General features: G+C 30.3%; 1 protein-coding gene across 1 annotated transcript; it reads right to left on the reverse strand.

The window, feature by feature from the left end:
* Positions 1-13,493: 13,493 nt before the first annotated feature.
* On the reverse strand, positions 13,494-103,458 carry LOC142324540 (cytoplasmic dynein 2 intermediate chain 1-like). The gene is made up of 18 exons (XM_075365378.1): positions 103,307-103,458; positions 85,790-86,177; positions 82,367-82,950; positions 77,302-77,549; positions 70,129-70,240; positions 69,603-69,743; positions 65,834-65,977; positions 54,484-54,594; positions 51,481-51,696; positions 47,431-47,606; positions 40,692-40,792; positions 39,643-39,743; positions 37,638-37,807; positions 30,634-30,773; positions 29,669-29,727; positions 25,213-25,373; positions 23,690-23,804; positions 13,494-13,863 (listed from the first exon to the last, which is right to left on the reverse strand). The coding sequence occupies exons 1-18, from the start codon at positions 103,349-103,351 to the stop codon at positions 13,741-13,743; spliced, it is 3,135 nt and encodes a 1,044-aa protein (XP_075221493.1). The 5' UTR covers positions 103,352-103,458; the 3' UTR covers positions 13,494-13,740.
* Positions 103,459-144,179: the final 40,721 nt, after the last annotated feature.

Genomic DNA, 144,179 nt, shown 5'->3' on the forward strand with positions numbered 1-144,179 from the left:
ATGTTTCTATAGTTATAACACTACTGGCTGCCAACATGTTGATAGAGCGGAGAATACAAATTGGCTGGGTCCATTGCAGGGCCTACAGAAGATGTCGATCGGTGCTACAGATGCTGGGGCACCGGTCATAGGAGAAGTAAGTGTAAGGGCCTTGACAGCTCGGAATTATGCTTTAATTGTGGGTGGAAAGGGCACAAAATTGTGTCATGCTTAGAGCCCAAGAAGTGCCTAGACTGTGGGAAGGGGACTATCGCATTGGAGGAGTACCGTGCAAATCAACCAAGAATGATTAAAGTGCTGCTAACTAATGCCAACAGACGTTTGCTCTCCAATGTTCTAGTGGAAGAGGTAGCAAAGAAACGAGATGTTGACCTAATGGTAGCTACCGAACTAAACAAATATGTTGCAGCAAGTGTTGGTTGGTTGATAGCAAAGGAGATGTCGCCATCTTCGATATCAGTGGCAGGTGGATGTGGACTCTTCTAAGTCATGGCAAAGGACTCATAGCGTTGGAACTGGCAAATGCAGTTGTCATTGGAGCATATGTTTCACCAAACATCGAGTTTGCTGCGTTATAGGCATTCATAGACACGCTATACGAGATAATAACGTCATCTCCCAAACGAGTGGTAGTAGTCAGCTACTTCAACAGCAGAGCAGTGGTGACAGCAGTAGCACCACGAACAGTCGAGGTGAAGTGTTGACTGAATTGCTCGAAGTCACTGGGTGTTATTGTGTTAACGAAGGAACCCTAACATACCAGGCTAGGGAACACTCATCGCTGTTAAATTTAACACTACCAATTGGCAGGTGTAATAAAGAACAACTACAGGTGGAGTGTGTTGACTGAAGATACGGCCAGTGACTATCTCGCTATGTTTGTGGAGCTAACAGATACTGCGTTTTATATTGCAGATATAAGCGGGAGTTTCGGCTGACTAAGCAGCAAGTAGAGAGAATTGTGGCAAAAGTTATCAACAGAATCGAGACAGGTGTGCTACTGACTCCGGAGACAATGCCGACAGTCATACAGCAAACGATGACTCAGATCATGACAGTAGTAGAATCTCATAAGACGGCATACTGGTGGTCGCCACAGATTGTTAGGCTACATGGTGAAGTGCAGACTAGTAGGCGACGCAAACAACGGTTGCGACAGGCTGGTGTTATTGCTTATGAGGAGGCGGTGCAAAATTATGTTTTAAAAGGCGTTTGCACAATGAGATCAAACGATTGAAGCGTGAGTGCTGATACCAGCTGTGCGAGGAAGTAAATAACGATCCATGGGGCCAGTCCTACCGGATCGCGATTAAACGTTTCGTAGGCGGTTACCTGTGCTGACTAGGGAGCAAGCGAGAGAACAGATAGTTAGTTCTTTCCATGTACTGAAGATAAGGTCGAGGAAGTTATTACATGTGATTCAAGACTTCACTTTGGAAGACGTCACGACCGCAGGTAAACATCTAGGGAATAAAAAGAGCCCGGACCTAGATGACATACCAGCTGCCATCCTGAAAAAATTATTAGAGAAGATACCGTGGAAGTTAGTCGATGTAGCTCGTTCTGGCATTCGAGAATAGGTGTTTCCCACGATGTTGGAAATAATCCAAAGTAGTTTTTCTCCCAAAAAACAAGTTAAAAAAAGATAGAGTAGCCTCCTATGGACCCTTGATTCTAATAAACACCATGGGCAAGATGATAGAGAAGATTTTAGCAGCACGCATCATTAGGGAGCTCAACGAAGGTGAAGGTATTAACAATTAGTAAAGGCAATTTGGGTTTTGTAAGAACCATTCGGCCAAACAGGCGTTTGTGAAAGTTATGAGTTATGAGTATGGCCAGAAAGATAAGAGCTGGTACTTGGCATACGCGTGGAATTCTTCTGTTTACATCCTTAGACATCAAAACGTGTTTGGCTCAGCGCCATGACAGGTAATTATGGCCGCCATGCGGGAGAATGGCGTAAGTCAATATCTCTGTTGTCAAGTCAGAGATTATTTATCCAAGCGATGGAATACTATCGAGGCTCAGGAGGGAAAGATCAAATTTTAGTCGTTTGGCGGAGTCCCCCAGGAATGGTGCTGAGGCCCCTGCTTTGCGTCCTAGCTTATGATAGTGTTCTCCGTTTGAGGCTTTCAGAAAGTTCCGCTGCAATAGCCTATGCTGATGACCTTGCTCTCTTAATCCAAGGCAAGACTGAAGAAGAGGTTGCAGTGAAGGGAAATGCTTCATTAGCGATGGTCAGTGACTGGTTGAGGACACGGGATTTAAAGCTTGCGCCAGATAAGAGCGTATATACTTTGATGACCGCCAGGAAAGTGATTGCTCCGATTGAGCTGAAGGTTGATGATCAGCCGATTCAATACAGGCCGCACTTAAAGTATCTGGGTGTCACATTGTATAAGAATTGTAAATTCACGGAACATATCTTACAGACCTGCATGAAGCTGAACGTACAATTAAGAAATTGAATGTCTTCATGTCAGCACAAAGAGCGCCCAAAATGTCAAACCAAATGTTGGTTATGTCAGTGATTACCTCCTCAACGCTATATGTTGCGCCAGTATAGGGTGCATCGACAGCCATAAAAAAGAATTTAAAATAGAAGCCATCAGAATTTAAATAGAATGCGAAAAGTTCACAGAAGATCGTTCTTGGGAGTGGTATCTTCTTACCGTAATGTATCGTACGAGGCGCTATGCGTGGTTGTCTCTGTACCACCGATTGAGCTTCAAGTTCGGAAAAGAATAGACATCTACCGTATAATGGTGTTTTCAAAGGCGAGACAATAAATAGAATACTGGATGACTGGAAGGAGAAGTGGAAAGCAGTTGAAGGTGTTGCCGCGTGGACCAAGAGACTAATATATGAATTGCACGTTTGGCTTGGAAGAATGCACGGTGAGACCTATTACTATTTGATACAAATCATTACAAGTCACGTAATTTCGAAAAGTGTTTGAGGAGGTTCGGGAGAAGGGAATCCTCCAGATGTATGTTCTGTGAACAACCAGATACGGTCGAACTTAGAGTTTTCATATGCTCGAGGTGGGCGGTTAAAAGATTCTAGGCCGGTAAATCAGGTCTAACACCAGAAACCCTCATAGATTATACGTTGAATCCTGTCGAACAATGGAAAGCAGTTGAACTTTTTGCGACAGACGTGATTAAACAAAAGAACGAGGGGAGGTCGAGGGGTTTTGGAGTCAGGTGGATAGCCCCAACCGCGAGGGCTGGCATGCTCCAGGGTTACAGTCTCAATGAACAGTTGGGGACTCCGGAGTGTTAGTGTAGGTTGAAAAAACCCGAACCGGTGAGGGTGTCTCGGCATCCCTCATTTAAGTGAACAAATAGCACTCTCAAAATAGCTGACCGGCGAGCCTATCTGCAATGCCGGATGTACAGCCGATCGGTGGGTAGGATCGTTAGAGTAAAAAAGAAACTTCCCTGGATTGTGTTATACCTTCCAGTTCGAACCGATTCAGGGAAGTGAAGGTAAAAAAAATCTGAGGAGGAGGTGGCCGATCAGGAAGGGTGGGAAGCTCCGGCATCCCACCCGTAAAGGCGGGGAGTCCTGTGGTCCTTAGGTGGGGATGGTAAGAGACCGTAGAACCGGTTCTGGGACCCCTTCGGGGAACCCTGAATTAAAGGCGTTGCAAAAAATGAGTTGAACAGGCTTGGGCTAAAGTAAAACGCTTTCTGAGAGAAAATAATTGTGGTAACTTAAATCAATATAATTTAAAGAAATTAACCGACATGACCATCAAAGCAGTAACTGAGTGTACCGGAAAAGTTACTTTTCAAAAGTAACAAATCTGGAGGAAGAATGCTGGCTAAAGACGGAATTGTTTTGGTTGTCACTGATAAGTTTATTATATCCACCAGCAAGGCAGACAATTCTTCAACAAACTCTGAATCCAACAGCGATGATACAGGCAGGGGTGAAAACTGGCTACAGCAGTTTTATAAGACTAAGTACAAAAGTTATTTAAGTACTAGTGAAAATATTTATTCCCTTTTTAGTGCATACAAAATAGGCTGATTTAAATTTAAACATTAATCTTTTGTAGTTCAAAAAATAATATTATGTTCAGTAAGTAGTTCAATTTGAGAGGAGAGTGGAGGAAGTGTTAGGAGAAGACCAATTTGGTTTCAGGAAAAGTATAGGGACAAGGGAAGCAATTTTAGGCCTCAGATTAATAGTAGAAGGAAGATTAAAGAAAAACAAACCAACATACTTGGCGTTTATAGACCTAGAAAAGGCATTCGATAACGTAGACTGGAATAAAATGTTCAGCATTTTAAAAAAATTAGGGTTCAAATACAGAGATAGAAGAACAATTGCTAACATGTACAGGAACCAAACAGCAACAGTAGCAATTGAAGAACATAAGAAAGAAGCCATAATAAGAAAGGGAGTCCGACAAGGAAGTTCTCTATCTCCGTTGCTTTTTAATCTTTACTTGGAACTAGCAGTTAATGATGTTAAAGAACAATTTAGATTCGGAGTAACAGTATTCCTATACGACACTTCTTTCTGGACATATCCCGGTTATTTAATAATTCACGGTGGCCCTCTGCTCTGTTTCAGTTGCAGAAGCCTAAATGTACACGAAATGAATTGGAAGTGATCCCAAGTTATTTCAGCCATCGGACTGTTTCCCTGCGTGATGGCGGCTCGGAGGTTCGTAAAACCCTAACTAAAGGATGCCCTCAGGGCAGTGTCCTGAATCCCCTTATTTGGATTATAGAATTCGATTCCCTGTTGCGTTTGAGGTTGCCGTGTTGTTGTCGTGTCATCGCTTATGCTGACGACGCGTTACTGCTGATTGAAGGGGATTCGCGTAACGAAGTAGAGTTCCGAGCTGCTCATGCTTGTGAGACACTCCAGCTGTGGAGTTTCCAATATAAGATGATTTTCAGCCCAGAAAAAACCACAATGATATTGCTTAAGGGTCGATTGGGCCCAACGACTCCTCTTGTTGGCTGTTATAGGCGGTTGTAGAACAGTCTCGCGGGAGGCAGTCTGTGTTATAGCCAGACGCAAACCAATACATATCTTGGCTAATGAGCGTAAGGAACGCTACATTTCCAAGGTAAATAACCTATTGACGTCAGAACGAAAGCAGCAGTTGAAGACAGGGACCTTGCGTCTTGGAAGGTCGGGTGGAACGAATCCCCCACAGGTCGATACACGCATGGTATTTTTCCTACAGTGTCTAATTTAGGTGCGATTAGATGGGTTTCCCCCAATCGGTGTATTACACAGTTTCTCTCCGGGCATGGTTCCTTTCGGGTGAGTTTGGCTAGGTTTCTTCGGTGGATTCGACTCAATGCCCGGATTGTGGGGCTGATGATACAGTGGACCACCTCCTCTACGTCTGTCCCCAATTGAGGTCGAACGTTCACGAGCTGTTAAGGAACTTAAGAGAATACATTCCTTTCTGGATCTCCGTATTAATTGGATGATCCGCGAGGAGTGCTTTATAGTAACTGGTTTTCTTCGCGCCCTTGCGGTGTGTAGGTCTGCAGAGGGAATTTAATCAAGTTTTTTGATCGTGGTAGGATCCCGGGTGGCTAAGGTTCCAGCCTAGGCATTAGATTGGTTGGAGGTAGGCGCATTGGCATCGCGCCACGGTATATTGGTATTGTTTGTGATTCGATTTGGGGCTCCCGCTGGCAGGGCTAGCCGTGCTGCCTATGGTAGCTCGTGTAACCGGGGACGTGACTTAGTTCCGCCGGTGGCGGTCCCTGATTGTGAATTGGTAATGCCGCGCGAGACTCCATGATGGGACCGGGTGGTGGTGCGGAATTTGTCCCCAGATCCTGCGCGGACCGGAATAAGGTTACATTTCCCTTGTTAGGTGACCTAATTTGGTCGACGTATTTGGGCGAAGGTCTGAATTTCTATGTTGCCGTAAAACATTATTAGTTAGTTAGTTTGTTCGGTTAGTTAGTTTGAGGGAATCATGCTAGGAAGATTTCCGTTTGAGTCCTACGTGAAGGCAAAATTTGATTTGTATTTTACTGATGCAACTGTCTACCGAGGCATTTACATAGGTGGCATCCCGACCGAGGCCCTGCTGATGACTGTAAGATGTAATCAGTAAGAGGATCTAAAGACGACCTCCGTTAAAATCCCCCAGGGCTCTGAACGGAGGGGTTGGTATGGTGACCGGAAACATCACAAGGTGACGTTACCGTAGTATATCTTCCCGCTACGGGGTTGGGATGTTCCTTAAGAAATTTCAAGTAATTCTGAATTTAGACGTCCTAGAAGAATGAATGATCCAATTAGTTGATCGAAGATAGACCACACCACACATTGACGCTAAATCGATTTTGGAAATTACATTCTACTGTCATGTTTGGATTAACTTCGGTCCAAGCGTGTTCGTTGCAAAGGTTATTGATGCCATCCCCTGTAAACTGAGCCTCGTCAATATATAAAATGAACACGTTGCAAATCTTTATTTGCAATGTTGCAAATGAAAAGAAGAATCTCTTGGTTGAAGATTTTGTACTCATTTATTATGGTAAGGATACATACAGCTTGTTATTATGAAGTGTCCTCCACATTACAGACTTGGAAACTCTAAATGTCCATAGTATACTAACATTCGGATTGTGTTGAGCAGTCTCGACAATGGTTTCAGCAATGTTGGTATCATGATTGGCAGAACGCTCACAATAAATACTAATGCTGGGATGTGTACCGGTTTCTTGTAGCATAAGGAATGTTCCATTACTTTTTTGAGGATTTGGAACTTCATGGTTAGAAAAAAATCTTTTGTAATTCTGCAGCAGCAGCAGCAGTTGTATTTCCATCACACATTCCCAAGATAAATATGATTTGTACACGTAATCCATTCATTTTCATATAGTAAGTGTTAGTATTAAAATCAAATTTCTTGAAACTTATTTTCGTATTAAATTCTCTACAAGCATTGATAATAAATTTTAAGCATTTATTAGTCATTTAAAAAAATTCTGTTATGACAAATATTGTGAAAGCTTCTGCAGATATGGTTTTGGTACCAGTTTTATTCAAGTCTGTTTTATTTTTTTAAGGTCAAAAACCGCAAGAAAAACATCAAGTATACTGCTTTATTTGGGTTCCTAGAATTTCAGTATGCTTTTATTTTACTCTTTGCCCAGGGATCAGGGCGAATCTTCCGCTAGCGATAACTCGCTAATGGGGCATTTTCGGACCCACGTTTACATTTATACACATATACACATCTATTTATATATATATATATATATATATATATATATATATATATACATACACACTAGTATATAAAAATAGTAAATAAACGCTATTCAGACCTAATGTTCTTTTCAACTGTGTTCTAAGCACACGCCTTACTTAACAAAACTGGCAGAAATAAACATAAATTAGAGTGAGAAACAGAATTACAAGAAGACACCGAATGTGGCTTGTATGTGACTTAAAAATGTCATGGAATGTTTTTCTAGTCCAACCAAATAACACTTAGAGAAAAAAAATTGTAACCCGAACTTTTATAAATGGAAATGATAAAGTGGCTTATAATAAACGTAAAAAAAATAAATGCGTGAGCGAAGATGGTAGGGGGCGATTTGGGGGGTTGGGGGTTGAAAAACAATTTGGCAATACAGAAGTTGTAGATCATGCAAAAATCTTACCACTTTTGTAGATGTCTCTTCTTAACACAACCTCAAAATTTCGGAGAAAAATGCGAAAAATCTTTTCTTTTTTTTACTTTACATTACCGCAAAAGTAATTTAATTTTGACGTAACTTGGTGAAATTTTACCTTTCTGTGTCCTAAATAAACAGAAATTTTTTTGACGTCAACTTTCGCCGGAAATTGCAATAATACCATTTTCACCCCTTTTCAATCTCCCAAATCAACCCTCCACCCCCCTACCAACGCATTTGTTTTTTTACGTTTCTTATAAGCTCCTTTACCATTTCCACTCATAAAAGTCCAGGTAACAATTTTTTCCTCTCTAAATGAGTTATTTCGATCTGTAAATTTAACTTAATTTAATTTATTATAAATTATAAAAAATCATCATTAACAAATTTGGTTTATTTGTTGTAAAAGATTACTAATTTCCAGCATCTACCACCATGTACAATAAAAACAAAAAAAATTATAAGCAAAACATTATCAGCTAAAATAAAATATAGAAATAGAATAAAGAAATAGAAAGAAAAACTGCCACAGAACAAGTAAAATTACGTAACTTACAATTAGGTGCAGACCTACACTTTAACTTGATTTAGTCCTGATATTGATAATAGTTGTTTTAATGTATAAAATTGGGCTTACCTTATTTCACAAGAAACAGATTATAATAATGCGTTAAGCATGTTTTGTAGCCAATTAAAATTTAGTTCTGTATTACTTTTGAATTATAGTATTAATAAGTTTTTATCAGAGATCTTATTAATATTAATAATTAATTTTTAAATATTCAAAAATTATTTTTCATTCGAAAAAAAGATTATTATTATAAATTTCCATTCAATGTGATTATTTTGTTTTTCTTATACTCTTATTTTTTTTTTTTTTTTTTTATTGTGATGCTATAAATTAATGATTCTTTTGATATGCAAAATACAAGGACAACAGAAATAAAATTCAATAGTTGGTATTTCTCATAACATATTCTTTTACAATACAATATTTTTTTTAGACAGTTCATCTACTTGTATGGCCTTCCAGTAATTCTCAGAGTAGAATATTTTATACCCATGAATCTAATTGTTTTCAAGGATTTATATACTCAAAAACCTTTTACTGGAATTCACCTATACAAATTTGGAGTAAAATTGTAATATATTTATCAAATGTAGTCATTATCAGTTGATAAAATTAATTTAAAAATAATCTTAAACTTTAATTTTTAAACTAGTACAGCATCATTTAAACGCAATTTTTTTATGAAATAAATTTTTAAAAGATGGTAACTTCAAAATAAAATTCACTTAAAAATAAAGAAAAGCCGTTTTTTTCTTTAAATTTTGGCTTTTAGAAATTAGCACTTTTTTATCATTTTTTTTTATTTCATCACTTTTAATTTTACTTAATTATAGGTCATTTACTTTAATAATTTAATTTTTTTTCTTTATTCAAGATAAGGAAGGTCTGAAAAAAATTGCGGTATGAAAAAAAGCCATTTGACAGCTATTAAGAGGCGAGAAACAAATGTATTAATAAATATAAGAAAAAGAATAAACAAAAAAACATAAAATACTTCCTACAAAATATGAACTAAGATTCTACGGTATCCTGTTAAAATTTTACTGAAGTTTTTCAATAAAGTTTTCTGCAAAAATACTTATAGTATCATAACAAATATTGTAATGCTATAACAATATATTTTAGCGAATTTTGAGTTTGTTTTTTAAAGGTCATTAACGATGTTAACATAAGATATAACAAAAAAATAAATAAAACATAAATTTAACAGAAAATACGTTGTCGGAAAAGCTCGGAAAAATTTACATTTACATCGGAAAGTTATATTATAAAAAGATGTTTGTAAAGTATTCCATAAATTTAAAAATTTATTTAAAAAAAAATTAATGAACCGGATCTTAGAGTAGGGCACACGTTAATAAAAGTAAATGAGAGTAGAGGATCTCTATCTTACACCCAGCGGTTACACGTGAACCGTATCATAGTCGATTATTCATATACCGAAAAAAATTTTTATCGATGATGAAATTGAATATTCGATAATGAAATGTAATATCATATTAAATTGTAATAATATCTAAATGAAAAATATTTTTTATCATCTATAAAGATGGTATAATTTTTGGTTAAAAGACTTTTCTGTTTAAGATTTATCGAGAAATTTACAATGGAATTATTAAATGAACTTCATCAACAGAGTAAAAGAAAATCATCAGAATTTGATGAAAAGTATGACTGGAATACCACAAAAAATATGAATTTAATTAAAAATTTCTTGATACTCTGAAGTTGACTTAAAAGTTCATTTATGTAGACAAAATTGTTAAGTGGATTGGTCCATCTTTATGAAAATGTTCATCATAATCAAAGATGAATTACTGTGTAGTTAAATCAGAGCTAGGAATGAGGGTTGTGTGGCGATCGGAAGCATCACAAGGCGGGTGTCTTTCCCGTTGCAGTTGGTATGTGTAGTTAAATGATGTTTCTAATAATGATGTAACAGCTGTAAGCACTATAGCTGTTTTATTGTTAAGCCACTGAGTTTTATTTGGGTATCAACTTCTAAAATCATTAGCTCCCATCTCATTGTTTAACCAGAGGTTCCCAAACTTATTTTTCTCATAGACCACTTTCAAAATTTTGCTGGTTCCGATGGACCCCCTGCAGCTACATTTCTACCATATTTCCTCCAATTTCGCTTACGAATTGTGAACCCCAATTTTTTGTCACGCCAACGTAGGACCTCCATTGAGTCTTCGGTGGACCCCTGGGGGTCCACCTGGACCACTTTGGGAATCAATGGTTTAAACCATTTAAGTAATATATGTAAATTGTTAATGACAAAAAATAAATAAATAAACCCTGTGTTCAGATTTAAAGGGCCTGGGGATCAGCAGTCAAATACATCAAATATCTAATTTCCCAAAAAACTGTGAATTTACTAATCTTCTTTAATATGTCATTTTTGTTGCGTTTGGCTTTCATTCACTATTTCAGTGTACAAACTATTAAATATCTACAGCTAATAATCTCCTGAGCAATCAAGCTTAAGCCTCATTTTTGAGATATTACCATTCTCTCTTGTAATAACAAGATACCTGGTCTTGGTGTTCTTGTATTAAAAAACATTTGCTGATGACTTCTTAATTTACTTTGAATTTAATCTGAATTTTTATTTCTTTTCCATTTTGCTTTTGGAAAATTGGTTGGTTCTAAACTAGGGTGTTTACGTAAACCCTCTTGTCACGTTTAATTGTTCAGAAGTGTACATGCAAAATTGATTCCTTTTGAACCAAGGTTAGCCAACAAAATACACTCCACACTGCAGGGCTACCATGCTCAGCAGTCCAACCCAGTACTCTGGTGTAACCAGCATATATCAATGCAGAAATCAGAAGTGCAGTCTGACTCCAGGTCTCTACTGACTGGGATCATTAAAAATGAATGATTGCATTTCTCATAAAAAGAATCAGGGCCATGTTAGCAAGCTATATGTGGTGTACTTGTGTGTACAGCTGTTACCACCCTTGATGTGGAATATTAAAATTATATATACACACACATATATACACTTCTACATAATGCAAGTCTAAACTCTGAAATCTTTCTTTTGAATTGGAAAAAATTAAGAGTTTGTCCAATTCCAAAGACAGATAATGAATCAAATATATAAAATTTCTATCCAGTTTTTTTCTATAAGTTCTTCACAAGGTAATTGAGATTGTTTTTGTAAAAATTTTTCTTTATGTATTGAATCTGCATGCCAGGACTTCTCAAGACTGTGGAACAAATCATGGAAAAGCAGCTCCTCCAGTTGACATTGCCCTTCTAGATTTTCAAAAGGCTTTTGATGACATACCACACCATACCTTACTTAATTTACTGCTCTGCAAAGAATCTTACCCTGCTGTTCAAAGGTTTTGAATGAGCTACGGAGGTGCATCCTTATTAGAATTTAAATTATTTTGTGTTCCACAAAGTTTATAAGCAACATTGTCTAGTATATAAGCTGTCAATTACTGTATGCTGAAAATGTAAAAATTTTTTAGTTAATAACTAGTTGAAACATATGAAGCTGCATAAAGCTCTGAATTAGTCTTGGAGTCTTTAGCTATTAAAAATAGCCTTCCTCTAAATTTAGAAAGAAAAAGGTTATGATGTTAAGAAAACAAACTGGTCATATTTTCAGTATGTTATGTTCAATGCACAATTAAAAATATTTAACAAGTTCAGATAGTTCAAAGAAATTTGAGTATAATGAGATGGCTGTTTTGATATCTTCAAAATATACATACATGAATCCTGCTGTATAAGGCGTAAGTACATCTGCATATTGAATACTGTACCTCCATTTGGAATCATGAAAGATTGCATCTGATATGGTGGAGGCTGTCCAAAAAATGTTTTGGTGTGTGTGTGTGTTAAAGATGATTATTCCCTGGTGTGTGACAGCAGTTTATATGATACCCACTGTACATAAATAGGTATCAAATCACTTGTAAATAGACAAAACTTTCATCAAATTGAAATATATTAGCAATTACTTACATTGAAGTTTATCATCTAATACAAAGTTGGAAATGGGATTTTTACGGCTGAATAACAACTACATAAGAAACAATCATTGAGTTTCATAAGAATGATATAGTCGTTATTCAGCCATAAAAATCACATTTCCAAAATTTTTCTTTTCAAACACATTACTAATAAAGTATACAAAAATTCCATCCAAATTATACATGAGAAAGGCATGCTTGTGATGCATCAAGAGCTAAAATGTAATCACTTATCAGACTCCTTCTTATGGCACCTGTTCTCAAGTTAACACATCAAATTTGTATGATCTGTGGTTACATGATGGAACTGGAGTTGAATTATTCCGCAACACAATAAATCAAAGAAGGTTCAAATTTCTCATCTGAAATATTAGATTTGATAACAGTGCAACAAGAAGAGATCACAGAATGTATGATAAACATTCTCCAATAAGAGATGTGTTTGACGGCGTGTTGGAAAAGTATAAGACAAGCTTATTAGTGAGTGAATATACAATAGACAATGGATGAGATGCTCGAATCTTTTAGAGGTCAATGTGCTTTTTGTCAATACATCAAGAACAGCTAAATAAAGTATTAAAATTTTCATCCTCTCCTGTTCAAAAACATTTTATACCATGAATATCATAGTTTATGTGGGGCCCAAACTGATGGCCCACATAAAATAGACAATTCAGGACTGGCGTTATGTCTATACTTGTACCATAAGTGATACTAGAAGAAATGACAATTGGTACACTACCATTCCTTTGGCTGAACATCTCCTCAGTGTCTTACACTGGTTGGGATACTAAGGATCCACCTGAATTCCTGAATACCAAGCTCCACCCTGTCAACTCAAGTTTATTTGTTTTAGGCGTATGAATTTAGTGTCTTACAGTCTAGTAAAAACAATGCATCATTCAGATGATATCAACCCAGAATCAAGTGATGCTCAAAAGCAACTTTTACAACTCTACTAAATGAGGAGTCAATTATGAGTTCAAATCATCATACACTGTACCAAGAACTAGTTCTTTGTCAGAACTATTTTAGTATCTAACTTATGAACATAAATTAATAAACACGAATTTTGATTTTTATAACAATACAAAATCTACAGTGTTGAACAGTAAAATATACAAGTTACATAATAATACTATTTATTACATTCATTAAAAATATATTCACATTTTATACATAAACCTTCAATATAAATTATGCTGAAATACTTTTATTACAAAATCATGGATTTTTTTAAAATTTTATTGACAGGTACTTTATGTAATAACTTTTTTATAAATTTACAACCTTCATCTATAGATTTAAATATACATATAATATATATATACATATGTAATTAATATTGCTTATGATATGTCTTGAATTGTTTCAACTACATCCAAGGTTACATCCAAGGTTATTTGAATCCATAGATATCATTAGTGTAGTACAATTATTTAAATACCTTTATTCATAAAAAATTATATAAATTTATATTTAAAAAGTATTAAAGAATACTAATATAATGAGAAAATATTTCTTTTTCTTTCTTTTGTATTTCAATAGATTGTTGTCCTAATTCTGAAGTTAATTTGTGAATTTCAACAGCTCCTTTATCAGTACCTATTGCCTGAAATAAAATAATAAACATATTAATTAATTTTACTATAAATTCAATAAGAAAATTAATAGAGAAAATATACTATTCTCCCTGGTGCAAGTGTAAGTAAGTAAGTATAAGTGTTTCTAAGGTGTCTGTCTCAGAATCCTACCTTGTAGATTCTCACAGTTAACTGAATACCAGTTTTAAGACCACTTTATATAAGTATATCAGTTGACATTTTATTGTACTTTACATCTTCAAAATTTAGGAAATATTTTTCCTGAAATGAAGCTGCAGAATCATCAATTTATAAGGAGTGGGATTTAGAATCTATTTTGTGTTTTAATGAAATCAAAAAAAATTATTTAAATTAATTTTAAAGCATCTTTGCACCAAATAAATAACATATTAGCGATAGGTACAATTAAAAATAGACTCTAGAATGTATTTACAGTACGTCTTTTTTGAATAAAATTGTCATAAAAGTTGATAAAATATTTCTGGTTAAGATTACTCATGAAAAGTTCAAAAGTTTAATCCACCAAGATAAATAATAAATATTTTATTATCAATATATAATTATATATCACAAATCACACCAAAAATGCTTAGGTGAATTACCAATTGAAATTTTTTTTTCCATACAACTTGAAAATTATTGTAAAATTCTTTTTGATAAATTAAATTATAAAAATTGATCCAAATGAAGTATGTATACCCACAATTCAGTGATTTCCCTTCACAAAAAATTAATAAATAAAAAATAAAACTGGTTATTATTAGAAGTATACTTAAACATAATAATGGTAAGAAATAAAGTAATGATGCAAATATATTAAAGATATTAAATTGGATAAAGTAATTATTTTGGACTTGTCATTTAATGAAACATGCAAAATGACAAAATACGGTACAAAAAGAAAAATAATATAATTTATGGAGTTGAAGTGTTTCTAAGATGTCTGTATCAGAATCCTATCCCATAGCAAAATCTTAAAGGATCCATTAAGATTCCTCTAAGTAGGGCAAATTCCTTTTTTTATCTTTCCTTCTTTTTTTTCTTATTATTATGTCTTAAATAATAATATTTTGAAGTATAAAGTAGATATGGACTGTTCAGTGACAACTGAAATGCCACTATTAATACAATTTCCATTCAACTTGAAAATGGGTTATTAAATTTTTTATTTTATTTACAAAAACTGACACAAAATTGATTAAGTATTAACTATCTACACGCAAGTTGGCACAAAAAATTACTAGCATTAAGTAAACATTTAGCAGGGTACTAGGTCGATTGAAAACATTGTCAGTTTAATGTAGATGATATTTATAACCAAACATAAATACGATGCTATTTAATTAATACTAGATTAGTATCCCGTTTAATATTATTATTTTAAAATAATTTTTTCTACTCGCTTTGTTGCTGTAGCTCGCAAATTCCGAAGTCGCTGTCATCAATAGATTCTAAAGAGCTCGTATCTGATTCTGAATTCACATTTATTACAAAATTGTTGATGTGCACATCATATAAAAGTTCATCTTCCACATTTTTTTTTCAACATTGACAACATGCTAGCACACATTGCTCCACTCAGCTTCAGACAATTTATGAAATTCCTCTTCAGCTAACTTAAAAATGTCCAACATGTTAAAAGTTATATTTCTTTTAGCTAGATACTTGCCCTTTCACTTGACCCCAATCACTTCAGTGGCATTTAAGTCAGGGTGATAAGGTGGCAACCGTTAAAATGTGTTACCTACCATAATTTTCAAAAACATCATCTATTAGAAATTTCTTTTTATTTTCTTTGTGTAATTTTATATTACATAATTCAGTCTTTGTCATAGCAGGAGAACAGTTAATTTTTTAACCATTTTATCATATTGCTTTTTAAAGGGTTAGAATTTGGCTGCTTTTGTAGCAGAACAATGTGATACGATGTGTTATCTAGTACAATGACCAACCGAGATGGCAAGTTGGGAATACACTTGTCCTGTACCCTTTTCAGAATCCATCGATTTGTGATAATCTCTTTCTTTTTTTTTCTCCCAATAACAATTATATTTACAATTGGCTCTCCTGCGGAGCCATAAGTAAGTTTTCTGACAAAATCATGTGATAAGAGAGTGTTTGACTAAATATGATGTTTCACAATTCGACTAGCGTGAAATAAACAAAGAAACAATGCTCATAATTCAGTCAAGAATGATATTTAATAAAACAATGAGTGGACTGTAAATAGAATAGAATACGAATTTATACATGTCATAAAAAGACTTCAATGAATGAAAATAAGTTACATAAAATAAAACAAATAAGATATAAGATTGTTAATGATGCCGTTAAACGGGCGAGCTGCTAACACCGCCGATATTGGGCGAGAACTGACACGGTGCAGCAGTCTGCGTGTATACCGCCACTACTTTAGTGACGTATATGCGCAAACATACCGGCCACCAAAATATATATTTTTGTATATATTTTTAAATAAAACATAGTATTTATCCAAAATGTTCAATGATAAACAATAAAATCATTGGTCAGATAATAAAATAAAATAATCACTAAAGATACAGGCACAAAAAAATAACACAACTGAACACCTTTAAATAGTTAAACAGAGTAAAATAAAATACACAAAGTTACTCAGGATTATCTGACACTGGTAATTTGCAAAGCTTATTGATCGATCTCTTAAAGACACCTTGATTATTAAGTAATGTCACAACACGAACAAATTTGTCAGAACCAGGATGAGTCTCTTTGACTACAGCTAACTTCCATCGCAAAGGTGGTAAATTATCTACTTTGACGACTACGACGTCACCGACTTTGAGGTTGGATTGTTCAGTTGCCCACTTCTGGCGTTGTTGAAGGGAGTTCAGGTAATCAGCTGACCATTTCTGCCATATTTGTTGAGTCATTTGCTGGTCTCGTTGCCATCGGTTCAACCTGTTAACAGCTAAGTCAGGATCAGAAATTGCTGTTAAGGGTTCTCCTATAAGGAAATGTCCTGGAGTTAGATAGAATATTTCTAGAGGATTGTCTGATAATTTGGTTAAAGGTCTTGAATTGAGACAGGCTTCAATCTGTGCTAATAAGGTAGTAATTTCTTCAAAGGTTAAGGAATTATTTCTAGCTACTCGGCGTAAATGATATTTCAACGATTTAACGATAGCTTCCCACAGCCCGCCAAAATGTGGTGAGTGGGGAGGTATGAAATGCCATTGACAAGATTCAATCGTTGACCAAGTTGATGAACATTTTTTGATCCAGAAAAAACTACACTAGAATCTGTCCACAGATAAATTTTGTTAAATTCAATGAAAATTGTTTCCATAATTTGTTTTATCAAACGAGAAAGTAGAAGAGCTACACAGAGCTCTAAACGCGGCAGTGATATTTGCTTTAAAGGTGCCACCTTAGATTTTGCAGTTAACAATTTAACAGTAACCTTTCTTGATTCGTCAATACACCGAATGTAAACGCAGGCACCATATGCTCTTTCGGAGGCATCTGAAAAGTCATGGAGTTGGATATTTATATATTTTTCATGTGATAAAACCAATCTATCGATCTTTATTTTATTTACTAAAGGAAGCTGACAGTTAATATTCTTCCACGATTCTTCCAATTGTTCTGGTAGTAGATCATCCCAGCCAAGGTTTGCTTGCCAAATGCGTTGCATAAATATTTTACAAACTATAATGGTGGGTGCTAACAATCCTAAAGTATTACATTTGATGAAATGATTACTATAACGTTTCTTTTAGTAAATTTCTTGTTGTTGGATAAATTTTCTATTCTGAATTTACTAACTATTTGAAATTGCTCGTTAGACGGTTGCCAAAATAAACCTAAACTCTTTACGGTGTCGCTACAATCAAAATTTAAAGAATGAGGCGTCTCCCGAAATTCTGGTGGAATAGTTTCTAAAAGTTTACTTGAGTTAGTTGACAATTTTCTTAACGGAAAACCTCCCGACTCCAATAGTGCTTCAAGGTCTCTTTGAAGAGAAATGGCTTGATGTAAGTCTTCTGCTCCAGATATACAATCATCAATGTAAAAATCACGCTGAAGAATCTTTGCGGCTTGAGAATAATTGTCGGCGTCTTCAAAGGCAAGTTGCCTTAAACATCTGGTCGCTAAAAACGGCGCTGATGCAGTCCCATACGAGACAGTAGTTAATTTATACTCACGCACAGGTTCATTGCTAGATTTTTTCCACAGTATACGCTGAAGGTTGTAGTCACCAGGGTTTATCCTTATTTGGCGATACATTTTGCTAATATCGGCTATAAATGCGATTTTGTGTGTACGAAACCGTAACAAGATAGCGCATAAATCTTGTTGAATCGTAAGACCGACTCTCAGTAGATCATTTGATGAAATACTGTTGCCAGTTTTCGAAGATGCGTCAAAAACCACCCGAGTTATGGTTGAGGTGCTTAAGGTTTTAAAAACGGCTTGATGCAGCAAATAGTAACATGATTCATTATTGTTAGGTGGTTCGGCTAATTTCATATGACCTAAGGATTCATATTCATTAAGAGACTTATGATAATCTTTCTTTAAGTGATTGTCACGGTTCAGTTTTTTCTCTAAGAAATTTAGTCTTGATTGAGCTGTAGTGTTTGACTCACCGAGAGCCGAATGTTCTTTAATTAACGGTAACTTTACAATAAAGCGGCCAGTTTCATCTCGTAAGATATTTTAAACAAAATGTTTTTCGCAGAGTTTCTCATCTTCTGACCATCTGCTGACTTCCTCTATTTGGCAAAATCTCTGCATTTGTTGATCTAGTGATTCTCTTTGTAATGTAAAAAAAATTGTAATTAGTTGAACTGGACTTATTTGAACTGGGTGAATATTCACCGCTAACGATCCATCCTAATTCGGTATTTTGAAGTCCAATATGAAATTTCAAGCTGTCATAAATCACAAAATATTAATTTCACCATCAAATAGTCCAAAAAACAAATATTAATAACAAAGAATAAAAAGAAAAAGAAAAAAATAATTAGAGGTAACAAAGAAATTAGATACGACACCATTAAACTTGACAGTATTAGATTCCAAACTGTTACGCAGACCCTAGGTCGAGTACATGGGCACATCTCAACCGTCCCTGCTGTTATCGAGTAGTTTAATTGCAAAGTGGTTTACATGATTTTCAAGCCTCTGCAGGTATTTGACACTGCGCTGCTGTGCAGTCTCATGAACCGACAGGAGCTCCAGATAATTGTGAATCTCATCATTCCGCGTGAACCATGGCCTTCGGCAATTCCTCGCTATTTTTTCTGGAATCGTTGTATAATTTCCACATTGCTAGTACTAGCCGTTCCCCATAATTCTACACCGTACGTCCAGATTGGACGCACGATAGCCTTATAAATTAAGATTTTCTTGGATAATGTGATGCCTGAATTCCTCCGTAGCAGCCAGTGAAGTTTCTTGTACCCTGTGTTCAGCAGTTTCCTCTTCATCCTCATGTGACACTTCCAGGTCAAACACCGATCCAGGTGAAGTCCCAGGTACCGCACAGTCTCCGTTTGCGGGATCAAGACACCATCGAAGTACACACCGGGACATTCACCCATCCGCATGACAAATGTGACGTGCCTCGACTTACCTTGTTTAACCTTAATCCTCCACTTTTTCTCCCATGTGCAGACACGGTCTAGCGCCTTTTGTAAGTCCTGCGATGCTAGGCCAGTGTCTTTGTTAACGGCTAGGATACTAGTGTCATCGGCGAACGTGGCGACGATGCAATCATCCAGGGCAGGGATGACCGCAGTGAATATGGAATACAACACAGGGCCCAGCACAGAGCCCTGAGGGACACCCGACCCAATCTCAAAGAATCTTGAAAACTCATGATTACATTTCATCTGAGCAAAACGCCCCTTAACGGCCTGTTGATTGAATATATGTGTATACAATCGGTCTTACTTCTTTGCGAAACAGGTAAATTTGTCATAGAAATTTCATTCTTTGCATTTTAATGTCGTGCAGTTCTATCAGTATTTTCCAGTTTTCTTCTGTTTTTTTTTTCTTCTAAATCCCACTTTACATAATATTTTCCTTAAAGAGTTCACTTCCTTTAAAATTAATTTCACTTTCGCGAGCTTTTTGAATAATTCTCTTCACAGTAGGAACGCATTTTTCTGTTACATACATAAAATTTATTTATTAAATGCCTCAAAGTACCCGTGTCAAATGTAAATTGCCCACACGGCTGGGGGGAGGCGAATTACACGTTTTCTCGGCAAAACGAACACGGATGGCTTCTCAGTTTCATTTGATTTCCCATCTCCTATAATTCTTTGGACTGCTCATTTTGATAATTTTGTACCTAGAACAACCGTATTCAGCACTTCAGTTTTTCTTACTACTCGGGTTCTGGCATTGTTTTGCAAAAAGAAATTGTAAACATTGAATACAATTTCCCTCCCCTGACTATGAACTACTGTACCTTTTCCTCCTAACTTTGGAATTTTAAAAGAAAATAACTGTATTAAAATATTAAAAATTTACATGACTGAATTTATGACAAAGCCTTAAACAAAAACACCCACAATAAATAGTAAAAATAAATCATTAACAGCTGAGTAAAATATATACCGCAATAAATCTTTAACAACTTCTGGAACATAATTACAAGCATTGTGTAACATATGATTCTTCACAGGGTAATGAGTAGAGTAGATCAAAAATAAGAAAATGAAATTCTTAGAATTGCTTGTTGTGTTTACAACAATTCATAAGTAGCACTTTAGTCATGTATGATTCATGAATGATTTTATCATTATTAGTTGCTATACAACAGGAAGTAGGCCTAGATCAAAACAACAATATATAATTTAGAATAAAACTGAACAATTACATAAGCTACATCAAGTTTAAGAAACCTGGTTTTTATATATTATCATACTACAAAAGACATTTGGAAATTGACAGTTTAGTTTGCTTGTAACAGAGGCCATTGCATGCAAAATACTAGTACATAGGCTTTCAACTCTGTGCCAACATTATGTGCCACCGAGTCTACCTACATACACAATTCAATAAATTCCTTTATTTCAGTATTTTAGTAGAATCAAATAATTACAAAAATACAATTGCCATGGAGCTAAATTAAGACATATTTTACATATTTATTTTACATATTTTACATATTTTTATTTTTACATATTATTTTTTGTAAGACTGTTATGTTGGATCACTAACATAGAAGCCCACCAACTGACAAAATTCACTTGATTGCATGCTCGATTGAAATCCCCATCTTATTAACTAAAACGGACAAGGCTAGTAGAAATTAATTATAATTAATCTCTAGAAACTAATTTCTAGATCACAGTTGTTCATCATACTACAATCCACAAGACTATAAATACTTGTTTATATACATAAAAAAATAGAATAACTCTTGTTTTATCTAGTATATGGGTGAAGCATTTGAGTTTACATAACCATAATATTTTAATAAATTTAGTTTATTCAGTTTCTCTCAAAGTTTATGTTTTAAAGATTAAAAACATTCTAAAATTATAACAGAGAATAATGCCTGTATAAAACCTAATGTTTAATTCTACATATACCTGTAAATACTGTATACTGTAAATATGTTTTGGCAATTTTTATAGACATAGAGTGTTGGAGTTCTGTCCTCTATGAGTTGGAACGCCGTAATGTTCCCGTAGCCCTGCAGGCCGTGGTACGTGACTATTTGTCTAATCGTACGACTGTGTTTAAAGATGCGTACCTAGCTGTGGAAAAGTCCGTCACCAGGAGAAACCCGCAGGGTTCCGTTCTCAATCAACTGCTGTGAAACCTGGTATTTGACGGGTTTCTGGAATTGGCATTCCCAGAAGGGGTCACGGCCCAAGCTTTACCGATAACTGTCTCCTTTTAGTTCGTGGTAATTCACTACCACAGCTGGAAGATCGAGAGCAAGCGGCCTTGTCGATCGCGGAGGGCTAGATGGACATTCAAAGATTAAAGATTTCTGTGCCCAAGACGAAGTTTATGCTTCTCAAGGGTGCAGACAAGTTATCGTACAGTGGAAACCCCCACATTAAGTAAAGGCTGTGCAATAAGCCGAATGAGAATTCATAAGTACCTAGGTGTTTTGTTTGATGAGAAGTTGCTGTTTAGCAGTTACATTAGGCAAGTAGCGGTGGACGCCGTCTCAGTGATGCACAAACTAAGGAGAATTGCTCGGAAGGTCTATGGGTTGTCTGGCCGTCAAATGTATATTGTTTACCGAGGTGTCTTCGAAAGCATGATCTCTTACGCGGCGCCCGTTTGGGCGCATAGGTTGGTTATGAATACAGCACTTGTTCAAAATTTAAGGAGTGCCAAATGCAGATCCTTAATTGTATGCACTAGTGTCTTTAAAACAACCTCCTACAAGGCTACCACCGTATAGGGAAAGGCTCACAATCGATTTGGCGGTGAAAGTTCAGGCAGCCATGTGGAGATTGCAAAGAGGTCTGGAGGCCAAGGTATTTGGGATACGGTTTTGAGCCGGGCCAGTACCGGAACGGAACGGTGATCACAATGCACCGGATCTAAATTTCGTTCAGTTGCCCATCTTCCGCCTGCGGAAGAGACTGCACAACCTCGTGATGGAAGCATGGCAGATGGAATGGGGCACCACAACTAAGGGAAGATGCCTGTACAAGTTCATATGGGATCTGAGGGGATGGTATGCCTCGAGTTCGTTTTTAAGTGTAATAGGTGCTCACCAACCATGTTAATTTGAACCAATATCTGTTTAGGTTCCGCCTGGCAGCTGGTAGCTGTGCGTCTCCAGGGAGGTCCAGTCAAATGAACATCTGATTATTGACTGCCCTGATCTTGGGCAAGGGGCGCCAGAGACCGGGCACACTGGAACTTAGAGGTCAAGGGGAAAACTGGCCACTCACAAGCGGCGAGTCAATGTGGCGAGAGCCGCATTGTCAGACCGTGTAAGAGTTCCTTGATGCGGTTCTTATGTTCAACTGACATCAGTAGTTTACTTAAGAGAAATACTCCTAACATACTGCTGTGGGAAGCTAATCTTGAGATATATGGCTGACCACCAGTCAATTAGGGCTCCAAGCAGAAATATGATGGACAGGTACTTGCGGGCATTCAGCGACCTAGGAGTGGCAGCAAATTTCTGTCTTGACAAAGCAAATTTTAATTTATGGTTGTCATATATATTTTTAGTAATTGACAGTGTGCGCCTACCCATTTTAGTAAATATATGACAAGTGAGCGGTTGCGACAGGTAAGTTGGAGGTGTATGACACCACGCTTAGTCCACTCATGTTGTTAGGTAAGCTCTTGGAGCTATTTAGGGCACTGATCACTAAATTGTTTCGAGGCTCAGTAGCCGTTTGTTGCACAGACATTTGGTTTTATGCTTTAGGGTGACCGAATGGGGTGGTGGCAGGAGAAATGCCAGGCAAACCATATACATATACATTCACAAAATATGGAAGCCTTTGTTTGTTCATATGGACATAATACTCTTATATTACTAAATTCAGTTCAAGCACAGATTTATTTACTTATCAAAATAAGGTGAAAATACTAAGTAAAAATTAAGTAGTTTAATTACTTTCTTCCAGTAAAATTATTATGTGATGTAGGAGAAGTAAATTTAATAGAAAATTCTGTACATCGTAATACAGGCATCTATAACAATCTACTTTCTATCCTCTTTTCTCAAAAGTAAGATCTCAAACTTCCATCATTTATGTAAGCATATTTAGAATAAATTGGTTGAAACATTGTAAAATAAAGTAAGGGACAATGAATAAAGTAAGGAACTGTAGAATTAAAATGTATTACCAAAAATTGCGTCTCTTTATGAGGAGAAATTTGTATTGTAGAGACCAAAGCATTATTCATTGGTACAGAAAATAATGGAAATATATCACTTTTACATAAATCCCAGATATGGAGGCTGAAACAGAAAATATAATATCTCAGGAAGATTATAACAAATTATATCACCAAAGTTGAAGTTAATATTTGTGAAACAACTGTGCTGAACATCAGCTCAGCTATTTATATGATCTCTTTTACTGGATTATTTTAACAACAGAAAACAAACTAAGAAATACTTCATAGACAACTGTAAATTGTCCTGTGACATTTCCTATGATATTTCTGCTTACCTCTTAAGTATTCAGGAATTCAGGACTTATTAAAAGCAATGATTTTTTTTGTCTTTGATATTATTTATCCATTTCCTACATAAACTGGTTATTTTCATTTGATTTTTAACTTTTCATCTTTATAGATTAAAGAAATTTATAGGTTACCGCAAGTATAGGTTTTATAGATGATTCATCAATAAGGAAGTTAAAAATTCAGTTTAGCAACTTTAAATGCATACCTACAAATAATATAACTTAAAAGCCAGTTGTCTCGAATTATATTTGTTTATTTTTGCAGTTTTCAGACTAGAATTATTACTTTTCCTAAATATCTCATATTTTCAGGATTTCTTAATGCATTCAATCTACCCTGATCTTTTTTCATATATTTATTTGATAAATCAATAAATCAAATTTTAGCTTAATGTAACTTCAGCTAAATTAGCTAAAGTTTTTTTTTTTAAATATCCTTATCTGTTAATATTAGCTTTGACAATATATTTTCTATTACTCTATAAATAGGATAACTTCTTACAACGCAGCTAAATTCCAAACAGCATTGATGCTAACATTTTTTTTTCTAAGAATAAAACTTGACAATAGATTTTAATATGAAACTCAAAATGAAAATAACTGCAACACAATTTTTGCTGAAAATTAACATGACCATAATGTATGGTTAATGTAACTAGTGATTTTTTACATTTAAAACAGTGAAACTAATTATTTAATGACCAACACTAAATACTTTAGATAAAGTTTATTTGATAATTCAATTTTATTTTGTTATATTTCAGTTTTCATTAACATTGTAGAATATTCCATTTTTACCTTGTTAAAATGTAAATGCTTGCAGAAACAATTTATTTAATAAAAGCTTATATTCACACTCAAGTTAATTATTCTTTTTTCCATTGATAATAACTTCAGATTCAGATTTTTATTGTTTGGTTGATGTAGAAGTTTTAATTAATTCTGCTAGGTAGTAAAATATACTCCAACACTGAGAATTCTTTATAAGGTTACCAATAAATATGGAATATAGTATATTTTATTATATTATATATTATATTATATTATTTTTTATCATTAATTTTAGTTATATTTAATTATTAAAATTTTATATAACTTTTTTTTTCTTAAATCATGAAAGTTGCTGATTACTTTAGGATATTCTAATTTATTTGGGTAAGATTTAATAAAAGATTATACCATGAATTTTCATCCAATATAAAAAAAACTCCAGCCCTGTGAAGAGACCACTGCAAACTGATGATCGCTGGACCAGGATTAGCAACTGTTCCAGCTACATCAACTAATGGGAATTCAAATCTGTTTAGATAAAGTCGCACACGTCCTCCATTAGTTCCAACCTAAGTTTGAAAGAAATGAACTGAATATAGTATACACTTAACTATTATTACATAACTTGAAAAAGGATATATTTACATATCAGTACCTCAGAGAGAAAGGATAAAAAGTCTCAAAAAGTGAATTTCATAGGAGAGCCAAATAAAGATTTTTCCCCATTCATTTTTATCTGATTTTTCTTTTATACTATTGTCTTTAATTTTGTATCATAATTTTTTTATATAATTTAATTTTTTTTCCTTTTTGAAAATATTGAACACTGTGTCTTTTTCCAGATTACAACTCAGTTTGGTTATGAAATGTAAATAAAGCACTATGTTCCTTCATCTTCATAATCACTGTTACAAAATGAGAATTTGCAAATTTATTTAATGCTAAAGGAGTTTCATTTTCTTCTCTAAAAGTAATAAAAATATATTATTAAAAATACAATAATGGAAAATATTTTTAAAAAAGGAATTATATATTATAGTCATAAAAAAATGTTATTAATGACAAAAAAGAATAGAATTAAGTACAATAAATATTTTAATAATCATAAAGAATCATAGAAAGATAAAATTTGATAAATTACAAGTATTGTTGAAAATACCTTCAAGATAACAAAAAAATACTGATTTCATAATAATCGCAAAAAAATTTATATAATAATATGTTAAAAAAAAAAATTGTTCTATACAACCATAGAAATATGAAATTCACAGAAATATTACACAATGAAACATTCAACACTTGTGTAATGAAAAACCAATTTCATAAATACTTTTAGATTATTCAAAATCATCATCTGCAGGAAATTGTCATGCATTATGTTTATGTTACAGACTCCTATATTAACGTATGACATTCACTTGGCAGGAATTGTAACAGTGACATAAAATATCATTGTATGTTTTAAAAGAAATTATTTGGATTGTTCTATGTCAAAGGAGTGAGAAAGTATTGTCTAACAAAAAACATACCAAAAGGTTCTTTTTTTTTATTTGCAACCGGCAGGCATTAAAATAACTATAGAAGTTTCTTATCAATATATAATTTTCTGTAAATAAAAAATTTTAGTTTGTTACACAAGAAATTTAAATCTAATTCTGTATTATACACTTTATATTTACTGAACTTTTTAGAAATAACTGTTGCCAATCCAATGAATTAAAGTAATTAATTCCTGAGCCTTTCTTCTTTTCAATAACTTGTACTTAATCGCTACGATAAATATCTTAATTCATGTGGCGATTATATAGAGAAGTAGTATAAGGAATGTAGTTTAAAATACAAAATATTTATAAAGTTTTCAGAATAAATTTTTTTTACAATGAAACATTATTTATTTTAAATAAATGATTATTCAACAAATGCATTTTTATTTACCCATTTAAAATAAGATATGTAACTCTACCTAATACTGTAATTTATTTTTATTACATTTCTTTCTCGCATAATGTTCTTTGTTAATTACTTTTTTAATGCAAGTGCTAATTAATTGTTTGCAGGTTTCAGACAGTGACAGAGTGTTTTCAGACAGACTGAAAGTGTTAATGACATTTTACTTTCAAGTTTAACATTTATCCTACCGTATAAGAAAGATTGATTGTAATGTGTGATCAAAACAAGATGTAAGCATGTGTATCTTATTCTCAAAAATAATGATTATAAGTTAAATACCATATAAACTGAAATAGAATATTGTAGAATTAATTATTGCATGTTGAAACAAGTTTTAAATATCTAAAAGCAAAAGCTATTCATAATATAATAAAATTAAAAACTAAATATAATTTTGAATGATAACAACACTACATTATAGTCTCCAACTAATAGTCATGGTAATAATTATTAGTTGGTGTCATTATGGACAGAGAGTTACTCATAGATAATTTTAACATTTCAAAACCATACTGTCACATTGAAGACTGTAATCTTGCCCTAAAGATGTCGTCAACCTCTCTTGTCACAAGAGAATTAGTCCTGAGTTAATGCTGTTGTAGACCCAAATTACTAAAGCACACCTATGATGCACAATAAAATTCCATTGATGCATATCAGTCACTCATCCTATTAATACACTGGATCTTAAGTTTGGGTAATTACTACTTAATGAAAACCAAATAATCATCCCTTTCTGTATCTAAACAAATAAATAATTATCTCATTTAATTATAAAATCATAGAGACTAAATGTACCTTAAGATATTTTTACAGAAGGCACACAAGCATAATTTTTTTAACATGGCAATTCAAAAAAATATTGAATAAAACCTTTCCTTACAAAGTATCATTTTCAAAGTCAGACACAATCTGTTTAGTCCGGTGTTTGATGGTAAAAATAAACTGCAATTTAAGAAGCACCTTCCATATGTCGCGAAGAGGGCCTGTAATGTCTTCTTCGGTATTCGACATGTGGTCGGTCAATCCTGATGTTTTGTTTTATAAATGATGTTTTTGTTGTTCTTCTTCTTTGTTTTGTTTTGTTTCAATGTATTGTTATTGTACCGTGTAATATTTTTATGTTTCGTGTTGTGTGTTGAACTCACTTTTACGTAATTTCAATCCTTAGAAACCACCCCTTATGATGAAATTTAAAAAAAAATCAAGTTTTCAACAGTTTGAAATGTTTTAATGGTGCATTTATAATGAATTCAAATCCCTTTACTGTTTATAATATAATTTATGATTTATTACAACATTTCAAACCTTAATAACCACCCCTTATGAAAAAAATTGTTAAAATTATGGATGTAATCGTTTTGTAGCTTATAATCAATTAAATGTGTAGAATAAACATTATTCCATATTCTGAAACATAATTTATGATTTGTTACAACGTATGGAACCCTTAGAATGACAAAAAAATTCTTAGTTTTCAACAGGTTAAAATGTTTTAATGGTTTATTTATAATTAATTATAAACTTTTAAAGTTTTTAATATAATTTATAATCTACTGCAACGCTCCAAACCTTACAAACCGGCTTCGTAATTAAAATTTACATGCTTCGAAAATTTCACCCAAAAAATTCAATTGGATTTTCAACGATAACTTCCTTAATTTTTAAGCTATCCAATCTATCAAAAAAACATTTTGCATGGAATTTTAATGGTTATTAGGCATGTAAAATTCAAATTCCTTGGGCCCTTCGTTTTTGGAATTTATAGTTTAAAGGGCTTAGGCGTGGTCTTCGCACTCAAATGCAAATTTCTAACGGTGATATCTCAATCAATTTTTATTCTATAGAAATAAAAAAACACAGTTTTCATTAAAAAAAAGAAAACAGAAAATTTGTACTTAGTATTTTTTTACGTATTTTAGTTTTTTAATTATGAAAAAATGAAGTTTTTTAAGAAATTTAAAATTTTTTTAAAATTTGAATCGACCTTTTCTTTCAAATCTAGTTATGTCAAACCGGTCAAACTTCTAGAACATATTTTTGTACTTAAATAAAGTAAATTGTAAAAGGATTACGTCCAATTTCAATTCTTGCGGAAAAGTCATTTCTTTCATTGCTGATGTTTTTTTTTCGAAAAAGTAAGACAACCCCCTTTTATTTTCATCATAACTACGTTAGTTTTCATGCTAATGATTTTTACCAAAGCTAATTTTAAAGGTCTTTTTAAGTACTTTGAAAATTACAGTATAAAAGTTTCCGTTTTTCCGTTATTTTATGTTGAAGGGTTCGAATTCAGTTTTCGTTTAACAAAAAGTTACCTTCAACGAGGCATAATTCGGTTCGTGTTGCATCTACAGAAATAAATAAAAAATTTAGTATCTTCGTTACTCCAAAAGTTTCATTTTTGCCAATATTTTTTTCGATAAAACGTAAGGTTTTTGAGTTATTCGTGAAAAATCAACATTTTCATTCAACCACGAATAATTCAAAAAGTATTGACTACAAAAAATTTTTATAAAACTTTTTTGCTCAGAATTTATTCCTAAATCGATTTCTGTGGTTATTTTGAATGTAATAATTTCCACTCACGAGAAGGGGTGGCTTCCACTCCCAGGGTAAAAGCACACATCGGCACTATATAACTTTTGTTCTTTGAGCTAATTACTGTCTAAATTTCATGTAAATCGGTTTTGTCCAGTAGAAATCTGTGCGAAAAACCGTCAAACACTAGACTAGATTCTGATTAATGAAGCAATTCTGTTAATTTTTCTACATTCTGTCTTATCCATCAGTATTTTCTTACTAAAATCTTAATTTAGTTATTTTCCAACTGGAAATTTCATTGATGTCATATATTTCTCAAAGATTAGATAAAAATGATAAAAATTTAATTCTTCCTTACTTACTTACTTACCAGAAACATAGGATTCCCATCTGGTGATGGTTCTACACAGTTAATGGAAGATGTATCTTCTGTAATTAAAAGAAATACACTTGTACAGCAAATTATCTTAAGCTAGTTTTATTATTATATCTCGTATAAAAAGCAAGTGTAGGAAATGTCTCAAACTTGGTTCTTACTCTTCTTCAAAACAGTAGAAGTAGGATATTATTTCTCAAAATTGATTCACCATAAACTACTCCAAAATATTGTATTAATTATTAGAATATTCAGTGAGAAACTGCTGTTATGTTATAGTAAATTCTCAGATATTCAGAGATTGTCCTGTTAACTGAAATTTATACATTTTTAATCAATGATCCATGATGACTTTTAAATCACTTTTAATAATAATCATTCCATCAAAGACTAAATGTATACAGATTTACTAGATGCCGTTCGGCATCTAGTTGATGTTGTCCCTCCAACATCTTTCAACAGCCAAAAAAGAAACATTTTATTTTTTTGGTCTGTCTTTTTTCTGACATGTCCAACTGCCAACATATGTGCTCTGAAGAGCACATATGTACTGAAGATATAACAAATTACAGTCATTACATTCAAAGATTCACTCTTACAGTCAATTACCTATTAGCATAATAATTCACAGCTTGGGTTACAGTTACATTTTGAAATGCAACATATGACTATGATATAAATAAAGTAGAAATTGTTATTTGTTCTATACATTGTATTGAGTGTAATATTTTGTCTGTAGAGTAAATATTTATTGTCAGTGTAACTGCAATCTGTAGGATAGTAACTGTATATTATGCTTCACAAATTATGTTTTTAATTTTAATTGTTAACAACTTCTTTTACCGGTTTACTCTGATTATAATCAGTAATATTAAATTGAAAATGACTTAACAGCATTTATGAAATAGAGTATTTACTCTTAAAGTTTGTATGAGTAAAATAAAATACATTTAACTAACCTAATTTAGTTCTATATATCAGAGGCTGTGTTTTTCCACTAGGCTGAATGCAGTGAGCTACTAAACCAACATTTGTTCCAATGTAAATATGATTATTATTTACAGCCATTACTCTAAATTGAAGCTTTGTGTCAAATGACCTGTAAGATAGATAAAAACAAAAATTACTTTTTTTAAGATTATTTTTAATATATCAATTATATTATATACCTATTCTTTTGATTATATATTCTTGTTAATCTGAAATCAACAAGAATTGATTTTTTTTTTTTATATATATTATTTAAAGTAAAGGAATCATGCAATCTTTTTCTTTACTTTAAATTACATAAATGTTATTGCTTGTTTTTTTGTTATTTACTGTAATCACTTCCTCCAATAATTAATTTGGCTTTTTTTTGTATTTGTTTCTTAATCTCTTTCGGAATATTTCTTAATGACCAGCGACACTTTCCTTACTCCTTTTGCTGAAAAGATTTATTGAAATGTGAGGTTTTTTTGAGAAAACACTTAAAAAATTATTTTTATATTAATAAGTCAAAGTGTAGCTCATCAGATTTAAAAGCCTGTTATTCAACATATGTTTTACTGGATTTTTTATTGGTTATTGCAGACCAATAAAAAATCCATTGCAGACTGTCTAGTCTAGAGTATAAGATATTTCCAATTATGCAAAGTACAAGGCATTGAAATTAAAAGAGGCCCCATAATTAATTTAGTCTCTAAATAATAATTTATTGGCAAACATATTCACAAAAATTTACAGAAAGTGTGAAAATGATATCCATCCACTTGTCAACAAATTTGACCATACTACTACTTGATAGCTGCACCCTGTTCATTTCCTAGATGCCAATGGTAATGTTTTCCTAAATTTCTGCAGGATGTGTGGATTGCTCCTATAGATAATTTCTTTTAAGTAACTCCCACAGAAATAGTCTGAACTAGTCAGATCAGGGGATCTTGGTGGTCACAATATCCTTTAGACATGATTCTTCCATTGAAAAAATCTTGTAGCATAGTAGAGCAAGCCGTTATTGGTGTTCTCTTGTTGCAACCAGCAGTCATACTCATCCTCTTTCACTAAAAGTATGAACTGTTGGATAATTTCTTGGTGGACAGCAGCAACCACAGGTTTTTTTTCAAAACTAGAGTCCTATTATTCATCATCTTGAAACTGTACACCATACACCTATTTTTGGGGGATAGGGGAGATTAAAAAAAAATGTACAGTTTTTCAGTCCCCCATGTTTGGTAGTTTTGACTATTCACACACCTACCAAGGTGAAACCATGCTACATCTGTGAAAAAAAGTTTTCTAAATTTCCAATGTTGCCTTTAATGAAGTTCTTGATCCATTGACAGTAGTGAACCCTTTTAGTATAATATCAAGAATTATCGATATGAATAACATCTCAACACCCATTCCATCCATAAACAAAAAATAAATATAACTGTAATTAAATAATTACACTCTCCATAAGAGAAAGACTCAGCAGCAAGGAAATTTTGTCCAGGTTCTGCAATTAGTAGGGAGATAAATAAATCTCCTGCTATCCTTGCATTCCAGCAATCTCCTCACTGCAGTGTGGGTTGAACCTAGTGAAGAAATGCTCTTTTCTGGCTTAGTCTCCAGAAAAATTTATAGAGGGATCTTTCGACTTTCACTTTAATGTCCTGTACAATCTTTGTCATTAAAACTGACCTGTATCAACATGTTTCTGGTCCAACCGCAAACTTTTCACAAATTTTTTTATCAAACTAAATAACACTTTGTACTGGTGCTTCCTTTTCAAATCTCTCCCTGAACTTTCACAGACAACATGACATTTCATTTGTAACTAAGTTTTCATCACAAATACATGTTCTTCAACAGTTAACCACATTTTAACAAACAACACACAATTAATTAACAATACCAACACAATAACACACAAACACACAAGAACAACACACGACCTTGTTCAAAATCCAATGCTCAACACAGAGTGGCAATACTCAAATGGGTAGGTAATAAACAGTCAGCCCTCCCTACTCCAGTTCCAGTTTTACCCAGTTTTACATTATTTTACCCTTCTAATACCAATATATGAATTTTAACAAAAGTATGCATTTAGTGTAAACTACTGAGTAATGGGGCTTCTTTTAAGTTGAACATTCTGTATATTCCCATTTATTTCAAGGAAAACCCACACGTCACAAACTGTTTTATAATTCAGTAAGACCTGTAGAAATTTTTCTTTCCATATTTTAATCACACAATTTTTCAAAACTCTGCAATAAATTTATATTGATTTATTAATGAATTTTAGTTATAGATATTTTACAAAACTTGAAGATGTTATCTTTCCTCACCTTCCAATTACAGCCCTTAAACTCTTTCAATAATTTACAATTTCTCCAGCTTACAAGTTTCTCCATACATTAGAAATCCACAAAACCATATTGTTTTCAAGTGATCAAAGACTATTCCTATATTTAGTTTTTAGTGCAACCATATACAAAACCCTTTACACAGAGTTAAGAAAAGGATTAATATTTTCAATGCTTCTGTGACTAAATTTCCATACTAATTTCAACGATAAGCCAAAACGTATCTAAATCTTCAGATGTGATTTGTAGATATAACGTTTTATCAACAGACATTCAGATGAGCTTATCGTGAATATCAACTGGTAACTTAGCAGCTGCAACAACATTTTCACTAAATGGTTTCAGTACCCATTTGTTCCTCCGTTCGGATCTCCGGGTGGGGACTACTAAGGAAGGGGTCACCAGAAAATTAAAAAATAACATTCTACGAGTCGGAGCGTGGAATGTTAGAAGCTTGAAAAAGGTTGGTAGGCTAGAAAATTTAAAAAGGGAAATGGGTAGGACAAATGTGGATATAGTAGGAATTAGTGAGGTTCGGTGGGAAGAGGAAGGCGACTTTTGGTCAGGTGATTTTAGAGTAATTAACTCAGCGTCAAATAATGGGCAGGCAGAAGTAGGTTTCGTGATGAACAAGAAGATAGGGAGGAGAGTGGAGTATTTCAAAACGCATAGCGATAGAATCATTGTAATAAGGATAAAATCAAAACCTAAACCGACAACGATTGTTAACGTTTATATGCCTACAAGCGCCCATGATGATTATGAGGTAGAGTGTGTATACGAAGAGATTGATGAAGCAATTAAACACGTAAAAGGAGATGAAAATTTAATAATAGTTGGAGATTGGAATGCAAGCATTGAAAAAGGCAAGGAAGGAAATATAGTGGGTGAATACGGGCTGGGCAAAAGGAATGAAAGAGGGGACCGACTTATAGAATTTTGCACGAAGTATAATTTAGTAATTGCCAACACCCAATTTAAAAATCATAATAGAAGAATATACACTTGGAAAAAGCCAGGCGATACTGGAAGGTATCAGATAGATTATATCATGGTTAAGCAAAGATTTAGAAATCAACTCGTTGCCTGCAAAACTTACCCTGGAGCAGACATTGATAGCGACCATAATTTGGTGATAATGAAATGTAGATTGGGGTTTAAAAACCTGAAGAAAAGGTGTCAGATGAATCGGTGGAATTTAGAGAAACTTGAGGAAGAGGAGGTAAAGAAGATTTTTGAGGAGGACATCGCAAGAGGTCTGAGTAAAAAAGATAAGGTAGAAAATGTAGAAGAAGAATGGGAGAATGTTAAAAAGGAAATTCTTAAATCAGCAGAAGCAAACTTAGGCGGAATAAAGAGAACCGGTAGAAAACCTTGGGTTTCAGATGATATATTGCAGCTGATGGATGAACGTAGAAAATATAAGAATGCTAGTGATGAAGAAAGTAAAAGGAACTATCGGAAATTAAGAAATGCTATAAACAGGAAGTGCAAACTGGTGAAAGAAGAGTGGATTAAAGAAAAGTGTTCAGAAGTGGAAAGAGAAATGAACATTGGTTAAATAGACGGAGCATACAGGAAAGTTAAGGAAAATTTTGGGGTACATAAATTAAAATCTAATAATGTGTTAAACAAAGATGGTACACCAATATATAATGTCGATAGATGGGTGGAATATATTGAAGAGTTATACGGAGGAAATGAATTAGAAAATGGTGTTATAGAGGAAGAAGAGGAAGTTGAGGAGGATGAAATGGGAGAAACAATACTGAGATCTGAATTTAAGAGAGCATTAAAAGATTTAAATGGCAGAAAGGCTCCTGGAATAGACGGAATACCTGTAGAATTACTGCGCAGTGCAGGTGAGGAAGCGATTAATAGATTATACAAACTGGTGTGTAATATTTATGAAAAAGGGGAATTTCCATCAGACTTCAAAAAAAGTGTTATAGTAATGATACCAAAGAAAGCAGGGGCAGATAAATGTGAAGAATACAGAACAATTGGTTTAACTAGTCATGCATCAAAAATCTTAACTAGAATTTTATACAGAAGAATTGAGAGGAGAGTGGAAGAAGTGTTAGGAGAAGACCAATTTGGTTTCAGGAAAAGTATAGGGACAAGGGAAGCAATTTTAGACCTCAGATTAATAGTAGAAGGAAGATTAAAGAAAAACAAACCGACATACTTGGCGTTTATAGACCTAGAAAAGGCTTTCGATAACGTAGATTGGAATAAAATGTTCAGCATTTTAAAAAAATTAGGGTTCAAATACAGAGATAGAAGAACAATTGCTAACATGTACAGAAACCAAACAGCAACAATAACAATTGAAGAACATAAGAAAGAAGCCCTAATAAGAAAGGGAGTCCGACAAGGATGTTCCCTATCTCCGTTACTTTTTAATCTTTACATGGAACTAGCAGTTAATGATGTTAAAGAACAATTTAGATTCGGAGTAACAGTACAAGGTGAAAAGATAAAGATGCTACGATTTGCTGATGATATAGTAATTCTAGCCGAGAGTAAAAAGGATTTAGAAGAAACAATGAACGGCATAGATGAAGTCCTACGCAAGAACTATCGCATGAAAATAAACAAGAACAAAACAAAAGTAATGAAATGTAGTAGAAATAACAAAGATGGACCACTGAATGTGAAAATAGGAGGAGAAAAGATTATGGAGGTAGAAGAATTTTGTTATTTGGGAAGTAAAATTACTAAAGATGGACGAAGCAGGAGCGATATAAAATGCCGAATAGCACAAGCTAAACGAGCCTTCAGTAAGAAATATAATTTGTTTACATCAAAAATGAATTTAAATGTCAGGAAAAGATTTTTGAAAGTGTATGTTTGGAGTGTCGCTTTATATGGAAGTAAAACTTGGACAATCGGAGTATCTGAGAAGAAAAGATTAGATGCTTTTGAAATGTGGTGCTATAGGAGAATGTTAAAAATCAGATGGGTGGATAAAGTAACAAATGAAGAGGTATTGCGGCAAATAGATGAAGAAAGAAGCATTTGGAAAAATATAGTTAAAAGAAGAGACAGACTTATAGGCCACATACTAAGGCATCCTGGAATAGTCGCTTTAATATTGGAAGGACAGGTAGAAGGGAAAAATTGTGTAGGCAGGCCACGTTTGGAATATGTAAAACAAATTGTTGGGGATGTAGGATGTAGAGGGTATACTGAAATGAAACGACTAGCACTAGATAGGGAATCTTGGAGAGCTGCATCAAACCAGTCAAATGACTGAAGACAAAAAAAAAAAACCCATTTGTTGAAGAAATTATTTTTTTCTTCCAGGAAACACTCTGCCAATTGAATTTTTGGCTTAAGTAAATGAATTTTCATGGTATCCAAACTGTGGCGAATTAATAGTGTCTTCTTCATCCAAATTTTTCTCAGTATAATCGGAAGTGAATGGGAACATATCAAAGTTTTTGCTTTGAAGGTGAATAATCCAGATATCAAACTTCTTAATAAAGCATGAAATTTGTCATTAATAAAATGTTTATATCACATCCTTATAATTTCACATTCAAGTCATTAAATGAGAAAATATATCAGCCAAGTAAGCCAACAGAAACATATACTCATTATTCTGTAAAAACACTGAGAATGGCCTTTGTTTATCCTGGAAAAATATTATTAATTCATCTCCAATAACCGGGTTAACACTTTCCCCTGTGATAACTAATAACCATCTGACTTCTGTATGGAAAAGAAGAGATTTTTTTGCCCATTTTATTGCATAGCTTACAAACAGCCTATTCTGTAATGATTGACTTTTAATAGAATTAAGCATTTTTACAGCTTTACAAAGAATTTTTTTGAGTTTTTCCAGCATATTTTTGTGGCAAGAACATGTCTGTGAAGGAAGGAGTGAGTCTATTTCGCCCTTGGTATAAGACAATCTTTTAATTTTTTTCAGAAATCCATTGTTCTTTCCTGTTATCACCTTTGCACTATCACTACATACTGTAATACTTTTGTCCAATCTGTGATATAGTTTTTTGTAGCTTCATAAAAAAAAACATCAAAAAGACATTGTCCTATTACATGATCATACTGATTGAACTGTTCCTATCACATTCATATCTCAGAAAACCTAAGAACTGAGAAATGTTTGCCACTTCTGTTTATTCTTCAAACTAATACTAAAAAATTCACTTCAACTCACTTGCTGCCTGATCTGATTGTAAACATCAGTAGCCATGTCTTTGATTTGTCTTGATACTGTGTCGTTAGTAAACAGAATTTTCATTTTTTTTGCTTCTTCCACACTTATTACAACATTGACCATATCAATTGCAGCAGTCAATATGAGGTTTTTGGAATTATGTGGGGTTTGAATATCTTAGCCCTCTTTAATGCAACGAGATAAGATGCTTCAAGTGTACTTTTATCAATATGGCTTGATTTACAAATAGAAGCTTAAGTGAATTTGTTCTGAATGTTTCATAACCACATTACCACTATTGTTCCTTCACAACTATTTGTGTCTTTAATTATTAAATGACACTCATATGTTCACATATACACTAAACTCTATTCTGTAATATGTTCATATGTAACAGAATAATATTTAACAAAGCAAATTAAAAGATAGAAAATAATTACCATACCTAGAAAAACATGCTGTAACATCTATTGAAGTGCTGGATACCAGTCTTACCCGACCCCATGGTGCTAAACCTGGAATATTGGAATTTACTGAACAATCTTGATGAAGAAGCTTTGACAAATTTACTACAGTCCATATTATTAAAATGCCCTCTTCTTCTAAAGTTGCAACCTTAAAATAAAAGATTCATATGTTTAAAATTCTCTTAAGTTAGATTGTATTACTTAATTGTTTCTTTAAAAATTATCAAATGTATTGAGGAAACACAAAGACCCACTTTCAAATAAGTGATTGTATCACTTATTTTAAGAGCTGTTCAAGTCCATTATGTAATAAAATGATTTCCTTACTAATGCCAGAAATAAAATAAATGGATATGAAAGTAATCATTATTATCTAAGTAACTAGCAATACTATAATAGTTATACTCAGATTATTACTATTCCATATATATATAATTATTATTGTTATTTATTTTATAAATTACAGACTACCATCCTATTATAGTTATTTAAAGAAATAAGAATATTATCTTATGAAAGTGCAAGTCTGGTCAAGACTCATACGTAAAGCCTTCTGGATGAAAGGTAAGAGATGGTAGTACTCTACTGCAGAGTCGGCAGAACAGTATTTGAGTTACAGATTTGAAGTATATTAATATATTATGTTTGTTGCAGTATTACGTTTTATAAGGGTCATTTCTACTGTAGTCACTAGCCATAATTTAACTTATTATTTATCTTTATCAATCTATGTTAACTGGTTTATTAGCTTTTCACATGGCTTTTCACATCATTATTTTACTTTTTTAAATTTCCTTGGTAAAATTCCCTGAAATACTGCAAGCATTGGGAACTAACAGTTGCAGATTAAAATTTATTGAGTTACCACATTGTCTTTTATATTAAAACTTCAGTTAAGTGAATGTTAAGTTGTGAAACTTTACATAAAGATAGGAAATAAAAAAATGTAAGAATTTAAGTTTATAGACTGTAAAATGGTACGTTTATATAAAAAATCTCTGATGCATTCACTTAAGTAGAATGAACTATTAACAGGTTATATTTTACTATTTATATTTTTTCACAAAAAGAACATTTTTCAGAGATTGTCTTTAATTGAGAGAACAAAAAGTACCTGGTTAATATAAAAAATAAACATTCTGTAACCAGCTACATAGTGATGTTATTTTTATATTCTGTATTTGCAAAACGGAGAATAAACCGTTTTTAATTCAGAACATCTTATCACACTGGTATTAATTTTACCATGAACAAATTAAATAATATATTGTATCATGATATAACATTTTTAGGTTGTAGGCTATGTAGTGACACCTGCTATAAACTTTGTAAAATCAAATAAATACTATTACAAGTAAAAAAATTAATATAAGTGCTGGTTAGCATTATAGGTTGCACTTCTTAGTAACTGATAATTCTGCATCACCTGGAAGATCTTAAAGAGTACTATTCTATAAAATGGATGAATTAATGTCAAATCCTGCTACTAAAGTTAAACACAGTTCATGAATCACAGACGAATATTAAGATCAATTTAACTGCATATTGTTAATAGTTATCACTATATAATAAATCCATAGTAGTTAATGATACATAAAAAAAAGAATGAATCAAAAAACTTTAACTAACTGATATTTCAATGTGATTAATTTCATCAGATTTAATATGCTCATAAATAGCTTGCAATAACAAGATTTATGGACATTATACACAAAAATCTGTGAACAAATGGCCACCAGTCTTAAAATTAATAAAGAGAACATTGTGTTATATAGCAAACAGTGCTGACATGCAATCAAGGCATGGTGTTTGGAAAATAAAATTTTTCCTGGATATTAAATTTTCTGTGTTTTTTTAGATATATAAATATAATTAGATAAATTTTGAATACAAGTATGTTTGTGTTTACCTAACACTTAGAGTTAAGCTTAAATAAGAGCTGTTTTTTATTATCAGTTAAATTTAAAAAAAGAAGATATTCACCTGTGTAACAGAGGTAAATTCAGTTTTTTCCTCTGTTTTATTATTAAGACAATGAATTGACACTACTGTACTTCCATGAGCTGATTCACTCAAAACCTTTGCTGAAACAGATCATTATATTTATTAGGTGTTAATTCAAAACTATATTGTGCCTATCTATAGGACTTATGCCTAATTAAAGTTTAGATTTAGGACCTACCTGCCTGTTGTTTGCTAATATTCACTAAACAATGCCATTAACTGAGAACAATGTACATAAACAGAGTAGAAATTTAAATCCAATTAACAGAAAAAAATAAAAAATAAAAACACATCAACTGGATTTGAACTTGTCCTTGAATCATCATAGAACACCTGTTAAAGCGACTTAATAGTGAAGATGTAAACCCCTTCATCCAAGTGACTACAATAGAATTTACATTTTATTATGTTATTACTTACTGTAAATTTTCCTAATTGGTCAATTGTTATATTAAAATTAAAATACTTGTTGTATATCAATGATCATTTAAAACTAAAATCAGGTGTATAAGAAACTTTGATTATGTCATGAATCTCATAAGCAGGCAAGATTTTCAGACACAGTAATTTACATGATTAAAATCTTTGGAGATTCTTAGGTTTCTCAAACTGAAATATTTATAAAAGTAGGTCAACGCCTCATGACAAAATATTTTTGTATTTACTCACTCACTTAGAGTACACTTAAAAAAAAAAAAAATAGTGGAAAAAAATTATACTTGCTACCCTTTAGGTAAAACTTTTTAATTTACATCCTTTTTTGTTTAGAATTCCTTTCTGAGCAAAAAAGAAAAGATTTGGAAAAGTTGTGTGAGATCAACTTTTTTTTACAATTAGACAAAGTAGTCAAATTGTATCTTTATGACAACTATGATCAAATTATTACAATCATGTATATAAACCCATCCAATATGTACCACCCAAAATCATGCATATGTTCACACCCATTTTCTTTCCTTTATAAAGGAATAACAACATCATATACAGCTTCTATTTTAATAAATTAAAAGTATTATATTTTTACAAACCTGTGATAAATGTGGGAGAGTGTAAAGTCCATTCAGCACCTTGAACGCCTGTTCTTTTATGCCATATGGACTTTTCTCTTAAATCCCAAAGGCAGACAGATCTGAAATATAATTTATTTTAAACTAGAAATAAATTTTTCACCCTTTAAAAATAAACTAAAATTTAGAAATTTGTAATTATTTAAAGCTTATTTTGTTAAGAGAATCCTGTTCATATGATATCAATTACTATCTAAATTTTATTAAGTATGTTACGATACCTTCTTAGTAATTTTACACTACTTTTAATTATCAATTTTGATTTAAACTAAAAAATTTAGACATTTCTAAAGTTTCATAGTAGCTACAATTTGCATGTTGTCATATATTTTTTTCAGCTAGTAGAGGAGTGGGTTATAAAATGCTTCTTGTGGTGAAAATGACAGATACTTATTATTGAACTTTAGCTGAAAAGTAGTAGCAGATAGATAACAGAATTGACAATATTTTAATTATGATTAACTTCTCCATATGAAGTGATGGAATAAGCCTCTCATTATAAACTACAGTTAATTATATCCACAAGTATTATTTTTCATACACAGTAATAATTTAACTAAAGAATTTCTTTATTTTATTGCATTCCTATCAAAAAATTTTTATATTATAAATTTTTTTGGAGATATTAATTTTTTTTTCTATTAATTACCTATTAAGTAATTTTATTTATTCATTTTCTTTTTTATTTGGAGAGTTAAAGGACCACATACCAACTTTCATTTAGCTTCCTTTTTATCTCTTTTAATGTTTTCCCATACTTTTACTGACTTTTAGAAAAAAAATATTGCATAACTTTTGGTCGCATGGTGGGAATGACAGTTAAAAAGTTCTTTCTTTATGTTTTGTAGTATGAGTAGTATGAAAATACCATATATATACGAGGTGTGATCAAAAAATACGGTGAATGAATTTTTATAGCGGCAACTGCCGACGCTACATCCATATGCTGTAATTTGTCCAATAGCGTGATCAACTGAGACAGGCAGGCACAAGTTGTAACACGTTCGAGCTTGCCAGTCAGCTGCCAGAGCCGCTAGAGTGAGGTTGTGTTAATCGTGTCTGTCGCTCAACATGGATTTTGAACAACATATTAACATTAAGTTGCAAAAGAGTGCCAAAGAAGCTCACAAAATGTTAGAATCGGTGTACGGCGATAATGTGGTAACTTTGAAGACTGTGTACAAGTGGTATGACCGATTTAAAAACAGAAATGAGTCTGTTGAAGACGAGCAGCGTGCGGGACGTCCAGTAACCTCAAAAACAGTTGAAAATGTGCAAAAAGTGGAAACAATGGTTCGTTCAAACAGGCAAATGACTATTCGAGAGCTATCGGAAGACCTTAACATCTCGTACAGATCCGTACAAAGCATTTTAACTAATGAATTGCAAATGAGACGAGTGAGTGCAAAATTTGTTCCCAGACTTTTGAGTGATGAACAGGAGGAAAATCGTGTGTCAATTTGCACGAAGTTGAAGAGTCTTCTTCATGGCCAAAATTGTAACTGGATATAAAATTTGGGTCTATGGCTATGACCCTGAGACCAAAATGCAGAGTTCCCAATGGTAAACCAGTTCATCTCCTCGCCCTAAAAAGGCACGTCAGTCAAAATCCAACATCAAGGTCATGCTCGTTGTTTTTTTTCGATAGGGAGGGCATAGTGTGATCAGAGTTCGTTCCAAGGGGAACAACTGTAAACTCTGAATTTTATAAGGGTGTACTGCAACGTTTGCGAAACGACGTACGAAGAAAGCGACCAGAAAAATGGGCCAATGGCTTCCTTCTTTACCTTGACAACGCGCCGTGTCACACCTCGCTTCTCATTCGCGAGTTTTTGGCCGAAAAAAGTGTTCCTGTCTGTCCACATCCGCCATACTCACCGGATTTAACACCATGCGACTTTTGGCTCTTCCCAAAAATTAAAACTGTGCTTAAAGGAAAACGTTTTGCGACCATTGCTGACATTGAGAGGGCCACGACCGAGCAGCTGAAAGCCCTTCCGAAAGACGCCTTCCAGAAATGCCTCCAGTCATGGAGTCAACGTTGGGATAAGTGCATTGCTAGCCAAAGACAGTACTTTGAAGGAAATTAAATCGAATATATGTATGTGTGTGTGTGTGGTGTGTGTTTAAAAAACTTCTTGTTCCAAATAATCGTAATGAAATAATGGAATCAAAGCATCTGGTATTCTTATTTCTGTATTTCTATATATATATGTGTGTGTGTGTGTGTGTGTGTAGCAGTGTAACTGAAGTAAAATTTTGATGTAAGATTGGTAAAGTCATTCTTGAATTACACTCAATTTAAGGTCAAAAAAATTGCAGTGGGGCAAGTTAAAGCATGGTTTGTGCTTGCAAGTTTGAATGTTGATATTTCTTTTTATAAATATTTTAAGTATTTACCATTAAATAGTACCCAAGTAAAATAACAAAAAGTCTGTCTCTCTCATTTCAGTTTATATTAATTCTTTGTAATTGTTTTTCTCTTCTTTTTTTGACCATTTTGTTCCTCTTTTTGGTATAGAATTTGTTGCAGAATCAGTTCATATTGATCATTATTCTAAAGTTGTCTCCATTACTTCTTTTGGAATTATTTGTTTTTCATTAAATCTTTACAGGTTTCTGCAAACCATTTTAGTTCCACTTATTTATTTTTAAGTGGTTAAATGTTTCTTTTTTGTTAATCTATTATTAATTTTACAAAGGCAGCCATAAAAATGGACTCTTTTCTTTTTGATTTTAGTAGAGAATTTTCCATTTTGTTTATATAGTTTTTCATTTATCTGTATTTTCCTGCCTTGTTCAATCAAAATTTTATTTTTTTTGTAGTTTATTAATTTTACATGAGATTGAAGCTTGTGAATGGAAATAAGGTATGAAAAATTTTAGCCTCTGAGAGAATGATAATCTTGACCAGGTTTTCAATGTGACCCATTGGGTTGGTCTAGTGGTGAACGCGTCTTCCCAAATCAGCTGATTTGGAAGTCGAGAGTTCCAGCGTTCAAGTCCTAGTAAAGCCAGCTATTTTTACAAGGACTTGAATACTAGATCGTGGATACCGGTGTTCTTTGGTGGTTGGGTTTTCAATTAATCACACATCTCAGGAATGGTCGAACTGATAATGTACAAGACTACACTTCATTCACACTCATACATATCATCCTCTGAAATATTATCTAAACGGTAGTTACCGTAGGCTAAACAGGAAAATGAAAGGTTTTCAATGTGAAAATTTTCTGGATGAAAGACCAGTAGACCACAAGGTCAGCAAATTGTACCAAAATAAATGAATTAATATCTAAATACAGGTAATATTATTTAGGATTAGTTATGTCTATTTATGCTTACATTTCTTTTGGTATATTTTTCCTTTAATGCTCTGCTTATTGGATTTTAAAATTTTTAATTATTGTCTGTCTCAGTGAGCATATTTTCATTTAGAAATATTGCATTTTTTACTACATTATGTTATTCTCACATCACAAAATTAATAAACCCAATAAATTATATAACAATTTTAAAAAACAGAAACAAATTTTAAACTTTATTAAATTTTAAGTTTTTTTTAAATTTTTAAATCTACAAACGTTAATGTATATTGCCGTACTTATGCCTTCAGTCCATGCATACATATCCTATGCATCACAGATTAAATAAAAAATTATGTGACAAATTAATAGAGAATTCTACAGCAGAAAATGAATTGCTAAAGATGCTAATTTGTAACTCATCAGTTGTTAGTCCTACATTCCCCTACTAATAGCACCCTAGCAAACATCTTGCTAAATCTGTGTTACGTCATTATGATTGAACGTTTATACAATTTCTCAGGTGATTGTGTGGGTATGATAATTATATTAGTAATTTTGGTGAGTTAAATATTTCTATGTTTTGAGTTAAGTGATTTATTTTTTAATCTAATTATAAAATCAGTAATAATATGTTTTTTTCTATTGTTATTATTTTCGTAGTAAGAAATTGCATCACTTGAGCACGTGGAAGTAAATAACCTATAAATTTCGTCATTTAAAACTAATGCATTGTGTATGTTTTTCTACTTTGGAAGCATTTTTTTAATGTAGTTTTTTTTAATTAGCTACTCGTTATCTATATCGTTATTTTTTAATGTCTTTACCTACTAAATTTTAATTTATTTCAAAATTAACCTATATTACTTTAAAAAATGACTTCTTCCTTGGAAATGCACATAAAAAATATATCTTCTTTTATTCTAATGCCGGTTGTTTCTTTTTTATGACAAACAGAGAGTGCTGAAATATAAATTAATAATGAGTTACTTCAAACGTTGATGTGTGAAGAAATTCTGTCTGATACTAAATCTGTAACCAGTGAAAATAACAATGATGATTATTTAGCTGATTCTTCTGAAATACTGTTAAATGAGTTTTCTTTCCACCAAGAATAGATTTCTTATTATTTCTACTGAGTTTAATCACCTGACTGGACCAACACAAAAAAATAACATTTAATAAACCTATCACCCCTACCTGTTTTTTTAAATTCTGATTAATACTGACATAGATTTCATTTCAGACAAGCATGTTCACATAACAATCAGGAAAACTATATATTCCAATCACAATTAAATAAATAAAAACTTTCAGTGGAATTAATATTATAATGGAAATAAAATAGCTACCAAGTTACAGAGATTACTGGTCGGCAGACATTGATCTTCATGACTCTTATATTTCCAAATTAATGCTAATGAATCACTTCAGCTGGTTCTTGGGAATTTCCACTTAAATGACAATAATCTCTTATCACATCAAGATAGTCCTGATTTTGACAAACTGTATAAGTTAAGACCATTTCTAGATTTAGTCTAAGATTTTTCTGAGTCATTCAAACCAAATAGTAGCTGCGGCAATAGTAGCTGTGGATGAATCCATGATAAAATTCACAGGGAGAAGTTATTTAAAGTAATATTTACCCCAAAAAAAAACATTAAACTTTGTTATAAGGTGTGGATGTTAGCTGACACATGTGGTTATGTTCTGAAACATTAAATTTACACAGGAAAAGTCAGACAAACTGTCCAAAGAAATCTAGAAGAGAATACTGTCAAGAAGATAACTGAACAACTCAAAGCTATAACCACAGAGTGTATTTTATCTTATGGAAGAATTGAAAAAAAAAACTTGCTTGTGGCACTGTAAATAAAAATAGGATTAATTTATGAAATTTTAAAGATGACAGGGAAATGTCATGTGGCAATTACCAATGGTGCTCAAGTGGAACCACAATTGCAATTAAGTGGAAGGATAATAACACTGTCTATTTGTTATCAAATTTCCACAACTGCAAAGAAGAGAAGGAAGTATCAAGACAAGGTCAAGATAAAGAAAAAAAGTTTTCCTTGTCCAGCAGCAGTGATCAGTTATAACAGAAAGATGAATTATGTAGATAAATTTGACCAAATAAAATCAATATATGAAATAGACTGCAAGAGCCGTAAATGATGGTACATAATTTTATTTTATCAATGCTGCTGCTGTTAATGCATTTGTGGCACAATAGCTTCCCAATTGATCGCTTAACACTGAAAAACTTCAGGTATCAAATTAGTTTTGGACTGATGGCAAAATCAGAAGCTCAAATGTGTACTACTCCCGCTGAAACATCTTCAGCAGAAAAAATTATAAGATAGATAAACTAATTATACCCATTCAAATAAGACAGTCAGGATCCAGCTACCAGCTGAAAGGTCATCGCATAAAAGATGTGTTTTGTGCAGCACAAAGAAGTCAAAGTAGAGATTTTGGATTTGCAGTGTATGCAATGTTCCACTTTGTTTAGGAAAATCAAATGTGTGTTTCCAAAAATACCATCAATAATAATAATATTCAAAACAAAAGCTGCTAATAGATTGAATAAGTTGCATTTCATATTTTTTTGGTGTATATCAATATTTTTTATCTTGTTATTTTTTAGTATATAATTAAAAATATTTTACCATTCATTGTTTTTTTGTTAGTTTATTAATAAACAGAGTTTTAATTTTGTCTCCAGTAAAATTAAATTACCAAAAAAATTTTTTTTCTATTATAATTATCTTAGTTTTGCATTTCCAAGTAAAAAGTCCCGTGGCTGCATAGTGATGTTAAAGATGCATCACCTTATCAGAACAGGAAGGTAATTTTTTTTAAACATTGTGGAATCATCATTAGGGTCCCTAGGAAACCAAAAGATAGGTTTACTCCAATTTAGAAAGAATTAATTTTGCTGTGTAACATGGGCTCAAAGGATTCACAAACACCCTGTGCTGCAAAGAGTTAAAAGTTTATTAATGTTGATTATCTTAACAGTTTTATCATATAATTATTTGTTAAAATGCTTGTAGTATAGTTAAATTACAACTATATTGCTTGATATGATTTAGATAAACTAACTATAATATAACAACTAAATAGATAATAACTGTGACTCTCATACACAACAGACATGACTAATTTTATACTATGACGACCAGTTGTTGTAATTTTACCTTTTTTTAAAGTTACATTCCACATACATTCCAAATTAAAGTTACATTCCAAATTGAACAATAACTTTTCCTGAGGATGGTCGAATGACCAAAAGTGCTAGAAAAGAGAACGTGGAGTAATTGTTGGTAAGGTTGAATTTCATTTTATTTATATATATAAATAACTATAACATCTAGGTAGTAAATTTTACTTACCCATCTTTGAGACCAGCAATAACAAAATTTTCATAAAATATTACTGTTGAAACTTCATCTGGGGAAGCAAGAATTTTTTGAGGCATTGATGGTTCATGAATACTCCAAACACTGATCATACATCTTCCAAGAGATTCTTCCATTAATGAGTGAGATTCCTGCTTTAACACAGCCATCTTAAACAGTTTTAATATTATAACTAAGTTTTAGTTTTTTATAAAAGGTGCAATATTACATTTTTTATTTATGGAAAATTAAAATAAATACCTGGAAACAGATTTATTGGTTAAATAATTGAATTTATTAAATAAGGTAAGGATGAAGGTACAATTATTAACCCATTTATTAAAATTTATATCATAAGTCCTTACATAAGATAGTGCAACCACAGAGGCACATAGTTCCTTCCTCATATAAAAAAATAATAGTTTAATAGGTAATCTCCATAGTTGTTCATTAACGCACCTACTATTTTACAGTTTTGTTACATTTATTTACAAACTCTTCAAGAAATAGGGTTCGTGCAGCCAGCTTGACTATGTAGCTAATTATTATCTAAAACATGGAGAAAAAAAATTACAAAAATATATTTGATTACATATAAAAAATTATTTTTTAAAAAAGCTTTTATTTAACTAATATTAATATTAACATTAATAAAAAAAGGAAACAAATTAGAAAACCCCTCTAAACAGTAAAAAAAAAGAATTAAATCAAATTGAGAATGTTAAACAAAAAAATATAATATATTAACAAATATAAAAATGCACTGAAAAGTAAAAAATAAATTATATAAATATCTAATAAATAACCAATAAATAAATGTAATAATTATTAAATTTTAAAATTAAAAGTAATGAAAATATTTAGTTAAATAAAAACGTGGCGCAGTTTTTATAACAATGTATTCGAATAAGTATTTATAGACATTTGCTGTACTTAAAATATATTTTTTTGTTTAATGAGGTTCTTTAGTATATGTATATACTTTATTTATCTGTAATAAAATAACTCAAGTTTTAATTATTTGATGGTTCAAATTTGCATCGAGATGACCTTTAAGGGTTAGTTAATAAGATTAAAAATAAAAATTAAATTTAGAAATCTTGCACAAAGTTATTTACATTTTGACGGTAATCTGAAAAATGATTAATTATTATCATTATTATAATTGTAATCGTAATTATGAATTCATTAAATAAAAATTCATAATTAATTAAAATGAAATTCTTAGCGGAAAGAGTGCGTTCAATTTGGCTTAGATTACAAGCAGAATTCGAAGAGGAACTTCAACTATGTGCGAACATGTACAAAGAAAGCGAGTGGGTGCATTTTCCAGGTTTGATCAAATTGAGAATTTTTTGTTTAAAATTCTCAATTTGATTTAATTGTTATTTTTTTACTTTTTAGAGGGTTTTTCTAATTTGTTTCCTTTTTTTATTAATGTTAATATTAATATTACTTAAATAAAAGCTTTTTTAAAAAATAATTTTTTATATGTAATCAAATATTTTTGTAATTTTTTTTGTATTTTTTTTTTTAAGACTAAAAAATAAATTAAAAATATTTATTTTTACACATAGAAGTTACATACGTGTACCAAATTTCAATCATTTTCATACGATAGTTCATGAAAAATGAAAATTTTCAACTAATTGCATAATTTAGGGGTAGAGTGTGTGGGGGTGGGTTATATCAAATTCCGACACCATAGTGCTGTATTGTCATCGAAGTTACATACATGTACCAAATTTCATTGATTTTCGTACGATAGAGCAAAATATATAGCAGTTGGAAGATTTGATTATTCCTAAAGCGAGTTAAATAAAAGATTTTAAAAATTCAGTTATACTTTCTGAAATTCTTTTGCTTCGTTTTACATTTTATCTTAATATCAATTACTTATTCTAATGATTTTTTTTTTGTTTGAAAATTAAAATTGATATCTTCTTTGCTTTTCTTTAAAAAATTAAGCCTTTAAGCCATTAATAAGCTTTTTTTTAAATTGAAGGTATTTTATGGGTAAATGTCAACTAATCCTTTTATAAATTATTTCAAAAATATTTAGACAAATTGAGAAAAAAACATAATTTTAAAGAAAAATACATTTTATACAGATAAATTTTTTTTTTTAAACCACTAGACTATTCACCCAACAAATTTTATAAATAGTTCACCTTGATGTTTCATTGAGAATTTGCCGTTGAAGTATATATTTATTTTCTTCTTCTCCTTAATTACTGATTATTTTTGTCTTTTCCAAACTGATTGACATATTTTTTTCTGGTCCTTTATTCCAAATTTTAAATTTTGGTTAAGGTGATTTACAGATCTGGTCAAAAGTACAAAGTCATTTATCTACAAATGAGTTCTAAGATAACCACCATTTCCATTTATCATAACTACTTATGTAGAAATTTTTCCCCTTTGTGTTGTAAACTTTCATAATTCCATTCAACAGTATTAATTTACAAGTAAGGAGAAAAGATTAGTATATTTCCCTGTCTTACCCCATACAAAACCTGTATGTCTGGTGACAATAGATCTCCTATTCTAATACAGCTTTTGTAGTTCCTGTAAGAAATTATTTATAGCAATAATAAGGTGAACTGATATATTTCTTTTCTTTCATAAAATCTTCCTTGGTACTCAAATATTTTAAATAAGTCAGTGAAACCTAAGAAATATTTCTTTACTAAACTCTAAATATTTTCTAATATCTGTTGAACAAAAATCAAATCTTGAGTACTTCATTGCAGACAAAAACCACATTTAGCTCCTTTAATTGGTGTTTTAGTTTACTGTGAAGTCTGTTAAGTGGGATTCTGAATAAATTTCACCAGATACTCTGATTAAAGGTATCCCTACAGTTTTTACAATTTCTTTTGTCACCCTTTTTTTTATAGATCATTTGATAGTTTTTGCCATGGCACTCTAAACTCTTAACAATTCATTTCACCAGGACCTCCCATACAATACGCAATCTCATGGTACCTAGATGGTTTTCTAATTTTCAGTGTTTTAACCGCTGTCTGCAGTTCTCCCTTAGTGATTGTAGAGTTAATGTCTGCCTTGGTTAGGGTAATTACTCTATGTATTTTCCGCTGGTTCAAATAATAAACAGACATTTATCACCTCGTAATTAGATATGATCCTTTAATACTTGAATGAATAATACAAAATTATGTATAATTAAATATAAATGCCTTAATGATTCTATAAATGATACATTGTTAAAGAATATACATTATATTTTGTAAGTTTGTACTGAGTCCATGAAGATTGATAGAAGAAGGCTGGAAGAAGACTGCCTGAATGTAGTGTGGAGCCAGCATATATAGTGTGTATGGAGCCGCTGAATTGCCAGGAGTGCCAAGTGTGAACTGATAGAAAGACCTTTAAATTTCAAGCCCTTAAATAAAATTTTAATAACATGCACTGAGTCTGAACAGTGATATACTATTCTGCTGCTTCTACTACTACTTCTGGGTAGTTTTCTAGCAAAATCTCCATTGCATCACCCTACTAGCTGAATTGTTCCCTAAAATATTCATGCCGTCTATCTAATCTTCTTAATGAGCAGTTTTCCTTCTTTATTCTTCATAAATTGTAACAGAAATTTTTGTCTCTTTTCATGCTCTTCTTCAATACCGTGTAAAAAATTCTGATTATCTCCATACATCTCCTAAAATACTTCTATTTTTCTTTTTTTTCTATCCTTCACTCTAATTCTGAGTCTTATTCTTTACAATTTTTATTTCATATTTCTCTAGAGTTTTTGACTGTAAGTACTTGTGCTTCACTAGTATTATGTAATGCAGATGTTGAGCATTATTATGCTTCATTTACTTCTATTTCCCAGAACAAAAGCTCCCCCAGCCATGAAAGCTAGTAGTACTTTGACTTTTTTTTAAGTCAAAATTATTCTTTTTTTTTAAAGCAGCTTACTAACTAAAACATCAATTAATCATAACATTATAAAACTAAAATCTTATTGAAATTTAACTAATCAGTTGGTTACTAGTCAAATAACTGACAGATAAAACTCACTGTTTTTGATGCTTCATGTACTGCTACAATTTGATTTTGAGCTGTTAAAGAAAACTGTATTAATTTTATCCTTCTTTCTTCTAGAAATTCTACATTATTCACTAATATAGGAATATGTCCATCACTGAAACCTAAATTCTTTTCTTTTTGTGATAGTACGCTTTTACATTTCATTCTCATGGACTCTTCTTCTTCTTCTAACAGAACCAGCATCACCTATAAAATAAAAATGTTAATACATTTTTATATATTACAACTTTCCCATGTGTTTCTTATCATTTTGTGTCATTCACATTTTTTAAAAATACAATCTTATTAACACCTTTCAAAATTTCTCCTAATTGGAATGTAACAAATAATACACTAGAGTTAATTTACTTACGATATTCTACATCAAGTTGGAAAGAGGAATAAAGAGTACTTAAAGGCTATAAATTTCAGATTATGTATTTTTATGAACATATGTTAGCTGGCAACATATTCTTTCATTGACCACAAGACAGTATACCATACCAAAGAACTAGAATGAACATATTATAAAAAAAATTGAATGACATTTTTTTTTATGTTCATTATAGATAATGTTATGTTCATAATAGATTTAACCAGGAAAAATTTTGTTTTTGCAAAGTACACATGGTACATAAATATTTTTCTAAAGAAACCTTTATCCATACAATGATTATTCCACATAAGTTTATACCATACTGTAAAAATGGATTTAGGTGCAACATTAAAATAATAGACCTTTTAAAATAAAAACTGTAATTTGTTTTACTTATTGAGTCCTTAAATACAAATTCTTTATTTCCTATTAATGTTGCAAAGAGCTATATCTAAATAACAAGAGCTGGTTTTACTCCTATTCTAGTCGTTCAACAAGAATGTATGAAAATACACACGTTGAGTGGATTGCTCCTACTGCATTTTGTGTTAGAATGAATATGCAAAGACTGCTAATATAATGATGTATTGTTTTAGCATTATTTAATAAAAAAAGCAATGACTTGTTTTAACAAAACCTTTTGGCATTGAACTGTTTATATGTTTGTGATACATTAATAGCCAAATGCATTTGCTAATTTCTTGCTGTTAAGCAGAACAAGATATGTGGAAACAATCTTTCATAAAAATTTGTTTCAAAATGACAGCTGCTATTTTTTTTAAATAGGGAATGAAGAGATGCAGTGCCGAAGAAGTTTCATCACCAAACATATTATCTTCAATCCTGATGTAACCATCATTTCCAGACTGTCTTTCAGCAGGTATGAATTAGATAATTTTTTCTTATATTTTACTCCATCTTAAGATTAAAATTTATTTATTTCTGAGATCATTTATGCAACTGTGTAGCATCATGCTGTACAGTTATGTGTATACTTCCTCGGAACACTTTTAAATGCTTAAACTTTCATTGGTTTTCAATGAACTTATTTTTTTCCCTCAGACACCTTATTTATTTAAAAGTACAGAAATTAGGGTATAATGGTAGTACCTTCTCAACAGTTGTCAGTCAGTGTTGCATAGTGTCACTGAAAATAGTACTTACAATATTTCTAGTAATTTTTTTTATTTATGTATTTTTTTTTTTTTTGGTGTGATTAAACCTTATACAGTGAAATAAAATTCACTTATTTTAATTTTCAGTTTAATAATTCAATCTCATTGTAGAGATCTCTATAAGTTTCTTTAATTCAATATATAACAAGCAAACTTTGTTGTTTATAAACTAGTTTATTGTATTTTAACCCCCACACTATTCTTAAATTGTCATCTTTGAGTGGTAATTATCTGCCTTGCATACATTTTATCTTCATTGTGAACTTATGAAATATTTAAAACCATATTAAAATTTCAACTATATTTACCATATGGGAATAATAATAAGAAATGGAAAACCAAATATAGTATTAGGTGAACAGAACTCTCAAATCAAGAGACATCTTTTAATTATTGCTCCATACAGCATGTTAATCATTATATTTCACATTTTGTACACACAGCTTAGATTATATTTATTTTAATTTGTTACTTATTAAACAAATATTATTTAAAAAAAATTTTGAGCCATTATTTTATTAATCATTTGTAAATAGGTCAATTTATTTTAGTTGTAACAATATTAAGAGAATTTTCAATCTATTTTGTTAGATACACGATGCATCAATCTTCCCATAAAATTGAAATTTAAGACAAATAGAAAAGTATGATCAAATTCAGAAGCTTTATTATGCAGAAAAAGAGCTAAATATTTACTGATAGTGGAGTATTTATATTGGCTAAATTGATGGGTTTCTTTACTTAAACATATTAGGTGGTTCATTTATCATAATCAGTAACCTGCAGTGGTTACTATTTCTTAATTATTTAAAGTAATATAAACTGCATATCACATAGTAATATTTATTTATATAACACTATAAGATTGAATGATATTGATTGTTAAGATAAAAGTAAGAAAGTACTGTCATCAAAAATCTCTGATCCTACTCTCTTTTATTTATGTTCTTTAAATAAATGGCAGAGTCAAAAAGCTATCATATATGAATAAATAAAATGTATCTTTAAAACATTGCATTTGTTTTTATTTGTTAATTACTCCATTCTTAAAAAAATAGAATGTAGTAAATTCAAAATTATCAACAGAGCAGCCATAATTAGCTGAAATTTTAGATAGTCTAAACAAGATTTATTAAAAATCATTTGCAAAACCAAAAAAGATTGTATTAAAATAATATTCTATATTAATGGTAACAACAAGGTACAGTTTCAGAAGAGAAAGAAATCTGTCAAACAGTTCAGATGCATGATAACATAAGTACAAAACACATCGATCAGAGCTTTTTTCTTGAAGTAAAGATGTTCACTGTGTAGCCATTCTGTATAAAATAATATTATATGATGTCACTGTGCAGTTTGATTATTATTATTATTATTATTATTATTATTATTATTATTATTATTATTATTATCACACTTTGAAAGATTGACTTTGAAACTTACCTCTGCTGCTGCTGAAAAGAAGTTGTGAAGTCTAAGAGAATTAATTGGGTTATTATAAATGTAACCTTCATTTTCTGTGTCAATATCATCACCACCTACTCCTAATCTTTCCTGAAAAATGTTTCAATATTAGGTTTTTTTATGTTCTGAATAAATTTATTTATTCTAAATTCATGTGGATTTCTCATAATTGCAGCACTTGCTACAAAAACTAACACATTCATTTTGTTCAGCTGATACTCATATTTGACTCTCAGCAGCGACATAGCTGTATTGGGAATTGTGAGTATGAAAGTGAGTAATGGCATTTATACATTAAGCACCTACAGACTAACCATCCAATTTTACTTGCTTTTAAAGCATAAATTTTTTAGTGTGTAAAAATATCTACCCTCACAGTGATTCAAACTAGAACCTCCCAGATTAAATACAAAGATGCTACCATTCTGCCTCACAGGTTGTTGATTTTTAGCATTGACATAGTTAATTTTGAGACATTTGTTTATTTAGTAAAAAATGATAGAAAATATTTAAATACTGTTTATGTAAAATTATCTTGATAGTTTATATTTTGTATTATTAGTACATATTTTGTGTACTAACTTTTCTTCATTATTGTTAGTCTGCTTAAAACGTAGCTTCTCCGTCTCTCCTTATCCTGCTATTACCTCTGTCCCAAATGTTCCTTTTCTCTCTCTTCTGTATACACGTAGAACGGATGTTTTCACTTCCTTTGCGTACTTTCACCCTCCCACTTTCTTTTTGGTATCTAGCATGTAGTTTTATTTAATGTTATAAAACATTGAAGAATCTCAATAGAATAGTGCTTTAGTAAATTGAGCACCCTTGAGAAGTGTTCATTCGAATGAGTTTTTGGTTAACTGTCAACAAATGCGGCATCAAGTGAAAAGCTTTTTCAAATCAAAAATATCAAATAAACTTTAGTGGACATAGTCTATCAAGATGTTTGCAATATCAGCAAGCTCACATATCTTCAGTCAGCAATCATTTAATTCAGCATTCTGGTTAATTTTAGATTTCTTTGATCATAGTGGTTTTTATGTGTCCCTAGCATGTAGTCACAGACCTTAAAAAGTCAAACAGGGTTGAAATTTACACCTCTTCTGTTTTGTTTCACCAGTTATCAATTATCACACTACAATAGGTACTTAAATTATGATACACAGTTGTGAAAACAAAATTCCATTTTATAATAAAGTGATGATGCTATCGGACTAGAAACTAGCTTTAGTTGGTGGTCTACAGTAAATATTTTTTTTATACCTTTGTTCTTGACTAACTCATATCTTCTTTTGTATGATCTTTCATCCAAACCCATATTCTTCTACCGATTGCAAGTTACGTCTGATTTGAGCATATATCATGATGATCTTTTGTACATCTTCAAGTAGTGCAATATTTTTGCACCACTTCACAATCTATTACTTTGCTGAATATGGAACCATTTTTGGAATATATTTACTACTTGAAAATGAAACAACAGAATGGTTCTTTACCTGAAGTTCTCCCCCTCATAGTACAAGGATTATATTACTACTGCATGAAATTAAATTAAACTCTACACACAACTTTCTTGCATTTCTCCTATTATAACTGAATTTCACTTAAAAATTTATTTGTAAAGTGGGATTTTCTTGTCCATTCTTGGTCCTGGAAGTCCACTAGGAAGTTGTAGTAATAGAAAAGGTTGGTACCGATGATGGCGTGGAAGACACAGCAAGGATGAGTGGTCCATAGCTCAGCTATAGCTGCGTGATGATTTAACCACATATACTATGACTTAGACAATTTTACGACAGTTCCCTATGACACTGCCATCACTCCAGATGCTATTACCAACAAGAAGGCAACAGTGGTTGGTATCAGCAATGGATTCTGCCTTATCTGACAATGCTTCTAATTTTCCTTCTCAGTCTTTGTAGGAGCCTTTTGTGACAAGCTTTACATATGTTTTGAGTGTATATCATTATGATCTTTAAACATCGTACAATATTGTATGATATTACAGATATCAATATTTTTATATCTTTAAATATCTTATAATACTGTTCTTATAAAACTGTTTTTGCAGAAAGAAAAAAGGAACTTCTATGATTGATTAACTTTTCACCATTGGAAAATTTTTTAACACTTAATTCTTAAAGTGGCTACACTGAGATGCAATCTAATTAAGAGCGTTCACTAGTTTCAGTGAGCTTTAAAACAGCTTTCTATAGAACACTTATTTGGCCTTGAGATGTTGTGGTTAGCAATGAAAGTAATGGCTCAGAGATGGAAGTAGAGGCTTCTGTTTTCAACACTGCTGCTTCATACATTCTACTGTGCATCCGCTATTTCGGCTGCCATGGGCCATCACAGCTAAAATTGCCTGCATTTTATCAGGCATGGCATGGTGCATATGTTTCATATAATTGTAAGCCTCAGTGATTGGTAGAAGTCTCATCTAAATCAAGTTGTCAGTCTTTCAATAATTTTTTACTTGTTGACTCTCCAGGTCAGCATGAATGTTTCTGCTGCTGGCTGATTTCTAATTTCCGATACAATGCCTTGTTTCAACACCTGAAATTTTATTTTGTTGTAGCATTTTCAATATGGGAAAACCCTATTGGTCAGAGTTTTTACACGAAATTAGTTACACCCTGAAACTATGATCACTTATTTAGTTGATTTTAGTGAATTTATGCCTCTGATATTTTTTTAAGTACTAGGTTGGAGGTCACCAATTTTGACGGTACTGTGAAAAAAATATATCACTCTTCAAAAAATAAAAACTTCCATAATCAGGCGACATTAGAAATAAACAAACTTAGAACAAATAAAAAATGTTTCTGTGGTGAATAATTGTAACTAAGTTAATTCAAAAATAAAGAATAAAATCAATTTAAAACAACAAAATTGTTGGAAAGTTAACATGGTCACAAAACACTGGCAGCAATAATAAAAGACTGACTACTATTTTCTTTCAGCTGTACATAGTCATCCAATTGGTGCAGAGACCAACATTTCTTAATTAAATTATTTATTATTGCTTGTTTCAGTTATTGTGATCAGATTATATTAGCTAGAAAGGTTGCAGGTTAAGGTATGTTTTGATTGCTGCTGGGACGGTATAAAATTTCCTATTTATTATTTAGAATATGATTTACTTTAAAATAAGTTCTTATTAACATTAGGGTTTCACAGTATTGTGTCACATATTTAATCCTGTATAAGCTTCATAAAGTTAATGCTTCTATGGCATTTAGGAACATTGTTACTGTTTACCTATTTATTCATTATTATATACTCCTATCTTCTATACCTGTTGGACCGGACCCAACTCAAAGAATGAGAACAATCGACTGAGCCCTTTCTTCGGTAACTCTTCTCACGGAACATGTGTTTATTGTGTGTCAGTGGGCAATTACTATAATTAAAGTAACTTGTTTGTTTTTGATGAGAAATCAAAACAGTAACACTTAAAACGTAACGTATATTACGCATGTAATATATTTTTTGTAACTCTTCCTAGAATCTTTACATTCTGAATCATGAATTCGTGGAGACTGATGGGCTATGATATTTAATTCCATTAAAAATTTTCAATTGCATTTTCTCATCATTATTGCTCATGGAATCGTTCCTTAGTTCTTTTTTTGAATGATACTGTTGTTTTACACAGTTATATCAGATATTTTTGGAAACATTAAATAAAAGATACATATCGGGAATCTCTTTTTGAGGTAAGAGCTTGTTTACGTTCATAGAGTGGATTTTTCCATAATTTTGTCACTGGATTTGTTTGGTTATTATAGTTATTTTTATAAATCTATTTGCAGTGTTTTTATTATATTGGTAAGTTAGTAATCGTTATATTTATAATGACCTTTATGATTCAAAAACTGTGAAATTATTTCACAGCTTTCTATCACAGTCCGATAGTTGTGATGATTCTGATTTGGAAAATAATTTTGTTTAAGGGGTGAATAATAATTCGACTGTTCAAATTTGTGTCAAAACTTTGAATTACCCAATTTATGATTTCGCTTCGGAGGGGAAAGTTAATGATATGGATACTAATCCTGTTTATGAGGTTACATAGATGGTAATAATTGTATTGTACACAATCATAGGCCATCAACTAGTAAAACTAATAACAGTAATATTAGTAGCCTGTATCACTACAACAAAGTGAATGAGTTGATGAAACAACCATATCTTTGCTTGTCACAGGATGATCATAAACTACTATAAATAAAAGATTAAACAAAAGGAAAAGAACTGATATAAGCAGGTGGTTACGGATTGGCTGGTCATTTACAGTTAATCAACCTTTAATCCTAGTATTCAATTAAAGTGCGGATTAAAAAATTCAATAAATGAACTTTCAAAGCCAATTGAAGTTGTTTCAATATTTTTTCTGGAAAGTATGAAGAAATTATTTAAATCTGAAATTAACAAATATTCAAGAGCTGTATCTTACAAAGCTGAAAAGAACAAGTAATTTAAAAAAAAAATTGTATAGGCGACTGTAAAATTGCATGAGGTTTATCCATTTTTTTATTATTTTACGCATGTGTATTGTAAAGAATCCTATACTAAGCAATTATTGGGGTCTGCTAATCTGTTTATATGCACTCCACATCCAGCCTTAACACTAGGGATCAGTTTTTATCCATTCTTGTGAATTCTCATATTGGTGATAACCGATATAAATTTACATTTAATACAGTGAAGTAGGCCATGATCCTTTGCACAAATTAAGACTATTTATAAATTGTCTGCTTTCAATAAGTTCAGCTTTGTTTTCTCCATTTGAGAATTTAACTTCTAAGGAATTGTGGTTTCAGAGGCAGGATACAATTTCATATACATACAAAAATAAGCCTGATAAGTATCAACTAAAAATATACGTGGGATGTTCACGTCAGTCCAGGACTTTTGTTAGACTAGAGTGAAAATGGTGATTGCTGCGCATCTGTTGGTTGTACACATAAGGTACAAGTCTCAGCTATTACCACATGGTGCACTGGTGTTAAACAACAACAGTCAGTTGTAAAGAACATAACGTCCGTTGTAGTGAATGGATGTGTGAAACAGTGTGTTGTAATGAAATTTCTTGTGAATGAAGGCGTAAAATCTGGTGAGATTTATTTTTAAATCCTTGCACATTACAGTGATAAGACTCTTAGTCGCAGTAAAACATTTGGGTGATGCAAATGTTTTAAAGAAGACTGTACATCAGTGAGTGATGATCCTGATCAAGGTGGTTCGGAACCACCAAAGTTACTGCCTCAGTTTTTTTGGGATAAAAATGGTATTATTGACATTGATTTTCTACCCTGAAGTCAATATTAACAGGGAGTACTTCTGCCAAGTTCTTAAGATATGTACAATGCTCTCAAGAAAAATTACCTTGTATGATCACTAAAGGTGTTCAGTTTCTGAAGGACAATGCACGACCTCATACAGCCCACCACAGAACATGAATGCTACATGATCTTGGCTGGCTTATTTTTATTTAATTTGAGCCACACCCCTCTACAGTTTGGACCTTACTCCCAGTGATTTTCACCTGCTTGGGCTCTTGAAATTGTTCCTGGAAGGCCAGCATTTCAACAGCAACAATAAGTTGAAGCAGTCAGTCCTATCTTGGTTTCAATGTTAATGATAAATATTTCTACACTGCGGTTATCCAGACACTAGTGAAACACTGTGATAAATGTTTTTTTTTTTTTTTTTGTCTTCAGTCATTTTGATGCAGCTCTCCAAGATTCCCTATCTAGTGCTAGTCGTTTCATTTCAGTATACCCTCTACATCCTACATCCCCAACAATTTGTTTTACATACTCCAAACGTGGCCTGCCTACACAATTTTTCCCTTCTACCTGTCCTTCCAATATTAAAGCGACTATTCCAGGATGCCTTAGTATGTGGCCTATAAGTCTGTCTCTTCTTTTAACTATATTTTTCCAAATGCTTCTTTCTTCATCTATTTGCCGCAATACCTCTTCATTTGTCACTTTATCCACCCATCTGATTTTTAACTCCTATAGCACCACATTTCAAAAGCTTCTAATCTTTTCTTCTCAGATACTCCGATTGTCCAAGTTTCACTTCCATATAAAGCGACACTCCAAACATACACTTTCAAAAATCTTTTCCTGACATTTAAATTCATTTTTGATGTAAACAAATTATATTTCTTACTGAAGGCTCGTTTAGCTTGTGCTATTCGGCATTTTATATCGCTCCTGCTTCGTCCATCTTTAGTAATTTTACTTCCCAAATAACAAAATTCTTCTACCTCCATAATCTTTTCTCCTCCTATTTTCACATTCAGCGGTCCATCTTTGTTATTTCTGCTACATTTCATTACTTTTGTTTTGTTCTTGTTTATTTTCATGCGATAGTTCTTGCGTAGGACTTCATCTATGCCGTTCATTGTTTCTTCTAAATCCTTTTTACTCTCGGCTAGAATTACTATATCATCAGCAAATCGTAGCATCTTTATCTTTTCACCTTGTACTGTTACTCCGAATCTAAATTGTTCTTTAACATCATTAACTGCTAGTTCCATGTAAAGATTAAAAAGTAACGGAGATAGGGAACATCCTTGTCGGACTCCCTTTCTTATTAGGGCTTCTTTCTTATGTTCTTCAATTGTTATTGTTGCTGTTTGGTTCCTGTACATGTTAGCAATTGTTCTTCTATCTCTGTATTTGAACCCTAATTTTTTTAAAATGCTGAACATTTTATTCCAGTCTACATTATCGAAAGCCTTTTCTAGGTCTATAAACGCCAAGTATGTTGGTTTGTTTTTCTTTAATCTTCCTTCTACTATTAATCTGAGGCCTAAAATTGCTTCCCTTGTCCCTATACTTTTCCTGAAACCAAATTGGTCTTCTCCTAACACTTCTTCCACTCTCCTCTCAATTCTTCTGTATAAAATTCTAGTTAAGATTTTTGATGCATGACTAGTTAAACTAATTGTTCTGTATTCTTCACATTTATCTGCCCCTGCTTTCTTTGGTATCATAACTATAACACTTTTTTTGAAGTCTGATGGAAATTCCCCATTTTCATAAATATTACACACCAGTTTGTATAATCTATCAATCGCTTCCTCACCTGCACTGCGCAGTAATTCTACAGGTATTCCGTCTATTCCAGGAGCCTTTCTGCCATTTAAATCTTTTAATGCTCTCTTAAATTCAGATCTCAGTATTGTTTCTCCCATTTCATCCTCCTCAACTTCCTCTTCTTCCTCTATAACACCATTTTCTAATTCATTTCCTCCGTATAACTCTTCAATATATTCCACCCATCTATCGACATTATATATTGGTGTACCATCTTTGTTTAACACATTATTAGATTTTAATTTATGTACCCCAAAATTTTCCTTAACTTTCCTGTATGCTCCGTCTATTTAACCAATGTTCATTTCTCTTTCCACTTCTGAACACTTTTCTTTAATCCACTCTTCTTTCACCAGTTTGCACTTCCTGTTTATAGCATTTCTTAATTTCCGATAGTTCCTTTTACTTTCTTCATCACTAGCATTCTTATATTTTCTACGTTCATCCATCAGCTGCAATATATCATCTGAAACCCAAGGTTTTCTACCGGTTCTCTTTATTCCGCCTAAGTTTGCTTCTGCTGATTTAAGAATTTCCTTTTTAACATTCTCCCATTCTTCTTCTACATTTTCTACCTTATCTTTTTTACTCAGACCTCTTGCGATGTCCTCCTCAAAAATCTTCTTTACCTCCTCTTCCTCAAGTTTCTCTAAATTCCACCGATTCATCTGACACCTTTTCTTCAGGTTTTTAAACCCCAATCTACATTTCATTATCACCAAATTATGGTCGCTATCAATGTCTGCTCCAGGGTAAGTTTTGCAGGCAACGAGTTGATTTCTAAATCTTTGCTTAACCATGATATAATCTATCTGATACCTTCCAGTATCGCCTGGCTTTTTCCAAGTGTATATTCTTCTATTATGATTTTTAAATTGGGTGTTGGCAATTACTAAATTATACTTCGTGCAAAATTCTATAAGTCGGTCCCCTCTTTCATTCCTTTTGCCCAGCCCGTATTCACCCACTATATTTCCTTCCTTGCCTTTTTCAATGCTTGCATTCCAATCTCCAACTATTATTAAATTTTCATCTCTTTTTACGTGTTTAATTGCTTCATCAATCTCTTCGTATACACACTCTACCTCATAATCATCATGGGCGCTTGTAGGCATATAAACGTTAACAATCATTGTCGGTTTAGGTTTTGATTTTATCCTTATTACAATGATTCTATCGCTATGCGTTTTGAAATACTCCACTCTCCTCCCTATCTTCTTGTTCATCACGAAACCTACTTCTGCCTGCCCATTATTTGACGCTGAGTTAATTACTCTAAAATCACCTGACCAAAAGTCGCCTTCCTCTTCCCACCTAACCTCACTAATTCCTACTATATCCACATTTGTCCTACCCATTTCCCTTTTTAAATTTTCTAGCCTACCAACCTTTTTCAAGCTTCTAACATTCCACGCTCCGACTCGTAGAATGTTATTTTTTAATTTTCTGGTGACCCCTTCCTTAGTAGTCCCCACCCGGAGATCCGAACGGGGGACTATTTTACCTCCGGAATATTTTACCAAGGAAGGCGCCTCCATTATTGCTATGTGAAAATGCAGAGCCACATTTTCTTGGAAAAAAAGCAGCTGTAGTTTTCCATTGCTTTCAGCTGCGCAGTACTCAGAGGACTGAGTGATGTTGATACGGCCGTTTAAGTCGTCCTGACTCACGCCCCTAACAACTACTGAAAGAGCTGCTGCCCTCTTTCAGGAATCATTGCTTAGTCTGGCTCTCAACAGATACCTCTCCGATATGGTTGCACCTTCGGTCCAGCTACTCTGTATCCCTGAGCACTCAAGCCCCCTCACCGACGGCAAGGTCTCATGATTCATAGAGGAGGGAGATAAATGTAGCAGATACATTGAGAAGTAAAAGTATTGTTTACTTTTATAAGTGTGTTCTACATTTATTAAAAATTAATAGTCTCGAATTGACTGGAACTCCCTTCATATATAGTTTGTGATTCTTCAACTGGTTTTGTTCTGAAAATTGAGGTCTACACTGGTAACTCAAATTCAAACAGCTCTATAATTCCCCTTGTTCAAGGAGTTTTTACTGATTATGTAGATGAAGGACACAATATATGTGGATAGGTTTTACAGCTCGCATAGTTTTTTGATTTTTTGTGGTCTAGAAATACCTAAGCTGTTGGAACTTGTATGCTGAACTGTAAAGTATTGCCTAAGATACATTTGGTTGCCAAAAAGCTAAAAAAAAATTTAGTTTACACAGGGAGGGATCATCTTCTTTGTGTAAATTGGAAAGATACCAGAGATGTGCTGGCATTATAATCTGTTCACATAATTACTGCATCTGAAGTTCAGGTTTGCTCTAAAGGAGGTATCTTTACCAAATCGAAACTAGATATTATTGTAGACTATAATAAAAATGGTCAGATTTTCATATTATACATGCAAACGAAAACAAATGAATTGATGGAAAAAAATTATTTTATCACCATGTGAATTGTTAATGCCTTCATTGTTTGTGCCATGCTTCAACATTTATTGCAACATTTAAGACATAAATGCTGTTTTAATATTATTTTTATAACAATTGGCATTGCCTTAGAAAAAAAGCAGGAGTTGTACAGAAACTTTAAATGAAAATATACTTAGCAGCCTGATACAATACCTCCCTATGGAGAAAAAAAGCACTACCTGCAATAGTGTGTAAATTTTCTTCTGAAAAGGCAAAAACTGTTACTGGAAAGGCTGCAAGGAAAGAAACTACCTGGGGGTGTCCTTATTGTTCTGTAGCACTTTGTTTATCAGTGTGGTTTTGACTGCATCGTACCAAAGCAAATTACATTTAGACACAACTGAAGTTGTTTGTAAGTGTATTATTTATGAGATAAATACTAACTTGTAAATATTCAAATAATGTGACTAATGTAAATATGACTATGACAAGTGTAAATATTCAAACTTCAAAATAAAGTTGTTTGGACTTTTTGTGTAAATGTTTATTCATTTTCAAGATTTTCTGAGATTTGTAGCTAGTACAATATGCATATCATAAGAAAAATAGAAAAATAAAAATTGTTGCAATTTTTTTTAGAAATATTTCTTCACTTGTAAGACTTTTTTAATTAATTTTTTATTAAAGTAGCAATGTTTTATATTCACAGTAAATTACATTTTTTTATTCTTTTAAAATGATATATAGAATGTCAACATTTCTTAAATATGAAATGAAGGACTTTTTTTTTTTTAAATACTTCAGAAATCCCCAGGATACCAGGTCCATGGATTCCATTGTATTCTAGGGTTCAAAGTGTTAAATGATAGTAACATATTTTTTGACAATGTAACATTATTAGCTCATATACTAACACAAAATAACCATTATGTTAAATGAGTTGAACAACAAAAATCTAATACTGTTTTTGACCATGGTCTAAATGTGTGCCTTGCTAACAGATAAAAAGCACCATAAATAACAGTAACTGTCTCTGAAGATAACCAGATAAGATTTTTGATAAGACCAGTTAAAATTATTAAGACTTAAGTTTAAAGATATTCATCAACAATAAATTTTGGTTTGGTTTATCATTAAAACTTGAAATTTTTGTATAACCTTTACTGCCCAGCATGACAGATAACAAAACATGTAAAATAGTTTTAGTATTAGTTTAGTAAAGTTTAATATTAAAGCATATAAATATGTTTAGTGTCATGTAGTAAAGCTAGTAATAAACAAATATCAGTAAACGAGGAATTCCTCGTTATCTTAAACTTTAATTAGATTCTTGTTTGTTTTTTGTATTATTTTCTTAAGTAAGTTTCTTAATATAGTTTCAACAAAACTTAACGTATAGTACAAGAACTTTTGTATGTTTAATCATCCTGTAATATAATATATAAATTGATAAGAATTTTTGTGATTATAAATCTACAAACAAGACATTTTATATACAGTATAAACTATCGTAATTAGAAAAAGAAATGTTTTAACTCTATTAATAGAGATAACAGAAATTTATACCCATAAATATACAACAAAAAAGATTTCTTTATATTTTATACTAATTATAAATCAAATCACAAATATTAAATAAATATATTTAATTTATAATTTTCTATTATTACATGTCAATAAAATTAAAATAATAAAGATTGGAAAATTAATGTATAATAGAAAAAATCTTACATGAGAACGATTGTATTTAAATTCTCCAAGAAAGAACTATTTTTAATTAATCTTACCTTTGCAAAACACTGAAGTAAATCTTGAGACTCAGAAGTTGTAGTATAGAAAGCTACGGGATGTTGAGTCCACTTTGAGCACACTTTTATATCTTCTGTTTGAACCTCTTCACTCAGATTTTCCTCATTAGTCTGTGTATGCATCTGCCACAAAAATAATAAAAGAAAAGTCATGATACTATACCCTTTCTATTATTAGCCTGATGTATAATTACTTAAGTCTAAAAACAAATTTATTTATATTTTTCTGTTTTGCAGCATAATAATTGGATAAATAATCTAAGTTTATTTAAGAAATATTTATTTTGTATATATCTAAAGAAAATTATTATTGCAATGGGGATCCTCAAAAATGAAATTCTTGAAATTAGACAAATATATATATAAAATAATAATAGAAAATTAAAGATAAGAAACCATAGTAAGAAGTAAAATAATATTTTTCCAAAAATTTTTGTAAAAATGTTTACTTTTCAAAGATGCCACTAAATTAAAAACAAATTAATCAATATTTTTTTTACTATCTCGCAGGACAATTTGTAAACACATTCTTACTTACAGCAGGTATGAAATGATAACACTGCATAGACTACTCACACACAAATATAGTTGTATTTATTTTGATTTTGTTAGCTTATGAAGTGTCAGTGCAACTTTTTTAGTCTATATTGCACATAACAGTTAGTATTTTCAACCAGTTTTTTGAAAAATACGTGACAAAGATTAATGATGGAAAAGTAGATTCGTATGAGTACTCCATCTGGAGTTAGTGAGCAAAAAATTATAGTTTCATTTTGTATGAATAATAAATGCTATTCCAAATCACTTTTTAGGAATCAGCATTTTGCAAAATAATTTTTTTCTTCAATTTATTTTCATTAATGAGCATATTACTGGTATGGTAAAACGCATACATATGCGTAAATAGCATAAAAATGCATACATATTAAAAAAATTATGGAAGGATTATACTGTTGGAATTCATAGCATATTTTAGTCTCATTAGGTACAGATTTGTTTTAACCCTAATTGATTTTAAAGTTAATTTTCCTGAATCATTGCTTCACTCACAAACACCTCTTTCCTTTAAACCTATGTAATAAAATTTTCAAGTTTTCTGGGGTTGCTCCAGTGGCCGTGTAAATTCATACATTATAAAATATATTTTTTTTAAATACAAAATATAGGATAAACAGGAATTTTAAAATAAAAAAGTTTTTTAATACATCAGTAAAAATTAGTTAATGTGAAGCATTATTCATTAATTAACTAAGGAAATGCATATGCAAAATATAATGCAAAAAAGGTTAAGATTTCATTAAAAAGATTGGATTTGATTTGAAACCCCTTAATCAAATGATAATTTACTTTTAAAAATTATGTAGCATTAAAAGTATAACTGAGATAACATCTAAATTCTGAATAAAAACTCCCCAGTTAACCCTTTGATCTAATGACATTTTTTGTCATCAAAATTATTTTGAGTATATATTGCTAAAAAATGTGGGTCCCATTTGACCCTCCAGCTTTAGAGCTACCTTATATAACAGCCCAAACTTGAAAAACCAATAAATATCAGAAAGTTTTAAAAAATATTATAAAAAGATTTTAATTCAAAAACATTGGATTGCATGGAACTACCTTTTTTCAAAATATTTCCATGTCATCTGCATTAATAATACTTTGAATCTTAAAAATTAATGTTTATAAAATATTTTTAAGTATGGGTGTCATTCAGCGCCTTGTTTTTTTGGGCTTAAATGTTTATTTATTGAAGTAATTACTTATTTCAATAACTCAACCTGATTTATTGCACTGTTATTCAACAAGAATAAAAATTGATAGTTTACTAAAAAAATATAGATCGTGTGATGCATCCTGTCAATGTAGGTTAGAATATATAACCAAATATCTACAAGTATTTTGGTCAATTCGTTTAAAGTTCCTACTATTCTCTGGATAAAAGCCTAAATCTTATCTAAGTAAAATTTTTTTATATTACCAACCATTGGCCCAGGGGGTGGAAAAAATGGAGTTTCGAAGACAAAAAAATCATACCTCCCTTAATAGGCACAGTATCGAATCGATTTAGAGTGGTAGCTAGTCCTCTAAACATTCCCTAAAGCTTTTGTGAAAAACAATTTTTGATATGACCAACCCTTATAGCAAGGGATGATGAAAATGTTGCTGGAATTGTAAGAAGATGGGGCTTGTATGCTAAACACACGAAACTTGTTTCACTTTAACCATTGTCCTATTGATTAAATTTGAAGTTTTTCTTAACTTTAAGGTGGAAATCTTTTTTATCCCCTACTTAGGACTGGTGAAATCTACCTCCACTTTCTGGTGTACCAAAGGGATTTTTTTGTAATTTAGTCATTGAGTTTTTGAGATACAAGGCATAAATTGTTTCGAAATTATGTTCAATATCTGCACTAAATCCAATTTACTTAAAACCTTAGCATTTTAAATCATACTAAAGAATCATACCTTAGAATTTTCATCATACTAAAGCTAAATTTTCTATGACCACTGTATCAAACATTAAAAATTGCAAAAATTACCCTATCCCTTTTTTTTTATTTTGTCAATTGAATATCATCAGTGCCACATATATTTACATTAAATCCATTTTCAAAGAGTTAGCCAATACAGGTCAACACACATATGAATTTACTTCTGAAAATTTCTATAACTTTTTTGTATTTTTTCAATTAGGATTTGAAAAATCAACTTTTGCAAATTTCTCTACAATTATCCAAAATTTTGGTCAGTTCCTATACTTTACCTTTGCAGCTATTCTGCTGCAGCAGCAATATAGCTGTAGTTGGAAAAGTAAAAAAGATGAAAAAAACCATGTTTTCTTGCATTTTTTTTATGTAAATGAACATTTATTGCTACAGACAAGTTCTTAATAACATAAAGAAGAAACTTTTTTGAGTATATTATGGGTTTTTTAAACCTGTTGGTTACAAAATTGTTACTCGGGTATCTTTTTTCTTTAGCTATACTGTAGTTAAAATTAAGATGAATTTTATGCACATTATCTTAACTCAGTTCTTAATTTGGTAACAACTTATAAATGCACACATTTTAAAACAACAAATAAAGATGACGTTTAAAAAAATTCTTTTTGTAATAAAAGATTAGAATGAAAAATTATATTGTTAATTTTAAACCGTTAGGAGAATGAATGGAAGATAGATAAACAACTAAAAAGTGTTTATCAATTTCAGACCAATAAAACTGTCTAAGACTGACAGAAAGATTTTTGGGCAATTATACTGAATGAAAGAGGCAAAGTAGTCGAACAAAGAGAAAGTGTTAGATGAAAATTTTGAAAGAAAAAATGTTAAGATTGATCTTGGTTCTCATTAACCAAGTAAACTGTATTGTTTTTTGGCAGATTAATTTTGGAAGATCTTGAGAAGAAAGAATCCATTTAATTTTTAATTAAAAGTTAAAGATTTTATAGATCCTTACTCTCTTCAAACAATTTGAAATATTCAATTACAGTGTGTTTGTAGAATAGCTGAAAAGGTTCAGTGGCAAATTAAGAGTAAACATTTTCATGAAAGGCATGCTGGAAAATTTTGGACTGGCCTCCTGATGGTTTTTTTATTTGGATTCTAGCCATTTTTAACTGCTGTACCAACTTAAAAGGGTGGAAGAGAAGAACATACTTACTAATAATAACCACACCCCTTTTTATCCCATTGCTAGCACACTCTACTGAAACATGAAAATAAAGTTCATCAATCTTACTTGCCTGCACATTATTTGATTTTCCATAACATTGAATATATACTTCATATGGTACTGCAGGAAGATCTAATATAGAAAAACTCATCATATCTAATCTTATCATTTCTAGTAGTTTATCCCCACGATTCTGAATTGCTGCTTTCACCTGAAAATACACATATTTTGTATTCAGAAATTTATTAATTTATTTTAGATCATATTAAAACAAATTATAATTTTAAAAATCTGATTCAGAATTGCAATTATCTTTGCAGGATTGTATTCTGCCTCTGTTTAAATCCTATTGATCTGTAACATTTGGAATATCAGTGTATTGCTTGTGAATGGGAATGGTTTAGAAGTTAAAATTCCAGTGGCAGATATAACATTTAATTAATTAGTTCCTTTAGTCAATGAGAATGGCCTAATTTTTCTTTTAGTTGAATGGCTAGACTGTCATAACATTTAGTATTAGGATACAAAATACTAAAATAACTTAAATTTCATAAAAATCAAATTACTTATTGTCATTTTAAATTAATATTATTTACCTTTTCTTTTTTTTGACGTTGTCTTGCACTTGTAAAGTTAATAAAAAAATTGTCATTTGATGTTTTAATTGGCATCTCATCTGTGACTGTTTTTTCATTTCTTGATGATTGACTGAAAAAAATTAACATGAATTAAAAAAAAAAAACAAAACATTAAAGTCAATTTTTTTTTTTAGATAATTAATTTGATATTGGGCTATTTAATAAATTAGTATTTACAAGTACTACTTAATTTCAGTACTGTTTATTAATTTGACAGTAATATATGATATGCGTGCGCGCACACACACACACACACACACATACAATAAAACTTGATGTTTTTCTTTTGTCCCTTGAATTTCTTAAAATATAATGTAAAAAATTCTGCCTAATTTTAACCTTTTGAATTAATTTGAAGAGAAATTTTTTCAAAAGAATTTAATAATAAAAGTATTCATTTATTTAAAGATTAGTATTAATGAATGAATTTCTCTAATGTACAGTTTTTTTTATGTACTGTGTACAGCTGCAACTTTCTCAAAAATTAAATAGTGAAGACTATATACCTGACTAGTGTTCTTATGATTGCCTTTTTAGATGTTTTTGTAATCTTGGTAGAAATAACATTTTAATAATGTAGGCCCTATCACTACACCATTCTAGACTGCACACTTTTGAAAAATATAACTTCCTAATTTTATAAGGTCTTATATCTTAACTTCATAAGTTAAGGTTGTATGATATAATGAAGGAACTAATCAAATAAAGGATATCAGCTTATCTGAGGATTGCCCCAGTATTTTTGAGCTGATCTGATGAGTCTCTTACTTCAGTTCCACTTAATTTATTCTGTTTTATCAATCCCATAATAATTTGTTAATTTTTATCCTATGTGTTTTAGTTTTTTTTATATTAATGAATTAATTACAATAAATTACTTATGCATTAATTTTTTTTTATATGTGAATGTATTTAATACCCAAATTTTGTAATTTGTAGTAATTCATAATTTCCCTATTCCTTCAGCTTGAAATTAATGGAGTTCCATTGCGTTTTCAAGGAAATCGTAGAGGAAATATATCATATGAGTCTTAGTATAGTATAGTAAAGTATAGTAGATATATAGTATATTAACCATTTAAGTACAAAAAGAGTACAAAAATTTACAATTTGTCCAAGCATATCGGGATTAATGTGAACAGTTAAATTATTATATTAAAATCTTAGTTAATTATAAAAATAGCAAAATGGTCACCGATGACTTTTTAGGCTGTTTTTCATGTCAGAACTGGAGGATTATACCTCTTATGTGCAAGAGGTTGTCTGAGGTGAAGCTAAATTTAAATTACATAGTGCTTAGGTACAGTGGAACATAGTAATTGTTGTGAAGAAGAACATTGACCCCTTCATAGTATTGTATATTTATGAATCTTTGGAATTTTTAGAGGCCTTTCCACTGTTGACTTAGTGATGGTAGATTGGGCTGCAGACCACATCACTAATATTTAATGTTGTAGAGACATTGGAATTAAAAATTGACAATATGTGTATGTTATACCTGATGACCTTATTTAATTTAGCTGTGATATGAAAGCTGATAAGGTATCAAAATTTTTCATCATTTCATTAATTTGTATTAATACTAATCATGAAGTGTGTAGTGGAAAGACTTCAGCTGAGGTAACCAGCTACAATAGATATTTTTCATAGATGTTGATTCCAAGATAATAGACTGACATGGGCCACAGAAAATTTGTTGTCAATGATGGAATTTATTTTGTTAAAAACTGTAGTATAGGCACAAAATTTTTCCATGATAAAACCAATAAACCTTAGTCTACAGTGGTAAATAAATCTTTATATTGCCAATCAGGCCACCCTTATATCACTAAACGTCTCACTTCTACTTAATAGTTGGTATGAGAATGCTTCCAAGGTTTGCTTACTTTCTCAGAATGCAATATGTTAGGATTTCCCTAGGTGCCAGAATACCATGGCGTAGAGGGGCAGTGAGTGATTGAAGCAATTCTAAAAAGCAAATGCCCTTCCCAAATATTGGCTCAGAGTCACTTAGTGAATGTTAATTGCAGTATGTCAACTACCATTTTCAACTGTCGTACAACAGAAAGATCAAAATTTAACTTCAGTTAAATTTTCAGTAAGTTTTGTTTATACACCATCCTTTCAAAATTAAACAAGAAAATGCTAAAATAAGTGGTAGAGCCTTTAACAACATTAAAAAGAAAAAATTATCAATTATAAAATTTTGTAGTTTTAAAATGTGTTGTGAAAAAGTTTTTACATAATCAATTATTACATAGATTTTATATTATTCTATACAAGAAATACTTATTCATACCTACAGAAAAAAACACAAAAAATAAAATGTATATAAACAGGAAAAGCATGTTGATGAACAAGTTAGATAAAAACCGAATTCCCACCTGGAAGGAATGATTTCCAAGAGATTAGTCCTTTAGCATGTTTAAAAGATAGATCTTACCTTTTGAAGTCATTACTTGCTACAAATATAATCTTTGCATATAAGTCTTTGTATAGTATCCTATTTGCTCATAATATTATGGATAAGCTAATTTATGGGGTATCTTGGATTGATTTACTTTCAAGATGACATAAAACACGAGGGATTCTTAATATACATTTATCAGTGGAGCAACTGAACTTAACTTCTTGTATTTGCAATAAAAAAATACTGGTAGTTTAGTAAATGAAGAAAAGTGTTATGAACAACAACTATTGTTATTAATTAGCCAAGTACAAGGTGAAAAAAAAGAAGAACAGAAAAAACAAAGATTTTATAATTATATTTATAAAAAGAGGGTGTAAAAAAGGGGGCCAAGCAGTTTATTACAGTAGGTTCAGTTTAATTAGGTTGTATGGTACTTAATTGCTCAGTATATTTTCAAAAGAGTAACCTTTATAATTAGACATAAATAATTAATATGTAAATAATTCAGAGATATTTATAAAATGGTGTATTGAATCTTGAGCGATGTTCTTATGGTAAATAAAACTTTATAACGACTGTTAACTCGGTCAGTTTAATACTTTCAGTTAAAATTGCTTTAACTTTATTGTATCAGTCATACAGGTGATTATTTATTCTATACATTATGCAAGTCTGGTACTTTCTATAATGAATTATTCTTTGAAGTTTGTTATTAAAGTCTGGTTGTTTAACTTTATAGTTAATTACAAGTTTATAATATATGCTTAATGCATTATATTCAGTAGATAAATATGAGTGCTTAATATCCAATAAATAATAATTTCTAATTATTATTTATTGGCAAGTTAAGATTTAAAGTTATTTGTTATTATAATTTAAAAACTTAATGTAATTAATTATTTGTGGAAAAGAAAATAATTTAAATTATTGTTGTACAATTTTTTTACATTATATATTTACACACTTTTTGATTTTCATATTTTATGATACACATATTTAATCTATTTTAGTGGAAATTAGGGCTATATTATTCCTTTAACCATGCTTTCATCTCATTTGTTTGTAAAAGATAGCTGCTCTATTTTATGATGATGTACCATTTATTAGTAAATATTTATACATAATTCTTGGTTAACAGGTTTGACAAGCTTGCTCTTTTTTACAAATCATGATAACACTAAAATTATGAAATGTAAAACAATTCCCTTTCAAATTAATGGAACTTTATCTTCAAAGAGCTAATTATCACCATTTTCTTAAAAAGAGTTGCTAGTACCAATAGAGCTATTGTTAACAGTCTCGTCATAAATTGGTTAATTCACCATATCATACAGCTACTAAACACATCAGAAACAACTTTTCCAAATCACCTCAGAAACAGCAAAATGTTAACCACAACATTCATGTAAATTTTACTCAGTACATTAAAAACAAATACCCAAGTACATTACAATTTTGTAAAATCGACAAATACGCCATACTTGACTCAAAATTTAAATATTTTATTTAATTACTTAAGGGGGGGGGAGTAATCTTCTGACCTTTATACAGTCTAAAAACCTGGCCTATAAGAAAGCCATACTAGTAAACTGTTTTTTTTGCCAAAACAGAAAATTTAACCAGGTTGATAAAATTTCAAATTAAGATGAATTACGACAAAAAGAAAATTGAGATACATTGTCATTAGAAGAATTAGAGTGAAGAGATCATGCAATATACTGGAAACACTTTAAATTTGTTTTTTTATTATTTTTTTTTGTCTTCAGTCATTTGACTGGTTTGATGCAGCTCTCCAAGATTCCCTATCTAGTGCTAGTTGTTTCATTTCGGTATACTCTCTACATTCTACATCGCTAACAGTTTGTTTTACATATTCCAAACGTGGCCTGCCTACACAATTTTTTCCTTCTACCTGTCCTTCCAATATTAAAGCGACTATTCCAGGATGCCTTAGTATGTGGCCTATAAGTCTGTCTCTTCTTTTAACTATATTTTTCCAAATGCTTCTTTCTTCATCTATTTGCCGCAATACCTCTTCATTTGTCACTTAATCCACCCATCTGATTTTTAACATTCTCCTATAGCACCACATTTCAAAAGCTTTTTTTATTATTTAAATAAATACTTAGGTTAGAAATTTATATGTAATTACAATGTTACATACCACACAGTATGGAATAATATGCACAAGTTCATTGAGTGGCATTAATTTCAGAATATTGAGCTTTATTTTATCAAAAAATAATTATTATCACGTATTACTACTTTTTAAATTCAATCATGTATGAATTAATATTTCTTAACATATACCCTATTGCACTGCACAATATGCAGTTCAATTAAAAAATGTATTATTCAAGAGTGGAAGCAAAAAATGTTGGAGTTATCTTATACTGATAATGAACTTCATATACATATCTTAAAAAAAAAAAGAAAAATTATTATAGACAGGATATATATATAAATTCCTCAACCATTTTTAATGTCTTTCAATTCTTTATCATTATTACTTAACTCAATCCGGTCATTAAAATACTGAAAAGAAGCTATTAATTGTATGATGCAAGGTCAGGGATGTGCGGATTTGATGTAAAATTTTCTACAGTTTCTATGCCTTTAACAAATGACTAGTGTACAATTTGCTGCCTTTCACATTTTGAAAGATGAAAAATTCTAAAGAATTGCACTAAATGTTTGCAATTTTACTGGTGATTCTCTACCACAGAAAATCTGAGTTTAAATTTCAAATTATTTTTCACTTAATGTATTTTACATCCCTTTTGTAAAGAAGTAATTGTGTGAAATTCAGATTTTTTTGGACTAGTACACCTTAACCATCCACTTGTTTCCAAACATTTTTTTAGAATTAAGTGGTATCAATTGCTGTAGTCATTTAGCAAAGCAGAAATTAATGACTAGTCATATGTATGCATACATATCTTACTTTGAGAATTTTTTTAAATTTATATTTTTAAATCAAGTTCATTCTGATCAGCTCTGTTATAAATTGAATAATTAAATCAAAATAAAGGGCCCTTATGAAAGAATAGATGCAGGACTTAACCATGTAGTTCATAGTTTGCTCAAAAGGCCTATCATGTCATGGGAAGAATCTATTTCACTAGTAAAGTAGGACACCACATTTCTTGTGCCCTTAATAAAGTTTCAGCTAAATCCACGTTCCTTGTTAATCTGAAACCAACAAGTCTCAAAGTTGGACCACTTGGTTTATTCAAAATTTTATAAAGCATTCCTCCAGGTCTTATCCATATTAAAATTGAAGCTTTCAGATAAAACAAGCTGTGATGGGTGAATTTGTTAGGCAGTGTCACTGAAAAGTGAATATTGTTATATTTTGTTATATTGATGATAGTCTAGCATTATTTTTTTATTTTTGTCTTTAATCCATATAACACATTCATTCTTTGAATGGTAAATGGCAAAATGTTGTAACTGATAGGAAGACATCCTCTGGTGTAGATCCAATTATATAATCCACTTTCAATATTCATTATCTTGTGATAATAATTTTCTCTTGTAATAGAGTAAATGCCAAATTACAGTTTTGTAATTGCTCAGTAGGCTATTATTCAGTCTTAAATCATAACAATTAACTGAACCCATTAGTATGAAAATGAAATTTAAAGTTATTTACCTTTATACTGGTATTTGAACTATTAGATATTATTTTCTCCAAGAAAAAATATATCCTTAATCGTACATTAATGCATGACTTCATCATACTCTCAAATTCTATTTCCCACATTCTTAATGTATATAACTCTTATTTGAATAAAATTACCAATAATACTGTCCAAATTCAAGTAAATACTATTAATTTACTTCATTAATACTTCAAACAATTCACCATATGTTAGGTGACATGTTTTTTTAGTATCCTACGTTAACTGATAGTTTATTCCTTCCAACAAAAAATACAACTGGAAATCGTTCACTCATTTTTATTATTCTTCCTCACAAAACTATAAATATCTAATAATTGTATACTTTTTGATAATTCTGTTGAAAAATTACATTTTTAACAACCAAGTGTTACCGTGCCTTGCAATACAAACTATATTGATCCTTGTAGTAATCATATCATATTTCATCAAAGAAATATGCCACTTATTTAATTGAAATTTCATTGCAATACAAACTATATTGATCCTTGTAGTAATCATATCATATTTCATCAAAGAAATATGCCACTTATTTATTTGAAATTTCATTAAACAACCGACTACTATTTTAATTAAATTTGGCCTTTGGTTTTGTTCAATGTTCTTACCTGATCTAATTTAGTATTACAAATTAGATTTCATGCCTTTAAATTCACTGGTATCGTTAAAAATATTTTTAGAAATAACCACACATCTCATAATTAATAAAATCTCTACATTCATGAATTCAAGTAAAACTAATTTGCTGGTTTTGATTCATTTTTTTTTAAAAAACAAAGATGTTTTGTTTGAAAGACATCATAATCTTACATGGAAATTAATAATCTATTTTAAGGATAATAATTGCTACCCTACCAAAAAAATGAAAAGTAAGAAATATATTACTTCTATATTAATGTATTTAAATTTTTCAACATAGGCTTAGATTTTTTATGTTTTTTGCACTGTATTATACTTCATATGTTATGATATGTATTTCAACACACAATAAACAATTAATTTTTACAATATATTAATTATTTATGTAATCATTTTTACCCAAGATTATAAAGTGAATTTTCTTTCAGCATAGCATCCTTAATTTCATTAATCTGTCTCCTTTGTTTTTGAGTCGCTAAATCATAATTTCCTGAGTCCAGTTTTCTTTCTTCTTCTATTGTTGGTTTTTCTTGTATATTTGAACAACTGTCTGAATCTGTTTCATCATATTCTTCAGTAGTAATTGAAAATGTTTCATCTTCACTCACACCAGATTCTGTACATTCTTCAAAATCAGATTCGTAACTCTGAAAAACATATTTAAACCCAAAATATTAATTTCAATTGTAATATATTCTTCAGATCATAATGTAAAATAATTACCAGAAGTTAAAGAATCTCTTTATATAGCAATAAAATTACCAAAAATGGACAATCTAATTCACTCTTTTCCCAGTTCTGAATAATTTTTGGGAAAATGCTTTTTTCAGTTACATATTTTTTTTAAGATTATCATATTGTAGTTATTATTGCAGCATATTGTTATTATATTGTAGTTATTTAATGTTTTTAAATAATATTACCCATTGTTAATTACCTTATTACTTCAACTGGTGATATACGAGGATGGGTGCCTCAAATCAAAGGGGGCATTCTAGTAAATACCGTTCAACTACTATAGACTGCTCAAGATCAGTGGACCACCTGCACCACTCACAACTGTGCCCAGCTAGAATTCATTATATACATTGTGTTGGAGTGAGGAGGTAGTATCCCATGCTTTAAAAGTGGACCTTTCAAGTAAGAGAGTAATCCGTGACAGAAAATCCTCTTGGAAGGCAATGGAAAATTACCACAAGTAACTTTTCCAAGAAAACTCACCATCATCTTGCACACAACTAAATGTTCTGTAGTTTCAAATCACCCCATCACATCCAGATTGCAGTTGTCCTCCAATCGGGAGACAACTACAAGTGGGAAGTTGGCTGCCATCAATGGAAGAGCACACAAGATTGCAAGTTGAAATGTAAGAGGCTTAATTAAAGTTGGCAAGTTTGCAGTTATTGAGAAAGAATGTCTTAAGTATCCAGAATTCAATAATGGTACTAGTGGAGACACATTGGAGAGAAAATGGCCATTTCAGTACATCGGAAGGAAATGTGGTATATTTCTCAGAAAAATCAGAACAATCAAGCAGTGGTGTCACACTTATAATATCGATGGAATGGAAAGAAATGAATATAGACCGGTTTACGACAGAATCCTTCTGGTGAGATTAAACATAAAACTGGCAAAGTTCAATATAATTCAACAGCTGAAGTAATATAAGAAGCTGAAGATGAAGTAATATAAGAGTTTTATAACCAACTTGCCTCATGCTTTGATTCGCTACCACTGAAAGAAATCATAATTGTGCAAGGCGACCAATGCAAAGGTAGGCGGCAGTGAAGAAATGACAATACGAAAAGAAATGATGATTGCAGAGAACGATTCTTCCAGTTCTATCAAAATAAAAGACTCCAGTAACCAATACACACTATCAGCAGCATCCTTGTTGGCTGTATATGTGGGTCTCGCCGTATGCCAGATATCGTAACCAAATCAATTAAACTTTGATTTCAGAAACATGGAAAATGTCAGTCAAGAATACAAAATCATGTCCCAATGCAAAGTGTAGGTCGGACCATCAATTAGTATGTCTGTTTCTTAAAGTGTGTCAATTGAGCAAAACAGAAGACTAGTCTATTCAGAGTTCAAAAGACGAACACCTTCCAAAACTAAAGTCAAGTTCAATGAAAAATATGTAAACCGTGAACAAACACCTTTTAAAAAATGGGAAGAATTTAAAAACCTGGAAGCCACAGATTAGAGAGCTAAAGAAGTACAGCAGTCTAGGAGCTAACGAAGCTGGTTGTCCAATGAAACTATCCAACTTGTAGAGGAACAAAGAAGAGTGAAAGGCACCACCGGTCAGTCCTCAGTACATTCCAGAGATTGTCAGCTGAAATTAAAAAGTTGTGTTAAAGATTCATATATCCAAGAAACCTGCAAAAAATTTAAGGAGTTGTATGGTAATAATGAAACTGAGTCCACGTTCAAACAAATAAGGAAACTTAAGAACACCTTCAAAACAAAATCTCGGGTTACAGAAGAAGCAGGTTGTAAACTTATTACTGACTATCAGGAGATTGGAGGAGATGAAAAAATATTGCAGCAACCTATATCGTGACAACCAAGCAGAGCTTATAGAGGTAGATTTAGTGTCCCAAGAGAGAACGAGAAATTCTCAAAGAGGAGGTGCAGAAAGCAATAAAGAAATTGAGAGACAAGTCACCAGGCTGAGATAGTTCACAGTGGAAATTATCAAAGCACAGATGAATTGGATGTTACAGCTATGAACCTGATATGCAAATACATATGGTTAACCCCAAGTAGCCTGAAGAGTAGGCCTCGGTTTTCATATCTCTACATAAAAAAGCTGCTCACAGCAGTGCAAAAATTATAGAACTACTGCTGTAATTTTACAAGAAAAATTTTGTTGCATATACTGCGTGAATGTCTACAATTCTATTGACAGAGAATTTCCTACAGAGCATCCATCAAAGAAAAGAGTACTTGTGATCAAATTCTAAATATTAGGCAGCTGTTAGAAAAAACCAGCGAGTTCAACACCCCTTTTGTAATATGCTTCCTAGATTACGCCATGCCTCCAACTCAGGTCAGGTGGAATATTGAAGAAAATGGGCATTTCTGAAAATCTTCTTACCCTCAATCAGAATCTATATATAAATAACAGCACAGTGGTTAGACTGGAAAATGACACAACAGAGTTCTTTTACCTGTCAAGAAGAGTACAACTGGGATGTATATTCTGTCTCCAATCTTATTCAACCTTTACAGTGAATTTACCATGCGAAAGAGCCTGAAAAACTGGAATGGTGGTGTATGAAATGAGGTCGGCATACAACCAACTTAAGGTTCGTTGACAATATTATCCTGTTTGCAGGTTCTGAAATTGAAATGAAGTATCCTTCAATTGAGTTCAACAAGAAAGTGTGGCACTAGTACAGAAATTAAGCATCGGAAAAACAAAAGTTATGATCGTAAACAAAGCCATCTTCCAGTGAATTTGCACTATGGGATTTCAAAAAGGTGAACTATTTCATATATTTAGGATCCACAATTGATAAAAATGGGAGGGGTTCATCAGCTGAAATACGAAAAAGAATTATCTTGGTGAAGAGGTGCTTATGAAGTTGACAGCTATTTGAAAAGATAGGACAATCATGAGGAATAAAAAGCTGAGACTACTTCAGGTAGTCTACTAGTCTTCCAAATAGTCATTTACAGGTTGAGACCTGGACCATCAAGGTGGAAGACCAGAGGAAAATCGATGCATTCATAATGTAAGCCTACAGAAGAATGTTCCACATCACATGGACAGAAAAGAGGTTGAATAACTCTATTATAAATGAGCTGGGTATACAGAGGAGGATGTCCACAATATGCTTCAAGTGCATCCTCTGCTTTTTCAGCCATATACTGTGAAGACCTGGCAAAAGTCTTGAAAACGTAGTCATACAGGGAAAAATAGAGGGCAGCAGGTCACAGGAAAGACCGCCGAAAAGATGCTGGACCAGATCAGAGAGGCAACTGGAGAAACACTAGGCACATTGATTCGAATGGCAGAGGACTGTGAGCTATGGCAAGAAATTGTCAGCAGAATATGAATTGGGTCGCCAGCTCTTAGATGTGAGAGGAAGGATCATTCACTTCACGATTGTGAATTTAGAGTCTGGTTGAAAAATTTGTTGCATTTGAATTGTGCCTGTGTTTGATATATGTTAGTGTTCAAGTTTGTTAAGAATTGATTTAATTGTCATTAGAATCATATATTAAAATTAGATTTTAAGAGATAAATTAGTTACAGACAGTTTTTTTTTTTAAGTAGCTTCCTCGAAAGCAGTCTAGAAAAAATTAAATTAAGTAATTGATTATTGAATTATTAAAATGATTATTATTCATCTTGAATAATAGATGAAAGAGAAAAATGAAGATTGATGAAATAGAATAATTATACATTTCCATAAATCATTTTATAATATGAAAATATTTCATCAATTTTTCTGATATTTCATGTTTTTGGATGCATAAAAGAACTAGTTATAGACAATTCATCCATCAGATTGTCCCACAGAGTCCCACCTCACTTTCTTTTAGAATGTTCAAACTTGTCACCAGTATGGCATCTGACGATTCCAAGTAAGAATGAAACTGGGATAATAAAGAAAGGAGATGATCAACCCACAGAGGAACTGCTGCTGTGGGTTCCACTTGATACTGTCAGTGCTTGCTAATAATGTGTTAGTATTTTATGAAGCTTTCTCACTTTAGGTAGGCAAACTGAAAGCTTGAGTGTAGACAAACTACACGAATTTCAAAAGAGATGTGTGATGTCTTTACATCAGAGTTGTCCTTTTGTCCACTCTTTCATTTTACACATCCTTAATTCCTTTTTCCTTAAGTAAGTAATGAAGTGAATCAGTTACCACAACCTGTTAGATCTCTGCATGACTGGGGTGCAGTCGGGTTGTTTAGAAATTAAGCTTACAGCCATATGACTAAGGCTCCTGCTGCTGAGAATTTCACAAAGAGCCTAGGTAGCTATTCAAATGCCTGTTTGTGTAACTGATTTTCCTGCTCATTTGATCAGTATTGTTTTATTCAATCTCAGTTGAATAAACCATTTATTATTAGTCTCATTTTAAAGTTAAAGAATATTTCACTCCGGCAGATTAGTAAAGTTTTTATGACCTTTATCATTTAAAATTGTTCTTACAGTAACCATGATAAAACTGTTCATTACTTATTTTGTATGTTTAAATATAGTACAGAAGTTTTTTATGAAAAGAATACATATTTAACACTCACCACCATTAAGTATTCAGTGAAAACATTTTTAGAATTGATTAATCGGTCCTTCTGCAGGTGAATTCTGTAAATATATGCTTTACATCTATCTACATAGTTATTAAAATTAAATCAAAATTTCAATATTTTTTATTTGGAAATTATGTTGTTATATATACATCATAATGTTTTAAATTTGGTAACAGTTACTTACCTCAAAATCATCTTCATATTCATCTTCACTTTTTTCTTCAACTTTTATTGAACTTTCTCCCAAAAAACTAACTCCAGCAGCTTTATTATCTACTTCAGTTTGAATTGAATGATTTGGCGAGAGAACTGGTGATTTTACTAAAGTTTCATTTTCATTAGAATTTTTATTTATAACATTTGTATTATTTTTGTCTTCTATAGATTCTACTCTCTCATGCCCTCTTGTTGGCGTGCTTTGTTCTTTTTTTGATTTATTGTTATCATTTTTTTGTTTCTTTGCTTTCATTTTATCATTTGTGGTTTTTGAATTTTTACTTTTAATTAATGAATTTAATTTGTAAATTTTTTCTAAAGATTCTTTTGCTTTTTTTTCTAATTCTCTCTCTTTTTTTCTTGGATCATACACTCCAGTGGTTTTCTGTTTTTCATTATATTTATCATCATCCTTTTTATCTATTATTGGTAATGCTTTTGAAGTTCTACTACCTCTAGATAGTGTTGCTGTACCACTTCTTTCATTACTTTTCTTTGGTGTGCTTGAAACTTTAGTATTTTTTTCTGTTTTAGTTTTGGATAAGCTCTCATCTGTAACAACAGTCATCAGTTTGAAAATAATGTTAAGAATAAAAATATTTTTAAAATGGATATCATTAATATCATTAAATAACTGATCAAGAAAATATTAATGTTTACATGTAAATTTTGTAGCTTTTAATTATTGTATAATATATTCTCAATAATTAAGTTATGACAATTAAACACCTTACTTCATTTCAAAACGGCTTTCGGATAATGAAATAATTTGTAATATTAGATGAAAGTTAAAATTAAAAAGCAGTTGGTAATGAAATATTATTGCTCTTATACAGCAGTTGGCCATTTGATCAGCATTTTATTGAACTTTAATACTTTGTGTGACAAAATAATGAATGAAGCAAAATAATAGATGTCTGAAAATATCCCAACTAGTTCTAAGTTCAATCTGTGATTTGATTTTTTTAGTGCATTGGTCTTAACATTGACAAAATTTACCACCATTCTACAAGAACAAATTATGTAAAAGTAAGGTATTGGTGTAGTCAATTTAACAAAGACAGTAAAAATGTTTTTTATAAAGAGAGGGTCGAATTTTTTGGGCTATGACTGAACCTTTTTGAAGGCTGACTGCCAAAAATGTGAGTAAGCTGATACATTACAATCAGTAATAATGTCGTGAAATTTTCTTGAATACATAAATTAAATGAAAGGAGGGTGCAGGAAATTGTGTTGATGCATTCAATTACCATTTTCTTTTTTTACTGTTTAAAACTTACCAGTTCTGATTGGAATCTTTTGATCATTCCTTCTTGCTGCAGCAAATGTTCTTGCACTTCAAGAAGTGGTTTTAGTTAAAAACAACAATTTTTTGAAAATAAATTTTTACACAAAGTTTGTTTTAAAAATTTTGGGATCTTAGAATTCAGTCACTTAGCTTAGAATTCAGTTAGTGTAAAAATATAAGTTAGATTATATAATGTATAAATATTATAAAAATATATAATGTAAGACGTTTTTTCACGTAGTTGTTTATTTTAATAAAAAATCTTCACAGCAAAATCTTAATTTTTACAATTGTGCCAAACACCAAACAATTTCATAAAAACTAAAACATTAGATTGAAATGTGATGAAGTATTGTCTTAAATATTTTATTTAAAAAAATAGATTGACGACTTCTGTTGTCACAGGTGGCTTGCTGCACAGAAAGTTCTAGATTGATTTCCAGCTAGTGACTAAAAATACATAATGGGTCAACCTGAATGTAGTTAGTTGCTATTACATTTGTAGCTGATGGGTCTTCTTTTAAAAATAATAGGCACTATAGGAAGCAGTTTTTTACAAATTTTTATTTTAGCTGAGGGTAATAAAAAAATTAAAAATAAGCAAAACACTTTGCATGTAATTTATTTTAACTTTTTGCAAAATAACAAAACTACAATTTTAAGTACCTGTACTTCGTCTAGAAATCAAATTTATTGGTTAAAGTATAAAAGTATTCTGAGACTGTGCAGTGACATTTAGTTTTTAAGATTATATCAGATTTAGAATGTTATTTCATAAAATTATTCACTGAAATTTTTGTTAATGTGTCTTGGGCAAAAGTCAGTAGTCAATCACTATGAATATTCATTTAGACTATTTAATCTTTACAAGCGCATTATAACTTTTCTGCAGGATTTTGAAAAAAAGTGCAGGAAAGTCTTGAGTTTCACCTCTAACCTTATCACAATTAATTGAATTACTTTTTAAACCAGTGTCATATGCTGGTTGTACTTACTGTTCAACCATCTTTTATATAAATAAGTATTAACAAAATGGAATTGCAAAGGGTACTGAGCGGTTGGTAATAGTGAGAGGGTTTAGTTTTTGATCAAAAGGAATGTTACAATATCATTTATAGGCGAAACTGATCTATAGAGTTAAGTGTGATACTCATTAAGATGGTAAACAATGTATCACTAATGAAATAATTAACAGGGAACCATCAACTAGACTACTTTTCTAATTGAAAAACTGATTAAGCATTTTACTAAATCTTATTTAGATTGATCAGAAAATTCTTAGGGAGCTTTTCAGTACCTAAGTAGATATGGTATATTCAGAAACAAGTTTAAAACTACAACTATTCCAAGAAGACCTAATAAGTAAATGACCCAAACACTACAGCAAGAGATGTTTGCATTATTATCAGAATGTGAGATGCTCCATAAATAAAGAAACGTAACTTGTTCATCTTTCCTCAGCTTAGATTCTGATTTTTTTTAAAATTAGGTTCTGTTTCTTCACAAAGACAGATCTAGGCTAAAAGATTAAAAGACTAAGATTATAAAAAGTCCATTTAGGCTGATTTATGTACAGCTTGACTTATTCCTCTAATAATCAAAACTGTAAGTTTTTTTGTAGAGTATTTCACAGAAAAAATAATAATGAATGCAAATACATTCAAAATGTATTATTTCACTAAATATTTATTATTAAACAAAATTGATGAAGTTTTATGCTATGAATTTCTGATAGTGGAAATGTTAAGTTGTACCTGACACATTCTCAGAACAAAATTATTTAGTATGAACACAATTTAATCTTATATTCATAAGTTATCTAACATAAACCAACAAAATTTATGATATGCAGCTTTATGATCACATTAACTTGAATTAGTGATGAATATTATTGAATATATAAAAATCGTACATGTCCTACTTCACTTATGATAGTGGCAGTTGCCCAATATTCACCTAACCAATCTAAAAATAACATAAATCATGAATACACAGAGATTATTGCGCATGTACTTCATAAATAAGATTGGATTCTAATCTAATTTGACATGCAAGATAAAATATATTAACTTGTTTAAGTGCATATATAGCCAATGAACTTACCTGTTCGTTTGTTTGATGAAGCTTTAGATCTGTGTACCTTATTATCAGCTGTGTTTCTATCTTTATCTTTTATTCTAGTTACTTCTGAGTTTGGTTTTGAACTAACTGTTTTTTTTTCTCTACTTGTTTTTACAAGTTTTTCTTTTTCTTTCTCTTTTGCTTTGACTTTCTCGTTTTTCTTTTGTTCAGTCTTATGATCATATCTTTCATCCCTAATTTTTGTTTTATCACCATATTTTTCTAATGCTCCTTCTTTATTGGTTTTAGTAGAGGATTCCTTTTGTTTTTTTTTACGCTCTGTTTCTAATTTTCCATCATCGTTTAATGTCGACTGTCTCTTCACAGTTGTTTTGGTTTTAGAATTTGTTTTCTTTGGGTTAGAAGCAAACTGTAATGGAAATAAGTAAAATATTTTGTTGAATAAAGTATAAAACAATGAACTTAATAAATTGTGAGGAAAGGCTAAAGATAATTCTAGTTTATTTATTTGAAATTTTAGAGAGAATTATGTTAACATTTATTTGATTATTTTATATTTAGATTATTTGATTACTTGATAAAAAAAGAAATCTCAAAATTCATTATTTTTACTCATTTAATAACATTTGTATAATATATGTAGCTCTACATTTTATAATAATTATTTTTGTTTTTTTTTTTATTAAATAGTTTACATTTTTTTACACATTAACTAAAGTAAAATATTAGCCGTAATTGATTGTTGAAAATTATTATTTCAGCAAAAAATTAAGTTGATTAAAATAGTATTTATAAAAATTATAAAAAATCCTTTAAATGTAGTAGTTATTAACCTAACTACCTAAGGAACTAAGGATCTTCCCTTTTTTTGTATTTTTTAAGTCTTACTGTATTTTCTATTCAATAATTGAGAGAGTATACAAAAAAATATTGATGGGATGGTACTTTCATTTAGTGTAGACCGTTACTTAAGTATGTTGCAATTCAAGTCATATTGAAATATGGCACTTCTCACTGTAATTGTATTGTAAGATCTTTAACAGATAAAGGATTCTTAAAATTTTATTTATTAAAGCAAGGAATAAAATATAAATAGTTTATGGTAATTACAATTAAGCATACTGTATAGTAAATTAAGTTTATATCATTTATTATGTTTTTGTCCTTTATAGTTAGTGATGAAAAATGTTGAAAATCATAAAGTTTTTAAAAACTGAATCAAATTTATTAAATAGAAAATTTTTTTAAATTCATGTCACAACTCCTTCAGTCCCTCCTGCAGGTATTTTCCCTGACTTGTGCTGCTGTTCTTGCTCTGGTATCAGTTGATGTAATGTCTTATGGATTTTTGAGTTAGCCAGAAACACATTTATAATGTCATTAAAAAGTGTTTATGTTTTAATTCTGTCTGTTCATTTAGTATATTGTAGTTGTGTGTTAGTATGTGCAGTAATGTTTGAGTGAGAGGATGTTATATGTGTGCAGGTTGTAAAATTTATCTTGGTTATTGTTAATGTTGGTGAATTTGTAATTTGTATCTACGAGATGATCGGTAAATGTTGACTCTACGTTGTTGTGAAGAGATTTTAAGTATTCGCTGAATATTTATATGAAGCTGCATCCCATTTAACCATGTAAAACATGATAGTCATATCAGTTCAGTTTATAATATTCCATTAGCACTATTCCAAGTGTGGTGGTATATTTTGTTCTGAAGCCCACTTTGAATCTCTTTTTACATATTTTTAAGTGATTTTTTTTAATCTTTGTTTTTATTATTTTAAGTTGCGTATGAAGGAATATGTAAGTGAGTGTGTTGTTACTGTGTGTGGTACTATTTTGTAGCAATCTTATAGATGAAATGACAAATCCATTGGCATTAATGACATAGATACTTCAATCATACTCCAAAAAAGACCACATCTTGACTTATCCAAGAATAAAGTATAACAACTCAAGACTTGAGTAAATTAAGACTGCTCAAAACTAGCATTCTTATCAAAAATCTAACACCACCTTCAACAACTGTTAAAATAAGGAAAGAAAATTTTCAAAAAAAATTTTGTATTTTCAATTTGGGATCTATAATTTTTTTTAAATTTATACATTTTTTGATAGCTTTATACATGAAGTATAAACTTTTAACAAAAGTTTTTGAAAAATATTTAAATCGAAGGAAGATAGAGAAAACATACAAAAAACAATTATTTCAATTTTAAGAGGTGAGGGTTGATTTTTTGAAAAAAAAAAAAATTTTGTATTTTTTATATGCATTCTAGGTAATTTACTTTAACAAAGTTTTCTCTAAGATACCTTTGAAGAAAATTTTAAGTTGGCTTTTTTGCAATATCCCCACACCTTCTTAACAAATTTTGAAAAAAATTAATATGACCACTGCTCATACAAATATCTGACCCAAATTTGAAGAAAATTATTTTTGTCTCTCCTAAGATATATGGCCAAAAGTAGTGTGGGACATACAAATGCATTTACATAAAAACATTTTTTTGTCTACAACTAGTTGGACCCTAAAACATTAATATTTGCAAAAAACTCAATACCCCATTTTTGACATGATCACCATACTGTCTTTAATATAGCTATTGTAACTACATTAGCTAAGAAAGTAAAAATATATATATATATTTATATAGATTTTTTTTTTTAATGTATTTATTTAAATTATTTTAAGTTTGTTTTCACAAAATATTTTTTAATTTTAAACAGTTAATTTTTTGCAATTCAATATTTTAATGAAAAAGCTTGTAAATACTCTATGTCGTTTGTTAATTAAATTCTTTCTTACCTTGAATATGTATTTTGCAGCATGATATGTAATCTGAATTGTTAAACATAAGTTAACTAATTATTTCAAAGCAACTTAGTTTATGTTTACAAGAAAAAAATTTTCTTTACCTTTTGTGGTTTGTCTTTGCAAGTAAACATAACTGAAAATCATAAAAAGAAAGTTGCAAAGTGGCTTAAATTATAAAAAAGAAAAAGAAATAAAAACTCTACCATCAGTTCTTCATTTAAAGTAATAATGAATGAGAAAGATTAATTTAATAATGCAAAATTATTGTTTTTTTTTTTACCATAACAAGTTATCTATTTAATAATTAAATAATTTGTGCTTTTTTGTAATAATGTTCTGAATTACTTTGGAATTCTTTCCTTTTTTCTAATTATCTTTTCTTGTTGATGACTCTGTAGTTTTAACTGCATAGCATTATTAGAATATTTTTTAGTATTATTAATTTTTACATTCACTACTGGCTTTTTAAAAACATGACCAGAAGGAATATTTTAAGTCATATAATTATTATTTACCATTTTTTTTTTTTTGTATTCATGAATAGAAACAGCTGTTGAAGTGTATGTGTCTTTGTTTCCTTATTTCAACTATTTTAAACAAATATTTGTAGATATATGTTGTATTCTAAAAACACTGTTTTACTTATTCATTTACTCATTCTTAACACAAATATTAATTTCTAACAAAACTCATTTAAGTCATAAACTTTGTTCAGCAACTTTCCATTGAGTGACTACTTTTTTCGTCCATGTTTATTTTATTTATGTAACTATGGTTCCTTGTTTATTAATAACCTTCATATCAGCATACAACAGACCAGTAATGTTAGCTCTAATATCACTATTGGATCAAACTTTCTGTGTAATATTTCTTTCTTCCCTTTTAAAAAAAATGTAATTTGCTTATTTCATTTGTTCATACTTGTGCCACTCTGGATGTAATAAAAATATTATTAGTCTTATTTGATTAAGGTACTCTATTTTGACCGCCTTATGTACATATAATTTATTTCATTTCTAGTAATTTTAGAAAATAGTGTTCCTAAAAGTAATATAATTAAGCTCCTTAACTTAAAACTGATACATACAGAAGTTATTAATGTATAAATTGTCAGAACTTAAGTAATCTTAAATCACAAACATTATGGTTAAAATTTTAACCATAAATTTTATGCTACAGTTCTGACTGATTTATTAAGTAATAAGGTTTTTTTTCAGTGGTTGTTGTAGTTAACATTTTGTAAAAGGTGTTGATGCTGCCAAAATATATCATGTATTGTGTAAAACGTTTGAGCATGGTGTAATTTGTGAAGGTAACATAAGGCAATGATGTAAACTCAGTACAAATGAGTGTATGAATCTTATGGTATAGGGAAAAGTAAGAGGCCTTCTCTTTGGATGAATGATCTTATTACATTAGTAAATTCAAAAGATGAAGGAAATCAGCTTTTACAATTACAATTCTTGTAATGAAATTAATAACATTTTGTAGAATTGTTGATTCTTTAGAGAATCATTTTAAAAAATTGGCCTGTGTGGAATGGTGTGCCTGTTCTGAAGATGTTAATATGAAAGATGTTCATATAAAATTCAATGAATGGCATCTCACATTAATTTTTGAACTCTTTCAAAAGAAAGTGAAACTGATTATTTTTTTGTACGTTGGGACTGGTGATAGAATAAGATTTTTTCCCCATCAATATTGTGTCAAAACAGCAGTCTATGCTTTGGTGTCATTCAAGTTCATAAGTTGTCATAAATTAAATTAGTCAATGTAGAAATCTTGATTGCTGTTTTCTGAAATTAAAAAGATGTCTTATGGGAGAATTTTATGATTTCAGGAATAATGAGCAAATGTTTACTTTAAAATAGTTTCAAAACAAAGACATGATATTTATTGCTGATGATGTAGGATGCTAATCTCAGGAATTCACTCAATTATGATGTATGCTCACATTGTCCACAATTTAAACAGTTCTTATAGAAACCATCATTTACTTTTAACACAAAAGGAACTTTGCACACAATAACTAATACATCTTTTACTTTTCGAAATTGTTTAGTTCTCAGTGGTGCGAAGAAAACCAGTCACTACAGATCATTCCTCGCGTATCATCCAGTTGGTACGGAGATCCAGAAACGAATGTATTCTCTCAAGTTCCCTAACAGCTCGTGAACGTTCGACCTCGTATCGGGGATCAACGTAGAGGACGTGGTCCACTGTATCATCAGTCCCGCAATCCAGGCATTGACTCGAATCCACCAAACGAAACCTAACCAATCTCGCTCGAAAGGCACCATGCCTGGAGAGAAACTGTGTGATATAGCGGTTGGGGGAGACCCATCTAATCACACCTAAATTAGACACTATAGGAAATATACCATGCGTGTAGCGACCTGTGGGGGATTCGTCCCACCTGACCCGCCAAGACGCAAGACCCGGTCTTCAATCTCCTGCTTTCGTTCTGACGTCAGTAGGTTATTTACCTTGGAAATGTAACATTCCTTACGCCCATTAGCCAAGATATTTATTGGTCTGACTCCGGCTATAACACAGACTGCCTCCCGCGAGACTGTTCTGTAACCGCCTATAACAGCCAGCAAGAGGAGTCACTGGGCCCACAGCAAAATGTCCGCGCAATACCTAAAAGCCATGCGGTGTGCCCAGACAGGCGCAGCGTACAGTATAATAGCTTCGCCGACACCTTTGTAAAGGATACGCATGGTACGGTAATTCAACCCCCAATTGGGATGAATGACTCTACGGATTCCATAAAAAGCATCAGCGGCCTTTTGTTTTGTTTGCTACATACTGTAGATGTTCCGTGAACCGAAAATTCTTATCTATGTTAACGCCCAGGTATTTTTGAGTCGTAATATACCGAATGGGGAGATCAACCATCTGAACCCGGATTCGTCGGGAAGCAGTCAATCGGCCCTAAAGCAACATCATTGTGGTTTTCTCTGGGCTGAAAATCATTTTATGTTGGAGACTCCACAGTGGGAGTGTCTCACAAGCACGAGCAGCTTGGAATAATACCTTGTTACGCAAATCCCCTTCAATCAGTAGCAGTGCATTGTGAGCATAAGCAATGACACAACAACCACATGGCAACCTTAAACGCAACATCGAATCGAATTCTATGATCCAAAGACAGGACTCAGAACTCTGCCCTGAGGGCATCCTTTAGTTAAGGTCTTACAAACCTCCAAGCTGCAATCACGCAGGGAAAGGATTTGATGGCTGAAGTAACTTGAGAGCACTTCTAGTTTATTTCGTGTACACTTACGCTTCTGCTTCAGAAACAGGGCAGAGGGCCACCATAACTTGTTAAATGCCCTAGCTGGAGGAAGCTACATCCATCACCTTTAGTATGACATCCTCAGTGCTCTTACCCAGTCGGAAACCATACTGGTTGTCCATTAGCAAATGATCAGGGACCATTCTAACATTAATACGCAGTGTTAAAAATGTTTGTGATGTTAGATTTTTTCTTGTGAGTGTGAAGCAATAGATTGTTACATTTTTTCTTGATTTTCTTGTTTAATTTTTTGTTATCTGTGGCGTCTTCTATTGTAAAGCCAATTTCTTTCAGATACTCTCTTATTTCTCTGATCCATCTGCGCCCTGTCTTGGTGTTTTTTGAGTTGAGATTGTACTGTACTAACTGTTTCAGAAGTCTTGAATCTTGCATCCTCATGATATGTCGAAAGAATCCTATCTCCTCTTACGCGTGGTACTTTGTGCACAACTTTGTTGGGAACAATCCACCACTGCCTGTCTTTCTGATACTTTTTATTGATGCAAGTTCTTCCAATTCTTATTTTGATTTTCTGGAGTCTGTCTTTGGTTGTTTGTTCAGGTGTTTCTGCTGTATAAGTGGCTTCTGCTTTTATAACTGTGTTGTAGTGTCTTATTTTTGTGTTTATTGATAGGAATTTTTTATTGTAAATGTACCAGGTTAATTTTTGAGCTTCAGATAGTTTGTTTCTTCGTATTTTGATCAAGGTTTTTTCCATTTAGATTGTTTGTTATTATTTCTCTGAGGTATTTAAATTAGGTTACTATTTTGATTTTGTTACCATTTATGTTTACTTCTTTTAATCGTGTTGTTTTTGGGGCATAATTTCTGTTTTTTTGAATGATATTTTGAGGCTAAAATATTTTTTTTATTATTGCAAATTTTATTTGCATTGTTTTGAAGTTCTAAATCTGTGACTTAGCTTTGTTGATGTCGTTTACTAGCAGTGCCAAATCATCGGTGAAACCAAGACAGTTTGTTTTGATTTTTCAGTCTATTTTTACTTTTGTGGGGCATTTTTTGAGCCATTCCCTCATTACCATTTCTAGAGCGCATATGAATAATAGCAGTGAGAGCCCATCATCTTAGTGCAGTCCTATTTTGATTTCAAATGGTTCTGAGAGCCCGCCTTTGAATTTTACCATCGACTTAGCATTTGTGAGGGTCAGTTTTATCATGTTTATTAGTTTGGTATATAGTCCGAGGTGTCTTTAAAATTTTTAATAGGGATTCTCTGTAGATGCAGTCATAAGCTTTCTTGAAATTTACAAATGTTATCACCATTTCTGTGATTTTTTTCCTGCTGTAATTCATTATTAGCTTGAGACTCATGATCTGATCTGAACGAATCCTGTTGAGGATAATTCTTGAAAGAATTTTGTACATAGTGTCTAGGAATGAGATTCCCCTGTAATTGTTAGGATCTGTTCTGTTCCCTTTTCTGTATCATCCAGTGTTCTGGTAGTTCCTTGATCCAGATGTTGACAAACTGTTGATGAAGTGCAATTTTTTCTAATCTGCCTGCATGTTTCCATATCTCTACAAAAGTTTGATCTTTTCCTGCTGCTTTGCAATTCTTCATCTCACCCAGTGCTTGGTAGACTTCTTTTTTTATGGGAGGATTGATGTTTTCTGGTGGTGGTGTTACAGTGATGTTGGTGTTTAGGAGTTCTGTCAGTTCTTCACAATTTAGGAGTTTGTTGAAATATTAAGCTAGGATTTCCATGTTGTCTTTATTATTACAGACCAGTTTACCATTTTCATTCTTTATTAGTAGGGTTGGGGGTTCATATTTTTGGAGCTGATTTTTTAAGGGTTTTTTAGTAGTCTCTCGACTGTGTTTTATTGAATTCTGACTTCGGTGTTTCTTATTCAATGTGTTGTCTTTATATATATATATATATATATATATATATTACAAATTTCAAAAGATATTTTTTTTTTTTTTTATATTATATATTCCATACTACTTTTTAAGATATTATTAGACTTTTTTTATTCAATATGTGTATAATACACATAAGTGCTATTTTGGAGGCTTATAGATATTTAAATTAACCTAGGCTTAAAGCAGATTGATCACATATATTGTACTTCTATAAAAAACAGTTTCTGTAAACTTTTTTTTATCCTAATTATTTTCAATGCAATCCATAAGAAATTGATTTAATTTGAATGTGAAGATAAATATTGGCATGCATTGAAAACTTGCTTGTTATGAATAATGACTTGTTTAATAGAGAAAAAAAGAACCTGAATTGATATAAGAATAGAGTTCTTTATTTTTTATCTGTAAATAAAACTATGAATTAACAGAAATTTCACGGATGTTAATGTTCCAGATGGTGAAAAGGTTTTAGAATAAAGAAATGAATGTACATCTGCCTCAACCTACTATTTCTTGATTAAAAATTGCAGGAAGGGAATAATAGCAGTTGTAGAGGAAGAGAAAAATGAAAAATTGAATTTCATAATTTTCTATATTTACTAGTATACTACATTGTATAAAAGCAGTCTTTGATTATTGTACCATAGAATATTTGTGTGTGCCACTGTTACAGCTTGATTAAAGAATTTTAAATAGTGTTTATTAAGGCAGCTAACATGCAAATGAAAAGGTCAGTGACCTAGCATGTAATGTCTGTTACATAATTGTTGGCTGTAAAAGGAATTGTTAGCTGCAAAGTTTTCCAGTTTATTCAACAATTATTATTTTTTTTAAATTAAATTTTAAGATGTATAGTGGTTAGTAGTAAAAATAATATAAAGGTGAAAATTAATCCAAATTTTCATTAAAAAAAACGACTGCATTAACTTAATGAAGGACAATTATTTTTACTAATAATTAATCCATATTCTTACTAACCCTTCATTGGCCCAGTGATAATGACTGAAGGAAAAACCATCATTTTGTTTATATTTTTGTTGTGTTTTTTTTTTTCATGAAATCATGTAATTATTTTAGTTTATTGTATTCAACATTTTATTTAACGTAAAACGTTAAATAAAATTTTTAATTGATGAATATGTTGAATAAAATGTGGATAGGCCAAAAGAATCTTCTATCTTCTTAATACAAACAAACTTGCATAATAAATGCAGACAAGAAACTTAAATTTTTATAGAAATAGGAAAAAGACTAAAGAAACAACATAAAAGAAGATAATTAACGGCCGAGGAAAAAACAATTCATTTTTCTTACTTTAAGGCTTCAAATTTATTTTTTGCAATCAAAATTCAGAATATTTTTTTGAATATAACTGAAGTTTGCATTTCAAAATCAAATGAACAATAATCACCTTTATTGAACCAGTCCTGAGACATGTTTTCCTGTAACAATCCAATACTTCAATAGATGAGAAAGGGCCTTATTATGCTTCTGATGCCAGTTTTTAATAAATTACCAACTTATTTAAATTAATCTCTTTTTAGAGAACTAATATTATTTTGTGACTTTTAATACTTTTTAAAACTGATTTTTCACACTTTTGTCTTACCTTATATAAATATTTCCTTTAATGATTTGTAAAATATTCTTTTGTACATATTTTATTTATTTGGTATCTTTACACATTTGCTTTCCTATTGTTTTGTATGTTAATTTTTTTAAATACTAACTGTTTACTATACGTATACATGCTGCTCTGATCAAGGTTTACTTCCACAGTTTCCCTATATCCCTTCTGTCAAATATTAGAGCAGTTCATTTATGTAAAAGAATTTTTCTTTGAACAAATATTGTTAAATTGGATACTGCTATTTTACTGCTATATTTTATAATTTTGGCATAAATCCTAGGCCTACTCCAAAAAAAAGAAGAAATTGAAGGTTTTTACAATGAGTTATATCCTACTGAAAGATCTGATATGGGGTAAAATTAGCTTTGTTCTGATATTTTTGGATCCACTTGGCTTTTAATTTACTTTAGATCCTTCTTCAGATAATTTTGAATTTATTCTTTATGGTTTCTCTTTATCTAAGTTAATCTATTTCAGTGTATAATGTATATATTTCTGATTCCTTGTAAAGTTTTGAAATATATATATGTATATATATATATATATATATATATATATGTATATATATATATATATATATATATATATATATATATATATATATATATAAAACAGTGATTCTTTTGATTTGGAATATCATTTTTTATTTCTAATGTTTTCATTCAAATAAATGTATTTACCATAAAAAATGGTTACGTTTACTGAAAAGTCATCAATGCAATGGAAAAATAATTTCAAGAATCTGAGATCATTAATAAGTTTATGGAATTCCTCCACATACATTATTTCATTTCTTCATCATTTTCATCATTTCAAGAATAAAAGTCAAACTGAAAAATGTAGTTAGGTAATGTGAAATTTTAAAATAATCAGTTACTCTATTTTTTTTATTATTGTAGTGAATATAATACTTTTCTTATATAAATGAATAAATTACATTAAATTACAACTGTTTAGTTAGATTTTGAACATTGTACGTACCAGTAACCAAACTTGTAAAAATTTATTGATAATTTCAATAATTGTTTTGTCAGTCTTGTCAGCTTTGAATTTGTGAAGTTCCATTGTATAAGTCCAATAATTAGTAAATAATTTTGTTTATGCAATGTGGAATAACCTTATATCACGTCTCCTATAATGACTTGAGATATTTAAGAAACACAGTACAGAAGGATTAATGTGAATAGTGTATTCGTTTATTTATTCATATTACACAAAGAAGCCATAGAAGAATACAAACCAAACTGATTCAAATTACAAAAGATTCTACAATTTTCAAACAAGTTATAGTTTCACTCATAGAAACTACTAACACATTAAAATACTCAAAAATGACATAGGGCTTGGCATTTTCCAACCACCAAATGTGAATAAATTGCAAATATAGTAACATTATGAACAAAACAACCTAGATATTTTGTATTTCCATAAAAATGTATATTTTACAAACTTTTGAAAAACATGAATTATACAAACATACAAAATCATATAACAGCAGTATCCTACGTGGCATAAGTTAAGAGTTCAAGATGATTGCTCAGTAAATAGTGTTTATAAACAGTGAATCAGATTACAGCTGCGTGATAGCTTCTACTGGTTTTGTTAGTTAAATATCAGTTATTTTATCAGTAGTGTGTGGTTTGCTTTCCAATGATGTGAGTACCTATGACAGTAAAAATGAGTCCTAGTTTTAATATTTAATTTAACGTTAGATTTTTGTAATACAATAGATCTTGATTGTATGTAATTTATGAGCACATTGTAATAAGTGAAGGACTAAAGGTACAATGTCATGAGTTTAATGAAGTCTGCAGAAATGCTTGTGATAAAGAGAGTAGTGGAAATTTTGCTTTTTTAAGGCAGGTAATTTGTTTAAACAATGAATGTTTGAGAAAACTAATCCTTCACAATTAGTATTCTTGTAACAGAATTTTCAAATATTTTACACAATATATTGTTTGAAATTGTTACTAATAAACTAAGCTATTTAAAACTGTGCAAGATTGATCCTAGAAATATTGACTGAAGTAAATAATGCCTTTAGAAATATTGACTGAAATTGTAGTAAAATTAGAGGATGGTCTTGGCATGAGAATTTTTGGACACCACAAAAGAGAATGAGACAATCTTTTTTCCTATTGTAGAGTTGATGAGTATCAAAATGACACAGATGGTTAGGACTAGTTGTTATTTGAGAACTGTTGACTGTTGAGATGTGTTTTAATTCATTGCATTATTAAGTTTGCACAGATAAGTTCTCAAGGTGCTTACATTGCTCAGATTGTGTTAGGTGAAATTGTTAAAAGGAGGTCCCTTGATATAATTTTTCTGCAACATCCATATATAATAGAGTGATCTGCCAGGTTTTATTGGTTAGCAGAAGTTTTATGCTGGAAGTAACGGTATGTCTGCAGTTCTGTGTAGGAAGACATTGGATTATGGCTTTCTGAGGCAAGTTTCTGATTCTCATCATGTCACTGTTAAACTTGTTATTGATAGTCTTGATTTCTGTGTTGTTACTTCATATTTTCAGTATAGAGATCCCACTGAAGAACATTTGGACAGGTGGGATAGAATTCTTTGTCTTGTTGGTAATTGTCCTTTAGCACAAGGTGCTGATGTAAATGCTGTCACTTCTTTGGCATAGTGGAGTAACAGACGATAGTGGTGAATTAGCCGAAGGCTTTGTTGGATTATAGGTCTTTAATATTTGTGGTGAGTTACCAACATGTGCTGAATGGCAGATGAGATTGTTGGCAGGAATATTCGTGGTGGGATTAAAACAATGTCCTGCACAGGAAGGCGGACTGGCCTAAATTTGTTAATATTCTCTCTGCTAGACCGAAGTCTGGATGATATATATTTGGAAGAACCGGCAGAAAGATTTTTCATTAATGTCACTGAGAATTCAATTTCCTGCAGTTTGGTCTAGAGGAAATTGCCCCTTTGTGGACTAGACAGTTGTTTTTGTTGAAACAGTCCATGAATTGTCTCAGTTGAGTGATCCTGAACGGCAAGTAGTTTTGGTAAATGACTTGTCGTAGACGAAGGTCTAAATATTTTCATTTGGTCAGGACATCAAAAAAGAATTTCTGCCATTCTTTTGTTAGAGAGCAAAGAAATAAGTATCATTGGAGGAGTTGTTTATAGAGTCCTAGGGTATAAGCATTAGAAAAATATTCTTTTGTTGACTTTCTCAACCCAGCAGGGTGTTGTTTCTAATAAAGCTGAGATTTTAAATATTCTGTTGAATTATTTGTCAAATGATGTTGCGACTAATAAAACATATTATCATCTGCGAGTCCAAGAGGAAATTGCTGCTTTTTGCTCTGATGCTTTATTTGTGGAAATTACAGAGGCAGAGAGATATCTCAGGTAATTTGCACTTCTGGTAGAAATAAAGCCCCAGGTTTCAATGGAATCATGATGAAGCTCCTTCTCCATTCTGTCAAATTTGTGTTGGTACTTAGACTGGAATTTTTAATAGGATGCTCTTTGATAGCTATTTCCCTATTTGCTGGAAGGAAGGAATAACAATTCTAAATTTGTTGTTTAAGGGTGGTGACAAGGACTTCACTGTGAGCTCTTCTTGTAGAAGACCTTCAGTTTTCCTGCCAGTTATTGAAAAGGTTTTTGAAAAGGTATTGTATATTTTTATTACCAGTAGATTGAATCTTAGAAAGTTACTGATGGATGATCAGGGGCACAGAAGATGCTATTCTTAAGGTCATGAACATTGTTTCTTCTAGTGAGTCTGAGTATATTTTAGGTATCTTTTTGGAGATATATTATTTTGGCTTTTAATAATTTGTGGTGGCCCTCTGCCCTGTGGTTTTGATCTGCAAATTAATTTTAAAACCGATAAGGAATGGAACATAGTTGCTAGCTTTCTTAAATTCTTAACGCTGCAGAGGATGGCACTGAGCTCCAGTTATCTTAAATATTTGCTGTCAGAATGAGATGAATGTGCGGACTCTGTGATGGGGCTGTGGTGTGGGAGAGTGTAGGCATTGACCTCACTTCCAAAAGCAAACCAGAGCAGAGAGAAATAGGGTACGTTTTCATTAAGAGGTTTATAAATTTATTATTCTGTTTCTTGATTTTTAAGTAAATCAAGAGGCCTTTGAATAAATTGAATTGTAGGACAATATTGTCTTGTTGCCAATCAACACTTATTTTGTTGGTATGAGGATAGTATTTTGGTGTTTAAAGACTCAATCAAATAATGATCTGAGTGCATAGTCTAATTGAAGTTAGATATAGGAAGAGTTTTTGTGTGAAACCTTTGGTGTTAGAGGAAGGTACAGGGATTACACTTCTGCGAATTGGTTAATTTGATAATTAAGGGTTATAAGTTAAGATCTTGGTTGGACAAGGCCATACGAAGGCAATAGTAGGTTGTGTAAATACAAATACTGATGGAAATGTCCATCGAGACATTTACTTCAGTGGCATCCTGACAGAGGCCAAGCTGATGACTGTGTTGTGTTATCAAGTTTAGAGAGTCTAAAAGATGACCTCCAGTAAAGCCCATCAAGGCTAGGAACAGAGGAGGTTATGGCGACTGGGATGTCACAAGGCAGTTGGTTGACTTCCTTTACAGGTTAGTAGTAGTCTTTCCACGTGGTTCAGGATCTGGCTGAATAAGTTATATTTTAATGCTAATAGTTCCTCAATACTCTTTCTTCTGCCACTCTGTTTTATAACGCATCCTAATCTGGAAATCCATGAAGCTGTAGCTACAATCGCTTCATTTGCAAAAAAAATTTGTCCTGTCAAATATAAATTTTGTTTTAAATTTGTTTCAGTTTTTTTATAAGAAATATTCTATTACAAAATTCTGTTACCGTTCTTCAGTCTGTTTGTTGTTATTTAAGAATCTTTTAGCCTACATCAAAGTTAAATGAAAAATCAAATTTTTATAGATCATGAAATTTACATTGTGAGTAATATAAACTTATATACTCATTGTTTCAGTGGGATCTCTGTCATACTAAACCGAAATTCTGCAAGATATGATAGTGTGATATTACCAACTGCATTGCAAAACATAAAAGACAAAACTAAAGTAGAGGAAAAAATCTTTTTAATGAGTAATAACTTTGAAATTCTAAAGGAAAAAATATTTAAAAAGAGTTGATGTCTATTGTTTGAAACCTAATAACCAATATAATGTAATTTTTAAAGGTATGTAAATTTCAACAATACCTCACTTTACATAACTAACACATCACTTTACATATTAAGTTATGGAAAATTAAAAATTATTTCTTTCTTAACTTTTTACTAAAGATTGCAGCAGCATTATGTAATAAATATTGGAGTTATCCTCAGTGTTTGTAAACATAAGGAAGGACAATCATTCTACATACACAAGTAAACAATGAAAATTAGATAAAACACAACAGACATGCCAAATTTAATAAACTATTTTCGTAGAGTAACAATTCTCAAACCACACTGTTATAATGACAATGAAGGGTGAAAAAAAATTGTCTGGGTCATTGCAACCATTGAGGTTCACCTAGATATCAATGACCTCAGTTTTAGCATGATTTTTCTTTTTTATGTAAATTTGTCTAAATTTTATGTTCTGGGTTCAGTATTTCTTTTATTCTAATTTTATATTGTAACTATTTTCACATCTTTCACAGTATCAGTTATAAAAAAATTATGCTATAGTAAGTAATACTTTTAACTGCACTGATTAATTGAACAAAAAATTTGTTAATTTTATAAAGTAACCATTCCTGATTGAAATAGCTTGTAATTGGTTAAACCGAAAATTCCCAAACTCAGCAAGGACAATGATAAAAATAACTGGTTAATAAAGAATGTTTTTGTATTAGTAAAAGGTCAAGTTAAAAAGCAAACTTAAAGAGTACTTTTTATTTATTTACAGTTTGAAGGTATTATAACAAAATGTAATTAAACAGGAAAAAGATTGTGGAATAAAACAAGACTGCTTACTATTATCACTTTCAAAGCTATATGTAATTAATTTAGACTGCAGTACCTTCCTACATCATGGGGACAATCAGGACAGGCCTAAATTGTGTAATTTAATTTTTCAAAATGTTCGAGTACTGTGTATAAAAACACTGATCAGTAGGCTAAATTCATTCAGTTTAGTAGTACTGCTATAGTTTTACAAAAATTAAACAGCTTTGTTCTGGTTTTTTTCTTATCAATATTTTATATCAAACCGTCATTGTAGTCAAAAGTATCTAAAGATTAATTTGAGAAGATATTTTTCTGATAGTTTTGTATTTTTCTTAATAAGATTATTTTACAATACTTAATTTCTTCCTGTTATTAATTCTTAGTGTTCACTTTTTGAAACATTGAATCACAATTTTTACCAAGTTATTTCCAGGTAAAGTCAGTATTTCATTACCTTAAGAATTTTTAATAATTAAAGTTTCATTCTTTTAAGATATCTATCCCAACCTGTTAATGTATGTGATTCATAATAATAGAAAATAATATATTAGAGACATCAGTTCAAGTTTCTTTTTTGAGAGTAAGATGTGCATTATGTATATTCCTAGACTTTGTAATGAATAGAATGATAATATATTTCCAAGGCTGAACATACAATTTCTGAGTTGGTTTGTAATGCTGATTTAAAGTAGCACATTTGATTAAGTGAAAAATATAACAGGAAATTTTTATATTACTTAGTTAGCTTGACCTGAGAAAATTATTTTTCTAAGTAATCTCAGGTATGGTCAACCTGAGTCTGTGCACAAATACACCTCATTCACACATCACAGACAAGGGATGCAGCTGTCCACAGGCCCCAAATCCAGAAAGGAGCATGGGATATTTTGGTGACTTCTGGAATATTCATAAGAAATAAATCAGACTGTAAAACCATTATTAGTGATGAATAGTTAGCCGTCTGATTTTCAAATTAGCTGTAATTTTTGTGGTTATGACAGGCACTAATAGTATTTTCAGCCTCTAAGTAATGTACTGAATAATGGTTATTCATTTGATATATTTAATCCTAGGTATGGTTAGTTGATTTCACCTAAATATATCATATGACTCATCACAGTTCTTAGGCTAATGATTAAAAAAAAAACTTATTTGATTCAATGTAACCTGGAAATCAATGTAATATTCTTGTTTCAAATTAGTAGTGCTAAATTAAACAATCTATTATTAAAAAAATACAATGTGGGTTAATGGATACCACACCTTAAGGTTTCTGTTAAGTTCTGTTTAAAATGTATGAAAGTTCTGAATTCTCAGTCAACATTTATTTAATAAAAATTTAAAAACAAAAAGTTTAAAGAGTGAAAGAGATGATTAAAAAAAAAATAACCATTAGAAATTTGTTTTATCATATCAACGTATTATTAATTTCTGCAGATTATTATTCATTGCTAACATTAACAATATTATTTATAAAGGTTAATAATTTCAATCAATATTATGTTAAGGTAGTTTTTATTTATAATGGTTTATTAAGAATAAAACACCAACTGACAAATCTAAATTTGAAAAATAAATAACATATACTTTCTCTAAATCATGCTAGAACATGTAATAGATACATTGGCCATTTTTACCCCAATAACATTTCTATACAATTTACAAACAGTTTTATTATTTGTATCGGTTTTCTTTTTAATGGACTGATTTATTCTTTTCATATTTTTGTAAGCTAGAACTTATTTATTTATATTTCAATTATTTGTATGGGCAGGTTAAAAAAAGATTTTATTTTCACAACTACAAGAATCAAGTGTATATCGACGGAGGACAGAATGTTTTTGTAAACAAAAGCTGTACTGTTGATTAGTAAATTTTTTTGTTGCAGTGAATATGCGAAAAGCTAATAAAAAATCGTGCAATTTTTGTGCCAAAGATATTTCGTTTTTTGTTGTACAAACCGATATGAAACCGTTGATATCGCTGGCTCCACCGCGTTTGGCCATAGCAGCAGTAGCGGCCGTGTGTTTAATTCAACATAAAACATGCAGGTACTCGTTTCTACTGCTGCTGCCGTTTGGCTTGGAAATCAATAGAACTGACGCCATGCTGTTTCTTGGCCACTAGCAACTGTGCCAACGTACCCGCGCTATCCTTGCGTAAAACGACGAGTACGTACCTAACTTAACCTTTGAACTTCCATGTGACTTGGTTAATACAGTATTCCCCCTTCTTGTCGTAATTATTCATTCTTTCTTCTTTAAATGTTACGGTTTGAGCTGTAAAATATGTATATCTTTATAACTTTTGAAACGTTTTTTTTTAAATTCGCTATCACGACCGTAAAAAAATTAATTGTTTTCTGTGTATAGATTTGGTATTAGCATTACATTCACCAGAAAACTAATTTACTTTAATTTTGTAAAAAAAAAGTGAAATAAATAATAAAAGTAATAGTTTCATTACTTTTATTTATTCTTTAACGAAAAAGGAAAAAACATTACTGTCACAATACTGTTTTTATAGGGTAGATTTTATAATTATTCTTTTAACTGATAAAGTAGTTAAAAATAATTTTAATTATGATTCTTTGGTTAACAAAAAAATCAGCATCTCCTACGATTTTTATTTATAATATTTCGTCACGATTGCAATAACTAAATATTTTCTTTTTATAAAATTAATTTTATCAGTATATTATTTAATACTCGTATAAGAAATAATTTGAGTTTAAAATTCACTTGTTGATCACGTACGTCCATAAAAATTACTCTGTTATAACCATTTTTTTTATATAAAAAAATTATATTGTCAAAAAGTTTTTCCGGATTAGCAGAAATTCCGATGAGTGTATGTGCGCGCGGGAGATGTTACGTTAATATAATAATAAGAAGAAGAAGAATGTCACTTGAAAAATATAAGGAAAAAACTCATTAAAAATAATTAATTTTGTTATGATTACAAACGGTTACCAAAGGTTACCTCATTAACAGAAATTTATTACATGGTGATTCACGAAGAATGTAACAAATTTTGTGGACATGTTCTACGGGTGAAAATGAAGAAGATTGTTATATAAACATTGGTTCGGAAACGCATCCTTAACGAGTGTTGGCTGGCGAAAAATTTCTGAATCTTCGGTAAAGTTAAGCCAGATTTTAATTATTGGGATACAAATGAAGGGGAATATTTAATTCTTTTATAATATTGGAAATTTTGTTTCATTTAATACCTAGATAAATCTGCTACATTTTGATATGTTTTGTTTTTAATAAACTTCCAAATCCTTACGTTTGTATTTAAATTATGTGAATTTTATTTATATCATTTTACTTAGTATAAAATTTTCTACTGGTTTTGTTTAAAATTTTTATATGTTTGTTACCCATTTTTGCAATTTTTGGCAAAAAAATTGTTATTTTATACCAGAACATAAAATAGTATATTTTTACCCGTCTTTACCAAATTTACTTCTTAATGTGGGTCCGAAGAATTACAGTCCGGCTTAATTTTACCGAAATTACTGAAATAGGGCAAAATTTTTCGCCACCCAACACTCACTAATGAACCGTTTCCTAACCTATATGGATATTCTTCTTTATTTTCAACTGCTAAACATTTCTGAAAGTTTGTTACATTCTTCGTGAAAAATTCTATGTAATAGGCTGAGTTGTAAAGATATGACATACACTACACCTTTTTTTTTCTTTTTTTTTTTTTTTTTGATAAATTGAGTAATAAAATTGCTGGGTACGGAAAAATTTAAAACAATATTGTATATAATACGATTTATTCAGAAATTTTCTGATATTATATTTAGGAATTAAAAAATAATAATTCTTTAAATATTTATGCAGAACATAAAATGTTATAGAAAAGAACATCAATCATTCTTGGGGCTCCTTTTATAAATCTTAACGAGTTTTCAAGTTACAAAAATGCGCTGACAGATCATTGTTTGGCATCCGAAGATATGAATCATGTTTACTGATGTTTATTCAATGAAAATATTAATCTATCCAAGAGTTTATTTTTACGAATGTGCTACCTTTGTTAAGAAGAAATAATAAATTATAATGGTAATTATCAATTATTCCTAAATATAACAATTTCGACTTCATACTTTACAACAGTACTGCTTTCATGAAACTTATGTCTTTTTTCCAATGCTTATTTTTAATTAATTACAACCTTTTTAAAATATCTTACCAGCAATTAAAATAAAACTAATCGATTTCGATGAGTTTTGAACGTTATTAATTAAACAAATGAAAACTCTGAATTTTCTGCATCTCAAACTTGTAAATAAATATGTGCTCAAATATTTTTCATTACACCTTCTGAATTGTAATTTAGTTAATAATTACTTTTTATATTTATTAACTTTATGTATTTACCTTAAAATTATTTCATGTATTTATATTTTAAATAATTAATATGGACTTAGTTTGCTTTGATCCAAACAAGCAAATGCTGGGAAAGTTCCTTAATTTTGTCCGTGGAGAAGCAAAGATTTATTATTTATTGATTAATTTAATATAAGATGAAATAGTTTACCAGTTATTTTAATGTTTATTTTTTTACTTTATTAAATAGTAATTTTTAAAATTATAAAGAAATTTAACTCTGTTTTTTCTCGAAACATCGAGAAATGAAAAAAAAATACATACCCAATTTTTTGACTGATTATCTTACTTTCCTTCTTGCAATGCAGCCTAGTTCTAGAGCTACAATGCCGGTAAAGTAAAAACAACATTTATTTGAAATAGTAATATTACGAAAAAATATATTAAATACTTATTTAAGTATAAATAAACAAGTTGCAGAAATTTCTGGTTTATCTCGTTTTTAGATATTTTCAAAAATCCATTTACTTATTATTATTATTATTATTTTTGTTTCTGTAAGAAAAAAAATAATAATAATTTTTATATTCAATAAATTGATTGTGAGATCTTTCATCGTTAGGAAATCGTTATAGATCGTTAGGAATTTATTAAAAATGAAAACTAAATCATACAAACTAAAGTTCTTTTCAAATGGCGAAATATTAAGCTGCTTAACGTAATGAAATAAAATTAAAAACGTCTAGGTATAGAGATATATATATATATATACACACACACACATATATATATATATATATAAAACTGATCAAATGACAAGAAAATATAAAAACTAAACAATAGTCTTCTTTCAATAGGATAGAACGTAATTTTAGATAAAAAATTTATTTTCGATATGTAAATAATAGAATCATATTGATAAGAAGAAAAAGCAAATGTAAAAAAAAAAAAAGTATTGATTTTTCTTTCTTTAGCTGCACTTTTATAACCGGCGGTGACATTTTGTATTTTAAGTTTTATTGGTGTTTCGGGAAGTAATAAAATATAAAAGGCAGATCGATAGGCAGATTCATAGGTTACGCTTTTATTTTTATAAAAGTATTTTAGTCTTATGAAAATTCAAAGTAAGGAATATTTCTAGTTCGGATAATAAAAAATGAATAACCACGTATTCGTTTGTTTTTTTTTTTTGCTTCCTGTTTTGTAATTTTCAACTTGGATAACATGAAAATGGAGAAAAGTAATTAAAAATTTGTTTAATAAAATATTAAGAATTTTATTATTTGTTGAAAAACGTGGTGTAGTGATATGCTTCTCATTCAGTTGATTTTGGGTTCGATTCCAAACAAGAATTTAAAATTCTATTTCATGTATTTCAAAAAAGAAAAGATCTGTAATGAATCTTATCGTAGCGATTTAAAAATTATAATTAATCGTGAATATTAGAAAAAAGTTCGGAACTTTTTTTAAATTAATTATTTTAAGCGACTGTTTATGAAAAATTTACTCTTAAAACTAACACTGAAAATAAAACACCGATTTTTTGTTATGAAAGCGTGCATCAACAGCTACGTCATTAGCCGTGGAAATTGGTAGGGTATGAAAAGATGCCGTGCCTGACCAGGATTCAAACCCGAGACCTCCGCACGAAATGCAGAGACTCTACCTACTCAGTCACAGAGGTCGACTCTAAAAAAAATAATACTTTTACAATTATTCTTTATATTCAGACTTCAAAATTTAAACATCCTGACTTTAAATAAGTATTACATTTTTTTAGGTTTTTTTTAAAGTTAATCTCATTTTATCTTTTATTGCTGTATTTTTTGTTTAAAATGTAAAAACATTGTCTATATGAAAAAAGTTGTTCTCAAAGATGTAAAATCGTGGAACTGTATCTTGAAAAAATAATGAAAAGAATGCAAAAATAAAACGATGATACATTGTGAGTTAATATTTCTGAAATGTGGGAATATATCGTTTTTTTAAGATCAAGTTTTCCAGTTAATTTTGTTGAATTTTCCAGCGAAAATACTTTCAGTATTAGGATAACATCAAACTATCAAATATTAATCATCAAAAATTTTTAAAATAGATTTTACAATGGTTTTTTTCAAAAATTGTTTACATATGTGAAAAAAGTGCACAACAGGATTACCAAAATAAATTCAAAAAAAAATGTTCAAAAGCGATCAGTACGTCTATTTTGTGTAGAGTAAGGAGTGAACATCAAGAACTACGTATTCGATCGAATTTAAGACCTCGTCGTTTTTGTTTGTTAGTTAAAATTGTTAGGATTTTAAAATAAAAAACAATTTTTATGTGGTTTTTAAAAGATACTACTGCTTAAGATAAAAAACGTTTGCCTGCGAAGTACTCATATCAACTCGATGTATTTTTACGTTTAAATTTATTCGTTTTTAATTTTTTTTCGAAAATCTTTCGTTTAATTTTTACCAGATTGATTATGTAAAGTCAACTTTAAGTTACATTATGAAGCTTTTTCTGTTTAAGGTATAAAGTAATTTTCTCAAATAAAACATTTCTTCGAATTTCAATATGGTTAATAATTAAGGATCGATATGACAAATTTATATTACAGATTGTTTCTGCTACATAGTTTGAATGATTTTAAATCTGATAGTCTAGTCAATATCATCCAATTGAAATGGAGATTTGGCTGAACCGTTTATTATTTCGGTTGGATATTTCTTTATGCTGCAAAATACGGGATGAGTGATTTTTTCTTTTAATTTCATTTATCCTGGATTCAGAATAAAGTTTTCTGAATCAAATTAGTATGAATCGTAGTTCAAGAATTCCCAAAATTTTATTTTTATTTATTGATTGATGTATCCACAAACGCTTGTACTTGGTAATGTGAAAATGGAAATCTTTAGCTTATGAAAAAAACTCCCATGACATGCCTGGCCGGGGTTCAAACACTGGACCTTCGGATGAAACGTTGATACGCTATCATTCCGCCACGGAGAACGGCGGGGATCGGCAAATGAATTCATGTTTTCTATTTCTTGAAAAGGGTAAGGCCACCTAAGGACCATAATAAATATTTTAATCAATTTTTTCTTTTTTGATTTCCTTTCTTCCCAATATCTCTTCATTCTTTCTCCATGTTTCTTTTTCGGTTTTTCCTGTTAACCCTTATTTTCTAAAATAATGTTTCTAATTTATTTGTACTTGTGATTATTTCTTCCGTGATATTTAGTTCTCTTATATCCTTTCAAGCTTTATTAAATCAAGCGATTTTAGTTTTTTAATTATAAAGAAAATTAAAAATTCTTTTATTTTTTCTTCCATTCTGAAAGGATATCCATCCAGAAAAAATCAATCTTCTTTTCCTTATAACATCTGAAAGGAAAGTCCGTCATTAAATTTATAAAGCTCTTTAGGTTTTTAATTCTCTGCTTATTCTCTTCAATTTTAAATGGTACTAATATTTTTTTTTTTTCTTTAATATTTTCCTCTTTCTTCTCTAGCTCTTAAGTTTCGCCTATCTTATTCATACGTAAATACTCTGATGTTTATTCATACAAACATTCAGGTCTAATAACTGTGTTACACTGCGTAATTTTTGTTTTACTAGGAATTGATTTTTTTATAATATAAATGTTTTGTTAAGTAATACGCAAGATCCATTTTACTTGCTCTAACTTTATTCGATTCTTTATCTAAATCATGGGTTTAACTATTTCACCTAGATATGTAAATTTATTCACTTTATTCATTTTTACATATTCGGTTTTTGAAGTCTTTGATGTATTTTTAATATTTGTGTTAAATTCACTTTTTTGAAAAGAAATTTGTAAAACTGTTTTTTCAGCTAACATCTTTAAAAGATTAATTTGAATTTCTGCTGTTTCAATACCCGGGTATAAAATTACCAGATCATCTACAATTTATGTTTTAATATTAGAGTAAAAAATTCATTTTGTTCTTAAATTATGTACCTGATAACACATTTAAGAAAGAAGATTAATGAAATTTTTCAAAATACTCGTAGATGGGTTGTAAAAGTGAAAAGCATTTGTAAAAACTAATTTTAGTTTCAGATTATTTTAAAAAAAATATTTGTTGACCTCAGTTAGCATTTTGATTAATTCCAAGACCTTCGAAAAAGCAACCCCTTTTAGCCCAGCACCTCTTTAATTTTTTTATACGTTTTTAAAATCTATTCTAGTATCAGCATCTCCATTTTACATTTCTCAGTTCAATAATTTATTTTTCTTATTTAGTCCAAACAGTTCCTTAAAAATAAATAAAAATAGATTTTAAGAAAGTTAAAAATTTTATTATTTTTTGGTTAATTTATTTGTTTTACCCAACCATTCCAGGAATACATAAAGGTTTTATGTATTTATGGTTTATTTTATCTACTGTAGCTCCAGAACGGCTGCTCTAATTGACATGAAACAACTAATTATAAAATGATTAGTGTCAATTACATAGATGATATGAAATTTTGAACACAAAATGACAACGGTACATGTCATTTTCTACAAAGCCAGAAATTAAATCGCTGTTTATTCTTCAAAATTAAAAATTATTTGGAGAATTAGTTAAAAATTAGTTCTGTAACGAACTAAACACAAACGATCTTCACATATAATATAGGTTAAATTAATTTACCTGAATTAACCTTTGGAATATTTATTTTAGTATGGAAAATGTAAAACATATAACTAAAAATGTATAAATATACTTTAGTTAAAATGTTATGAGATATTAATAAAAATAATTTAATTAATCTATCATTAATTATAATAGTAAATAGGAAGCTTCAATTTAAATTCAGCCTTTATTAAAAATTTAAATTTGATTTTAGAATTTTGTTAACAAACTAGCAGACCCGGTAATGAATGCTTCGCTATTGCTAGATTTGAGTTTTTATATATAGATTAAATGAACACAATTGAAAGTTTGATAAAACATTAACAAAATGAACTTGCTTTTATACAGATTTGAATACTACACAGTGGATATCAGTGTACTTTGGTAGTTGCAATTCAGTTAACTACACGTCTAAGGAATAGTCGGCCTGAGTCTGTACTAGATTACACCTCATTTACATGTCATACGTAATCCTCATCTCATTTGACCGTTGGAAGGGGTTGCTCACTAATTGAACAGATTGCAACGTATACATTAGGAAAATAAAATATTAACAAATTTAGAAATTCGTTCTGAGAGAAAGAAAAAAACTCCAAATGTTGTTAAAGAACGAATAAACTGTTAAATAAATATGATTTAAGAGAACATTATTAGATCTTCAAAATAATAAAAAATTAAAAAAATTCGTAAAAGTAAATTTTTTTAGCAATACATTCGATCTTATGTCTATTCGTCCAAACTTTAGACGAAAAAAGCTATTTATCACTGTTTTACAGAACAGATTTAAATAATAAGGAAGTACAGGTAAATCTATGGGAATACGAAAACTGATCAATAGCTTCGTGCTGACTTTTAATTATTCCTGAGTTCGATATTCCAGGCGATATGATGTTATATTTCTACCATGACAAACAAAAATACTAAACTGGTTACTAGCCTGAAGATAAAATTAAATTTATATAATTAATAAAATAACAAGACCTGTTTGTACTGATTTTCCCTATGTGCGATTAATTAAAGAAAGCGGAGGTAATTTTTCGAAAAAGATTGTTAGAAATATATGTAGCGTAAAGTTGCTTGCATAGTTTTCTTCTTTTTTTAAATCTTTTTTGTATTAATATTTTACTAACGTTAAATAATACGCCGTGTCATTTAACCTGTTTGGTGATTTGGGTGTGCATAAACCGTAGGGTATATAGGCTTCTTATTACACTCTTTTGTTTGAACCCCCCCAAAAGGCTTTCACGCGATGAAACTTTCATTTTTTCTCTTTATTTAGCGCGTTTCCATCAGGCTGCTTTCATTCTACGCCGTATTAATTTTCCTTTTCAAGTTTTCTTTCCTGAATAGTAAACTATACCTGGAAGCTTACTAGTAGTACGATTCTTTTTTTCCTGTCACAGCTTCACTCTTTCAAATAGTACACTGCTTTTAATAATATATAAACCAGTCATGTGCATTTTCTAAAGACTGCATTAATGAATACTGTACAAATTAAGGCAGCATGTTTTTTTTTTGACATTATTTCTTTCTATAGACATATTAATGACGTGATTTTATTATTATTGCAATCAAATTTTATTTAGAAATACAGTAAGCAAAGATAAGCCTACATAAAACTGAATATTCGTAGAGCAAACAAAACTTAAAACCTATTTAGTTTTTGTAATTTCAGGTTAATAGTATTGTTATTTCTAATGTCTAAATTCTGAAGACAATATGATGTAAATATTTGGAACGAGTGTGTTGTGATATTAAAAGAAATTCTGATGTGAACACCACATGACTTCCTTTTACGCCTGTTAAAATACATATACACATTTTTAAAAGTACATAAAATTTAATTTCACCAATAAATTCTGATAGTTATCATTGAATTATTATTTATTGTAAAAGTATTTTTACATTCAGAGGTTAATAATTATTAATAAATCAATATATTTAAATTAAAAAAAAAGGAAATGAAGTCGGATTCGAATCTATGTACCTGCCTCTTGTATTTAAAAAAAATATTTCATTAATTAAAATTTTATTTGGCTATTACTCTGGTATAAATGAAAATAAGTATCACTTATGATATATTGTTGAAATGTTCTCAATGTTCTTACTACTGCAGTTAAGAAAAAGTCCAAAATCCAATTTTTTTTTGGACAAGTCGATTGCAATCAAAAGGGGAGGTGCACAACTAGATGTTACAACAATCATAAATCTAAAATTTCACAATCCTACGGCTAATCGTTTTTGAGTTATGCGAGGTACGTTTGTACAGACGTTACACCGAAACTAGTCAAAATGGATTCAGGAGTGGTCAAAATGGTTATTTCCGTTGAAATCTGAAAACCAAAATATTTTGCGATCACAATACTTCCTTTACTTCGTACAAGGAAGTAAAAAACAATATTAAAAAAATAAATAAAAAATCAGTAATAATAAACCAACAGAGCTGTATATTTGATTAAATTCTGTTTAAAGATATATTGAAAAAATTATTTTCTAATTTTTATTTTCAAAAACGAAAACAGTAAAAAAATTAGTTGGGATATTAGTTTCATATTTAGCTGGAAACTACATAATAAATTCACAAAAAATTTTCGTACGAAATTCCGAGATCTCCGTTTATAGAGTGTAGTTTTCTTTATTTGGTTCACATCTATGTGACCCAAATACAGGGTTTATTTATGTGAAGCAGCTAGATAGCTGCATTCCTTGTTCATGTATTGAGGGTTCTTGTAGCTTGTTACACTTCTAGATTGTTTGATTATTTTGTCTTGTTTATTAGAACCCTAAAATAAATGTGTGACAAGTGCCATTAATGTTAAAATGTGTAACTGGTCAGGCCGAGGCTCGAGCTGTCAGCCTCTCGTACAAATAGACAAATAAGTTTGAACTGTCATAATTTTGTAATTGTATATCGAATGTGATAAACTAAAGGTTGTAAGTGATCTGATACGAGACCAAATCGCTAACGAAAATGGCTTATCTTTACACAAGAATATTCTTTCTCTTGCTACAATTAGTATAGAAATTGAACAGTGATTTTTCTGTAAGCCATGCTAAGCGTACAAAATCCCGTTCATATTAAGAAGTAAAGTGACACTGTGCATTATGATTGGCTATAATATTATTTAAAAAAGTAATTGTTACTGTGTCACAATACGCTGCGTTATATAATTTTTTTTTCACTCTTAGGGAAAAGATTTGTAACTAATATTTGTAAAAAATTCATAATGAGTCAGATTTGTGTTATATTATTTTAACGAATTGTTTATTTCTTTTTTCTGTATGCAAATTCTAAGTTGTAACTTTGACAACAAATTTGTACGAATTAAAAAATGGATTTGACCTATACTTTCATCAAAATTCAGATCCTTAATTTTTTTTCTTTCAGTTGACAGGCTGTTTTTCTTTCTGTTGACAGTCATAAAGTACAACAGAAACGAATAGTCTCGTTTATGAAAAAAAAAAAAGATTAAATATTAACTTACTCGTAATATACAAATTACATTTAATAATAAAATCTAAACTTGTGTTCTAATGAAAGAACGCATTAAAAATTTATAAACGCATTATTAAGAAATTATTATTTTATTAATAGGTAAACAAAAACCAGCTACATTATTTAGCAGAAAATAATTATATTTTAATAATGTACTGCCATAACGTATTAAATGAAAAAAAAATATATATATATATACATATTTCATGAGTATATTTAAAGTATACCTATAAAAAAAAAAATGCAAGCCACTTCAAGAATCCCATTAGGCCTCCTGAAACATATTACGATATCATTATTACTTATATTTGCAGTTTGCAGCTGAAATTTTGAGTTCATATTAGCTTCTTTTTGCTGTTATAGCAATTTTTAAATTAATCCTTCTCTGACGTAGTATTCTAGACAGTTGCAGCGATCTACGATGCATTTTGTACTTCATTGATCACATTGAATCAGTCCCTGTCGCAAAACATTGTTTTCAATGCGGTGGATTTTTTGTTGAATGTTCGCCTTCTGTTCATCGAATCCTTCAATTTTTTCCGAGGGAAAAAATTTCAACTAGACAAATCTGGGGTTTGCCCAGATCTGGAGGTCACCGCCTTCTGCTGACAGTTCGTTCTTCTATAAAATACGCATGTTAGCATGATAGTGAATCGTTTGATGTGACGTTGCTCTCTTGGAAGAAGCCATAGTTTTTTCACAATGTTTTAACTGAGAATAAAATTCTTCGAAAATTGTATGGAACATTTTTGTATTGACAGCCCGGTCAAAATGTATTTACGATTACCAGGAGCAGCACACCATAAACTGATTTTTTCATTGTGGACAGTCAAATATCTAGTGAGGATTTTCAATTATTGGTATACGAATTAACATGACTAAATAAATGAAATTATGCCTCGTGTGAAGTAAAATACAGCATCGGGGTCTATCGCTAATGTTTTTGAGAAGCCAGTTGAAATTATCAGGACGTTTCGGTTTGTCTGTTAAGTTTTTACTACACAGCTGTAACAAGATACGGTTTCAAATTTAAATCATGGAAAATATTACGGAAAGATGAATATTTTACGACAACTTAGGTATAAATTTTTTTAGGCTGGCAGAAATACTTCTTTATATATCGGCATTTGCTCTGGAATATTAATAAAAGGTAGCCTATCTCATTTTGCGTTTGAATCCGATCCTTTAAGCATAATTTTTTATCCAATTCGTGTATGCTGTTCCTTGCATACAAGCATTAGGAAAATTTTTACCAATATTAGGATATTTTTGATTAGGCCAATATTTGACGAATTTCTTGAAACCATCCAGAAAGCACATATGCTTGATTATAGTAACCTTTTCCTCAATCAAATAAAGCATTTTAGAAAAACTCGACTGCAAAGAACGGTCGTATATTGCACCAAATTTGTAACATACACAACAAATAATGGGATAGTAGTACCCGCATTAAAGCAGATATCAAATAACTACTGTTCCAGCCGGCTCGATCTGGTTTTAAGCTGCTTGCGTGATATTGCTTAATTTTTCACTCTTTCCATATAATTGTCTCCAACTCTCTCCATTCTCAAATTACATATCCCTCTACCTTGTTTTTTTAGTATCTGTGATTCATATTCTTTAGGAGAAACCTCCAGACGGACATATGTTTAAAAATTAAACTGAGGATGTGCATTTTTATATTTTCTTTAATTTCTGTTATTAATATTATCAAGCATATAAAATACAAAAAATAGATAAATAAAACATGAAACAAAATTGGAGTTATGTAAATAACTAGTAAAGAGTGAAACAAAAGTTATGCTATGCTTATACGTTTCGCTTAATATCCTTAGCTCTTTTTCAACACTCAAAACATAAAATCTTGTCAATCAAACTGAATCCTTTTCAGATAGGGTTAGGATATTATCTATATGTAGTCTTTTCTTTTTAGCCAGCCAGTCCGATTTGGTGGCCAATGTACGTGTATGGCTTAGGATTTTAAGCGAAAAGTTTGGTTAGCCTAACTTTTATTTTCTTTATGTTTATTTGAATGTATATATTTTTTTTACATTTAAGATTTTTTTTATATGTGCTAACGTAAGGATTTAATAATTAATTAACAAAACACTAAAAATGTAAATTTTAAGTTTTATTTTTATCTATACGTAATCAATATTCAATTGAACAAACAAACAAAAACAAATTTTAGTTGTTTTTTTTTTTACTTTTTTCTTATAGCTGTTTTTTTTTTGTCTTTGTCATTAAAATATGTTTAAGTTTTTCTGTTTCTTTATTACTGTTATTTTCCAATAGATTTGCCTTTTGTATGCAATTACAAAAGTGTCATCAATCATAATATTACTAAATGCTATATTTTATGTGCGATATTAAAATCTAAGGTATCTCTGTTGTCCCTTCTTGTTAAACCATAAAAACATTAATGTCTTAGTCAAACAGTAGTGAACGTACTCTTCTAAGCTCTTTCAATAAAAATAATATTTTTTTTAAGCAGGTCAGGTTTAAAGAAGTCATCCTATATTACAGGATACTTATTTTAAATCCTGAGGTATTAAATTGTATTAATTTCTGAGGTAAATTAAATATTTTAGATGACTTAAATCAATTCATTTCATGCTTTTGATTTCTTCTGTTATTTTAGTTAAGTTTTATATTTCAAATGTGCATTTGTAATTTTTTTTTCAAAATAATACAATACTCGTACATGGAGAAATAATTCACATACTCCAAAAAAATTGGTCATTATTAGTCAAAATCACTGAAATTTCTATCTCTATTTTTATACCTAAAATGTTTTTAGGTTTATTTTTATTAGATATTTCTAAAAAGGCTTTATATAAAGCCGTTCATATTTAATCATTTACTACCATTTTCTCTACGTTAATGAGTTTTTTTTTGTTTAACCTCCGGGACCATTAGGTATTGCTTCAGAGGATGAGATGAATGATTTGCAGCGTGTGTGAAAATGCCATGTCTGACCAGGGGATTCGAACCCGTGACCTCCGGATGAAAGGCTGAGACGCTACCACTCGCGTTAATAGGTTAAGGGATTTGTATTGAAATTGAGAATATTTTTGTCAATTACAAAGACTGAATGTTAAATAAGGTGATAAATTAATTATAGTATTATTATCACAAGATAAGATAAGAAAAAAAAAAGATTGTTGGGTGGAGGCCAAAATCTCATTATTTTGAATTCTAGATATCATATTTTTAAACTCGTACAAAATATTTCCCTGGAGAGTGCATCTGATGGCGGAGTAGTTGTATTTTTTTCTTTCATCTGGAAAGTTTTGGGTTCAAATTCTGGCAGTTTGGCATTTTTCATAATTAATTCTAATTGGAATATTAGAAATTTTATAAAATATTTCGACTTTTTTAAATTTGAAGTTAAATTAAAGATTATTAAGTTGTTGGAATTAGTAAAAAATACTTTTTTTTAATAAAAGATTACATTGATTAAATCTTCTTACAAGTAGTAACGATTTAATCTCTACATAAGTTATGAAATAAAAAAGGTAATTAGTTTCTTGGGAAATGTAAATTATTACTGCAGTTATATATCTTAATAAGTTAATCAATAGTAATTAGCCTACTGTAGCTATCCAGAAAACGATGTATTTAACTGTTCTAGTTAAAACGATTCCATAATCTTAGCAACAACAAAAACAATTCCTTAGCAACCATCTAAACATTCCTTATAAATCTGTAAATGTAGTAATTGAATAATACATCTTTTTTTTTAAACTAAGATCAGTTATTATTCAAAATTTAACTTTAATGTTGTTCAAGTACAACATTTAAACAAACCCAATTACAACCAAATAATATACCTCTATTCAGAGGTAATTTGTTAGAGTGACAGCATTTTTATAATATATTTATTGACTTAATAAATAATAATACTGATTTAACAGATTTACAAAAACTGCATTATTTGCATGCTTCTTTAATAGATGTAGGGTTAGCCATTATTAAAAATTTGTCAATAACGAATGAGAATTATGGAATTGCTTTAGATTTACTAGACTCGATATGATAAATATTTAATTGCTTCTCATAATACTGATTGCATCATTAGGTCACATTCCATAAAAAAAGAATCTGTAGATACTTTCTCTAATTTTATTAACGAAATATCCTCACATGTAAATTCACTTGAAGCAATGCAACTTCCTGTTAATACGTAAGAATTTATCATAGTTCAATTTTTAACATCTAAATTGGATTATAACACTTTAAGACTATGAAATAAAAAATTGTCTTATCAAAAGTTTCTCACCTTTAAAGACTTTATAGAATTTCTCAACACGAGACGACAACTTCTCAAAAACATTTACATAGTCACTTCAAATATGCAAGTGAATACAGGAAACAATGTCAAAGCAAAGCGCTACAATAATTGAAGACGTTTTAGTATTATTCGACATATTTTGGTCCTCCAGGCCAGATGACCAAAATAATATAGTCTGATTTTAATTGTAATTAAATTGTCCTAAAAAGCTCTTTTATTAAAACAAAACTTATTTTTGTTTTATAAATATAAAATAAATATTAATAAATAATGAAAACAAATAGATTGTTCTGTCTCTTTACAGATACTTCCGAATGCAAATTCCGGTCAAGCTTACTATTTTTTACGCACTAATAAATTTCTTTTTGATGTTCTCTCCCTCAAGGTTTAAGCTTACGTGGTTAATTAATCATCTACAAAAAAGAAAAATGAGACATCTCTAGCATATTGCTTTTAATATATATTTTTAAAAAGATTTAAAATATGAATCAGAGAGGTTGAAATAATCTGAAATTAATAATAAAACAACTTTATTTTTAAATCAGTTTTTCTTAATTACCATCCTGAGTTATTTTTTGTGAAGTAGAATGTTTTCTTACTTTTTAAAAGTTTTTTCTGTTTTATTTTAAAGGCAGTTTTTTGTTTATATTTTTCTTCTTTTTACTTGCATACTCGAAATATAATTAAGTAGTTATAATTTTATTACTTAATATATAATTCCTAGAGACATTTAATCACCAACAAAGGATCTCGTGCGCTTATTCTACATACACCAGACAAAAATTTTGATAATAATAATTATTTATTTAGAATTAATTTTGTTATTAATATTGCTGAAAATATGACAGAAGTAAAACAATTCACTAACACTACGTAGCACAATTAAATGATACATTTTTAGTTTGTAAAAACAAGATGAAAAGATAAAAGATGCATTTTAGCTTTTCTTTGCCCACTTTATGTTTTCTGAACGAATAGAGAAATATGAGTTTTTTAGATTTAGACATCTCAGTAAGACTGTAGACAAAATACCCTTTTAATTGGTAGTTTCACAATAACTGGAACACATTTCGGAAAGTAATTGTTCAGAAAATAAAAATATTAAAGGGTAAGAAAAATTTCCAATTCTGATTTCAGTTGTCAAGACGCCGGTAAGTTATTTTCAGGTGAGAGTTATTGTAGATTATCTGTATTAATGGAAAATATTAAAACACATTTTACATCATAATAATATGTTTATCGGTTTGTTTTTAAGTGATATACAGATTTTATTATTAAAAAATAATCATTTTAAAATTAAAATGACTGAAATATTGTTTTCAATATAGCAAATTTAATTTAAAGCAAAATTTTAATTTTGAAAATTGTTGCCCGTAAAAAGTGAAAACAGACTGGGATATTGATAAAACATTATTTGACAGTTAAAGAACATATTACGATTTTTTTACACGTTTTTCATGACACAAAGCCAAATAAATTAAAAGATATTCAAAAAGGGATTAAAAATATTATTTGTTATATGACAGTGACTTTCATTAATGAAATTAAACTACTCAGCTTAATGGAATTGTAAATGAGGAGTAAAGTAAAACCACTGGATTTTTTGACATTTTATTATGTTACATATACACTTGGTGAAATATATGTTTGCCAATGAGTTTGAAGCCTTCATAACAATGGAAAATAAGCTCTTAGTTTATAATTTGTAAAATTATTTCAGTATGCTCTAATAATCGCCTAATTACTAATATTTACTCTTTATCCTTTTCCAATTTGTTTTTTTATATCACTGTTTTTCAGTTATAGACGGTTTGAAAATAACTAAGTAATTTCAATCACAATTGGTTATTTTGAAAAAATAAAACTAATGGCATATTTGTTCTGTTTAGCTGAGAAAACTATTTATGAAGTAATAAAAAGTAAATTAAGTCTATTGATACAATGAAAAAATGAATAAAGTGTATTTAAGAACTGCTGCAGTGATAAAATTGGTTACAACTACGTTAAAATATCATTTTTGTAAATCATTTTGTTCTGCTGCTCTTAAGTAAAGGCATCTATTAATCTCTTTCTTGAGGTAATTACTGTACATTCTGCCGTTTTAGCAAGACCAGTGAGATATTGTAATCATATGTTTATTTACAAATATAGGATTTTTCTTATCTTAGTAATGGTTGTTTTTATTAACAATTAGATTTTTTATTCGTCTTATTTTGAAAACGGATGAACCAGATTTTTACAAGTAACTCATCCTAAACAGAAATAATGGTAGTTAAGCTTTAAGAATATATTAGACATTTTATTCTCAAAATTATATTTGAGCACAATAATGTGGTGTTATTTTTCCTTTTGTTGACTTCCTCTAAGAAAGAATCATCTTAAATTTAGTGGGATAACAATTATTGAAGTGAGAGCTAATACCTATATTTCTTTCATTTATGTATAAATTGACAAAAATATATATAGTTATCTCTAGATGTCATTTAGGTGTGGCTTTACAATGATATTGAGAGACTAAAAAACTAAAACTTTCTTATAAATACAATTTATCACTATTAAAACATAAAAAATAAAATAAATAATAATATAACAACAATAATAATAATAATAATGAATATATGACATACAAAATAGTAATTCAAATAAGGACAAGATTTATTTAAAGACAGTTAAATTATAAAAACCAGATTATAGTGCAATTTGGGTCAATCCATTTGAAGTGACTTAAGGGTGGTTGCTTGATCAATTAAAAAAAATTATTTATACTTATCCACTAGTTTCCTACATGTCTCAGGACCTTAAAACTATTTTTTTTTTTTTTTAGTTTTTTATTTAAACGTTTACCTGTGGCGCCCATTTTTGTTACTATGCGCACACCTATTTTGTGATTGTAAGGGTTTACAGGAAAAATCATAACTAATAAACTATTGGTCCTGGAAGGATGAAACAAAAAAAAAATTTAATCATTTTTTCTCAAGGTAAAAGATTGATCCAGTGATTTATTTACCTACCTCTCTTCTTTCTATGAGAAAATTACCAATACACTTTAACATGAAAAACAGTGAAATTTCACTTTTGGTAATTTTTTTCAACAGGCAGGGATGGCATATACAGTTTGAATTATTTTTTTTATATTTAGGTACATGTTAATAATTTTACCATGACTAATATTAATAATGATATACTTACCCCTATAATTTTATGAATTTATGAAAAGTTTTTTTTTTTTAAATTCAAATTTTGGCTTCAAATAACTCTGATGGAGCTGGTAATAAAAATCTCAAATTTGCACAACTCACACTGTTTTTGTAGATGTGTATGGCAAATAAAAAGGTTTATTTTGTATTGAACTAATAAAAAGGTTATAACCTCACAAAAATCATGAAAAACCTGTTAAAAGCGATACCATTTTGACTCACTAAATAATTGCTCCAAGGGGGTTTCTTGTCTTCTTGGCACTTTAATATTTTTATACTTATTACTATAGTTAAAATAGACTTGTTTGAACCATTCAACTGCAGTGTTCATTTGTGAATCTAGCGATGAAAACCAGCAACTTATTTTTTTACATGTTAGTTCTGATGTCACTAATGTTTATAAATACTATGAAAAAATGTTTTTGTCAAAATTCAGTCACCTGTATGTACAGTTCTGTTGTGACTCTTTGAGAAGTCATAAAAAACAGTTATGAAAAACACAAGATAAATAACATTAGAGCACACTCTTAAAGAACCTATTTTTCCAAATTTAAATTTATTTCCTGCAAAGTCTCTTTGTGTTAATATTTTTTCTCAAAAATAAAACTAGGAAGTACATCAGAACATTAAAAACTTATCTATTTTACTGATGGTGCTCCAAGTCAGTATAAAAACAAAAATAATTTTGCTAATTTGTGCAGTCAAAAAAAAGACTTCGACCTTGAAGTCGAATGACACTTCTTTAGATCATCCCGTGGGAAAAACGCCTGTGATGACATGGGAGGAACAGCAAAACGAGAGGTGGCAAAGGCAAGCCTGCAAAAGTCATTAAACAGTCAGATATTAAATGTTGATGAAATCTGTTCATTTTGTAATCACAAGCCGAAAAACATCAAACATATTTTTATTAAACCAGATGAGATAGCTAAAGTTTTAGAAACTCCAAAAAACCATTTTGACTCTGTGAAAGGGTTGTTGGTATTAGAAGCTACCAAAAGTATGCTCCTGTGTCAGAAGGCATTGTAAGATGTTACTTTACTTCAGACTCCAAGGACTACGAAGACTGTCCTGTGTCTAGTATTGTACCAGTTTCACTTAAGGAAAAAGACTCCATTGCTTGTGTATATGATGATCAGTGGCATACAGAAGTGATAGTTATTAGCCTTGAAAATGACTATGTGCAGGTTCATTTTTTCCACCCAGCTGGACCATGTACATCATTTCAAAAGTCTAAAAAAAAGACAAGTGTGGGTACCAATCTGCAAATTCCTGAGAGAGTTGACATAACTTCAACTAACTACAGTAACAGGTCGTTCTCACACAATTTCAAGAGATCAGAAGAGATATCACAGCTGTTGATTAACCATACTAAATAATAAATTTTCATTGCTACAAAAACAGACTATTTCATTGAGGAATAATTAAAATTTTTCTACAATTTATTTTTTCTTCGATAGTGTTTACAAAAATAAACCAATATAAAAATAAAAATGAATTATTGAAAAAAGATGTAGGTTACTCATTGAAATGTCAGTTTGGGTAAGCTTTACAACCATTTTTGAATCAAAAATGTTTTAGGTTGTTGGTATTGGTTATCATTAAATTACAACATGTCATTAATAATTTAAAAAAAAAACTATTTAAAATTATTGAAAATGTCAACTTCAACAATATAGAGGCTAAATATAAAAAATATATTTAAAAAGTGTAAAGTGCAAAGAGGACAAGAAACCCCCTTTGAGTAATTTAATGAATCAAAATGATTTCACTTTTAACTTTTTTTTCATGATTTTTGAGAGGTTATAATATTTGTATTAGTACAATACACAAGATTTTTTTTTTATTTGCCATAAACATCTACAAAAACACTGTAAATTGTGCAAATTAAAATTTTTTATCACTAGCCCCATTAGAGTTATTTGAAGCCAAAATTTGAATTTAAAAAAACTTTTCATAAAATTATAGGGGTAAGTATATCATTATAAATATTATTTATGGTAAAACGATTAACATGTACCTAAATATTAAAAAATAATTCAAGCCGTGTACGCCATCCCTGCCTGTTGAAAAAAATGACCAAAAGTGAAATTTCACCGTTTTTCCTGTTAAACTTTATTGGTAATTTTCTCATAGAAAGATGATGGATAGGTAAATAAACCTCTAGACCGATCTTCTACCTTGAGAAAATATGATTAAATTGCTTTTTGTCTTATCCTTCCAGGAATAATAGTTTTTTAGTTATGATTTTTTCTGTAAACCCTTACAATTACAAAAATAGTTGTACGCACCGTAATAAAAATGGCCGCCACAGGTAAACTGCTTAAATAAAAAGTTAAAAAAACCAATGAAACATGTAGGAACAATAGTGAAGTTTCATTTTTTTTGTGAGTTGGTCAAGCTCCCAGCTTATGTTTTTTGCAGACACTTCAAATGGATTGACCCATTTACAAAACGTTATAATGACCGCCAATATTAATACCTAATATTAGCAAGAAGGTAACACGAAAATTCTAAAGTTCATATAACTCAGTTTCTGCAAGTATAATTACTTTTACTGTCTACAATAGAACTACCCTACACTTTATGAATGAATATAATACTATTATTATTTTCACTATTGTTTACCAATAACTCGCCGAACAACTTCCTGCATTCACCCACTGTCCATACTGGAATGATCGTGACATACTGATCACTCGTTGTTAACACACGTTTACTGATATCGCCGTCACCTCAACCGCATCAAACTCAGGCTTACGTAATTACTCTGTTATCACGACTTCGTTGAACACGCCCTCGCAGAACTACGAGCTCTGGTTCCGGGCAGCATATATATCCCGTGGCCTGAAGAACCAATATCATCGTCCCTTTAATTGTTGAAGCGTAATAATTTTCATTGTCTGCGCCCTTACATTTTTCTATAGATTCTTATTCAGGTCCAGTAACCCTCCTGGTCAAACAATACCTTTTGGAGGTATCATTGTCTGTATTACAAAGAGCAGATTGTAAGATGGACCTGTTACTCAGAAAAGGAGCCCTTTTAATTACTTCTGGATTCTTATTTTCATTAATATTTTCTCATTCTTCGTTTTTAATTAGAAGAAATCTTTTGTAAGTTTCACACGAGCGTAAAATTGAGTTAAATTGAAAATAAGTTCTTTTTGCTGTTTTTTTATTTATTTACTCTTCAAAAAAAATGTCAGTAAAGAAATTATTTTTCTTATTTTAACAGAATAATGATTGGGAGTAATCAATAGTTACAGCGATTACCTTCCTGGACTTTTTGCCGTTGTTATCAATCGAGTTATTAAGTTTTACGCTAATCGTTAAAGATACTACTCCGCAAATATATTGCTACGTTACAAATCATTTATCGCATCATAGTATCATTGTTAATTCAAATTAAAAAAAGTAATAATATAAATTATAGTTCATGTGATCTAAATCTTTATAATGATTTTCACGATAGCGTGAAATTTTAAGTAAATTACACCTCAATTTATTACCTTTTTTTTTAAAGCGACTTCTACAAAATAAGTTTATATTAGAGTTAGGATAATTAATTTTTTTTTTTTGAATGGGTTTGTGAGAATTCATCCATCCGCGCTTATACGAGTGACTTGAATGGTAGTGTAGTTTGTATATAAATCTATATTTTATCGAGTGATTTTACTCGTTCTACCAGCTACTTCATACAATGCATTATAGGTAAATCCATTTAAACACTTCCAGTGAAACAGTGCAAGAGTGCAAGCTTACTAGGAGCAAATGCATACATAGTTTGAATGTAAATCCGCTTCGCAAATGTACATACAACTGTGCTGCTTATGTGCGCGTTACATGTGCATTTCTGTGCGCTCGGTAGAATTTGAGGGGAAATTAACTTCGTTTACAGACCATGAAAAATAAACCAATGAATAACTTCATATGCATGTGTATTTTTACGTATTAAACAAAAATATCATACAGTTTTGTGTTTGAGTATTACAAAACAAAGACAAAATGGTTAATTAATAAAAAATAATCTGTAATTGATTGTTTTTACCTACTTCAGTATAAAAAGGAGAGAGTTTTCAATTTGACTGAACCTATCATTATTTTTTATGTACGTTTGGGCTCTACTCGTCACCAAATAGAATGAGATTCAAGGATTCTCTTTTATTAGTACTTTTACACGATTGGACCTCTGTTGATCCGAATACTTAAATTTTTTTATATAAAATTATTTAATCTGTTTCAACGATAAATTACGTTGTCTATGTAGACAAGTGAAGATATTTTTCATTTTTTGTCGCCGGCATTACTTACTAATAAATTGTACCGTAATTATACGTATAGCCTTATTTTATTGTTAACGCATTTTTACATGAAAATTAATTAGAATATTTCTTGTAAAACAAATAATACATATTACCGCATTCTATAGAGCTTTAACTCAGTTTATTAACATTTTTTCATGTGTTTTCTCAGAATTTCTTTTTTACTTCCTTGTACGAAGTAAAGGAAGTATTGTGATTGCAAAAAATTTCGGTTTTCAGATTTCAACGGAAATATCCATTTTGACCATCCCTGAATCCATTTTTACTAGTTTCGGCCTGACGGCTGTACTTACGTACATACATGTTTCTACGATTAGCCGTAGGATGTTGAAATTTTGGATTGAGGAATGTTGAAACATCTAGTTGTGCACCTCCCTTTTTATTGCAATCGACTGAACGGAAAGTGTCCAAAAACGGCCAAAATCCAAAAACATTTGAATTTTGGACTTTTTCTTAACTGCAGTAATAAGCCCTCATTGAGAGCTTTTCAATGGTATACCATAAGTGGTACTTATTTTCATCGGTTCCAGAGATATAGCCAAATTAAATTTTAATTAATGAAATATTTTGATATTAGACCGGGAAGGCACATCGATTCGAATCAAACTTCATCTCCTTTTCTTTTTTTTAACTTTTTTTGTATTTAAATGTATTGATTTATTAATAATTATAAACCCGTGATTGTAAAAGAATTTTTACAATAAATAATTCAATAATAACAATAAAAAGAAAATTGAAATAATATCGGAAGTTATTAGTGAAATAAAATTTTATATACTTTTAAAAATGTGTATGTGTAATTTAATAGGCATTATTATATTGGTGTATATGTAAATAGATTTGGTGAAACATCTGATTATTTAATATTAATTGAAAATTATAATTTAGAATAGCATTATTTTTGGATTTTCTAATTTAATTTCTGTTTACTTTTATTTAATTATTCTGAAATCTTCGTTTAATTTTATCTACATTAAAGTTAACTACAAAGTGACTGAAAAATAAACCAAATAAGATCAACATATACACTGAGGCATACATGCTCGTTTTTTAATTTTTTTTTTTTTTTTTTTTTTAACCTCCGGGGCCGCAGTTAAGCATTACTGTACAGAGGATGAGATGAATGATTTGTAGCGTGTGTGAAAAATGCCATGCCTGACCGGGATTCGAACCCGGGACTTTCGTTTTTTAATTTGCAAAAAAGTATCGTTTAGTTCATTACTCATCTGATGTTATCGGACAATATTTTGCTTAAGTCGGAGTTGATCATCATTTCGTTTATTTATTTTTTGTTGCCAATCATTTAATCGCTGTTTGGTTTGAAATAATTCTTGTGGTCTTAATTTGTGTACACGTTCTCTAATTTTCAATTTTTTTCTCTTCACATTCATCATGAATGAAGAGGATTCATCATCCTCTCTTTAATTTTTTTATTCTTTCCTTGGTCTTAACGTTTTCTTCCTCTTTATATTTCATCTCTTAATCTATTTATTCTTTCTATGGTTTTAACATTCTCTTCTTCTGTATTTATCATCTTGTTAATGATAAAAACACTTTTACTCTATCCTAATATTTCATGTAAGATTGTTGAATTAATAATTATATAAATATTTGATGTTAATAAAAACTAATATTTTAGCAGTTTATAACTGTCCACTTTATTAAAAAATTGTAGGAACGTATCTCACTTTCAAATGAAATAAGTTTAAATGAAGTGGAGTAGACAACGTGTATATGTAATTTAATAGGCGTACAAGGAAGTCATGTGGTGTCCACTCAGAATTTTTATTTTAGCAAGATTTTTTCACCTTTCCATTTTTTGGAAACAGTTTTTTAAATCCTTGTTTTTTATTGTAGGGATATCCATATGCTTAATAAAATTAAAATAGTAGTATTTAACATAAAACGCGTTTCAAAGAATAATAAAAATTAAAAACATAATATATTTTAATCATTTATTTAATTTCAAAATATTTATACTGCTTATTCTTTCTGAAGCTAAACATTTTAGAAAGCTACCATTTATCGACCTTTGATTTCATGCCATCGTAAGTTGATTAAGTTGATATTTACTTTTAATTTGGCGTGATTTCAAAAAGTATAAATCAAGTACTCGAATAGTTAAAAAATATTCTGTTTTAATTTTAATTTTTAATATGTTTTTTAAATTTTTATTATTTATTTTAGATTAATTTATTACTACTAGTGATACGTTTGAAACAACGTACGATCTCATTAGCATGGGATGTTATGTTCAAATGTTAGTTACGTGTATTTGCTCGTTAAAGAAATGAGATCTTTATGTTGAGGCGATACACTTATGTTGTCAAACAGTGAATCAAAATGTAAATATACACGAAAGTCAGATCAATGCATAATTTTACATGTTTTAAACAGCATTAGAAATGGATAAGTGCAGTACTCCAAGGTTAGAAAAAGATATTTCTTCGTTAAGATCTAGGAAAAGTTCGATCACAGCAAAAAGTAATAATAAAATAGATATTAATGAGTACGTAAAATTTATAGTTATCGTATTGATCCAAATATAAATCTAGCTAAACAAGCGAGCTATTTAATCGCTGGGTTAAAGTACAGGAAAACAGCGGCAGTTTAAGTAAAAAAAGAAAAAGAAACGTGAATGATCGTACTTTTATATCAAGCAATAAAAAATATTTAAAAATTTAATTTACTATAAGCTATTTTATAATTAAAAAGTAATATATCTAAAATTACATTAATTTTATTCTATTTAAACTTTGTTTTATCCATTAATTAAACAAATTCGTAAAAAAAAATCTGTTGTCTTTATAAAATTTAATAAATCATAATAAACCGTTTTAAATCTGATAATTAATTAATTCTGTTCTTCTCAACATCCATGAATAATATAAAGAAGCATATATTCGTATAAGTCATTTATTGAATTAAAAATTTTCTTTCTAACAAAATTTATTAAAAGTTTAATATGAAACGTGTCTTACTAACATTTTAATACGAGGCTAATTAAACATGATATATTTTTTAAAACTTAATTTAGTTTAAATAAATTCTTTTTTTCCTTTTACAACAAAATATTAAAAAATTAAAATGATTTAATTATAAAATTTTCAAATAAATAAAAATTAATGAATTTTATTTATTTTAATTAACCTTATAATTTTTATTATTTTTTTACAAACTTATAAATTGTTAAATTACTTCTATTTAATATTTATATGTTATGTACTTGTTTTTATACAATTTACATTTTATTTTTGAGTGATATTAGTTTTCTACTATGAAAAATGTTCGCTATTCTAATTGAAACCATACTGGTTGCTGTTTTGGATTAGCAAAATATATAATAATAATAATAATTAATTACATTGCCTACTTATATAAATTTGTATAATTCTCCTTCTACATTATTTTGTTCTATCAACCTAACCGGGACGCCAGCAGGAGACTAAATTCGGGAGTTGGGGCAAGTATTCAGCTCGGCTGTACATCTGTGTGGAGAAACCGACTAGAACTTCCGGTATCACGAGTGGCCATTAGCTTCCCGTAAGGAAAGTAAAAATAATGATAGCATCAAAGCGTTCATTTTTTCAAACGATTGTTGTTTGTATTCGTGGGAGAAGAAAGAGTCAGAAATTTTATATCTTTAAGTTTAAGACGGGATCTGTTACGCCCGGATTGTCTGGTGACAAAATCTTGCAGACGAACACCTAGCGTCCTCATAACCAGAGGACGTGGGCTAAATCAGATCCCTGTGATTGGTTGCACAACGACGGTGCGGTTCCGCCTTGCGCTGTGAATCGACCTCTCTCTTTTCTGTTTAGGTTCCGGAACCACCGTCAGGTATTACTTCAGATGATGAATGAGGACGATATGTATGAATGTAAATGAAGGGTAGTCTTAAATAGTTTCAGGTCGACCGTTCCTAACTCATCTGCTTGGTCTAGTGGTGAACGCGTCTTTCCAAATCAGCTGATTTGGAAGTCGAGAGTTCCAGCGTTCGAGTCCTAGTAAAGTCAGTTATTTTTACACGGATTTGAATACTAGATCGTGAATACCGGTGTTCTTTGGTGGTTGGGTTTTCAATTAATCACAAATCTCAGGAGTGGTCGAACTGAGACTGGTACAAGACTACACTTCATTTACACTCATACATATCATCCTCTGAAGTATTATCTGAAAGGTAATTACCGGAGGCTAAACAGGAAAAGAAAGAAGGTCGACCTGTATCCACGATCTAGTATTCAAATCCGTATAAAAGTAACTAACTACCTTTACTAGGATTTGAACCTTAGAACTCTCGACTTCGAAATCAGCTGATTTGCGATGACGAGTTTACCACTAGACCAGCCCGGTGGGCAACGCGGCGAATCGTTCAGAGTGGGATAACTGCACGGGTTTGGCCAAGCTAGTAACCAGAGGTTCGCTCTCGAAAAAAATCGGTTTCTGCTGGAATCGACCCGCCTTGAATGGTGAGGGTCTTTTAGGCGGACATGTTGAATGCGTGGTAGATATCTGGGTTAAGAATACTAGTTACTGAACAGCACTTTATTTTATTCGGCTATTCACAGTAACGTCCAGGTAATAGAAGGATAGCCGGTATTTGAATTCATCAAGAGTGGTACTGCCGAAGAGTGCAGTTGATCGCGCTTGACCAGGCAGGTATTTCCAGTTACGCAACAACCGTTTGCTCTGCACGTAATGTGTAGAGCCCAGTAGGACATGGTGCATATTTTTTTGTCGAACATTAACGTATGGGAAGGCCTTCAAATGTACGCATTCTTTACTTAAGTTTATTTAAATTTAGAAAATAATAATAGTGAAACAGAAAGTAGCACGTTACCCTTTTAACAACTTGTCCTTATGTTTTTTTATGGCTGTGGCACATGGAAGTAGGATCATAGTTGATTTTAAGATTGATAGTGTACACCGCACAGATCCTGTAGTGAACAAAGTGATACGGTCATTTATAGGCTGAATATCAACTGTATTTCAGTGGGCTAGATGTACAAATATGTAATAATTCTCAGCTCAGAGTAGAAGGTAACTGGAAGCCACTTTAATCCATATTTTTCCCTAGTATGGGATGCTTGTTACTAAGATTGATTATTCCGTATTCAGCAACAATTTGTCACTCATGTTAGGTCGCCTACAGTCGTTGCAATTACGGTAAGTAAGAGACGGGTAAATAGAGTTGTACTCTAGTTTTTTGTTATCTCCGAAGTTCAATAATATTGAGAAAGATTACGTATATTAAATCATCTGGTGTTCTACCTGGCGGCAGCTCCCTTATGTTTCTAATCTTCACCTCATTTAACTTCCTCACTATCTTCCTCCTTCAATTGATCCTTTCAGTTTAATTGTTAAGATTCCATTCTAACCACACACACATGTCCTAATTAGTTTCCTTTTGTTTTGCGTATTTCCCACGTAATTCCTTTTTCTTCTTTAATCCTGTTCATCACTTCTTTATTCCTCACCTTATCTGTCTATCTTACTTTCAACATTTTTCTCTATATTACGTATCGGAAGCCTAAATACAGTCCGTCTAATTTTTCGCACATCACTTCGACACAAGACGACATGTATAGCATTTTATCAAATGTTAAGAGTGTGGTAAAAGTTTATTAATCCTTTCATTAATCCAGACATAGTAAATTATTTGTTTCGCTGGAATTCTCTATATCACTGAACAATAGTGTCTGCGAGAGAACTTCAACAGAAAATACGGTAATCTTTCAAAAAGTAGAATTAATATATATATATATTTATTTTTTTTCAGAAGGATACTCAAAGATGAAAGGTAAAAATTTTGCTTAATTTTAGCGCATAAATGCGAGTTTCAAAATTCGTTTTATTTATTCGAAAACTTCAGAAATTAATTTAACGAAATCTAAAAAATACCAGTCAATTTCGAGATTAAATCTATAATAAAGGTAGTTTTTCTAATACTGACTTTTAATGAATATGAAATACAAATGCTAACAACTTCTCGTATTTGTGATGTAAATAAAATATTTTATTAAATAATTCTTTTAAAATATTTAACTTAATTGATTAAAAATGTATTCTACCTCATATAAAATATTTCGATTGATCAATGAATCTCAACTTTCTTTAAAAATGTAGGGGAAAAATAGAAAGAAAGAATTGTTATAAAATCAAGAGCACCATTACTGGTCGGAATAAAAAGCAGATCAGACGGCCTAACATCCCGAGGGAAAACCCGTCTGGATTGCAAAAAATTGAAGACCGCACAACGAAGCGGATCCTCGCTCTCTAGGCTTCGATCTTTTCCCTATTTGCCACATCCCAGAGGGGAACTATCGGTATAGAATAGAAACATAGGAGTGGAAAACTTCACATTTGATTGGTATTAGTATTATCAAAAAGTTCTTGTCATATTGATTTTATCAAAGGGGAAAGGTAAAACCTTAACAGTATTGTTTTTCTTATCTTGTTAAGTTTTTACAGTTTCTAATTTTTTAAAGTTTATTTTACAATACATCCAACAAGAAATATTGTCATGTACTATGTTAACTTTTTTAAATTTCTTACTTACACTGGTAGTTAAATTAATTTCCCAGGGGTTAAAAATTCCTATATTACTGATGGAATATTCCGTCGTTTAAGAAACTGCAACCAAAACTAATGTAAAATCATATTCAATAAATAAAAATTCATAATTCAATAACCATAAGAAGAGGATAAATTTTGTTTATTAATATATTTTTCTGTTACCTTTCATCCGGATGTATTCAAATCTAATTTGATAGTTCTCACCTACAAAATCATCTCCCAAGAAAAAAACAAATATATATACTGTAATTGGGCATACCTCTTCAGTCAGTTTACACATAAATAAATAGTATTTTAATATTTTACCTTCGTTTGTATTAGTCAAAAGTCATATTATTATATATTAGAAATAATATTCTATTTTTTTAATTATAATGTGTGTAGCGCAATATATGTTTGTTGATCTGTTTAAGAATTAAAAGGGACTTGTAACAAATTACTCTACTTATTTTACTCTGAATTTAACGAATTAAAATTAGCTCTACAATAAAATTTAGTTAATAAAATAAAACGGAATTTTCTATCGTAATTCATTCCGGAAGGTTTAATCGGTATCAAAAATAATCTTCCTTTATTAGAAATATCGTTAACACTTTTCCAGAAACGCTTACATCACTGACTGATTCATTCGATGATTCATCACCGACTGTTTCTCACTATATCCCAAACCTTCTGTTTTTGTAATTGAAAAATATTTTAGTAAATAATCTATCCGAAAGAAAAACAATAAAAATTGTATTGCAAACCAATGTACCATATAAGATTAAGTATTTAATACTGAGAATGAAGAAGGCTTTACAATAATGAGATCACGTTAAAGCCCATCAGGGCTATGAATAGGGGGTAGTGGTATGGCGACCGGAATCAATCGTCACAAAGCGGGTGTCTTTCCCTACGGGGATTGGGATGTACAATAGTGAGGAAACTGTCTCAGAGAAAAAACGTTGTGTTAAGATATGGAGTAAAACTAAAAAAATATAGTAATTAACGCGAAACACAAATTTAAAAATTTATCTAAATTTAGATAAAATGGTATGTAACGTTAAGCATGGATTGGAAACGACGTTTGGTAGGACAGCGTATGGTGGAAAATTCCTTCATATTACACCACTCCATCACGGCCTGTTTAAAAAATTTATACCAAATCGCTATAAGAAAGTAAAATATGTCATGAAAGAAGTTTTGACATTTTTCGTTTCACCTAATAGCAACGAAATTTATTTCAAAATTTTATAAAATTTCGAAAACGCTTTGACCGTAACCATGTCACAAACAAACAGATTATATACAAATAAGCCGAGCTAAATCAGTTTCTCACTTTGATCTGTATGAAAAACGTAAGAGAAAATATCACTTTAGTTTTTCAGTTTTTGATACTATCTGCTGAAAAAAATGTCATTTTAACTTCCAAAATTATTTGTATAATAGAATCGCTTTTATAAGTCCAGGAAATTAAACGATAAATTATTAGAAACAGTAAAGTTTTGACAAATCCTACATATTTCTTGACTACAACATGTTTGGTGTTCTGAAATTTAATCATTTTGAAAGTATTAAAAGTGTGCTTTATATTCTGATTTCATATTCCTGGTATCATCTAGAGCTATGCTTCAAGAAGTATGGTAATCAGTCAAAAAATGGGTTATGGATTTTTCTTGCACTTCTCAACCTTTCATGACCCAGGACCCCAAAAAACAAAACAAATTTAGGGGGGGCTTAATATTCGTAGTACATACATATAAATGTGTGTTGGCGTGTTTGAAGCTTATAACAATTAACTGGATAAACTGACTTTGATGAAAGTTTGTATCTGGTGTAAATTTTGACTCGTGTATAGGGGGCAGTTTTTTTGGTAAACGTTTGGGATTAATTTTCTCATAAATTTACAAACATAATCCTACTTTATATTAAGCTCAGTACATGTGTGCTTCCTTATCTTACCATTTTATTTAAAAATTGTTTTTAAATATAAATAAGATACAATTCCGTGCTATATCTGATTTTATCACACGGGTTCTTCAACAGAAAGATAGGGCAACGAGGGGATGAGGGACAGCTCCCTGCTGAGCTGCTATTCGTTTGTGCACACACAGATTGGTAGCAGCGATGAGGCACGGTCCTCTTGTAGTGAAGACTGCAGTCTCGGCGAGAATGCTCCTTTGAATGTTCTCGTTTGAGGCAAAAAAGCATGAAGACCGAGTCCCGGCTGCTAGCGTGGGGGAACAGGAACGACATAGTCGGGCCTGGTAACCCTACTCTGGGAGTTAGAGGCAGGCGTTAGTAGATAAGATCCAGCCGGCTTATTAGAGTAAAAGGACCTCCCACGGATTGTGTTATGCTTCACTGTGGAATTCGATTCGGGGGAGAGGAGAAAAAAAAATGGATTAAGAATGTCCTAAGAAACAGAAAAATGTATTTATTAATCATTTAAAAATATTATGAATACATACCAAACAGAATTTAGAATGAATGGATAAAAGTTGTTTACAGAGTAATAGATAAATTGGCATAATTTTTATTTTATTTTTTCACATGCCGGTGATGCAGTTTTAAAATATTAAAGGACTTTAAACAGTTAATTATCACTTATTGTTTTAAGAACTCCAAAATAAAATGTAATAGGAACTAATTGAAAAATATAGGAATAAAATTTAATAGGTTCAAACTAACTCTAAAAGTGGAATCTAAACCTTATGATATCGTTTTCTTTAGTCTTTGTTAATTGGGATAAAAATGTAACCACCCTTAGCGAATTTAGACGATATTGCTGGTGAGATATGGTACAATAACAAGAAGAAATGGAAACTGTTGATAGAGAAGAGTTTTCAAAAATAAAATAAATATTTTTCTCCTGATATTGAACATATATTTTCGTTAATTTACTTTGTTTGGCAATGTAAGATAAATGTAATTTATTGGTTTTCAATGTCTTGAAACGTTGATATCTTTCTTTATTTTAATTAAGTTTTTCATATCTACTGGTACGAGTATTTATAGTAACAGTTGAACATTTTATGTTTTATATTGTGTATATTCCTACATCGTTATATAATGGGCTAAATTTGTTTAAAAGGAGCATTTTAATATATTTAATATACAGGTACACACACACACACACACACACACACACATATATATATATATATATATATATATATATATATATATATATAGTATAACCGTTTTTTTTTTAATTTTAAACTGGTTTTATCATTAAAATTAAAGGTTTTTGTTAAACGTCTTTACCTTAACAATTGTAAGCAACCCGACTGACACAAGACTTACCATTCACAACCAAGACTTTCACAAGACTGACACAACCATTCAAGAAAACACCTTAACCATTCTTTAAAAAAAACAAAAAAAAAACAAGCTTATTAGGAAACATTAGTTCTGAAGTAATTTCCAGTTCCCTACTTCAATGAGCCAAATGTACTATTACATATCAGAATGGAAATTTGCCGATATTTAGCTTGGTATACAATTAACATCATTAATCTCAAAGAAAGCAACTTTGGTTAGAGTGTTAGGTACTTTACAGCTATTACGGTTATAAGAAAAACTGGGGAAAATATTATGAAGCAACAGAGTTAATATATTGTATCTGTTATAAAACATATAAATATGTTATGTTTATATTTTTATAAATATATAAGTTTACATGTATTTATATTTTAAACAGTAACTTGATGGTAAAGTCGAAAATCGAATTTGTAAAAAGTTTTTAACAGGATTTCTGTTAAAGTTGTCTTTTTTTATAGTTAGTTAATTGATGGGTTGCTACTCTCCACTCTTTCACTTCTGCGCTAATCTTTAAACCTCAGCGTGTTTACTACAACGTCCTCAATTAACTATCGGATCTTGGTCTTTCTCTCCAATTGTTTATCTTCTACACATCCCTCTACGAACAAATTAACTAAACTTGAATGTCTTATTACTTGGCTCACCAGCCTAATTTGTCCCTTGATTCTGTAATAAATTTCTCTCCTCTTCTATTTGTCTTTGACCTCTTCATTTTGAATTTTATCTACTAATCTAATTTTCAACATATTCCTGAAACGCCATAATTCGAAGGTCTCTTATTCTATTTTTTGTTTGTTTTTCCTATTGCTCGTGTTTCATCAGTACAGTGTTATCTTCCATCATATTTTGTTATCTTCGTTTTACTCTTATTTATTTCCATACTGAAATTGTCTTCTAGCAGTAAATCAACGTCATCCAGAATTTCTTCTAACTCGAATTTGTTTCTTTCAAAAGAACAGTGTGTCACAGCGAACAGTAATATTTTTAATAAAGACGACACAAAAAAGGGTAAAAAAAATTCAGATTAAAATGCATGTTAAATGGTAATTCTCTGATTTGGGTTATTTAAACTTATTGTAAATAATTAATAATTTTTTTTTTTAATTACCTGAAATAAGTTCATAAAGAATCATTCTGTTTTGTTTTTTTATAAATTTTCTGAAATGAACTTCATCTCGGTCCAAGCAATAACTATGCCTTGTGTAAAAACAATTCATTACGTTTCGAAGCACATCCAGGGGAATTTGGTCGACTTCTTCCCGAATTCGTTGTTCACCATTCTTCAGAGCAAGAACAACATCAATTTTGGTAAAATTCATTATGTGGAAAGAAGTGAAAGTCTGAGTATTAAGGAGTGACGACGAGCTGATACGCGAGAATTTCTTGATTTACTCCCAGTCACATTTCACTTTCTTTTTTTTTTTTTCTTATTCGGTGAACCAATTCTTTCTTCAAAATAACTGACCCAGAACTTGATTACTTTGACAGACGGACTAGACTATTTATGATTAATGCCAAAATGAGTACGAAAAGCACGCTGAGCAAGCACGAAATTTTCACGATAGTTTGTAACGCTTTTACGGCGAAAGCGCGCTATTTACCAATGTATGTACCATTGTAACTGAATTGTAAGGTGGGAATTCTTTAATGAAGATTTCAGTTTCACCCATTCTCTTCGTAAACGGCTCAATTCAGTTCCAAAACTCGTTCATCTCTTTTTGTGTACTGAGTTTTTACAACATTAACAGTGTTTTTTTTTATTCTTAATATATTTTATTCAATTTTGTGACTTCGTTTTTTATTTACTTACTACCATTATAAACAGTAACTATTTAAATACAATAACAATTCAACTTGTTTCATCTCCCTATGTCATTCGCCTTCTTTTCTTGCCACCTGTTTTTAACTCCCTGATTGATGTTTTTCGTGAATCTTTCTGATACTGCTCTTTTTTGACTCTGCATTTCTTTTCCTGTATTTTGCTCTTTTTAAAGCTTTCTTTGGAAAAACCATACATTCTGAGATTTCTTAAAAGAAAAGAAAAAGTTAAAACTTTTTCTTGATTAATTCCCGATTTTATTAAGTCTAGAAATTCTATCCTTACTTTGTTTAAGTCGTTCTTAGGTTTTTCCGCAATATATATTTTAGTTTTATTCACGGATAAAACAGGCGAATTTTCTTAGGAATTTTACTGTCATTCATCAGAAAGCCAGTTCTTTCATACATTATTTTTTTAAACCTCTGATTTAGCGTTTTGTAGAGTAAGAGTTCACATATATTATGTCTCTTTTATAGAAATAAATATTGTTTTTGAAAAATCTCCTTTCTTTTGGATATCTTTGACAAAGCCCTTATTAATCATTATCAAACATTCTGCTGAATAAAACGCTTGTGGACGAATTCTTGCCTCTTTAATTAATATCAAAGATAAATAAATTAGTTATAACTAACTGGAAAATATCACTTTCTTTCTGTTAAGAAAAAAAAAAGTAAGTGATTGTATGGTTTATTAATTCTTTAATATATGAGCTATTTCTGTTATTTTTTGTTTTGTTTTTCTTCTTTTTTATTTTATTTTTTCTTCTGCGTTTTTCCAGCATAACATAAACAAATCATTTATTGTTTTATTTGTTCGGAAAAGCTATATCTATTCGTTAACCTTTTAAAGCTATTCCTTTTGGAGTTGTGCAGAAGTCGTAAGTCGGATTTATCGATAATAAGATTGTATATACTGGTGTGTTAGTGTATTTCGAAGGTACACTAGTGTGGTCGGTAAAATACAGTATACTGTATGTGCTGGTGGGCAGCATATTTCCCGGGCGGCATCACCGGTAGATAGAAGCAGCGAGAATATTCTACACCTTACGTTACACACCTGTCTACTTGGCAATCGCTCTGAATTGCACCTTTTAAATAATTCAATACTCTACTCCTGAGAAACGCAGACTTCTGCCGCCTCGTTTCAGCTCGACTCTACTCCTTCATGACCTATAAAAATAGTCTGTATATTTTATAAAAGTTAACTCGCTATCGTTTCACAATTCATATGAGTCATTGTGGCAATATATGAAAGTTAGGGAAGAAAAGATACGAAGAGTTTCTTTGTTTTCTTTCGTGTTCTTATATTTATCAAATTATAGGAACGGTTGGAGAAAACGAGAGTAAAATTAGAAAAGGATGATATTCATGAAAAAAATATGTATAAAAAGAGAAAGAATATGTATAATATAATACTATTTACCTATACCGACGTATAACTCATACCCAAACCCGTGTAACTACTGCATCCTGTGTGAAATACTAAAATGTATTCTTGTTTTGTATTCGCATAAAACATCGCCTAGAAAACGGGTTTACTATACGTGTGTGCAACCTTACTCATTCTAGTGGCACTTTTTCTAGTCGCAATGTTTTTTTCCTTTAAAAAAAAGTTTATGACAACATTCCGTGCAAAACCTTCTCAAAACAATCTAAACTTTATTTATTTCTTACTATATTATTTACAAAACTACGTAACTGTCATGTACGTACTCAAGAATTTCATGTCAGGTACCAGTTCATTTTCCATTTTATTGTTTTAGAATTTATAGTGCAGCATATGAGTATACTGGCGTTTGCAAACGTGAGCTGATATGTTCGTTTCCTTGGTATACAAATATTTTCTTCATAAATTCAATAAATATGAAAATTCAATATTTAAATAAAATTTATAGAATAAAACCGTAAAAATTTAATTCTTATGGTGAATTTAATTGTATTTATAAATACTAAGTTTGCTTTTAATTTTTTTAACTATTTCTTTTGGTGTTATAATGAAGAACCAAGTGTTCTTTATTATAAGGTCATAATAAAGAACATAATAAACTTCATTTAGAAAATAAAATTGAAATTTTAGCATTAAACAATACGACTATTTTTGTAATCAAAGGATTTGCAAGTCAAACGCTTTAATAATCCTTATTAAATGAAATACATCTATTTTTCTCTGAAACTTAAAAACCTTTTTTTTTTACAAAACTTTCAGTCGTTCCAAATTGAAATCCTACAATTATTAATCTTTAATTTGGTCCCGATTTAAAAGTAATAGAAATTTAAAGAATTGAATGTGTTATTTTTTAAAGATAATTTTTGAAGTACATATAAGTATTTTAATAAAGTTACTTTACGATAAATAGTGACCATAGCAGTTGATCACATAATCTCAACAAAAAAAAAAATCAATATTGCAAAACAAAGGAAACAAAGGAAGAATGTTATAATTAACTTTTAATATTTCCATCCCGATACCTGAATTAGTCAATTATGATACACCTATATTGAAATTAATTTTAAAAACTCTTTTACTTATTGGATATTTTGTTCAAGAGCTCTGCTACTTCAGAACGAATTTTTTTATAACAATTTAATTTAAAACATTATGTTGTTTTCTTTAAATTGTAGATAAATTGACACATTGATATGATGTATTCAAAATTTTACTCAGGTCATAAACTTCAATCTATTAAAAATTTTATTTAATCTATTGTTAAAAAATCCGATCTGAAGAACTCACCAAATAATTGGTTTTGTGAAAACATTCAACGGAGGTCACAAAAATACAGTAAATAAGAAATTATTTAAATTAACTTTAGCAAGTTACTATAATGATGTATACGATTGTTAATGTGTTTATAATTAAAATTGTTATTATTAAGCATTGTTTTCTTTGTTCTTGATAAACAATAAGAACTTTCATTTCTGTTTTCACAAATTCTGATTTTAAAATAAGTTATTATAGGAAAAAGACAAAGATTTAGTAAAGTAGAAAATATAATTATGAAAAGAATAAAAATGTTGTTCTTATTGTCGTGCTAGCCAGGTGAGGAGGTTGAGTGTGTTTTCATTTGGTAATTTTAGTGGATGAATATCCTTTACATGGAAGGGTTTGTCTTTTTATTATATTGTACAAAAATTCAACCGTTATTAAATCTTTTTATGTTTGTTTTCACCCAATTTTTGTTTTTTTTTTTTTTTGCAGCAAATGCTAAAAATAATAAATGACGATGTGTGTGTGTGTGTGTGTGTGTGTGTGTGTGTGTGTGTGTGTGTGTGTGTGTGTGTGTGTGTGTATGTGTGTGATTTCAGGTTGGTTAATAAATATAGAAAAGTTAATTGTAAAAACTAAATACTTATCATTATTCAAAGAATTTATTTTTTACTACACGTATTTTAGTGAAAAAACTTTTCCCCGTATTTTCTGACTAGCTGATGAACGAGGTCACAAAATTAAAATTGATGATTGACAGATGTTAATCAGTTTGATTGAATAGTACAATTCTTTTGAATTGCAGTATTTTGTAAATACATAAATGAAAAACTTAATGACAAAATCGAAATTGTCGTCTATCGCAACATTCTCAACTTTAAAATTGCAAAATTCTTTTTATTACTTACATTCATTTGCATATATTAATAATAAATAATATACTTTAGAAGATCATTAAAAATAATAAAGATTTTACTTTATTTGCATAACTCGATAATATGAATCTACAAAAAATATTCTTACACGTGTATCTTGAGAAAAAGATTGAATGATTACGTCTCTTATTGTGTGTATATTTTACGATATAAATTATATATATATATATATATATATATATATATATATATATATGTGTGTGTGTGTGTGTGTCATATATATTTTAAAAATATATACTGTTTACAAAAAACAAGTAAAAGGAAAAAAGTTGCCTTGCAGCACAACTTTACAGACCACCGCCTGCTCTACGAAGACGTACAATTTTCCCTGCAAAGGTTCATTTAGCTTTTTCATATATTTTTAGAAACATGGAGTTTAAAAATTATGTCTAGGGTCATTTTAAACAAACCCATTAAAATTCTCATCGTTTAAGAATAATTTTATATAAAAAATTTAAGTTAATGATAGCTTAAAATGACTAATTTTTATAGTATTATTTCAAAAAACTTTAGCAATTTATTCAGTTTTTTACTTCAGTCACACGCATGTTGAAATGAAAAAGGAAAAAGGAAAACAAAAACTTTTAGGAAGTTCTGTCAGTTTTTATTTCATTTCAGTGAAATTTTTTGATAATTAATATTTCTAATGTTATTTTAAATGCCTTTTTCCTTAAATATAATATAAAGTGCAAAAATAGGTAATGAAGTTCCAATATTCGTAGCGAAGTTATATTGTCTCTGTTTTTTATTTATAAAGTGCTGTGTTTGAATCTTCATCAGGCATTTGATTTTCTCCACACTTCAAAATTCAATTCATCTAAAGAAGAAAAATACGTACATAGTTTTCAATAATTTTTTTTTATCAGTAATTCAGTAACATGTAGCTGTTACTTTATAGGTTAATATTTTGAACTAATTTTCTATTACCTAAGAAAAGATTTCAACTTTAATTTACAAAAAAAAAAATTCCTTTTCCTCCTCTAGTAAGAACATTTTTTAATTGTTCTAAATATAAAACTCGTATTTTTTTACCGATTTTAAAATGTTAATCACTATGGAATTTTTTTTGTATATTAGCTGTTTAAACAGAACTTATGAATGTGGAGAGAAATATTACGTATAGATGAAGGAATAGGAATAGGAGTTTTATATTATCTATTTCGGAACGAAAGAAGTTGTGGGATTTTAATTTTAACTTAATATTTATGTCGATCAATATATAAAAATATTAAAATCAAAATCATTGAGTGAACACTATTTTTATTTTTTGAAATAATATTAAAAAAATATAATTTCCAGATTAATATTTCTTTCTGTAAAAAAAAAAAATTGATCAACAAATTGATAAAATCCGACTTATTTCCTTAGTGTATTGTTATTTCCCTACGAATTTATTATTTCCCAGATGTAAGCAATAATTGTGTAACATTTTACCGAGATCTATTATTTTTCGTAGCATTTCAAAATTTAAAAATTTCTTCGTTGACGTAATCTTTAATTCGCACAATTTGTAGATTATAGTTGCCGGTCTCCGTGGTGCGAGTGGTAGCGTCTTGGTCATTCATCCGGAGGTGCCGGGTTCGAATCCGGGTCAGGCATGGCTTCACACGCTACAGAAGTTATCATTTATCTCATCCTCTGAAGCAATACCTAAATGGTGGTCCCGGAGGTTAAAAAAAAAATAAATATATATATATATATATATATAGTTTGTAATTGTAAGTATTTAAATGGAGTTGGTTTGTCGTGTAAGAAATTAAAAGTTGCAATGCCCTGTTCATAGTAAACCTTTGTAATTCTAAAGTTATTTTATATTTCCTTTAAATACCTATGTCGTTGCACTGAGATGTAGGCTTTGTAGCTCTAAAATAAATGCATTTTCATATTTATAAAACCAATAACGTATAAATATTAAAATATTTTAATTTTTCAGGATTCTGTTTAATCTATTTCCAAATAACTCTTATATAATCTTCTTAATTTTTTCTTATACTTATTTATCTTTATTTTTCCTTGGCGTTGTTAGTATATGTTTGTTTTGAAAGTAATCTCCCTTTTCTAATTTCTATGAGCATTGCAGCAGCTTATTATTGTGCTAAATGTGGTTACGCATTAATTTAGTAATTAATTGTATTTTATCTAATTTCATAATCACCCTTATTTTCTCCAGTTTTGTATTAATTAATTTTTAATCTATATGAAACAGTACAGAAGACATTAAGTAAAATCCTCAAAAAAAAGAAAAGATTTTCAATTAGCATAGGGAAGAAGAATTTTTTTTCTGATACAACCTCAGATTACATCACAAATGTTAAGCATGAATTTCATATGATTTACTTTAAGAGGAATGTGTCAACGTGAATACATTCTTCCTAACGTGAGTAAAGTGAAGTATACGTAGATCAGCGATTATGCTCTTCAATTTTCATTACTTTCATTATGTTATCTGTTAAGAACTGAATAAATTCTTTCTTCATTTTTTCAACACTGAAGTTTGCAAGATGTGGTGCAAAGTTCCGAGAAAGGATATCGTGCAGAAGACCGGATTATAATGACTATTTCTAAAGAAAGATATATTACTTATAGATTTTCGCCTCATCTATTTAATAAAGTACTACATGTTTTAGTATTAGGTAACCAATCGAGAAAGGAACTTTTTAAGCAGAAAGCTTGACCGAAGAGAGATTAAGATAGGATAACAAACTTTAATAAAAGAAATAACAAACAAAATTTTGCTGAGTTGCTCGAATATTACTCAGCCAACTTTAACTAACAATTACCAAACACCGCGGCTGAATTTTTAAAAACCGAATTTTATGATTTCATATATGAAGTCATTTGAAACATTCTTGGAATGATTTAGATAATCCAAAGAATGAATCATACTTATCGCGTTTTCCATTCAATCATTCTACCTTATTTCTTTTCGAGTTGTATATTTGGATTTAATTGTAGCGATATTAAACAATTTTTATTTATTGTAATCCTCTATTTTTCAATTAAAGTTGGTGATTTATACTTTTTTCCAGGCATTTTATCCAAAAGATTATATCTATATATAACATTTGAAATTTGCGCATTGGTTTGTTGCTAAAAATTTCATCACCTTAGATGAATTGCAAACAAAATATTTACATTAGCATTAAAGTACAGTTTATCGTTGTTACATACATTTACTTATTCATTATCCATTCTAATTATTTCAAAGTAAACT

The sequence above is a fragment of the Lycorma delicatula genome, chromosome 5, assembly GCF_047948215.1.
Source record: "Lycorma delicatula isolate Av1 chromosome 5, ASM4794821v1, whole genome shotgun sequence".
NCBI lineage: Eukaryota > Metazoa > Arthropoda > Insecta > Hemiptera > Fulgoridae > Lycorma > Lycorma delicatula.

Coding starts and splice junctions, on each gene's coding strand:
- LOC142324540 (XM_075365378.1), bottom strand. CDS start 103,351: ATGGCCAAACGCGGTGGAGCCAGCGATATCAACGGTTTCATATCG. Junction 54,595..65,833: donor TACTTCAGTGTTTTGCAAAG/GTAAGATTAATT, acceptor AACATTTTTCAG/GAAAGATTAGGAGTAGGTGG. Junction 51,697..54,483: donor TCTTTTCAGCAGCAGCAGAG/GTAAGTTTCAAA, acceptor TTTATTTTATAG/GTGATGCTGGTTCTGTTAGA.